Raw genomic sequence first — 144,179 nt, forward strand, 5'->3', positions numbered from 1 at the left:
ATTTATTTAGCCTGTTTCACCACTGTGTGTCCCGCTCCCTGATGTATTAGTTACTTGTCTTGTTCCTCTGATAAAAGCAGCTTACAGAATGGTGTGTTTGTTTTGATGCCCCGTGGGGAAATACAGTCCGTCATAATGGGGAAGGAGCAGAGGCATATGCTTAAGGAAGCTGAACAGTTTCATCCACAGTCAGGAAGCAGAGACAGAGAAATGCTAATATCAGGTAGCTTTTTCCTTTTTACCCATACAGTACTCCCAGCCCACTGCACACTGCTGCCTACAGCCATCTTCAACTGTCTTAGTCTAGATGCTTCATAACAGTCATGGGCCGCGTCTGTTCTCTGGGGGATTCTAGAGCCAATCAAGGTGACCATCAATATTAATCATCACACCTGCCTCCTTCCTTTGTCTCGGGCACTTGTGGTTTCCACGCTTACCTTAAGGAATTTCTAACTTCATAGCACATCTAGAGTCTTTCAGCTTTTACCTATTTGTCCATCGATGATGTGTCAGTGAGACGGAACTGATTTTAAACCCATGTCGCTGCTTCGACTGCCAATTTGTCACAAACCTAGACATACTCCAGTAACTGCTTTTATCAGTTGGGCCTGGGGCACTTTCTAATTGCTGGCAGATGTGGGAGGGCCCAGCTTAGTCCACTGTGAGCGGTGCCATCCCTCAGCAGGTATGCCTGAGGTCTATAAGGAGGAAGCTGAGCAAGCCAGAGGATGTGAGCCAGGAAGAAGAGTTTCTCTGTGATTTCTGCTCGGAACTCCTACTTTGGCTTCCCTTGATGATGATCTGTAAGCCAAACAATTTATCACATGGAAAGTCTTAAGGGCAGAAATGACAGGGTCATCTCATTTAATCCAGAAAAGGTCTTGACAATGTTCCGCATCCCTCCATGATAAAACCTTTAAATGAATTAGTAATGCAGGAAACACACCTCAGCACCAAGTGGCTGTAACTTATGCCCTGGTCCTTTTATTTCCCTCCCTCACCATAAAGACCTCACCACAAAAACCTCCTTTTTGTTTGGAGTAACTCAAATCTACTTCTACTATTTGAAATTAATGGAATCCTCAGGAATAACAAGACATCCTGTGGGACACAAAAGTTCCTGTGCTCACAGATTGGCACTGGAGGAACCAGGAATGTTAAACCCACAGGGCTCTTCCTTCAAACAGGTGAAGAACCTGTTCTACAAGAAGGTGCAGAGCAGAACAGAAAATGTGGTTGATAGTCGGGGGATTTTTGTGCTACCCACATCACTGAGACCAGATCCTCCCTGACACCCTTGTCATGAGCTTGTCAATGTATTGAACCTATCTTTATATTGACATCCAGTCAATCTATAGAGCCCATCTTTATGAAAAGTGTCACACGTACTTTACAAAGAGTCTCGATGTTCTTACATCTTAATATTTAGTAGGCTCATGAGCTTGAGCTAGTTATCACCAGGAAAATGTTCACCAAATTGTTCTGCACTTAAATATGCCTACAATAAACTGCTTGGGGGCAGACTTCCAAAGTTAGGGCCAACACTGGCTGAGTGGTGTTGAACTGAATGGATAGCTACTGTCGAAATACAAAATTCAAATTTTGAGCTGTTTTAAAACATTGCCCAGCTGGGGATTGTTGTTGCACCTGCCTTTAATTCCAGCACTTGGGAGGCAGAGGTATGGATTTCTGTAGGAAGAAGTTTCTGTCCTGCGCAATCCCACAGCCATTCAGTCCCAAAGAAACACACAGAGGCTTACATTAATTATAAACTTCTTAGCCTAATAGCTCAAGCTTATTATCAATTAGCTCTCACAACTTAAATTAACCCATAATTCCTGCCTATGTTTAGCCTTACGACTCAGTGAGGCATTCTCATCTTGCTTCCTCTGCATCTGACTTGGACTGTGTCTCTACTTTTCCTCTTCCCAGAATTCTCTTGGTCTGGTAGTCCTGCCTATACTTCCTGCCTGGCTACTGGCCAATCAGCATTTTATTAAACCAATATGAGTGACAAATCTTTATAGTGCACAAAAGCACTATCCCACAGCAGATCTCTGCATTTGAGGCTAGCCTGGTCTACATAGTAAGTTTTAGGCCTGCCAGAACTGCAAAGAGAGGCCTTGTCTCAAAATAAATATATACATAGACTCATACATAGTCTATAAATATTATATAATTACATATAATATACATATGTAACTTTGAAATACAATTACAAATATGTATGAACCCTCAAAATTGCATTTATCTTCTGCGCCTTACAAATACCATTGTGATGCCGAATCTGACATACTATCCCTTGAGGTCAAGGGACAGTTTAGTTATGTTTGTAGACTTTGGCTTTTATTCTCTTTTCCCATGTACCATGAGCATTTGGTGCAATGTGTGATTTGCTAGAGAATTGCTTGTAAATGAGGTCTATAGAATTAGACTCTCTCAGATATCTGTGAGCTTTCTGCTATTGCTATAGTCAAAATATATTTTGTAGATTTAAAACCTATTCAGAGAACCAGGTCTTCAAGTTCTCGTCTTCTGCCACTGTGCTCAGTATGTCACATATCTTTTAGGCTGCTCATTTCTGGAAACATTTTATTGTCCCCTACATTATCAATGAAATGACACCCTGCCCATCTGTTCGTGTTTCTCTTGACTGTAATTCCCCTGCTGTGTTACCAAGACAACACTACAACTATGTAGCTATGACATCACAACGAGGGTTACCCATTCACTTTACTTCCACATCAAATGCAATGCTGTAATAGAATATCAAATTATGGCTGTTTATCATTCAGTTTAGGCTCTATTCCTCAGGAGACACTTGCCTGGTGAGGCAGCAGGCATTTCTAGGTGACATCTTCCCACTCGCTCCTTAGCCAATAGCTTATTTCCACATTAAGGGGCAAGGGATCTGGGCCACTGCTGTCCCATCTAGCCTGTTAGCCAACTAAATGTCCCACAAAGCATTTAGCAGTGCTGATAACAGGAAAATATCAGTACATTTCCAGGACTTAAAAGAATGAGCCGGCCATGGTGACACATTGCTGTAGTCCCACTGGCTCGGAAGAAGGGGATCACTGAGAATGGCAGGTGGACAAGAGAAGGTAGTGGTGGGTAAATATGATCAAGGTATTTATATACACATGTGAAAATGTCATGATGAAGCCCATTATAATGCTTAATTAATATGTATTTATAGAAACATTCAAAAGAAAAATCTTTCCACTTTTCAAGTATTATTTTAATGCTGTATCCATAACTGATAGGAGGATTGTGCCTCAGGGTCAGCACTGAGCAGCTTATAGACACCAAGAAGCAAAGGCTATGCTGTGTTCCAGCTCTTCCCATGGGAGGAGAGCAACATGGGACATTCTGACCTCTTTGTTCCCATTTCAAGATGGTGGCAGCCTGCTGAGTTGAAGGCTGCTGTGTCCTCTGTAAATGGACCTCTGAAACATCAGAGAAGAGGGAGCAAAGTCTGTAAGAGCCAGTGGACAAAGAAGTCTACTGAGAATGTCTTCTCTATAAGATAGGGAAGCTGCCCCGTGAAATCTTCACAACCTGGCTGGCTAAGCAAGACCCGAACAATGATAAAATCAACAGGCATACCAATGTGAATGGGGGTCATTTCACAGGGTCCCACACCTAGATGAAGAGCTACAAGCAATGAACAATGGCAAAGAGAGGGAGAAATAGTCTTCCCCAAGGGTAAGCACCCTAACAACTACCCAATACCAAGTGGTCAGTCTGAAAACCATATACACACAAGCAATAGCAAAGGGACTCAGTGGAATGAATTTATGTGTTATTTATTCATGTATAACTATTTATATTATTGTATAGGACAATAATATAAAAAGTGCCATGAATTTTAGATGGGGGGACATGAGAGGAGAAGGAGGGAGAAATAATGTATTATATTTTTATTAAAAAATAAGATAAATTAAGTAATAATAAATTTGAAAAAAATAAATGTCCCTCTGAAGATAAACTCAGAAAAAGACTCACAGAAAGTGGCAATGGTGACTTCAACAACCCTGAGCCTCCATGGTGATCTCCTGCCTTGCCTGGAGGGGTGTGGAGAGTGCAGAGTTGGGGGCGACACCACAAAGAACAAATAAACAATTGGAAAACAAAACCTTCAGGGAAGGGTTAAAGGAGAGAAGCTATTTTGCCTGGAGAAGAGAAGGCTGAGGAATGACCTAATTATAGGCTCCAAGTACATGAAGAATTAATCTCCAGCAGATGGTGGCCAGCTGTTTCCAATTCCCATTGAATACAGTGCAAGAGAAAATTGGCTTAGAGGTAATAGAACGGATTTGCGATAGATAAAAAGAAGGAGTTTACTGGGGTTTGAGGGTCACGGGGGTTAAGAGGAGATAGGCTGTGCCGCTTAGGGAGGTGACAGCCACTCCTTTCCTGAGGTTTCCTGGCTTGGCTTGGTTTGTTCAAGTGCACTGAGGGAGAAACAGCTCGATTCTCTTACAGAGAAGGCCAGTTGGGGTGTGTGGCTGCCTGCTCACCACACCTGTGTCTTCTCGTCACTTGGACTCTCGGAGTTTACTTTCCATGAGTCATTATCATCATGCCAAGTGGCAGTCACCAGGTGCCAGATGTACGCTGAACCTAAAGGAAGAAAGCTACCTAGCTTCTGCTTCGCCTTCACACTCCCGTGTGGCAGCTGCAAGCATCTGCCGAGGTCCCTCTCGGTGCTAGATGCCACTTCAATCCCAGAAAGGCCCAGTAGAGGAAACGTGGCTGTCCTCACCAGCAGGAGAGTGTGTGGAATGGGCAGAGCTATGTCATAATCAGTCGGGAAGTTTGAAAACATACATACACCCTGACCCTTCCGTCCAACAACTTGGCAGTGAGCACCTTTCTCACGCATGCTGTCTAGTGACCATCATCACCTCAGAGTTGAGTGTGCCTCTCCACTTGACTCCAAGGTGCAATGGTAAACAGATTTCATATTGCTCACCAGTACATTCTAGTACACTGACCTTCACACGCACAAAGCTGAAGGAATTCTGCAAGTGAACATTACGGCTTTTATTTTTATATTTGATTATTCTATTTTACTTTATATTTTAGTGCCTGTTGAGCCCTTCAATGAGTTCTAGAATCCTCTGAGTTTAAAACAGGACTGTGGGAAGGCCGCAACTCTGCCACCAGCCTACAAGGCAAGAACTCATATATATGTTCACACCTCCATTACAGGGCGATGGATAGGGTGTGGGTTGATAAAAAGAACAAAAGCCCCCAGGGCCCGCCACCTGTCTTCACCACGCACTGGCAGGGAAAGTCTTGCAGGTTTCTCTGTGCCCTAGTCCAAGGAAGCAAGGCACAATAATGGGCACAAAAGGCCTGCAGCAGTGCATACTTAGATTGAGGAGGGTGGTGTTGGGAAGGTGGGGGCAAGGAGAATCACAAGGTCAAGGCCAGCCTAGGTTGCGAAGCAAGACCTTGTCTCAAAAGCAAACAAAAGGCAGGAGGACTGGAATTGTCTTCTGTGTGACATGAATCCATCAAATGGCCAGGGCTGAGAACAATTGACCAAGGTCACAGCCAGCGAATAAGCTATGCCAACCCAGAAAGACACCAGGCACAAAGGGAACCTTGTGGTAAGGAGTTCCAGAGCCACGGATGTCACTAATTAGGGCAGTGAACGAATGGGTTACATAGGTCTCTGGACAAAGCAGCTATATTGGCTGCAAATGACAGCATGTTTCCAGTCTGGCGACTGCAGAAAAGCAGTCTTTTCCATCCATGCGGAGCAAGCGGAGGACCATAGGCCTCCCCCTCACCTCCGCTGAAATCATGACATCGCTGAGCAGCCCTTTCACTACCTGGAAGGCCTTCTCCTTAAAATCACAGCTGAACACTGAGCCCAGAGCCTCATTTGTCACAGGCAGCAACAAGGAGTAGATGTCCCTTGATTATCCCACGATGAACTGCAGAGAAATGTAGTAATAAAGGCGGCGGGCCTGCGTTCCCAGGCACCCCAGCCGCCTGCTCGGCTAGCTTAGCTTATGCCCCGAAATAATTGCACGGACACTGTATTCTTTTAAACACTGCTTGGCCAATTCTCTTCTAGGCTAATTCTCACCTTTTAATTTAGCCCATTTCTAATCATCTGTGTGTATGGCACCCCAAGGTGCGCTTACCAGGAAGATTCTAGCCTATGTTCATCCTGGGTAGGAGCTTCATCCCGGGAGCAGGGCATGGCATCTCTCTCAGGCGTCTGCTCCCGAGAGGATAGCTGTCAAGACTCTGAGCTCACTTCCTCTTCCTCCCAGTATCCTTTTCTGTTTACTCCTCCCACCTATCCTCTAACCAATAAAATGGGCCAAGGCAGTTCCTTTATTAGCCAATGACCTTCCTCCATCAGAGAAAGAATGTGCTGTTGATTTCTCCCTCCCGTAGCACGGGGATGGTGCAGATGATGGGGTCCTGGATAACAAGTGTCCCTCAGACTCAAGGCTGGGCTAGGCAAGTGTCGGTTCACAGGTGCCTGCAAACTGAAAGTCCCTGTTTTACCGCACCAGCTCAGCACTAGGATGGTCAGAGGTGGAAGAAGTTCGAATAGGCAAAGGCCATGGCCCCTTCTCTCAGAGAGGCTGAGAGGGACCTGGGCTGTGGCTATTGAACATACCAGGATGCAAACATTACACATTCGAGTAAGGGTCTGACAAGCGAGACACCATGGGAAAGCTGGTGAGAAGGAGCAGAGACAGAGTCAGGAATGTGCTCAACAAATGGTAGGAACCAGGATCTAAAACGGGGTGAACAACGAGGCAGGTTAAGAGGGGGACAGTTGACAAAGAGCTGACTGTGCAGGATCTGATGGGCCACAACAGATACCAAGTTTGACATTTCATGTCAAAGGACAGAAAGCCATTAGAAATTTTTGAACAGGGGGTGAGTGTGTGTGTGTGTGTGTGTGTGTGTGGTGTGTGTGGTGTGTGCATGTGTATGGTGTGTATATGTGTTTTTTGCTTGAGATTGAACCCAGGACTTCACACATGCTAGATGAGTTCTACCTGATTGATGTCCTCTGCCCTGTTTGTTTGCTACCCTCACCCCAGTTTAAAAACAGTCCCCCAAGTTGCCCAGTGAGGACTTGAGTACAATAGGTAGCATAGGCAATCGACCTTAGTGTCCTCCTGCCTCAGTCTCCCACTATAGGCCTGAACCACCAACCACAGTTGTTGGTGATGGAAAAGTGAACACCTGGCTACGAAAATGGAGGGCCAAGCTGCTGCATGAGGCCAAAGAGCACCTTCCACAAACAGGAGGGTGAGTCAGACGCTGAGACATCAAGAAACTAGAAAGTGGTTCAGGCATCGTGAGGACAAAGCACCTTGGGGACCAGGTGAGATCGAATGAAGCGAATGAAGTGGGAGATGCACTGCCTAACAGCAGGTGTCCGGCCTGGGAGTCTGAGTGGATGGGGACATTATTTATTCATCAGGTAAGAAACCCAGAGGGCAGAGCTCTTTGAAGGGAGCAGCGGGCTGTTCCCTTATTAAATGCACTCAGAAGGGAATTGGTGATTCATGCTTCCAGTTCAGGAAAATCGCCTCTGAGGAAGTTACAAATGTGAGAACATCAGCCCAGAACTACAGCTGGGAAAGAGAAGATTTACCACCGAGGGAGAGAGAAGAAACTGCTGAACCCAGGCGCCAGGAAATCAGAAGGTCCTAGAAGCAGGCAGAGGAAACTGTAAGCCAGAAATAGATGCCAGGAATGGCGTTCATGTCTGTTACCCCAGCACTTGGAAGCTAGGTCAAGTGAGTTCATTACTAAGCTAAGTGACACTGAGACCTTCATAAAATAATAATAGGGAGCAAGTAAGGGAATGAAAACACAAAAAAAAATTAGAAGTCTCCAGAGAAAGGAAGAACCTGCTGGGCAGGTTCAAATGCTGCAAAGACCTGGGCCCCTATAAGTTGGCCATGGTTCTCAGATTTTCCATAACATACTGTGTGCTTGTCTGAATTTCCTTTGCCCTGTTAATTGCCAGCAAGTTAGGGACTATGCCTTTTGGTCATCTGTTGTAGAAGGCTGCTTGTTTGTTCCTGGCTGCTCAGTCCCAAAATAACCACACAGAAACTATATTATTTGCAATTCTGTTTGGCTAATCCCTTAAGCATATTGCTAGATAGCTCTTACATCTAAAATTAACCCATTTCCATTATTTTATATTTTACCACAAGGCTTGTGACCTACTGACAAGGTTCCAGCTGGCAGCTCTTGTCTTTCTCCTCTGGCAGGTACATGGCGTCTCCCAACTCCACCTTCTTTCTCCCAGCATTCAGTTTGGTTCCCCCATCCCCCGCTACTCTGCCCTATCACAGGCCAAGCCAGCTTCTTTATTCATTAACCAATAAAAGCAACACATATACAGAAGGACCTTCCACACCAGTCATCACTGACTATCCAGGTCCCAAAATTATGCCTGACTTGCAATGGCACTAAATAAACATGTGCTCAATTAGTTACAAAATAGCATTTGTGTCCGAGTCACGGCACCAAAAAAAAATAGCATTTGTGATCTGTGCACACAGAGTGTGTGCATGGAACAGGGCCACCAAGGCTGTTCATAATCGTCGAATATGAGAAAGGAGGAAATGGAGAGTCCAGACATAAAACTTTCTTTAGAGGAGGACAACGATTTATACAAAGTACTCCAGTGTTTATGTTAAAGTATTATTTCAGTTGTCTCTCTTACTTTTTTCAGATACAGTCTCTATATGTGTATATCAGGATTATCTCAAATATGAGAGCCTCCCGCCTCTTCGTCCCAAGTGTCCTTTGCTAAAAGTAGACTTGAGCCCATCCAACTGTCCTCTCATGGGAGTTCATTGTCTCCTCCTGGATACAGTATATGCTGAACAACATGCAGAATGTTTACCACCAGAGAAGCTTGTCACAGCCACTGGTGCCAGTATGTATAATGACTCATATTACCCATGTGGCTGACCAGCAGTCAAGCTGCCTTTTATCTCTAGACAAAGGTGGTCTGCCATGAACAAAAGCCCCCACTGTGAATGCTATACCCAAAATCAAATTCCCCATCAAAAATGATATTCAAGGGACTCATGGATTTTATGCAAACAGAGGTAGATGAAGGTCAAGCATTTCTTGGATAAAGCCGCTACATCTAAAATATGTTGCTGAGGTGTGGGATAAAACGATGAATAGGAACCTTGGAAAGAGCAAAGTTTATTATAGTTAGCTAAGTTAGTATGGTTATAGGAGACAGTGTAGTTAATACAGGAAACAAAAAGCGTCAATAATAAAAGGCACCGGACAATCATGGACAAGCAATGAGCTGGTATTATTTGCAATGGGCAAAAAGGTTGCTACATGCCCAGGACTGCTGTTTTGTCTGGATGCTTCTTTGTATACAACCAGTGCATTGTAAATTGTATTATCATAAATAAACTGGGGTCCAACAGCATCCCAAGAAGGATACCCGGTGCAGTGCTGGCGCTACATGAAATGGCTTGCACAAGATACCACCTACTCTCCGAGTAGATAAATGCCATAGGTACCCATACACCTAGGACAGAATGCCTTGTAGATGTCAGGTTTGCTGACAAATATGACTCTTCCGTGTCATAACAACAACCATTGGATAAGATCAACAAACATTTCCTAGCTGTCCAGGAGCAATGAATCATTCTAGGTTTTGATTTCACAGATGAAAATTATAGGATAGCTACTATCAAAAGACAAAATTGCAGCAATTTACCATACAGATCTTAATTGCTGTTATTTGGCATTCTAGATTGGGGCAGTACTTCATTCCGTAAAGTAAGTGTTCTAATGAGCCGAGAGGAGGAGGTTGGTTTCATAGGCAGGCTAAGCTGGGCAAAGCAGCATCACAACAAAAGAAAATCTGGCACTTTCGACTTCCGTTCCTTGTAAAGAGGGAGCACGGAAACTGACCGTCACCCTGGTTAGCATCCAGCCCCCACCCCATCCCCGGGAGCTTTCTGTATGAAGATGAAAGCAGAGGTTTGTGCACCTTTCCAGTGTCCTCTCTCCTGATCTCTCAGAGGGTCAGGGGACAGCTTCCTTTCAGTTTGGTGACTTGGCACTTCAACTGGCTGACTCATTTTGGTTTTCAGTCTGGTCTGTCAGAGCCCAGTGCAAGAGTATACATTTTATAATTTTATAAATCTCTATATCAAGCTTGCTCCCAATTAGGCTATGAAGACAACACTTGAAAACAAAAATTGGGATTTTTATAAGAAAAGCAAAAGACTTAATAAAAGGAAGTTACTGTGTAATCAGGCATATACATATGATTAGGAAAAGAATGCACTATGGTTTCATATGGCACCAGACACCCCACTTTCTGAAACAAACCGCCGGTATCAGGGATGATGCACATGCTCATTCAGTGATTAAATGACTGAATAAAAACACATCTTTTAAGACAGTCTCACTAGGCAGCTAAGCCTATTCTCAAACATGCAATCCTCCTGCCCCAGCCTCCTGAGTTCTGGGATTATAGACACACGATGTAGGTATAAATGAAATATTTGAAAGCAGCTTGAATATATGCATATATCCAAAATACAAATAGCAAAAACACATGAAAACGTGGCAACAGAGACTGGTTCAGTATTTCTGAGTCAGCCTTCTTCACGGGAGGGTGCAGAGGCTCTTGGGCAGGTGTGGTCACACAGCAGTTTGTGCTGGGCTGAGTTGAGCTGTGTCTTCTATCTTCTTCCTTCACGCCGTGTTCGTCCACCCTGTAACTCATAACTGAGCTGCACACTACTTCAGGATTTCTGCACTTTGATCATAATTGTCCAAATTTGTATCATGCAATAGACTCAAGACCTAAACTTCTCCCAAATAAGAATTTAAAAGGCTCTTCTGCCCATGCCTCATAAATGTTATCTGCAGTTAATAAAAGGGATTGTATAAACTGCTATCACTTTTAGACTATGAAATTAATTATTTACAGGTTCATTGTGGCCTACGAGGCAATTATGAACACCAAAAACTGTTTCCATGTGCTTGTAATGTGTACTTTAAAGTTGAGGAGTAAGAGATTTGGGAACAGACTTGACAAAAAGTCTAAGCTTAGTAACTAGAAAAATAATTACTGGAATATATGTGTGTGCATGAGCATGTGTGCGTGCACATGCGTGTGTGTGCGTGAGTGTGTGCTCACAGCAGCATAGCACCTATCTAGCCTGGATTCTGCCTTAGATGAAGATTAGAATGGAGTGAGGGAAGAATGCCATTCCCACTAAAACAAAGAAACAGCAACAAATAAATAAAACCCAATTTTTTTCTTAATGCTACTGTAAAGCTCTGAGTGCAGTGAAGTATAACATAACCAAGCTGTAGAGTAGGATGGCCATCCCTCCAGGAGCAGACAGGATGCTTGCATTCTCGGGGACCAAGTTGCAGTCTAAGCCTGTGTGAGCACTGGAAGCAGCCAGTAGGGGGAGCTGCTGGGATAAGAACACAACAGAAATTGTGTAGTGATCCGAGATGCCGTAACTCTTGAACAGCCAAACTCAGTCTTTCTAACTCTTTCTAACTCTAAGTCTTTCTGAATTCTCTTGTACTGTACTCTTAGTGAATAACGGTTTGGAGGCCAAGGGCAAAAGAGAAATAAATTCTGTATCCCAAAGCACCTATATTCCAATCTCTATGGGGAATAATATGAACATATCCTTCAAAATATCAGAAGCCAGAGATAAGCAAAAACTTGGAGAAGAAAAGGTTTCTTTCTCTTACAGTTCCATATCATAACCATTGAAAAAAATCATGGCAGGAACCTGGAAGAGGAAGAGCCATGGAGGAGTGCTGCTTACTGGCTTGCTCCTCATGGCTTGCTTAGCCTGCTTTCTTATAGAAACAGGACCATCAGCCAGGCAGCCCTACCCAATGGGCTGGGAACTTGCCATCAATCACCAATTAAGAAAATGTCCTACAGACTGGTCAAATCTTATCGAGATATTTTCTCAATTGAGATTCCCTCTCTCAGATGATTCTAGCTTTTTATCAAGTTAACATAAGACTAGCCTTCACAGTACATGTTGAAAAAGATATGAAGAAATTGATGGTAGGGTTTATTTTTGAGAAATGCTTTCAATATAAGGTCCAGGCTAACTTGGGTTGCTAGTGTTTTCGGAGTATCCCTGGAAACGTCCTGTGTGTAAACCTACCGTCTCTTTATCACAGCTCTAAAGATGTGGTTCAGTCAGAAGAGCACAGTTGTGCAATTGAGAAGCCAAGGAGCTGAAATTCCTCTCTTTGTTTGTTTGGATTTGCTGCTGTTTTGTTTAGATGTTTTTGTAAGAGTAGGTGTCACTAGGTAGCTGTGGTAGTTTGAATAAGAATGGTACTCCTAGGGACGCATTTGAACGCTTGGTCACCAGGGAATAAATAGCACTATTTGAAAGAATTAGGAAGCATAGCCTCATTTAAGGAAATATGTTAATCAGATGGGTTTTAAGGTTTCAAAAAGTCCATTCTAAAGCCAGAGTCTCTCTCATTTGCTACCCGTGAATCCAGATGTAGAACTCCCAACTACATCTCCAGCACCATGTCTGCCTGTATGCCGCCATGCTTCCCACCATGATGAAAATGGACTAAACCTCTGAGATTGCAAGCAAGCCCCAATTAAATCTTTTCTTTTATAAGAGCTCTGAGGTCCTCTTCAGAGCAATAGAACAGTATCTAAGACAGTGGGCTTGCCTGGAACTTTCTATGTAGACCAGGCTGGCTTCAAATTCAAAGAGTCCCACCTGCCTCTGCCTCCCAAGTGCTAATATTGAAGAACTGGTTGAGATGGACAATGTGTGTAAGGAAGAACAGCCTGTGGCTGGGAAAACAGCTGGATGCTTGCTCTGCATGCACAATGCCCTGGGTTTGATCCCCAGCACCACAGACACATTTAAGAAAGAAGAAAAACAGAAGCAGGATGGAGAAAGGACTCGGGGTCCACCTGCTCTTCCCGAGGACCTGATTTCAATTCCTAGCACCTGTGTATCAGTTCAGAGCTGTCTGCAATTTCTGTCCCAGGGGATTTTACACCTTCTTCAACCTCACTGGTCAAGCATGTGGTACACATAAACACATGTACAGGCAAAACACTCATACATGTAAAATTGTAAAAAGGGAGGGATGGAGGAAGAAAAGAACTGTTCCAAAGACAAAGAAACAGAGCTCTAGAAATCCACGAAGATGCTAAATGAACCACTGGAAGGTGCCCAGAAAAGACAAGAGATTCACAGAAAAGCCAAACCAATGGCAACTCCAGCTGCTTGGCTGTGTGTGCGCATGAAGGGGGAACAGAAGTCCCACACAATAAGAAGCCAAGTGGCCGTGGTGTAAAGAGAGAGCAGCCTGCCTTCCAGGGAGCCCACGGCATTCACAGCCTCAGGTCCAGATGTGGAGTTTGTGGGTGGTTGGTGGGAAGGTCAAAAGTGCAGAGGAATCTGGATTGGCATTCTACATCTGACTCAGGGCAGTGGCCAGACACCCTGTTGAAAAGATTCCTCCTCCATCCAGGTCTCAGGGAACCCTGATTGCTCTTCGAGCTGATGAGGGAGGGGGACTTGATCGGGGGAGGGGGAGGGAAATGGGAGGCGGGGAGGAGGCAGAAATCTTTAATAAATAAATTAATTAATTAAAAAAATAAACATACAAAAAAACTTTTGGGATCTGCAAAAAAAGAAAGAAAGAAAGAAAGAAAGAAAGAAAAGATTCCTCCTGATTAACAGTAAGCTACTCTTCATCTGAGAACAGGGAATAACAAGAGAGAAACCCTAAACTTCTGTTGCTGTCACCCCACCATGATAGAGAGTAAAGAAAGGCGGATGTAGAGAGCTACAAGGGTAGATCCTGAGAGGCTGAGAAGGGCAGGCCTCAGAGGCTCCACTCAGGCATGTTCCTGCCACTATCAACCAGGAGTCTACCTCATCAACTGAGAGGAACCCAGAAGTCTGACAGCGCTGAGCCTGCAGTCAGCGGGTGGACCAACATCTGACATCACCCATCTGTCACTCACTGAAGAGCTTGAGGACTCTGAAGGGCCTCCCTCCAGCAAGGTGATTAATACTGTCGACATCTTTCAAGAACAAAGACAGCGCTTCCCTGCGCAGACTTCATGCTGTAGTTACTTCCCACATTCCCAGCACAGTATAGGAGAGCGTGACTGACCTCAGGAGACCCCAAACCTGCCCACTCACAAGCTACAAAGCAAAGGGAGGCCAGCAGAGGCTCCTGACTCTTAAGTGAAGACAACTATAGTGTATATAGGACAGTTGTCCAGTGCACAGTCAGTAGCAGCATCAAGTTCAGGTCACGCTCACCACTGTGCATAAATCCTGCAGTCCCTATGTGTTGAGGGCCCAGAAAGGAAGCATTATGATACTTCTTTTTTACCCTTTCTGTTTTCCCTTTCCATTCTAATCTTTATGTTAGTATATTTTTTAATTAATCTGTTTATATCCCAACTGTAGTTTTCCCTACCTCCTCTTCTTCAATCCTCTCCCCTAAATCCCCTCTCCCCCCAACCACTCCTCCTCTGTTTGTATTTAGAAAAGGGCAGGCCTCTCATGGATATCAACAAAACAGGGTATATGAGTTACAGTAACATTAAGCATCTCCCCATATATTAGGGCTGAAGAAGGCAACACATTATGAGGAAAGGGTCCCACTAGCTGACAAAAGAGTCAGAGACAGCTCCTGCTCCCACTATTAGGAGTCCCACAAGAAGACCAAGGTACACAACTGTACCATATATGCAGTGGACCCAGGTCAGTCCCGTACAGGCTCCCTGGTTGTTGGTTCAGTCTCTGTGAGCCCCTGTGAGCCCAGGTTAGTTGAATCTATAGGTTTTCTTTTGATATCCTTGACCCCTCTGGTGCCTACAATTCTTCCTGCCCCTCTTCTGCAGGATGCTCTGAACTTGGCCTAATGTTTGACCGTGGGTCTCTACATCTATTTCCATAAGTTGCTGGGTGAGCCTTTCTGATTGCAACTGGGGTAGGAACCAATCTATGAGTATAGCAGAATGTCATTACACAGACATTCTTTCTCCAGTCATGTTTGGCTCTACCCTAGGTCTCCGGACTGTCCAGTCTCTGGGCCCTGGCGCTATAGGCAGTGTCAGGGGTGGGCTCTCTCTCATGGTAGGGGTCTTAGGCTGGACCCTCAATCTCTAGGCCTCCCTTATCCCGGCACATCCCAGAGGCAGGCAGACTGTAGGTTGAAGGTTATGTGACTGGGCAGGTGTCCCAATCTCTCCTTTGGAGTCCTGCCTGGTCACAGGAGTTGGCTACTTCAAGATATGCATCTCTGACTGCTAGGAGTCTTAGCCAGGGGTCATCCCTATAGATTCTTGCGAGTTTCCCTAGATTTCTACCTCACCCGGAAATGTCCCCCTTCTCCAGTGGTCTCTTTCACTACCCTCTCCCGGAAATGTCCCCCTTCTCCAGTGGTCTCTTTCACTACTCTCTCCCTTTACCCTCCCCCCAACATCTAATCTCTCATGTTCCCATCCCTCCCACCCTAAGTCCACCCACAAAATTTATTCTATTCCCCCTCATAGGGAGTACCAAGTTCCCCCCTTGGGCCTTCCTTATTACCTAGCCTCTCTGGGGCTATGGACTGTGCATAGTTATCCTGTACTTAACAGCTAATATTCACTTCTAAGTGAGTACATACTGTTTGTCTTTCTAGGTCTGGGTTCCCTCACTAAGGAAGATCTTTTTTCTAATTCCATTCATTTAGCTGCAAGTTTTCTGATGTCCTAGTTTTCAGCAGCTGAGTAATACTCCATCGTGTACATGTACCACGTTTTCTCTATCCGTTCTTTGGTTGACGGGTATTTATGTTGTTCCCATGTTCTGGCTATTAAGAATAAAGCTGCTATAAACATAGTTAAGCAAGCTATGAACAAAGTTGTAGAAGGATGGAGCATCCTTTGAGTCCATATGCTCAGGGTGGTATAGCTGGGTCTTGAACTAGATCCGTTTGCAATTCTCTGAGAACCTGCCATATTGATTTGTGGTTGTACAAGTTTGCTCTCCCACCAGCAATGAAAGAGTGTTCCCCTTGTTCCACGTCCTCTTCGGCATGCGCTGTCACTTCTGTTATTGATCTTAGTCATTCTGACAGGGGTAAGATGGCATCTCAAAGTGGTTTTGATTTGCATTTTCCTGAGGGCTAAAGATGTCAAATATCTCTTTAAATGTTTCTCAGCCATTTGAGATTTCTCTGTTGATATGGATCCCATTTTTAAATGGATTATTTGGTTTGTTAAAGTCTAGACTCTTAAGTTCTTTATTTATTTTGGATATTAGCCCTCTGTCAGACATGGATTTGGTGAAAATCTTTTGCCGTTCTGCAGGCTGCTGTTTGGTCCTATTGACAGTGTCCTTTATCTTACAGAAGCTTTTCAGTTTCAGGAAGTCCCATTCTTAATTATCAGTCTTAGTGTCTGTACTGTTCGTGTTCTGTTCAGGAAATTGTCTCCTGTGCCAATGCATTCAAGGATACTTCCCACTTTCTCTTCTATCAGGTTCAGTGTATGTGGTTTGATGTTGAGGTCTTTGACATACTTGGTCTTGAGCTTTAGGCAGGGTGATAGATATGAATCTATTTGTATTGTTCTACATGCAGGCATCCAGTTATGCCAGCACTGTTGTATAATTTTGGTTTATTTGTAAAAAAAAAAAAAAGTGTGCACTACCACACTCAGCGTAGGATGTCAACTCTTAGCTACTGTTCAAGTACCAAGCCTGCCTGATACTATGTTCCCTGCCATGATGATAATGGACTTACCCTCTGAAACTATAAGCAAGCCCTCAATTAAATGCTTTCTTTTATAAGTTGCCTTGGCCATGGTATCTCTTCATAGCAATAGAAAAGTAACAGTGAGTTCTAACATTATACTTTTATGCAGCCCTGAGTTCGAGTCACAGCAACACACACACACACACACACACACACACACCCCACAGAGGTAAAAACAGAAAATAAGAAATATGATATTCCAGCCCCAACTGCAGGGTTTATAAATTATATATTCCACAACTGACAATGTAGCTCACGCCCTAGCATGCACAAGGCCCTGAATCCTGAATATGTCCTTTACCACTACCAAACAAAAACAATAAGAAGAAAATAGAAAGTCAAAAAAAAAAGCAAACACTTAAGAGTATAAAAAGAATGCATGCGATAGAATATGTAATAGATGATTAAATAGACTGTCAGCCCAATAGGATGAGGCTTACCTAAGATACAAAATTCTGGGCATGTCTGTGAAGGAGTTTCTAGATCAGGTTGACTGAGGTAGGAAGACCCACTCTGACTGTGGGGAGCATCCACTACGTAGTCAGTCCTGGACTGCTGAAAAGGCAAAAACAAGCTAAGCACCAATGCTCCTCTCTATTGTGCTTCCTGACTAGGGACATAATGTGACCAGCTGCCTCAAGCTCCTACTATCATGTCTTCCCTGCTATGATGAACCACTCCCTCAACCTGTGAGCCAGAAACCCCCATCTTCCTCCTGTTGTTGAACATTTGATTATAGCAATGAGGAAGCTAATCAATACGGAACATAGGTACTGAGGGTGTCAATTAGCGAAGAGGGAGAGGATTAAATGAGAGAAAGAAGTAGGAGAGGGTGATGTGGGATTCCCCTCTATATACTGTTTGTTAATAAAGAAGCTCCTTTGAGCCTATTGCAGTGCAGAATAGGGCAAAGTGGGAATTCCAAGCAGATAGAGGAAGAGAGAGTTGGAAAGGTCAATGAGACACCTTGTAGCTGCCAAAGGAGACAGACTGCTGGGATCTGAGCCTTCTGGTAAAATATAAAATAATAGAAATGTGTTAATTAAGATTTAAGAGCTAGAATGCAATATGCTTAAGTGATTGGCCAAGCAGTATTTTAACTAACACAGTTTCTGTGTGGTTATTCTGGGTGGCCAGGAATGAGTGAGCAGTCTCCGCCAACAAGAAGCCACAGAGAATTGAATGTGATCAAAATACATCATGTACATATTATATACATGTGTGAAAACATGTCAATAAAATCCACTGCTTTATTAAATTAATATACACTAATAAAAATTTTAGGGCTAAACCTAGAGACCAAATGATAGAAGTACTTGTCTACCATGCACCAAGCCCTGGGTTCAGTCCTCAGCACCATCTAAACCAGATGTATGGTCCACACTCAGGCCCTCAGGTGGTAAAGGAGAGAGGGTCAAAAGTCCAAGGTCATCATCTATGGCACAGTAAGTTTGAGGTCAGCCTGGGTTTCATGAGACCCTGTCTCAAAAAAGCAAAATGACAGCGACAATGATTTACTATCTTCAGTAATAATATTTAGCAAAGAACTAAGAATTAAAAGATAACAGTCTAGGTTTAACTATGTAAAGTATGAGGAAGTAAGGCTTTAGGCTTTCTAATAATGAGGGCCTTTGGGGTCCAGCCCCAAGATCCTCTTCAGGGTTCAGATTGGACACTACAGCAAGCAAAAGAAACTTTTTCTTTGGGTATCTGAGGGCAGATGAACCCCCTTACACAAGTGTTGTTTCAAACATGTCTCTTTATTCTACTTCCTCTATTCCAATTCTCCTGTCCGACTTCTAATTCTTCCTAGCTTCTTTCCCTAGCTTCTTTTCCTCTCAAGCCTCCAAACTTTCTCTCTTACAGACTTGAATTGATAATAAAAAATTTCAAGATTTGCCTCTCATTGATCAAAAGCACATTCTTAGGGTAGGCAAATACAGGAACCAAGCCATTCACCATGGCTACACAAGGGTTTCAAGGTTTCAGGAGTAAGACCATGACCAGATCGGGTGGGGCACAGTGCCAAGTGACAAACTTTGAGACATAGGTCTACTATTAGCAGACCTGGCAAATAAGGAATTGGCATGTTTTTCTTAGGGTGCTTTGTGTACCAACCTTGGTTGGACAGCTACAACTCTGACCTCGTACATAGCTGTAAAGTTTTAAATTTATGATCTATTTTCAAAAAGCCTTTAGTCTAGTTTGAACTTCCTCTGAGGTAAAAGTGAGTTAATCGTGTGCAGTTAGTTTGAGCAAAATCAAGCTTTTAAGTGTCTACAGTCCTCATGGGACAAATAGATCTAGTTATGAAGCATGACCTAGTGTATAATTATGATTATATATATATATGTATATATACACATATATTATATAAGTAAATGAAAAGTCATCTTCTTGACCACCCACAGACATATGTACCTATAAGACTGAACTGTAATCTTGAGATTACATATGCACATCATATGAGATTACACACTACGAATGCAGGTATTGTGGAGATACCAAGCTGCTTTAGCAAAAGCGAACAGATTCCAGAGTTGATGGTCCTGCAGGCCTTATCTGGACAGGATTAACCTCCGTCAGAGTCACTCCTCTAGTGGGTTGACATCTGAATTATCCATTGTCATATGCTGTATATTTCCACCGCCTCCAACATGCCAAGTTAGCATTCCAGAGTGAGCCTACTGGCACAAGAAATTGCGTATTTACACTTAATTAAGAATCTTCTGAGTAGGGGCTGTAGACATAGCTTTTCATTTAAAAGAACTTGCTGCTCTTGCAGAGGACCAGGTTCAGTTCCCAGCATCCATATGGTGGTTCACAGTCATCAGAAACTCCAATTCTATGGGATCTGATGCCTTCTTCTGACCTCTGCGGATAGCCTGCATGCCTGTGGTGCACAGACATACATGCATAAAAAACACAAAATAAATAGATAAGTCTAACAAACAAACAAAAAGTTTCTTCTAAATAAATCATGGTCATGTTTTTTATTCCAAAAGAATGTTGCCTGCTATGAGGTCATTGACATCACTGAATTGGGTGACAACGAACTGATATATTATGTGCTTTTAGTCTATAAGGAATACTGATCATTTGAAATAAAAATGACATTTGGAGAGTTAGGTGGGGAATGGGGTAGAATGGGGTGGGTGGAAAGAGGTAGGAGGTAGAGAAAATGGAAAAACAGACATTTAGAGAGATAGAGGCAGCTTCTATCGTATTCTGTGGGGCTCAGCTTCTTTAAAAGCTAAGGAAGAGGATGGACCAAGAACAAGGCAGGGGATTGTGGTTTCGGAAGAGGCAGGGGCTGACACAGCACTCCTTGGGAACAACAGGGAGCAAGACTAAGCTGCGTATGCAGAACCCCTTTTCACCAAGCAGATGCTCTGAAAGTCTGGTAATCCCGCCCACCTTTTTCCACAGTTTTTCCTTGGCACATGCCCATGTGTTAGTTCAGGGCTTATTCATTGCCACACTTACTGGACACCCCTGCTCCAAGCCTCTGCTCCTTCCTGGCCCTCTGGAATATTCTCCCACCCATCCCTTTCTTTCCAGTATTCTACCACTCTGCCTGGATCCCATTGACATACCCAGTGCACTGCCGCAACTCTCCCTGGGGCTAACTTTAACTCCTTAGGGTTCTTCACATCCCCAGTCACTGAGTGTGGAACCTCACTGCCTTCAGCATCAGACTGTGAGAGCCAAATCAAGGTATACCCATGAACTTAGACACTAAACAATGGGCTGATTACTAGATTAGCTCCAGATACAAACTAATTACAGAAAAGAAACCACAATCATTCCTAAAATGTAAGTCTTCCCAACCACACCTAACTCAGGTGTAAATATAATATAGGTAAAATTCATTTCAACAGTGTTCATACTATTTTTTCTACTTTATGCCAACAGTCTTTCTGATCTATGTCTGTTTTTCAGTCTACAAGGACAGCTATTAATGTGTTTATATTTTCAATGTCATGTCAGTATACACTGTAAGAGACGGTCTGATCAGACCAAAGATGTTCATTTTTAATTATAAAAATGCAATTGCGGTAAAGAACTGTGTTTCATATGGCTGAATGACCTAGAAACCACTGACTGCCAATGTTGTAAACGGTTAATTGTCTTTGTGTGCCTTGCTCATATAGCCAATCTGCTTTCCCATAATTTTCGGATCCTTTTTCATACCATGATGTTGATATTACTTGGGTGGAATGTTGTGGAATAATCTTTCTGTACATGTAGAGATGTGCTGCTCTGATTTGTTTAATAAAAAGCTGAATGACATAACTAGGCAGGATTTCTTGGCAGAGAGGATGCTGGGAAGGAGAAGGTGAAGACACCAGGAGAGGCAGAGCAAGTAGGATGGGCAGTACGGAAATGAGGTAATAAAACCACAAGACAGAAAGCAAATTAATAGAAATGGGTTGTTTTAAGCTATAAGAGCTAGTTAGGAACAATCCTATGCTAAGGCCAAGCTTTAAGAATTAATATAAGTCTCCGTGTCATTTTTTTTTTTTTTGTGAGCTGGCAGCCCAAAGAAAAATCCATTTACAGTGGAAACAGGAGACTCCCAAGACAGCAACACAAAGAAGAACCAATCAACTTCACTACAAAATTTACAGCTCTGGGTATGGGTGAGTGGGAACCTGAAAGAAGCACAGAACCTGTCTGATCACCTCCCATAGGTGTTGTAACAGGTCCACGGCTATGTGAGTCAGAGGATCTCCAGCTTCAAGCTGGTGGCTTAAGTCATGAGAGCGGTGATGATCTCTATTGCAGATGAGTAATGACAGGCAAATGCATGAGGCATGTAAGAAAAAGGAAAAGAAGGGCCCATCTGTCTCGCCCCATTTTGTATAACTATAGCTTCATATCACAAAATGAGTAAATGGCAAAAATCAGAAATGCATTTCTCAACAAGATCAAAGTGACTGTGCCTGGTATCTTACTGCTGTGTCCTCACAGGGCAGAAGGTGAAGAGGCAACAAGAACAAGCTCTTCTCCCTGAACAAAAGACAGTGAACCCACCCTAAAAGCTCTCCCTAACAGAAGGGCTCGTCTTTTTTTTTTTTTTTTTTTTTTTGATTTTTCGAGACAGGTTTCTCCGTAGCTTTTGGTTCCTGTCCTGGAACTAGCTCTTGTAGACCAGGCTGGCCTCGAACTCACAGAGATCCGCCTGCCTCTGCCTCCCGAGTGCTGGGATTAAAGGCATGTGCCACCACCGCCCGGCCAGAAGGGCTCTTCTTTAATCCACACATGAGGTCATAGTTTTGGGGACCTGAGCATCTCCAGCTAGGCAGCTCCAACCACCACAGTCATCCGAGAAATTTATTTTCAAGCAATTTAAACAACTAATGTTTAGAGAACTAATTACACTACATTTCATTTCAACTCCAACTAGAGAATGTCAGGTGAGTGTATAATTCATTTCTGACATTGACAGTGCAGACTTGGTAGAGACTCTACAGGTTAAAGACAAAGTCCTCTATAAGACAGTCCTCACATCCAACAGTCAGGTCCCCAGGATAGCCTCACTTCTTAAGGACTGTGAAAATCCAAAGACTCCATTACCTCCTTAGATCTTATCCTTTGCTACAGCAAGTTATTTGCAGTAATATTATATTTTAAAGGGCAAGATGCACATAGCTACATGAGATGTGTGATTGCAAACCTATAGGGAGATTGAGCCAGAAGAATTCAAGGCCAACTACTGCTAATAACTGAAGTATGAATATTAAAAACCCAGAGGCAGATACTGGGGTTCAAGCTGAAGATCAGAAAAGCAAAGCAGTCAAGTGACTAGAGAGTTCTTACTTCTATGATATCTTCAGACTGAAAGAGAGGGCTGTTTGGTTTAATCTTAAGAAAAGCCATTCCACCGACACAAATAACTCCAATTAGACTAGATTAGACCAAATTAAGACACCCGTGTTTAATAAATGCAGCATGGTGGGGAGAGGAGCCCACGCATATCCCAGAGATCACATGTTCCTTCTCTGGGTGGCCACCTAAACACCCTATGGGAGTGGTCCTGACCCTCCCCCAGGGAGGGATTAGCACTTGGCAGGCTGGGAGTTGAAGTCTGGACCAATGCAACTCCCAGACTAGGGAGTTATAAGGGCAACTTAATAAGGGCAATTTCCTGTCTCATCCTGCTTTATATTCCTCTCTGGTGCTGGGATTAAAAGCATATACCACAACCACCCAGCTTCTATGGCTAACTAGTGTGGTTGCTGGATTTAAAGGTGTGTGCCACCATTGTCTGGCCTGTATAGCTGACTAGTCTGGCTGTTTTGCATTGAGGTCTTCAGGCACATATTGTTTATTAAATTACAAATGAAATGTCACTACATTTCCCCTTTTTGTCTAAAATTAAAAGGCTATAATTAATGTAAGAAAAACTATAAACAATAAGCACAATAACTATATACAATATATAGGCAATAAGAACATCAACAATATCTAGACCATTTGCATTTGACAGATTCAGAGAAAATACTTCATATCTATGCTATCTTGGTGAGTCCAAAGTCTTGGATCTAATTTACTTTCTATCATAACTTTTTTCTGTGTATGATAAACAAGGAAAATAATAACTATCTAGTCTTTTACTCCCTCAGAGACTCAAGAAGCAATCAATATTAACTGAGTTAGCAGGAAGTACAAGCAAGTGACTTCAAAAAATTGAGAGAAATGACAGAAACAGCTAACTGCCTGGACAGTCACCCAAAGTTTCTCTGCAATGTTGGGGCATCTCCATCTTTGGCCTTTTAGGTCTAGCATATCAAACAGACTTTTCTGTGAGGCAGGATATTCTGCTGTTCTGCCTTGTCTTGACAGTGTTTGGCAGTCACTTTCTTTTGTGTTCTGCTTGTCCAAGTAGGGTAGCATACTGTCAGCAGTTGAGGCAAGAACATTTTCTTGCCCAGTAGCTTACTTTTGCCACAAAGAAAGTAAACTCCATGTGGTGTTTCTTCAATGCCCATTATCTTCTCTGAAGTAGATTGGTGTTACCAGGAGCAGACATGTCTCATTATCATAAAAAAGAACCTGTTATTAAAACATTTACAGTCCATATTCTGTAGATCTCTGAAATGTATGAAGATGACCTGTCTATCTAAAATATATCTTTTTTTAAACTTTGAAAACATACCTAATGTGACTGCAAATTCAATTATAAAAGGCAATTTACTACTAACCTACATTTCCTTATTATCCTAAATAGTTGGCAACAAGGACTAGAAATTTGCATTACATTGTCAAATGAGTTTTATAGTTACAATACCTTGAACAAGACTAGAAATATATATAAACTATGATCTAACAAAATTAGTCTCAATATACAAAACTTGTATATAATATATGAAAGAACAATCCAATGTAAAACATTTAAAACTAGCAGTTGTTCTTTAAAAATATGTCAATAATCTACTCTTTTATTCTATCATATCTATATCTCCCTTTTTTCATTTCAAAACAAGAACCTTGTATCTAATTTACTTTGTTCAACTTTCCTCCTGGCCATGACCAATAACCATTTGTAACCAACTACCCTAAACAATGACAAATATCCATAACTCATTGAATGACCAAAAACTGCCCATTACACCTCTTGGGAATGTGGGCGTTGTTATTTCCTGCTGTCTTGGGACAAAGGTAACTTTAGGGGACCCTGAAAAGAAAATTTTGGTTAACTGTCTAGTTGTGGGAGAGGTACTGTATCATTTGTTGTCCAGTTTCTTTTTTTCTTTTTTTTTTTCTTTGGTTTTTCGAGACAGGGTTTCTCTGTGGCTTTGGAGCCTGTCCTGGAACTAGCTCTATAGACCAGGCTGGTCTCGAACTCACAGAGATCCGCCTGCCTCTACCTCCGAGTGCTGGGATTAAAGGCGTGCACCACCATCGCCCGGCTTGTTGTCCAGTTTCTGCATAATGGAAAAGTGCAGGGCTAGAGTACTCTGTGAGATTGAAATTGTTCTGAAGGAATCTTTGCTCTGGGGTCCCATCCTCCTAATGGAGACTTCAAAAGTCAGTGATAGATGTGCTCATAGTTCACTGCAAAAAACTGATAGAGACTCAAATACAACATCATGTACAGGAAGGTAGATTCTAAAATTAGTTAAAACTCTATATGACAATTAATAACTTGACAAAAAGTTTAATATAAATATATGTTAATCTTATAAAATTTATACCTTAAGAAAAGCTGTTAGTCAATATGAAACCAAAGGATTATGAGATTAGTGTCAATAAAGTTGTGCTTAAATATTTGTTTTTCTTCTGTCCCATATCAGATGACTCTGCTGACATGAGACAGAGATTTTAGGTTTGACTTTAATACACATGCTTGGGTTTAGAGAAGGAGAGAGCCACACGCCTACTCCAAAGCCAGCTTTAATCTTTAATTGGACTGGGACTACAAAAAGACCATTTGCATTATATGTCCGTAAGGAACAACAGAAACAAACATTTGGGAAGATTTATGAAATTTTACTCCATTGGAAATGTGATAGAGAAATACGCCAATTTACTACTTTTCTTGAGACATTTTTTTTTCTGATTGACTTATCCTTTTTCTTTAGATGTCTCATGGTCTTGTTCAATGGTCTTCAGATTTCTTAGCTGGATACCTTTATTCTCCTGAAAAGACGACAACAAAACCCTTCCCTGACCTTAATTTTGGGGAGATTCTCTTTTGGAAAGTTATACCTGATCAAATGAAAAGCATTTGTTAGTTTTATAGGTTAGTTTAGATTAAATGGCCATGGTGCTTAACGAAATATAATCTCTTTTAATTAAGATGTGTCTCTTGTTCAAATTGAATCTTCATCAATTTTGATGGTATCCATAGTTTTTCTTCTCCTGTGGAAACAAAAGCAAAACTCTTTCCTCAAGTAACATATGTCCTGGTGACCATTCTGAGGTCAATATATCATTACAGAATATTGGCTGATTTAATTTTGTACTTTTTTCTACTATCCAATGTCTCTCTGCAGCTGTTGTTCCTTTCTCATTAGCAAGTAGAAAATTCAAGATTAATAAAGAATTGTGTGTAGTGATATTTCATTTGTATTTTAATCAATAGAGCTTGACTGAAGGTCAGAGAGTAAAACAGCCACACTAGTTAACCACAGAGGTCAGGCAGCTATGGTGCATGCCTTTAATGCCAGCACTAGAGAGGGATATATGATGGGAGGAGCTAGGTCTCAACTCAGTTTCATTCTGAAGATTCATGGAGGAGGAAGATGTAAAAGAGCCAGTGTCTGGTTGCTTTGCTTTTCTGATCTTCAGGCTGAACCCCAATATCTGTCTATGAAGTCTTATTATTCATGCTTCATTTATACAAGCTATTTCTGGGGGTCTTTATCATCTCTTTCCATTTATTTAATATATTAATATTCTCTCTCCTCTTCTTGTAAAGGTATAGTGAAGAAACAATCTTTTAAATCAATAACTATAAGAGGCCACCCTTTTGGTAATAGAGAAGGCAGAAGAACTCCAGACTGTAGACGGCCCACTGACTGTTACCATTCTCCAGCTCCCAGATTTCTTTGTAACAACAAATACAGGAGAATTTGAAAAGTTGGTTGATTCTTCAATATGTTGTGTATGTAATTGCTCCTGTACCAGCTGTTCTAAAGCCTGCAATTTCTCTATTGTCTTTCAATCATTTTAAAGGTAGGGTTGTTTGTGCCTTTGAAATATCAATCACTGTTGTGCCCCGTTCTTATATAACCTGAATGGTCAGTGACTGTTCTTTATAATATCTTGTAATATTTTTCCCAGAAACATATGTCAGTTTATGGTTTGTTTTTAAGATTGGGGGAATGTTAATCTGAGTATTCCATCGCTGTAACAAATCATGTCCCCACAAATTCACTGCTATGTTAAACACATATGGTTTCAATATTCCTCTCTGCCCTATACATTCAACCCATCTCACACTCTGCTTTACCTGAGATAAAGTTCCAATCCCTAGAAATTGAACATTTACATCTTGAAGAGGCCAATTTGGGTGCCAAGATTCTAATTAAATTGTTACATCCACACCTGTGTCTACCAGACCCTCAATGACACTGTCATTTATTTGCATTTTTAATTTTGGTCTTTGTTCATTTGTTGAAGTTTGTCAAAATACTTGCTTTATTGTTTTTCCTGAATTTTTTGTTCTCTCTTCTATAGCTAGTCTATTACCCAGAGCAGAATGGTTTCTTACAATAGGCATTAGGTTCTTTAATTGCTTTGGGAAGATTGTTCCAGTATAATGGCAGAAAATGACTGAACAGCACATGGGAGGCAGAGGCAGGCGGATCTCTGTGAGTTTGAGACCAGCCTGGTCTACAGAGCTAGTTCCAGGACAGGCCTGAAAGCCACAGTGAAACCCTGGATCGAAAAACCGAAAAAAAAAAAAAAAAAAAAAAAAAGAAAATGACCGAACAGATTTGGCATAGGAGCCTGAAAGAGGCCCCTCATGGAATTTTCTGACTGCAAAGCATTACCTTGAATATTCCTCATTGACTTATATTGATTAGTTCAATGTCTCCCTTTGCCACACCTTCTGCATAATCCAGAAGGGAGGGGCATTCTGAATGGATTATTCTTAGAAAAACATTGTTTCTAGGAATGCCCTGTCTACAATCCCTTTTAAGGTGACCTTGTTTGCTACAATTTTAACATCTGACATGTCGATTTTTCCTCAAACCTCTGGAAATCACCTCTCCTACCCTTGCATCATCATGGTCATGAGATTCAATATTAACTGTATCTCAAATCCATCCCTCCTAAGAGGCTGACCTCACCTTTATCAGCTTATTTATGCTCTTGCATAGAGAATTAGCATTTTCAAAAGCCAAAGATTCAATTAGTATTCGTCTGGCTTCTGAATTTGGCATCATTCTGTTGATTGCTGATGTCAATCGTTGTAAGAAATCCATAAAAGCTTCCTTTGGGCCCTGTATAAATTTAGTAAATAACTCAATTTCTTTCCTATTTCTCAAATTCTGTCTCAAGTATTCAAAACTTATCCAGGGTGTGGCCATTATATACAGCATCCTTTCTATAGTAGTATAATCTCCTTCTCCAAGAATTTAATTTTGGAAGATTTCCCTATGTCTGGCTTACTTCGTATTCGGTAATCTTAGCTTCTTCTTAGAAGCCCAACAACCACATGTAAGTCCCTGTGAAAAACAACCCAACAGCAATGGCCAGAGAGCTCCTAGCAGGCACTCAGCACCATCTACCAGTCTTATAACCTAACTATTTCAGCACACCAGCCAACACCAAAAGACCAACCACAAGAATCATAGGAAATTATATTTGGAGTGGTATATGGTCAGCTGGAGCCTCTAGTTCACTCCTGCTTGATCCGGAAAGCCTCATTTCCCCCCCCCCCCTCTCGCTTTGGGATGGGGTTTCAAAATCCTGGCTGTCCTGGAACTCATTCTGTAGAACAAGCTGGCCTTGAACTCACAGAGATCCTTCTGCCTCTGCCTCCCAAGTGTTGGATTAAAGGTATTAAAGGTGTGTGCCCGGCACTAGTTCCATATTCTTGATGGCTGTGGCAGATCTTCCCTTGAAATTGCCGGTAGCCTAAGACCCTACCTAAAGCTGTCAGGTTTTGACCACACTTTGACAACAAATCCAGCTTGTGGTAGCCACACATCATCATCACTCCTTACCTGTAGGCTAAATAACGTCCCTGTTTTAGTTTGGGTGCATGACTTCTTCAACCCCAATTTCTGAGGCTGGCGGACTTGCTCAAATAAACCCGATCTTTTACTTTTTCATTTTGGCTTGATCTGCCTTTCTGCCTCAGTAGAGAAACCTATTATTCTGTTACAGAAAACCTATTAGTATATAACAACAATGAACCACACAAACGCAAGGCCATGAGAACAGAAACCTAAGGAGCCTGAGAGAGGCTGCTTGTCTGGAGGCGTAAGAAGTCTTCCTACAGGGAATCAAGACTTTGCTTGGAATCTGACGGAATGTGAGCTCAATTCAGGCCAGGAGAGCAAATGCCTGTGTCAGAAGGAAAGATGATACCTTAAAGAAAAGTCATGTAGCTTATATGGAACACATAGAAAGGCAAACATATAAGCACATGTACATACACGTTTATTTTGTATAGTAATAGCAGGATGAAAGCCCAGAGCTAAAACTGTTATTTCTGGTTTTGCTTGCTAATATAGACTTGCTGTTATGAGCCATCTGTGCCATGAACTCGTTGTGCTCAGACCATCTGTAATGTTCCTAATCTAATGGTTTGAAGGATGGCTCATGCCCTCATTAGAAGATTTTAGTGCCTCAAAAAAAAATTTGTTGCAAATGGCAAGATATTGATCGCTCTGCATTGTATAAAGCAACTCAACCTAAAGGAATCTCCATGAGAGCGGGAAGAAACAAAGCAACACTCCCTCAGCCTCTTCTACAGACCCAGATCTTCAATAGTCTCTTATCCATTGATCCTCTTGGTAATCTCATGAGTAAGTGTAGTATTCATGTTTATTACTCCAGAAAGCAAGGCCTTCAAGGTGTATTAACTTCCCCAAGATCACACAGCTCAAAAAGGCAGAGCCAAGATTAAAACTCCAGGATGCTGTCTTCCAAAATCTGTAATCTCTGCGGTGGGTGCTGCTGGCTGCCTTCCCTGAAGCTTCTGTTCTCTCTAGACATTAGTTTAGACTCTTCCAGGCAGCAAGTGGGCTACCTTCTAGAGTGGGTCTCTTGCCTACAGGGTGTTTCTTAGCAACGGGTTCAACTGACATTTGAAGCTGCTCAGTTCTTCCCTCTGCACGAACATCCCATGTGCCTTGAATATTTATCATCCCTGAACTCTGCTGTACTCATTTCACCAACCCCCAGACACCCACTCATTCCTGCACGCCAGTATTTTGCTTCCAACCAAACAATGCCTTCGCCCCAGGGTGAGTTGTGCTTTCTGCCAAAGATGAATTCAGTGGTTTACCTGGTGGTGGGTAAACCAACTATCAAAAGGAATTGCTCTGCTACAAGGAATGGTCCATGATAAGAGAGACATCTGGACCAATGAGATGTAAGGAAAAGTCTGCTGGGGAGTTCTGTGCACAACGCTGAGCACTCTGGATAGAGTGAACCCGAAAGAAACAGCTACTCAGCCCTGGAGGGTTGTGTGTGGTATTTAAACACACAATTCCTCAGCGAGGCCATCACCAGTCTGGACAAGAAGTGCATGCTAGAAGCAGGCTCAGCCTCTCAAGAAGACAGCTGTGAGGCCTGCAGCAAACACTCAGGCATCCTTGAGCTTTTGCAGGTGAATGACCCAGCAATTTACCAAATTATTGAAGCAAAGAAAGTAAATAGTAACTTCCCAGTGCTGGGCTTTCGATTGTTAACAAGGCAAATACCTTACCTGACTCCTCGATTTTATGGCCCTTAAGCCTGTCCTGAGCCTGAAGCTCAATTGGTAAGTCACTTGTCAGGCCTGCACAGTCCCTGGGCTTGGTCCCCAGTACCACAGAAAAGCAGGCGTGGCACAGGGAGGAAGATCCAGCTTAAAGTCATCCTACGCTATAGAGCTAGCTCAAAGTCAGCCTGCACTGAGACCATCTCGGCCTAAAGTCTTTCTGCCTAGAGACCATGCTCATTTAAGCCACCAGCCTCACAGGGACAGAAAACAGAGATTTCTACTTAAACCTTTCTCTCATGTGCTCACACAACTGCTTCTAGAGACCATCCCACAAAGGGACAGCTACATGTACTTGCTTAAATGGCCCTACCACTCCACCACACACACACATAACACACACACTCACACTCACACACAATGGTATAGTAACCACTGTGACTACAGTGTAACTCCATGGGATTTGTGTCTGCTTGCTTTTGCTTAATTTTTTTAGGGGGGGTTCCAAACAGGGTTTCTCTGTGTTAACAGTTCTACCTATTCTAGAACTCAATTTGTAGACCAGGCTGGCATTGAATTCAGAGAGATCTGCCTGCCTCTTCCTCCTGAGTGCTGGGATTAAAGTCATTCACCACCACCACCCTGCCAAAAAAAAATTAATTCAGATTGGTAGTGGTGGTACATACCTTTAATCCCAGAACTCAGGAGGCAGAGAGAGAGGCAGGTAGATCTCTGTGAGTTTGAGGCTAGCCTGGTCTACAAGAGCTAGTTCCAGGATAAGCTACAAAGCTACAAAGAAACCCTGTCTCATAAAACAAAAAAACTAAAGAAACAAACAAAAAACATAATGCATCTCACATGCACACCTGTGTCCTGTTTGCCTGTATGTGTATCATGTACAAGCAGAGCCTACAGAGTCCAGAAGAGGTGTCAAATTTCCTGGAACTTGTGTTACAGATGGTTATGAGTCACCTGATGTGAGCGCAGAGAACTGAACCTGGGTCCTCTGAGAGAGCAGCAAGGGTTCTTAACTAAGGCACCATCTCTCTAGCCTCTTTTGCTTTTTTTTTGGGGGGGGGGCGGTTTAAGCTCATTCTGTTTTCCTGCCTTCTGAGTGCTGGGCTGAACCTGGCATCCTCCTCTCTCTCTCTCCTCCTAGCTCAATCAATCGGGAAGAAAGTCTCAATGAGGGACTGTCAAGATTAGCTTGGCCTATGGACCTGCCTGCAGAAATTTTTTTAAATAGGGCTAGTGAGGTGGGAAGTCCCACCCTCAAAGGGAGTGGCACCACTGAATGGGCTGGGCTAAATGAGAAACAGTTGAGGGCTAACAAAATTCTCAGCCTCTGGACTGGAGAGGCCGGGTGACCAGCTGAAGATCCTGTCCTCAGATTGCATCTCCAGACTCCATCTGTCTCCACCAAACCTCAGGCTGCCTGAGCCCCTGTCTCCTCCCACCTTATATCCACCCCCCCAGCCATCTCACTCCTGTCCACCTCCCTAGTGCTGGGATTAAAGGCGTGGGATCCCAAGTACTGGGATCACCTTTGTGTGAGCTGTATTTCTCTTTTGGACAGATTCAATTTTGTGTAGCCCAGGGTGACCTTGATCTAACAGAGATCCTTTGGCCTCTTCTCCTGAGTCCTGGGATTAAAGGTGTGCGCCCACCACTCCCTGGACCCTAGTGGCTTAGCACTGCACTCTGATCTTCAGGCAAGTTTTATTTGTTAAAACCTAAATAAAATAGCACCATCTGTCTCGAGATTCTGCTATTGTGACTCCCTGATAATGAAGGACAGCAGCCTGGAACTGTGAATTAAAAATTACCCTCTTTCCCTGACATCGCTTTTGTTCAAGGTATTTTCTAATAAGTGGAAAATAAGCTAAGACTTTCGTTTTTTCTCATGGTTTTGCTCCCTTTTCTCCACAGAAGACATTCCCTTCTGAACCACATGGATTCCTTTGCTTACTACCTTCTTGTCCTGCCTCTTCCAGCCTCTCCCTTTCCTGTGCTTTAGAGTTTGGCCAGACCTCTTCCACATAGCCCACCCTCCTCCACACTAACACAGATGTGCCTTTCCCTAAGATGTTCCCTCTTGTCCTCCACAGCTGGCTTCCTTCAAAGTGACACCTTGGACCGCTTCTCTGCCCTTCCAATCCACCCTTCAACACAGTCAATACCATAGCTGCCCCTGAGTTCCTAATGAAATTCCTGGAAGTGCTTACCTTATCATGTAGTTATCTCTGGATGATAAACCTTGCCACGTTTTGACCGCCACAGAGTCTACTTGTTAAGTATTTTTCTTAGCCAACAAACCTCTCCGCCAACGCAAATAATTCCAATCAGACCAAATCCGACCAAATTAGAAGACACCCAGGTTTAATGGATGGCAACACTCCTGGGTGCCCCCCCCCCCCAAAAAAAAAACACGGAGAGGGAAACAGAGAACCTAAAGACCACGGAAAACCAGGAGACCACGTGTTCAGTCTCTAGGGGGCAGTCATTTGAAGGGTTTCTCAGAGGTGGAATTTAGACTGAGGCAACTTTCAGGGGAAGGAGCTTTAAAATGGAACTTTCCACCCAACATTTCAAGATGAATGCCAGGGGGCAGGGGTGAAGCCCCCCAACTAAACAATTCAGACTCTTGTATAAAGGGGTGCCGGGGAGCCGAGGTGATGCTTCCGACCAAACATTCCAGACTCTTTGGATAAAGGGGAGCAGGCTAATGTTTTACCCAGTGCCTCTTTCAAAAACTACATCTTTGAGGGCTCAGGAGTTAAGAGCACCGGTTGCTCTTCCAAAAGCCCTGGGTTCAATGCCCAGCACCCTTGTGGCAGTTCATGAAGTCTGTAACTGCAGTTCTGGGGAATCTAATGTCTCTTTTGGCCTCTCTCTATGACCTGGACTACAGAGGGAGTTCCGGACTGGCAGGCATCTTTAAAAACAAACAAATGTTCTTCCTGTGGTGTCTGTACTACCACCTCGTGCACGGGGCTAAATAAAAAGCAAAGAAGGTGACTCTTGGAACTGACCTCCTGCTGCGGGTCTCAACAGAGCAAGCTGAAAGTCCAGGTAGAGTCCCTCCTCCTCACCTTGACCAACGTGACACTAATCTGCTTATCTGAGCCTCTGCCAAACCAAAACTAGAGAGAGAGAACGGTAGATTAGAACGATAGATTAGCGAGAGAGAGCAGTCAAATCTCCCAGACAGCCCAATTTCCACCGGGCGATAAAGACGTTCTCACTACTTTAATCCCGATACAAAAAAATGACCCGACATAGTAGCCAGTTGCTTTTCTATTGCTTTGTTATATTAATCCCTGTAAGGAAACAGCTAAAATGATCGCTTGACTTTGGTGGGGGTAGGCTACTGTTTTTCCTTGTTTGTTTTGTAGCCGAGGATGGCTTTGAACTCTGATTCTCCAGGCTTTACCCCACCATGGCTAGGATTACAGGCGTGGACCACCATGCCAGAATCATGCTCTGGAAAACCATCCTTCCTGCTTCCTCTGTAGAAGATTTACTGCATTTTATGGAATAACATGTTATCTGATTCTGGAATCAAAAATAAAGCCAAACAGTATCTTTTAACTAACAGGTTAGAATTTTGCCCTTTAACAATAGGTTCTGCCTAAGCAGACTCCAGGGACAGCGTGGATAGGATGGGGGTTAATTACACCTTTCAATAGCCCTAACCGAAGTTTAACCTGTGGAAGAACATGGAAGTCATCAGAGTCACTTACGTAATTTAAAAAAGATTTATATATTTTATGTATATGATTATTCTGTCTACATGTATGCCTGCAGATCTCATTATATAGATGGTTGTGAGTTGCCCTGTGGTTGCTGGAAATTGAACTCACGACCTCTGGAATAGCAGACAATGCTCTTAACCTCTGTGCCGTCTCTCCAGCCCCATTTAAGTAACTCTTTCAGTAAATTTTTTAAAAAGATAAAAATTAGGACTCCGTAACCGGCAGCCTGAGCCTATAGCCGGCCTTGACCCAGAGATCCAAACCACGAGCGCCACGTCCACAGGTGGCCCCCCTCATCTGGACATGCACGGACACGGAGGGGACTGAGGAGCAGAGCCTGGACGAAGCCTTTGCCCAGGCAAGAAAGAGAAGGAGCAGGCAGTCTGGCAGCCACGAATAGGAGCAGGAGCAGCCGGGTGGCAAGCAGCGCTCAATCTCCGGTGCCAGGTCTGGTGAAGGTGGAACCCAGAGGACAGGATGACCAGACAACAAGGCCGCAAGGAAGGATGAAGATGAGTGGAAAGAATTTGAGCAAAAAGAGGCTGAGCACAGCAGACTAAGAGTTAGGGCAATGCAAATAAGTGAAAAGGAAGAGGGTGATAATGAAAAGAGATAAGACCCAGGAGATGAATGGGAAGATGGAGGTGGCAGGGAGTAGACAAATCTTCAGGTCCCTGGAATAAAACAGCTCCTGTACAAGAGCTCCTGTTCCAGTAATAGCTACAGAATCCTGGAGCCAGCAATGCCTACAGGTGTATATAGGCCTCCTGGAACCAGGCTAACCACAGTAAGGAAACGCCACAAGGACTATCAGAAATATACAGCGACACACAGTTCCCAACCCCGCAGTCCCACAGAGCGCCAGAACAGGGACTGGAAATGAATGCGAGCTGAAGTTAAATGACCACATAGGGCACATCTACATCTTATCTAGGGACATAAATTTTCAGGAGTAATTAAAGTGGGAAGAAATGTAAATGGTATCAGATGGGAAATTTTGGGGGGCGGCTTTAAAGTAAACCCCAGCCTTTCGCCTCATTGAGAGCACAGCTGGCTGAATTTAGACTTCCAATTGGACGGGCTTCTCCGCTCTGTCCTCGAACGTGTGTGGTACTCCGAGAGAGCACTGACTTGCTACACACATTCTTCTTTACCTGATCTAATCAGACCACTCCCCCAAAGCAAAAGGGAGGAGAAATGGCTGAATGATATGAATTTGTGTCTGGAATATTTTGGTGACTTCAATATGATCTGTATTGGATCCTTCACGTTTTGCTTTGGCCTCAGTTGTTTTGATAAAGCGGTCAGGGCTGTTGTTACAAAGAAAACAATAATCCTAGCTCTAAGAAAATAGAAGCAGGAGGATCAGGAATTCAATCAAGGCCAGCCTGGGCTACAGGAAAAGGACTGGTGGAGGTGGGGGGGAGGGGGCGGAGGATAGAGAAAGGAAAGAAGAAAAAGCAAAGAAGAAAGGGAACATGAAATAAAGCAAATAAAGTATTGTTTAATGTTTCCTTCCTGGTGATTTGAACCCAGAGCCTTCAGAATGCTTACCATATGCTCTACCATTAATGTACACCCCAAACCCCACTGCCTAATTAACAAATAGAAAACCTGGTGCTGAAGATATGGCTTAGTAGTCAAGGGCATGTATTACTCTCGCAGGATCTGTTCTCAACACCCACATGGAAATCCCCAACCGTCCATCCTAACTCCAGTTCCAGGGTTTCCATCCGATGCCCTTTTCTGAAGCGGGGCACACGTGGGATGCACATGCATGCAAGCAGACAACACACTCATATATAAGACAAGCCTTCTGATTTCCTTTTTTAAATTTATTTTACATGAATCTGGGTGACTGATTAAGGTGGTCAGGCTTGGCTGCAAGCCCCTTTACCCGCTGCGCTAGCTCACCCTCCCTAGTCGTTGAACTTTATAATGAGCGTTCATCTGTTAAGCTGGCAGAAAGTTTGTCCGCTGATAATTGATGTTAAAAGTCAACATAGAAGAATGTCAAACATCTGGCGTGTGTGCTGAGAGGCCTCACCTCATAGGCCTCGAACATTAGCCTTGTGGTGTTGATACCAGTTCTCCTATTTTTCAGGTTAAGAAACTGAGGCACAGATGGGCTCCAGAATGTGGCTAAGTCATAATGTCAGGAATTAACGAAAGTGGGAGCTTTATAGTCGGCAAAACTAAAGATGCAGATTGGGAGCCCATAGCTAGAACTTGAAGGTAATTCAAACTCGCTAAGATCTCTGAAGTGGCTATTCTTCAGAATAGGGGATGGCCCCCCTCAAACCCTTAAAAAATGAAACTATAAAATGATTTTTGCAATTGATATGGCCAGGATTTGGGCCTAGTGTTGGGGGAACCCCTTCACCCAAAAATCTTTAATATACTGGCCCACTTTGGGTATGGTCTCATGTATTATAAGTTCAGACAAAAAAATGTGTGTGGCCCCTTTTTCTGCAGGATTCGGTTCCAGTTCCCAGGACACACAGAGGACTGTGGATTGCTACCCTGACTGTGAGTTTATCCCCAAATAAATAAATCTTTGTTATACTCCATTCAGGGATATCGCAGAAGTATTTGGTCCAACTACAGCCTGCTCAGTGTTCTAGCATTTGCCTGGAATGCACAAGGCCCTGCGTTCCAGCCCTAGACTAGCAAATAAATAATAAATAAATAATTTGCATTAACTACTAAACTCAGTTCAGGAGACCTTTTTCACCCATCTAACAATTCAGTATTGAATAAAACCATTGAGTTAAAACTGCGAGTGTCTTCACAGGCCCAAGAGAATGGGGTGTGCTCAGGATATGAGAGAGCAAGTGAACCATCTCCAGGCACTGGGCTTCCGAGATTTTCTACACGGAAACATCATTGCCAAAGAAAAGCAGATGAGTTGAGGGCGGTCGGAGCCTGCCACACCAGCATCCACAAGGCAGAACCATGAGGAGCATAAGTCCAAGGCTACATATGTGATTGAATGCCAGTATGGATTTCAAGCAAAGAATAAAGAGAGAGGGGAGAGGGAGGTTGTGGTGTTTCACATGAGAATGCCCCCAGGTTTCAAAAGTCCACACCAGGCCCAGTTTCTCTCTCTCTCTCTCTCTCTCTCTCTCTCTCTCTCTCTCTCTCTCTCTCTCTTTCTCCCTGCTGCCTGTGGCTCAGGATGCAAAGCTCTCAGCACCTTTTCCAGCACCATGCCTGTCTGCTTGCTGCCACGCTCTCCACCATGATGATAATGTACTAAAACTCTGAAGCTGTCAACAAGCCTTCAATTTTATGGTTTTTTTCCCCTACAATTGGACTTGTATGGTGTTTCTTCACAGCAATAGAACAGTGATGAAGGGAGGTAATGGGGAAGGAAAGCAGAGAGGGGAGGGGAGGGGAGAGGAAAGCTTGCTCATGCTCTATTCAATTAGTCTTTAAACCCTTCCCGCTCTTGACTCCATAAGGACTCCACAAATCCTGGAGTCTGGGACAGTGACTTCTCTTTGCTACTTGACCATCCACTAGGCTCCTAAAGCAGGTTAATGCAAGTCTATTCCTGAAGGATGGAGCCACGCTAGATGTGCAGAGAAATCAAGTTTCTGGGACTGATTTACCACATGTACCAGCCTGAGCAGTCTCCAGAGATGCAATATATCTTTGTGAACCTAAAATGTACATTGTTTCCTTATGATGGACAAACATGGGCCAAACAGTGATTTAATTAATATAGTTTATGTGTTCCTGTCTGGGGCTGAGCAGCCAGGAACAAACAAGAGGCCTCATACAACAAATTGGTTCTCCAGTGTCTGCCGGTTAAAGCCATGTAAGACCTGAGAAAGCTTAAAAAGTAATTTTAGACACAAAAGAACAGAGTTAAGCATGGCTTCTTGGTAGACAGCATTTTGCTTGTGGCATGCTGCAGCTCCTTTAAGAGAGGTCTTCCTGATTCAGCAGTAGCAGAAAAAAAGCCGTAATCATAGATTAAAAGGAGTAAAGAAAAAATAAGCCACGTAAAGATGAAATATACACAGAGTCTGGGTTATGTAAATTACTGTTTTCTTTGAATTTTTGACAATTTGGAGGAGAAATAACCATTTCTCCCCAAGTTACAAGGATTTTTGACTCTGTTGGGGTCATTTTCTTCTCGTTCCATATATTGAGAATCTTGAGACTGTTTGAAGCAGAGAGGGTTATTCAGTAAAGAGAGGAGACCAAAGAGTGCTGAAGTGTGATGTCACAGTTGTCTGTAACATTTATTTTGTCTCACACAAATGACATCAGTTATTGGTCTCTCTGGGCCCACTTCCCCAGGGACAAAACTAGCTTCTCATTTGCCCTGCGAATAGAGATAAGGTGAGTCTCTCTTTATGCACATATGGCTATCTTTAAAGAGAGAAAAGAAAACACATTGAAATATGCATGAGGTATGTTCCTCATGAACAGCATCATAAACCCCAGTCTTCCAAATCAAAGACTATCTAGAGTTTAACCCAAAGTGCAGAACGTACTCAAGACAAAGCAGCAGTGGGCAGCTGAGGGAGACAGCTCAGCAATAGCACCCATGCTCAGCATGGATGAGGCAATGGTCTAATCCCCAGCACCAAGACCCACAGAGGACAATTTTAAAAAGGAAATGAGAGAGGGGTCTAAAAACCTGGAAGGTCTGATGTCTGCTGATACCAATACACAAGGCATAGGATAAGCTTTTCTTTCTTTCTTTTTTCTTTCTTTCTTTCTTTTTCTTTTTTATATTACAGGGTTCTGTAGAATGGGCTGGAGTGATGGTTTATTTGATCAAGTGCTTGCCACAGAACTGCGAGGACCCAAGTTCAGTCTTTACCACCTATTTCGGAAGTGGTGTGACTGTCATCCCAGCACCAGGGTGGCAGACAGGCATATCCCTGCATCTTCCTGCCTGCTTTTCTAGCTAAACCAATGAGTTCCAGGACCCAGTGAGAGATCCCATCTCTTAGAAACCAAAGTGGATGAAGCCCGAAGACATCTGGGGTTGAGGTTGATCTTTGACACATGTGTGCACATAATACACACGAGAGAGAGAGAGAGAGAGAGAGAGAGAGAGAGAGAATATTAATCAATAAAACTCAATGTCCTGTAGCAGTCAGTGTTGCTGCTGTTATTTTGAAGACGGGCTCTTACTATGTAACCCAGCTTGGAAATGGAGAGTCTTCCTGCCTCAGCCTCAATGAAGAAGCAAGTCTCTTAATATAGTCAGATACACTGTAGAGAATCATACATGTGCAATATAGTACGCACGCCTGTTTTCTCCTAGCAGTAAAGTGCTTTTTAGAATCTGAGCCTCTCTGCAGTAATTGTGGCATGTGAGTAGCTAGACTATCCTGTAGAATAGATAGAAGGTTCCAAGAGGAGATTTTCCAGGTCAGTTAGTCACTAGAAAAAACAAACTTCACTTCAGGTCTGCTGGAATCCAATAGGAGACCATTTCCTGACTGCTTCTTACACAGAGTCACAGGGGAAAAAAGAGCCAGTATTATTCTGGTTTTTAACTCACTTTTAAATTTTTACTAATTATTATTTCAAATATTTATGAAGTTCTGTCTTATAGAAATAAGATGACTGTTATTCCAATATTGAATGTTTCTGATCCATGCACTTATACCCTTCCCTAAAACTTCTATTACTAAGTATCAATTTATAGGTAAAAGAATAACTTACCCATAAAAGGAAGTTTCCTATCTATCGGAACACACTGACTAAGGATATGAATTTGCCATTTTTTCTTGTCTGTAGATATTTTTTATTTCTTCAATTTTTATTATCAGGAGTGACTGAAATAAAAAATATAATTGAGTCCCATCATTATTGTCACTATGGAAATGGCTTTAAGAGAAAACTGGTCAGATGAATATTATTGCTTCCCACTTTTCAACTGGTAAATAGTTGCCACTGATAAAACAGACAAGCCCAGAGAATCTGTCCAGAATGTTCAAGATATGGTGTATTATACAACATGCCTGTTCTCGGGGAGAACACCTACGACATAATTATGTGTACTTCTTGATCTCATCATACAAGACAAGCACAAAGGCACCACCCATGCCCCTGAGAACGTTGGACCATGCACCCTTGAAAAAGGCCTTGCTTCCTTCGTCACGAGCAATCTTCCTCCAGCAGTCGATTGTGCCTGTGTACATGATGTCAGTTCCTTTGCGTCCTGACTGCATCATCATACGACGGCGAACCGTGTCAAAGGGATAGGAAGTCAAGCCAGCGACAGCAGTGACAGACTGTGCAATCATCCAGCTGATGAAGATGTGAGTGTTCTTGGGATCTGGAAGCATTCCCTTTGCAGTGTCATAGATGCCAAAGTAGGCAGCTCGGTAGATGATAATGCCCTGGACTGACACATTAAAGCCTTGGTACAGGCCCCTAATCCCATCAGATTTGTAGATCTTAACCAGGCAGTCACCAAGGCCTTTGAATTCCCTTTCAGCTCCAGCTTTGCCCACATCAGCTGCTAGACGGGTACGGGCAAAATCAAGGGGGTACACAAAGCACAAGGATGTGGCCCCAGCGGCACCACCTGATGCCAGGTTCCCTGCAAAGTAGCGCCAAAACTGGGTCCTCTTGTCCACACCACCCAAAAAGATCTGCTTGTATTTATCTTTGAAGGCAAAGTTGAGAGCCTGGGTGGGGAAGTATCTGATGACATTGGCCAGGTTACCACGCCAGAAGGACAGGACTCCCTGTTCCTTGGGGATACGAACCACGCAGTCTATAATGCCCTTGTATTGCTTATCTGCCGTGATTTGCTTGCTGGCATGCTGCACCTGCAGCAGCAACTTGACCCGCTCGATGGGCGCTACCGCCGTCTTGGAGATGGCCGCGGCCACTCCACCTGCCAAGAAGTCCTTGGCGAAGGACACAGCAGCATCTGTCATGTTGAAAGAGAAAGAAAAGGCAGGGGAGCGCGGAACGGGACTGGCTTGACAACCGGCTTCGACTCCCGGACTCTGGGCGAATTTGCCATTTTTGATTGTAACCTGGGGTTGTAGCTCAGTGGTAGAGCCATTACTTATATGTGTAAGGCCTTGGGTCCATCCTCCAGCAGTACAAAACAAAAAACCACACACAGACACACACACACACACACACACACACACACACACACACACACGGCTTTTCAAATAGGCTTTTTGAAGAATGAGCAGAATGGAGCAGTAGACAGAAAAATGGTTCTAATAGGTCATGAGAAGGGACGTGAAGTGGCTTGCATGAGAATGACCACCAAAGGCTTGTGCAGGGAGACCCTAACATCCTCTAAGGAAGGCTCTTTGGTGGGTTCATTTCACACCTACAGTTCTTAGCGACAACTGAGAAGGAACACAGGAAGCGGGGTGGCTTCAGTGTTGAATAGTGGCTTCTATTATAGGGTGCTCTACATGTGTAGACAAACATTTCACATAAAGGTTTCATGTAGATTAACCATGTAGATTCATGTACATGGTTTCATGTAGGCTTAGATTTTAGGCCCTTCTATCCAAGCTTGCTCAACAGATACAGATGTGAGGTCAGGGTTTGAAGTGTATTCTTCCTCCAGATGGGCACCGAGCTTATCAAACACTTGCTACAAAATCATTCCCATCAGTTACTTAGACATGACTCAAAGAAGCCATTTCACGTGGTTCTTGTTATTCCTGGGTCATAGTCTCCTGCAAGAATGCCTCCCATAATTTTACACAAGTGGAAATATATACATTACTTTTCCTCGTGTTTCAGGAGACAGGATGAGAAGAAAATTACAATCTTCCATACTCCTTCCTAGTCTACATTCCTGTTTCACTTTCTCAGAATCTGAGGGAATTCAAACCCAGAGAAAATAGAAACAGAAAATTTTGTCTTGGGACACTAACTATACAATTCTAACCTAGTATTATGAAGAGAACTTGAACAAGGAGTCGTTATTTAGTTATGGTAGTCTGTAAATCCTACAATTTTGATCCTCAAACCACCGAGCACGAACATGAGACTAAGAGATGAGGCTGCTGGGACTCATTCCCAAGAGAACCAAAGTAGCTGAAAGTCAGATTCGATGGGAAATCCCAGGAAGTCTACTACCACTTAGTCTGGGGGAAGTCTTATTGAAAAATACATTTGACTTTTATATAGGCCAATAAAATATCTTAAATGGCATTTATGTGACATGCATTTGTATCTCCACTAACAAGAAGATTTAAGCAATGTATATGTTTGGAGAAAATAAAACAAAACATTATAAATGGCAGAAAAAAGACACAGAAGGAAGAATGCCTCCTCCTTTTGAGACTGGGGTCTTGCTATGTAACTGAGGCTGTCCTTCAACCCAAGCTCCTCCCTCAGGCTTCCATGTGCAGGATTACAGATGTGTGCCACCACGCCCATCTTCTAAACCGACTTTAAACATGAACTCACGTAGTAATTAGACCTTATTAGACCTTTGTTTCTTTAAAGTAGCTTTTAGAGAGAATGCAGTGCTTAAGAATTTCATACTTTTAGTAAAATAATAATAATAATTGGGGCTGGAGAGATGGCTTAACAGGAGAGCTTGCTGCTTTTCCAGAGGGCCTGAATTAGGTTTCCATGCCCCACTTCAGACAGCTCATAACCTTCTGCAACTGCAGCTTCTCGGGCACCACCTAACACATGACATACACACACACACACACAAATAGCATAAACCTTTAAAATTTTTACAGTGCAGGTGCATCCATGACTCAGGAGCCAGAGACCGAGACTGGGTGTCCTCCTCGATGGCTCTTTAGCTGGTGTTTTGAGGCAGGGTCTTTGAGTGAATCTGGAGCTTGCTAATTCAGCTGGATTTCCGCTCAGCAAGATCAGTCTGTGTCCACCTCCCGCACTGGGGGTCCAAACTCAAGTCCTCAAGTGTGTGCAGGAAGCCATATCTCCAGCCCATATATTGATATTTCAAAGTGCCTATCACCCACGTTTTCCAGAGAAGTAAACTGAGACTCGGAGGAAGATTTGAAAACCAAGTGCTTGGACTGGGGGGAGGGCTCAGCAGATAAAGACACCTGTCTCTGGGACTGGCGGTCTGAGGCTGATCCATGGGACTCACATGTTTTGGGAGAAACCCATTCCAGAAAGTTGCAAGCGGACCTTCTGGCAGTGCCATCGAATACACACGCCCACAGTCATAGATGTGCACAACAATCGTAACAAAAAAATTGCCTGTAAGCTTTGTATATATTTCTGTGTCTTTTCTTTTACACACCTAATTCTTTCTCCTCATAATTTCCCTTGTATCTCCTGTATACAGCTCTATATGTATATACCTTGACATACAAGACCCTGTGTGGCCTGCCACAGACAACTTCTTTGATGAGCTAGCTCCTCCAGGGGAATATTCTTGATTCCCAAGGAGGCTAGGCTTCTATAAACATTCTCTAGGAGTTTCAACTCCAGTAACTTTGCATGTCAAATTCTTGTCCTGTCCCTGAAACTTGGACAAACCACCTCCAAATATTGCCTCAAAACCTAGTGAGTCCCTGCTTGGCAGCCGTGCAAATGCTATAGTAACCAACTACAGCCATTCTAGCACGATGGTATTGACGGTAATCACAGAATGACATTCTTCCCAAAGGGAGAGAATATCAGTTAGCAGAAAGCAGGCCACTAAACCCCACTCATCCCTCCTCCAGTGAAGAGGGATTGAGCCATTAAATTAGCTTCTTTATACAACTTTAAATTCCCCGTTATGAATTTTGTATATTCTGCTTATCCTTTATGCTTGAGTGTGCGTGCGCACTGCGGACGCGCGCACGTGCGCTTGTGTCGGCGGTTTTTCTCCCTCCACTGTGGTTTCCAGGGAAGGAACTCAAGACAGTAAGCCTTGCATGGCAAGTACTTTATCTGCTCAGCTATTTGAGGAATACACGTTTCTGAGACAGGGTCTCATGCTAGACACTCTCCTCCCCCCATGTAGTAAAGAATAATGTAGAACTCCTGCTCCTCCTGCCTCTATCCCAAGTGCTGATTATAAATGTATGGCTGGCTTGTAGTAACCTTTTTCTTTTGATACACTTTTACTCATATCTGGTTCAGACATGATCTCTCTAAAAAAACTATTCAGATACTTTAACTCTGTCCTCTACCTTCTTCCAAGCTTGGTCGTTTTAAGAAATGGGTCTGTCTCTAGTTGCTACTACTGGCAACATACACAGAATACATATTCAAAGGCAAAAAACAAAACAAAACAAAAAACCTTCAAAACTGTATACACACACAAACACACAAAACCAGTGAAAATTAAGACTTTCCCCCAATTCCATCATAGAAAGGTGTTTCTTTTCATATTGCACATACTTCAGTGTTTCATACATAGGACGTGATTAAGCCATATAAGTACACACTACACAGCGCTTAGCATCATGGTCTGCTGTACATGCACATGGACATCTACTTGAAGATTCATACAGATTTGCTTTGGTTTTTACATAGGTGTAGGAGCAGCCGAACAGCATAGTATTCCGGGACAGGGACGTACCAGGATTACTTCCGCCTGACTGAGTTGCCCCGCGCCGAACGCCCTCTCCGCCTCCCGTCACGCGGAACACGTCGGCGGCAGAACCCCAGCCGGCTCCGGTCTCCCCCGGGACCTCCCGGCTGGGGGGCGGAGCTGCGGGTGGGCGGGGCTCCGTGGTAGGTGGGGCTCCGAGCGGCGGGCGCGGCCCCGGATCCTCCCCTCTCCTCCGGCGGCGCCGGCGGCGGCAGCACTTCCGGGTCGGCGCGGAGGCGGGGCGGAGGCGCAGCGGCTGTTATTGTTCCGAAGGGCTGGGCCGCTGCGATCCGCTCTCGGCGCTGTCAGTTCGTCCCTCTTGCCCCTCGGGTCCTTGCTGCTGGCTCTGACGGCGGCCGACGGCGGGCGGGGCCCGGGTTCGCGGCCGAGCGGCGCCGGTGAGGGCGCGGAGGAGGCGCACAGCGGGAGGAGGAGCCGTGAGCCTGGCACGGAGCGGCCGCGGCCATGGCGTACGCCTATCTCTTCAAGTACATCATCATCGGCGACACAGGTGAGGCCGCCGGCGGGCTGTGGCGGGCCGGGGCGGGCAGGCGGGGCAAACGGCGGCGGTGGCGCGGCGGGCGCGGGTCGGGCGGCGCGGAGCGGCACGGCGCGGCGCCTCCCTTCCTCCCATCCTCCCTCAGTCCTCTGGCCGCCGCTCCATTTCCGCAGTGCTGGCGCTGATGACGTGGGCGCTGCGATCGGCCGCGGCCTGGCCGGGGCCTTCCCAGCTCGGCCCGGGCCCGCTGCAGCCGGGCCCAGGACAGCCGTTTGCTGCTCCCGGCGAGGGTGACAGCAGGGCGGTCCTGTTCGAGACCCGGGCCTGGACTGTCTCCACAGCCCGAGGAGGGAGAGGGAAGCTGAGCGAATCAGATCGTGATGGGCCCCGGTCCGAATTTTTGTCCCCGGTCCCACCTCCCCGACCTGCACGCTTCCTCCTAGGCCTGCGCAAGGCGCACCCTGAAGTGGGACAGCCTGTTACGGAGAGATTATTTTTAAAAAGAATTTTTTTTTTTTAAAACGTTCTCAACTTTCAAGTCCGAATAAGTCAGATCACATGACTTGATGGCAGGGCTGTTCCTTTCGGGGTCATTAAAGCATTGTAGAACCCTGGCGACTTTTGCCACGTGTAAGCTGGGGTTATTGGATTTGATAGTAATGCAAGGCGTGTCAGTGCTCCGGGCGTGAGCATACCGTGAAGTGCTGATTGAGGACGTTTTTTTTTTTTCCAGTTGTGTCAAGTCACAGTTGCTGATTTTTCAGGTGACCTCGTGTGCATTTGAAGCAAAAAAAAAAATCAATTTTCAGTTAAAAATATCATCCTAATACATTTCTCAAACAAATTAACAAGCCTTTATGAAATACTTCGAATACCTGCGATTTGGGCCATACTTCGCATCTAATAATAAGCCTAAAGCTTGTTCAGGTATTAAAACTATTAATACACCGGAGTGTGATTTCAGTGGTGACTGTTGCACAACCCTGGACCCTTTGCACAACTTGGGCGATGTAGAAGCAACTTGAGGTGGCCCTGTAATGCAGTAGGTTCTATAAGTAACTGGAAGTATGTTGATTGCTGCCTAAAATAAAATCTTCCTGCTGTGAATACAGTTTTCCAGCAAGGTTCTTGTGTGTGTGTGTGTGTGTGTGTGTGTGTGTACAGAAACCTGATCGTTTTCTATGCAAGGTACTGGGTAAAGCCATATTTTGTAAACTGTTTGGAAAGGGAGGAATCTAAGACCACTGAGATATAAAAAAATAAAATTGGAGATATCGTAGCCAGGAATAGAAATGACTGATTACTTGGTTGTCTCAGCAGTAGCGAAAATTAGGTTTCGAATTTGCACGGTATCTTGTTTTTTGTTTTGTTTTGTTTTTGTTTTTTACTACGGATCTCCTGTGGATTAATAAAGCAATATGCAGGAAATAATGGGGCTACAGAAGTGAGCAAGCTGGTGCACTGTTCTCGTGACGTTTGTCCCCATGCCACAACAGTTCTGTGCTTTAAGGGAAGGCGCTCTTCTCTATGCATTCTGTTCTGACCTAGCTCAGGCACTTGATGCTTGACATGTAGAGCTGCACTTTGCCCACACTCCACTTCACCTAGGACAGTTTAGCATGAGCTTAATTTCCTGAAATACCTGTGTCAGGAGGCAAACCCCTGCTCATTCATTTCTTTGCCTTTTTACCTTGACCCTCAGTGAACTCTAAAGTACCTGCCTGCTCTTCTGGCATTCTTTGCTACTGCATCTCCTTCTCTTGCCTGTGATGCCCAAAGGCTAGTTTTTGAAGATTGCCTTGGTCCCTCCTCCTCCCTCTGGCTTGGCCTGTCTTCTGCCACAGTCTTTCCCTATGAAATTTTATTAGTCTTTTAATAAAAGCTTTGCCCAGGTCTTGCAAGTGCTTGCAGAGTCAGCATATCTTGACCTCATATATGCCAGTGTTCTCCAGTTAGTACTGACTACTTATTTTCTGGATTATATTTCTCAATTTGTATCATTTTTTTTCCGATGTTAACTCCGGACTGATTTTTATAGGTATTTGTATAGGCATCTGCGTTTGCTTATGTACTTCTTGAGGGTAGAAAAGGTGTTCTCTGTGGCTCTGTACTTTAGAATGGACCGTGTATGTGCATATATGCAGAAAATCCTAAACCCTGTGGTTAACAGTTATTTCTAGAGAGGAGGGAATTCAGCTTGTATTAGGAAAGTTGGTATTGGTGAAATGAGGTTTTCTGCACTTTCTGGTTTTGTTGCTGTTTTTGAGACAGGATCTTGGCTGGCCTGGTACTGTGTGGCCTGTTTTGGCCTCAAGCTTGTGGGGAGTCTCCCTGCTTCAGTCTCTTGAGTGCTGGAATTATAGGCATGTATCACCATGTCCAGCTATCCTCTAAATTTCGGTATTGTAATGTTTTATTTGTTTATACTATAAGTTTTAACATTGTATTATTAGGGTCCAGGTGTTCTCCGCCCTGTGTGTGTGCTCCCACCAAATTTCCAGATGCCTATCAGTTTTGTTGTAGTTGGTGATTTCATGACACTGAGTGTTTGGGGAAAGTTTTCAGTTAGCAATAGTCAGTCCTTGAACAAACCTCATGGGTTGCTACTAAACTGCCATGCACAAAGCTTGTGCCGTCTGCCGTCTTGTGTCTCTGCTCATCCTCAGTCTTGGAGGCCCTGTTCTTTACTGCAGAAGACATGGAGCCTCCTCATTTCATCACTGACTTCTAATTTTCTATTAAACCTTCCCGTTTGATTTTATCACTTTGCTTATTTACAAGCTTTAAAATAGACTACATTTTAGCTGTTGGTCTTTGTTTGTAAGTAAAAGATGTTTGCCAAAAAGATGTTGGTTTCCTTGTGTTGCCACAGCCAGATAGTCACTCCCTGTTAGTTCCTGCACCCGTTCTTTACTCAGACCCCTTACTTGGGTCTTCTCTTCTGAGGATGTTTTGCTGTTTCCATAATGGCTTTTTATTCTTAAAAGTTTTTGTTAGCAGCAGTAGTACTATAATATACTGATCCTGGTCAGCAGTGGTCCTTTGTAATAGATTTTCTGAATTGGTTTTTCTTTTCTTGCTGATAGACTTTCTGTTTTGGGTTTTTTGTTTTGTTTTGTTTTTTGAGTGTTCCTTAAGGAATACCAAGACTAGGTTTATGTGGACTAATCTATCACATTCGTTTTCTAGCACTTTCTAGTTGGTGATGCCATAAAAAATTCTTCACGCTATTTATAGTTTCTATGTAATATCAGTGTCGTGTGGTTTACCCTTAGCCCTTGGTTTGGAAAAATTTTTATTTTATTTTATTGCTTATTTATTTATTTATTGAGGTAGGATCTCACTACATAGCCCAAACTGGCCTCAAATAATTCTTCTACTCAGTGCTGGGATTACAGGCTCATCTAGTCCTTAGTCCTTGTTTTGAATTTTTCTTGGGTGGGGATTTGTTTTGGGTTTGTTGTTGTTTGTTTTATAGACAGATTTCACATAGCCCAGGCAGGTCTCTGTTTCTTGGTGTGGGGAAGGATGATGTTGAAATGATCCTCGTGAACCACTTGGCACCACCTGGAGGTTTTGTTTATAGTTATGGTCTCCATTTTGTTTCATAAATTGGCCTTAACTTCAGATCCTCTTGTTTCTGAATGCTGGTTTGTTCCATTGAGTCTGTTATCTTTTAATCCTTCAACAAATTTGCTAGGTTTCTGTTTTACATATAAAGAAAAGCAAGCTATGTTGTTTAGAAGGAATTATGTTTAGTACATGGTAGAACAAAGAACTCTGACTGTCTATTATATTGTGATATCTAGTGACCTGGCTTTGTTTCATTTGGCATCCCTCTTCTACCTCAGTTTTCCCTTTGGTTGTTCTTTGAGAAATGAAAGATAACTATATGGTCTGTCTGACTTGGGACTTGGTCTATAACCAGGCTAACCTCAAATTCACAGAGATCGCCTGCATCTGCTTCCCAGGTGCTAGGATTAAAGGGGTGTACCACCATGCAAGATTCCTCAGCTTTGCTTTTTATAGCTTTGATAAAGCTTAGGTTTCGCCGGTGGTAGCGCACACCTTTAAACCCAGCACTCAGGAGGCAGAGGCAGGTGAATCTCTATGAATTTGATGCCAGCCCTGGTCTACAGAGAGAGTTCCAGGACAGGCTCCGAAGCTACAGAGAAACCCTGTCTTGAAAAACAAAACAAAAAACTTAGGTTTCTCCCAGTTATCTTAAATATTCTCATCTTCAGGTATAGCTGATGGTGACTGTCTGGACCAAGTTGGAAGAGAGAGAGAAAGTGAATATTGATGGCTGTCTTATTGCAGCCAACTTCTTGAAGGCAGGAGCAGGATGGTGCCTGGCACAGTCAGTACTGTCGTGAATGATAAATGTGATGTGTAGGTTTTTCTGGGAAGGCAGCATGGCATATACCAAATTATTTTTCATTTGCCTAAATAGTAAAGGGCACAGAAATTGAGTTTTATATAAATGAAGGATATAGGATATATTAATTTTCTGTTGTTACTGTAATAAGCTATAAGAAATTAGCAGCTCAAAGAAGACAAATTTATCTTAGCATTCTACAGTTCAGATGTATGACGTGACAGTGTTGGCAAAAGTCAAACCTTTGGCAAGGCTGGGTTCTGTTCTGTAGAGTCCTTGCTCATTCAGGTTGTTGTCTTAGTTCCAATAGCTGTAGCTATGGGGCTCCTATTCCTGCTCTTTGTGAGATGTCATCTGAGGGCTTTTCCCAACTTTACATATCCATATATGCATAACAACCACACACACACAAACACCGGGGGGGGGGTACTGATTCTTCTTTCTCTTAAAAGATAGTAACAGACAGTTGTGCACATTTTTCTTGTGTCCTGTCTTTTGTTTTGTTTTTCCAAGACAAGGTTTCTCTGTGTAACAAACCTGACTGTTCTGGAACTCATCTTGTAGACTAGGGTGGCCTAAAACTCACAGAGATTCACCTGCCTCAGCCTCCCCAGTGCTGGAATTGAAGGTGTGTGCCTCCATGCCTGGGCTGTGTCCTATCTTTCTAAATCTTCTTGTGTCTTCTCATCTCAGGTTAATCTAGGAGTCCCCACTGTTAAAGATGCATGTAATTAGGTTGGGCTCAACTGGATAACAAAAATAACCTTTTCTTCCCTAGGTCTTGACTTTTGTTTTGTTTTTCTTGGTTGATTGGTTCTTTCTAGGTCTCACTATGTAGTCAAGGCTGGTCTTGCGCTTGCAGCAGTCCCCCTTCTTCAGCCTCCCAACCGCTGGATTTAGAAGCATTTAACACCGTGTCCAGCTGCTGTAACTGTTGTCTAAGGCAGTATCTCTGTGTGGTAACTCATGTGTCTGAGCAATAACATCCATAGAGAGACTCTTTTTTAGTTGGAGAATGTGAAGCTGCCATAGCACAACACTGCTAATAGCTGACTAAGCTGGATTTTAAACCTGGGTTTTTCTAACTCCAGCGTCTGCCCTCTCCCCTGTGTTGTGCAGATTCTTTTGGTTCTTCTAAGCTCCTTATCAAATTGTCGGCTGTGGGTCTGCTAATCTCTTGGTTTGTAGAGTTGCTGCTGAGTGCTGCATAGTCCTTTATTTAAAAAGAAAGTACAGTGTACAGTCAGGGCAGAGTAGGTCTGTCCTAAGCTAGGGTCAAGGATTTTCGACGCCTGCATCTATTACTGTGCAAATTTTCTGAGTCTTAGTGCCTTTATAACATGGGAATGAAGACATTAGATTAGATATTTTTCTATTACTGTTACAAAACACCATGACCAAGGCAACTTATAAAAGAAAGTGTTTAATTGGGCTTACTATCTCAGTGTTAAAGTTCATGATGACAGAGAAAAGGCATGGTCGCAAAAACAGCTGAGACCTTACAGAGAGCTCGTGAGCACTGCCCCTTCAAACACCTCTTCAAACAATCCTTCTAATCCTAATCCTTCTCAAAGAATTCCACCAACTGAGTGCCAAGTATTCAAAGTAGACATCAGTGGGTGCCTTTCTCATTCAAAATATGTGGCTGTGAATTGCATAAGAAATAGTAATAGCCCATCATCACTTTGTTTTGTTTCCTTGAATGTTTCTGTAATTACCTCATATTTGTTTTAAAAACCAGTCCCGATTTGACCCTGCTGCCTAGTATCCAAATAATACAGATTTAAAAACAAGTTATTTTGCCCTCTATGTGTCTTAATACGTGAATTTCTTTCACCAGCTCCCCTGCCCCAGGACATTTCTGCTTACCTTGCTTATTTATGACCAAATGGTACTTTTTAATAATCTGCTATGGCTTGTCTTTAGCATTCCTAGCCTGTGTTGTGTTTTCTTTTGCTTCCATGTTTTGTTTTGGTTTGGTTTTTTTTTTTTTGTATCTAGATGGTTTGTATAAGCTTCCTTATATTAAGGTGGTTTGTTAACCATCATTTTATCCTTTGTATCTGTTCATCTTGGTTCATTCGTCCATCCATCTACCCATCTCCAGCTCTACTAGTGGCTTCTTTTCCTGGATGTGTGCATTTATTCCTGTGTAGGTACATGTGCACATGCATGTTGAAGTCTGAAGTTAGTGCTGGATGTCTTCATCTCTCTTCACCTAAGATTTTCTTGGGAGAGTGTGTTTTTGTTTATTGACTAGGCTGGTTGGCCAGCAAATTCCAGGGATCCTCCATCTCTGCTGTCTACTTCTCCCTGCCCTTGCCTCAGCATTATATTACAGACACTTGGCACCATACGAGGGCTCATACTTGTTTGGCAAGAACTTTACTGGCTGAACTGTCTTCCTAGCTTCCGCTAGTGATTTTTTTTTTCTCTAAAGACTCAGGATTTTATTTTAGGACAGACCTAAATGGTTACAAGAAATAGAAACCCTTTTCAACTAGCTGAGTAAAGGAACTAAATTGTAAAGGTGGTAGCACAGCACAGGGTGCAATATGCCCATAATACCAGAAGGTTAGACATCGAGGCAGGATCAGGAGTTCCAGGACATTCTGAGTTTATTGTGAGTTTGAAGCCATCTGGGGCTATATAGTGAAACACTTTTTCAAAATAATACTAACACTAAAACTAATACTACCAAAAATAGGCTTATAGAACCCAAGAAAAACTGTAAGTGGGTGTTTGTTTACTGAGAAAGTATTTTTTTCTTGATCCTTGAGGTATTTGTGTGAAATGATACCTAAATTGTTTGAATATAATAAAAACTCATTAGTCAGAAATTGAGATAAAGACCTGATAAATTTTAGGACCAGCAGAGAGTCGAACGGCTGACCCTCTCTCTATATTTCCCCTATCTACCAAACCTGGAAATTCCTCTTCTCTCTTCCCATCCCTCTCTAGCAAACTTCCTCAACTCTCCCAACAACTCTACGACTAATCCCAGTCCAACTGACTCCTTCCTTTGACTCGAGATGGCTTTATCAGCACAGTTGAATGGTTGTAAGAACAATTGTCCTGTGGCATCTCCCCCTTTTGTCTAAATAAAAAGGAAATATTTTAGTTCTAACATAGTAAAACTATATATAATAAGAACAATTATCAAATACATTCATGCTGGGCAGTAGTGGCGCACACCTTTAATTCCAGCACTTGGGAGGCAGAAGCAGATGGTTCTCTGTGAGTTTGAGACCAGCCTAATCTGCAGAGCAAGTTCCAGGACAGACACCAATGTTACATAGAGAAACACTGTCTCAAAAAAAAAGAAGAAGAAAAAAATATATATACATACACAATGTCCAGTTCATTAGTATTTGGCAAATTCAGAGAAAATGTTCTATTATCTATCCTATCTTGATGAGTACAAAGTTTTGTACCTAATTTTTTTCTATCACAACTAAGGAAAACTGTAACTATAACTATCAATCTTCAACCCCTTCAGATACCTGAGAAGGACATACTATTAACTGAATAAACAGAAAGTGCAGAACAAGTGACTTCTGAAACTAAGAAATAACAGAGACATCTACCTGTCTGGACAGTCACCCCAGGTTCCTCTCTAACGTTAGGGCGTCTTTCTTCAGCCTATGGGACTAAAGTATCTGACAGACTACTCTGTGATCATGAAGTTTGAAGGACTTGTCTTGGCAAAATTCAGCAGTTGCCTTCTTTTGTGTCCTGCTTGTCCAATTTGGACAGCATACTGTCTGCAGTCAAGGAAGGGGCAGTTTCTTTGCCCAGTAGCTAACTTTGCCTCATATGGAGGTTCCTCAATGCCCATCATCCTCTTTTGAAGTAAATTGGTGCTGCCAGGAACAAACGAGTCTCACTGTCATGAAAAGCCTTATGTTATTAAAACATTAAAATGCCATATTCCGTAGACCTCTGAAGTGTTTGAAGACTGTCTATTTAAAATATATCTCTGATTGACCTTGAAAACATACCTAACATGACTATAAATTTGATTGTTATAGATTACTAACTACTAACCTGTATTTCTTTATTATCCTAAATAGCTTTCAAGGACTAGAACTTTACATTTTTCAATGAGCTACATAAGTACAATACTTTAAACAAGACATAAAAACATGTAAGACAAAGAACAAAAGTAAGCTCAAATTTTTATCAGTATACAAAATTATCTTGAGTAGAAACATATACAGTACAACAAAATAACCTTGTTTGTATTAATATATAGAATTCCATACCAATGTAAAATGTTTGAGACTAGTAATTGCTCTTTAGCTTAAAAGTAGATCCCATAACCTACCCTTTTATTCAGTCATTTCTGTATCTCCCTTTTTTTTCTGTTCAGAAAGGGATCCCAGAATCTAAACCTCCCTTGCTTAGTTTTCTCCCTGACCATGACCAAAAACAACTTGCAACTAACCCACCAAACAATGTCAAACATCTATAAAATCACCAAAGATCAAAAACCACACAACCCACCTTTTAGGAATGTGGTCATTATTTTGTTAAAATTAACTTCCTGCTGTCTGTGGACAATGGCATCTTTAGGGGACCCTGAGAAAATTGGGATATAATCTTCAAGTTCTGGGAGAGCTACCTGTTGTCCAGTCTCTGTGTGATGGGAAAGTGCAGAGCTTATCTGAAGTCCTGACTGGAGTAGTTTATGAGACTGGGCCATCTTAGCTAACCACTTTGAAGTTGTCCTGAGCAGTTTGTAGTCCAAAGATGATTTTTGGGTGGTGTTTTTCAGCTCACTGGAGTTGGCACAATCCAGGTGGATTCATCATTGTTGAGCCCCAATATCCTTTTGGAGACTTCAAAAGTTTCTGTTAGGAATGGTTATAGTTCACTGCCGAAAAGTTAAACACTTTAAATGTCATATGCATCCGATAGCAGAGAGCTTAATGGACCACTGTATTCTTAGTTGCCTCCTTCAGACTCAAGCCTAAAACCACTTACAGGAAGCTAGATAAAGCTTATTTCTAGAATTAGTTAGTACTCTATATGACCATTAATATCACAGCAGAAGGTTTAAGTATATATAATCTTAAAAATTTAGAGATAATATTTATACCTTAAGAAGAGTTTTAAAGAGATTAGTGGCAAGAGAATAGTGCCATGCCATTAGGCCATTTTACTCCTTGGGGTGGGGGGGGGCATTTTTTTCTGGATGATTTGTCCTTCTTCAGATGTCTTTATTTGTCCAGTAGTCTTTAGATTCCTTAGTTCCATGATTTTATTCTCATGGAAAGACAAAAACAAAACCATGCCCCAACCTTAACTCTGAGGAGTTTCCCTTCTTGGCAGGTTGAATAGCCACACTGTTTGATGAATTATTACCACTTCTCATCAAGAGGTCTCTCTTGTTCAAATCTAATCTTAACTTATCTTGGTATCCATAGCCTTTCTTCTCCTGTGGAAACAAAAGCAAAACTTCTTCCCCAATGTAGCACTTACCCTGGTTTCCATTCTGAGGTCAACACATCCTTAAAGTATACAGGCTGATTTAATTTGGCCGTTTTTTTCTACTAGCCAATGTCTCTCCTTACTCATTAGTATTTAAAAAGTTTAAAATTAAGCTAGGCAGTGGTGGTGTCTGCCTTTAATCCCAGCACTCGGGAGGCAGAGGCAGGCAGAACTCTGTGAGTTCAAAGCCAGCCTGTTCTATAAGAGCTAGTTCCAGGACAGCTAGGGCTCTTACACAGAAACCCTGTCTCAAAAAGCCAGACCAAAACAAAACAAATTTAAAGTTAATAAAGCATTGTGCATTCTATCCCTGGGGGTCTTTATTATCCTCCCCCCCTTTTAAATTAAAATATCTTTTAGAGTGTGATTAGATCTTTCTGTAACTGCCCTGTAGGACTGTGTGGTATACCTATAATATGCTTAATGTTATAATATGCAAAAAACTGTTTCATTTTACTAGAGACACGTGCTGTAGCATTGTCAGTTTTAATTTGTACAGATATTCCGTTAATGGTCATAACTCACAAGTCTGTGGTTATAGAATCAGCCTTCTCAGAGCTCAAAGCTTTGCCTTTTGGAATCCTGATATGTGTATGTGATATGGTGCACATACTTTAATTTTCCTAACTCAACAAAATAAAACATATTTATTTGCCAAATTTCATTTCCTTGAATACCCTGTGGAATACTTCTTGCAGATAGTGGAGTTTGGTGATACAAAGAACAAGCAGGACATTTCCTAATTTCCCTTGTTGTCAAGTGATAGAAAACTCTTTCTTCAAACCCTTGCTACATGGTGTTTCTTTTGAAATTCTGAGTCTTCCAGCACATTTTCTATCAGTAGCTGAACAATTTCACCATTACCTTGTGGTAGAGGGTAGACCCAAATGGGATCTGATACATGTTATATGCAAGGAATAGTTTCTATTTCTGGTTATTTCTTGTAATTGAATAAATGACAGAGTTAATCCTAATTATCTAAGTTCAGTGGCTTCTATATGTAAAAAAATTCTTTTTGCATATTGAGAATCAGTAACTATATTAAGAGGTTCTGGAAAATCTAATAATACCATAGGAATAGCATATAATTCTGACTTTTGAAAAGACTCATAGGAACTTTGAGCCACTTAATTTTTCTGACTTATATCCTTTACTGATTTATTTGCATCATTGTAGAATATAGGGGCTCCAGAAATTCTTGCTCACACTCTGTGAGGAAGAATTCAATTAGTTCTTTTTATAAACTGAAGTCTCTTGCTTTTGGGATATTTGTTCTAATCTTTGAAGAAATTACTACAAGCTCTTTGCCAGTGTTCATTTTTTTTGTTCATAATGAGGCAATTTCAGCAGTAGTAAAAACTTAACTACAATTTTTGCTTGGGTCTATTTCTGTTAATTGATGAAGTCTCAATTTTTTTCAGATTCTATTCAGAAACCTTTTTGCCATAGTTCTTTAATTTTTTACTCTGTGTGGCAAAAATATCCATTCTAAAATATTATCTTCTCTCTGCATAAAAATTCCTGTAGCAAAATGCATAGAAGGTAGTTTGACCCAGATACAATCAAGCTATGGATTCAAGTGGTCAACATATGCATCTTATAGTTTCTTTTCTACCTAAGCCAACTGTCTCTCAGTCTAAGTTGATAATTTTATTGAACTATTTAAATCCTTATAACCTGTAAGATTTGAAAAAAATTACTTAGCTCTCAAGTTTTTAATCCCGTCTTGGAACTTTTTGAAAATCATTGTGTTCTCAGTCTCTCCTGATTTGTACATTCTGGGTTGAGTATTTTGTAAACCTATTTTATATCCTAAATAATTAATAGAGTCTCCTCTTTGGATTTTTTTCAGGAGCAATTTGTAATCCCCAACAATGCAAAAAAAATTTTTTTTGCTTCTTCAAGCATTTTTCTAAGATATTTGCCTCTAAATCAGCTAGTAAGATATCAGCTATATAATGGTAAATTACAGATTGAGGAAACTGATTATGAATTATTTGCAATGGCTGTTGTACAAAATATTGTCCTTCCCAGGGACAACCATGCATAACTGTCTTAGGGGCCTCTTTGTTTCTTAGTTTTCTGGGGTTGTGTACTGTAGGCTAGTTATCCATTATTTTATGTCTGATATCCACTTAAGAGTAAATATGCATCATGTTTGTCTTTATGGGTCTGGGTTACCTCATTTTTTTTACTAGCTTTTTTCTTGTTCCTTCCATTCATTTGCCTGCAAATTCAGGATGCCATTGTTTTTTATTGCTAAGTAATGATCTATTGTAAAGTTACCATATTTTTTTGTCTATTCCTCAGGTGAGGAGCATCTAGGTTGTATCCAAGTTCTGGCTATTACAAATAATGCTGCTATGAACATAGTTGGGCAAATGTCTTTGTGGTATGAGTGTGCTTCCTTTAGGTATGTGCCTAAGAATGGTATTTCTGGGTCTTGCAGTAGGTTGATTCCCAATTTTCTGAGAAACCGCCATACTAATCTTCAAAGTGGCTGTACAAGTTTTCATTCCCACCAACAGTGGAAGAGTGCTTCCCTTACTCCACATCCTCTCCAGCATAAACTATCAGTCATCACTGTTTTTGATCTTAGCCATTCTGACTGCTGTAAGAAGGTATCTCAGAGTTGTTTTGATTTGCATTTCTCTGATGACTAAAGATGTTGAACATTTCCTCAAATGTCTTTTGGCCATTTGAGTTTCTTCTGCTGAGAATTCTCTCTTTAGATCTGTACCCCATTTTTTGATTGGATTCTTTGGTTTTGGATTCCTAATTTCTTGAGTTCTGTATATATTTTGGAGATCAGCCCTCTGTCAGATGTGTGGTTAGTGGTGATCTTTTCCCATTCTGTAGGCAGCCATTTTGTCTTGTTGACCATGTTTTTTGCTTTATAGAAGCTTCTCAGTTTTAGGAGGTTCCATTTATTAATTGTTGCTCTCAGCGTCTGTGCTACTGATGTTTTATTTAGGAAGTAGCTTCCTGTGTCAATGCTTTCAAGACTACTTCCACTTACTTTTCTGTCAGGTTCAGTGTAACTGGATTTATGTTTGATCCACTTGGACTGGAGTTTTTTGCATGGTAATAGATATGGATCTATGTGTTCTTCTGCATGTTGACATCCAGTTATACCAACACTATTTGTTGAAGATACTTTCTTTTTTCCGTTGTATAATTTTGGCTTCTTTGTCAAAAATTAGGTGTTCATGGGTGTGTGGATTGTCAGGGTCTTTGATTTGATTCCATTGATCCACATTTCTGTTTTTATGCCAATACCAAGCTCTTTTTAGTATTATAGCTCTGTAGTATAGCTTCAAGTCAGGGGTGGTGATGTCAAAGCATATTTTTTAAAAATAGAATGAGTGCGGGGCTGGAGAGATGGCTCAGTGGTTAAGAGCACTGCCTGCTCTTCCAAAGGTCCTGAGTTCAATTCCCAGCAACCACATGGTGGCTCACAGCCATCTCTAATGAGGTCTGGTGCCCTCTTATGGCCTGCAGACATACACACAGACAGAATATTGTATACATAATAAATAAATAAATATTAAAAAATAAATAAAAATAGAATGAGTGTGTGTGTATGTGTGTACATATGATTTAAGCAAAATTTATGAATATATGAGTTCAGTATTAATATATATCATTTCCATCCTCTCCTAATTCCTTCCGTGCCCCCAACTCCCTTTCAGATTCAGACTTTATATTTAATTACTTTCATTACATTTTATATGCATACATAAATATATGTACAACCTGCTGGATCCATTTGGTTTTGCTCCAATGTATGTATTTAGAGCTGAGCACTTGGTGTTAGATAACCAATTAGGCTTGTCCTTGGAGAAGACTTATTCTCTCTCTCTCACCATTAGTTTCCTTCATCGTAAGGGTAAATGAGTCTTGTAAGAATGTTCTCATCTTCGTTTGCATTTCAGCTGGCAGTATTATTCGGATCTTGTTTAGTCAACAAATTGTTAAAATTTTATGGATTAGCTCCTGTTGTATATAGAAGACAGTGTCTCCCAGCAGACATTTTTGTCTCTAGCTCTTACCAGTCTTTCTGCTCCCTTTTTTGGTGATAACCCCTGAGCCTTAGCAATAGGGATTATGTTGTAGATGTATCAGTTGGGGCTGGGTACTGACTTCATGATCAGTTCTTTACATTTTGACTAGTTATGAATTTCTATATGTAATTTTAATATAATCTATTGCAAATATTTTAAAATTCATTTTGAGTTTATAATTTGAAAATTTTAGTGTTTTCATATATATTGCAATCATTGAAGAATTTGAATTTATTTCTGCCATTAGGTTCCATGTGGCTAAGTCAGATAGGAAAGGATCAAGACATAGATGCCAACCTGCATGCCCATCTTGAGCCTTTATAGAGGCACACCCACATAAGAAGACATATGAATGCCGAATTTCCCAAGATGTGTGTCACCTGTGCATTACGGAACACTGATCCAGCTACTGCTTGTGGGATTAAATCATTAAATTTCTCAGTTCTCTCTAAAGTTGGTAGACTGTCTGCCAAGTGCTTGTTCAAACACCCATTTCTTCTCTACCTTCACAGTAGTATTTGAAATTCAAGTGGCAGTTAAGTGTGTTATTTATTTACTGCTGGTATGCTAGTGTAAGTAGTATGTTCATGCTTGGTATGTTGACATATGCCTGTAAATTCAACATCTAAGAAGCTGATACAGGAAGATTATGAGTTAGAAGTCATCTTGGGGTGTATAGGAAGTTCCAGGAAAGCCTGAATATATTAAGACCTTATCTCAAAATGAATTAATTACTATTAATTAAATAAAATTTGTAGAAGACTTTGGCGTTAGTTGACTTTGGCATTAGTTCATTTTTAGCAATAATTACTATGCATCTAGAAGTCAAATGGTATCACAAGTCCATCTTTGATTATTTTGACCTAGACCTCACTCTTGAACATTTTCCAGAGTCTCTATTTATAATTAGAAGATTTTGATTGGTATGGTGTCTCCATTGTATGACCTCTTCATCTTCTGTTTTCTCCTGTAATGCCAGGCATAGCTGAATTTACTGGTTTGTTTTGTTTTGTTTTTTGAGCTTAATGTAAAACTATGTACAGGTGCCTTATAAACGACAAAGTTGTTTACTAATAATGGTACTTAAAGCTAATTGTCCCCTTCATTGAGCTTCCTAAAATTAAATTGGGGGGGGGGTCCTATTCAAAAAGGTTATTTAGTTTGCTGATTTCAAACCACTTAAATTTAAGAAAACAAGATCACATGTTAATCACAAAATAGTAGTTTTTTTGGTCTTGATATCTTTTGTACTCAGTAAACTTGAAAAGGTTTTCAGCCTGGCAGTGGTTGAACCTTTTCACAGCCTTTAATTCCAGCACTCGGGAGGCAGAGACAGGTGGATCTCTGTGAGTTCAAGGCCAGCCTGGTCTACAAGAGCTAGTTCCAGGACAGGTACAAAAAAAAAATAATTACCTAGTCTGTATTTTCCTAATTCAGCAATTTGGTTTTGTTATTCTTTTGCTTTTTATTAGCCTGATCTGTCAATTACATGAAATAGTTTGCTTATAGCTTTTAATTTTGTGACAAACTACTTATGATGTAACATATTTTTATAGGTCATGTGCAGTAGATTTTGTTAATAATAACAATAATTTAATAATAATAATATTGCACATATATATCTACCTTTTTCCCATAGCATTATGGAAAAATTTTTTATTTAAACTACTTTTAAGACAGTGTCTTTCTATGTAGCCCAGGCTGACCTTGAGACCTTGATCCTTTCTACCCTGTCTCTTGTGTTCTGAGATTACAGGAATGGAACCTCACATCCACTTTGATAAGTATTTTTGGATCCCCAGTAGTGGAAAGTATTATTGGATCCCAGGTAGTGGGTTTCTCCACTGATGCAATAGGCCAGATCAAGCCAAATCAAAAAGACCAGATTTAATGTGAGAACTGCCCCTCAGGCTCCTCAGAATTGAGGCATGGGAGGGAGGAGGAGGAGAATTCACATAGCAGGTCTAAGGACTAGAGCTTAAATACCCTATTGGCATGGTCACGAGAAACTCCAGGAGAAGAACCACTGCTTGGAGGGCTTTCTGAGAAGGATGGGGTTTGGAATAGGGGAGGAGTGAGGTCAAGGGGAGGTTCCAGCTGAACACACTTTTGTGTTGTTTCCATTGCTTTACTTCTTAACTCTGTTAGTTTTTATTTAAGAGGTCTATAGTAGAACACACTTTTTTTTTTCTGATCTATTATTTTTGAGATAATGATTTCACTGTGTAGCCTGGCAGATTTCAAACTTGCAGTTTTGCTGTCTTGGCCTTGGCCTCCCAGGTATTGGGCTTAAAGGAATGTGACACTTATGCTGCCCAACTGATGTTTCAATTAAGAAGAAGAGAAGTGTTCTAGATTCCTCATGACCGATTTATTTTATCATGAATCATAGCAAAAATAGTATGGATGACATCTTTGATTAGCTATGTGTTGAATTTCTTTTATTTCCAGGGTGGTCAGTTCTTGGCTGAGGCTGTTCATTCGTTTCCTGGCCATCCAGACCCAAAATAATCACACAGAAACTATTTTAATTTCAATACTGTTTGACCAATAGCTTAAGCATATTTCTAGCTAACACTTACATCTTAAATTAACCCATTTCTATTATTTTATATATTATCACAAGGGTCATGGTTTACCAGTACTTCAACTCCGTCAAAGACTCCAGAAGGATATAATTTTACCTAAGTTAACAGGAAGTGCATTGTATGCAACTTTTGAAACTTTAGAATTGACAGAGACATCTTGCTGCCTCAACAGTCACCCAAAATTCTTCTGAAACATTGGGGCATCCATCTGCAGCCTACAGCAGGCCCATAGCATTTGGCAGACTTTTTCATGAGACAAAAAATTTCAAAAACAGTTCTGCCTGTATCGGCAGTTTGTCAGTCATTTCTTCTGGGTCCTCTAGAATGTCTGGCAGACTCTTTCATGAAGCAGGAATCCTGAAGGACTGTCTTACCTTTAGGCAAGTTCAGCAGTCAGTTTTCTGTGAGTCCTGCATGTCCAGTTCATACAACATAATGTCAAGCAGGTCAGGCAAGAACAGTTTCTTGTCTAAATGGCTAGCAAACTCCATAAGAAGCCTCTTTGATGCCCGTCATCCTCTTGAAGTAGATTGGTGCTGCCAGGAGCAGATGTGTCTCATTGTCATGAAAAGTCCTAAGTTCTTAAAACATTTTAAATGCTTTATTCTCTTAGTGTTTGAAAGGTTTAAAGACTACTTATCTATCTGAAATATATCTTTGTACATCTAGAAAACCTAACATGACTATAAACTTGACTATTATAGATGACTACCTATTAACCTGTATTTGTTAATTATACATTACATTTTTAAATGAGCTGGATAAATACAATGCCTTAATCAAGAGCAGAGCTATAAATATAAAAAATTGACATTAAATTTGTATCAGTAAACCAAAATCCATACCAATGCAAAGTATTCATCTCTATAGCATATCCCCCTTTAAATGTAAACAAAAATTTTTAAACAATATTTGGAAATTTGGGCATAGTTTTATCCAAACTGCTTTCTGCTTTTTGTTGGGTGGAATAATTTGGGGGTTGTGGAGACCTTTTGGGGGGTCTTAGTACATCAAAACACCTTAGCCTGGAAGGAATCCACAGGTTCTCATCCTCTGTGGAAACAAAAGCAGAACCTCTTTTCCAAAGCAACATGTCCTTAGACCCAAATCTTGAGGTCAAGATACCTTTAATATATATATGTTGGTTTAGCTTAGCAGCCCATACAATGAAATGTCTCTCTGTACTTAGCTCATTTAAAGTCAAAAACTTTAAAGAAAACACAATAATATACATAATCTAGACTCTCTATGTATATTTCATTTTTATGTGGCTTATTTTTTTACTCCTTTAATTTATGACTGTCTATATTCTGTCTCTTTAAAGACTGTTTTATCTTTTTAAAAAATGATTTACTTTTTAAAAATAACTCCCTATACTCCTTTTTTCTTTCCCAAACCTACATACACTCTTGTGTCTCATTTAGAAGTCTTTTATGTCTGAATCTGTCCTATTGTGTATATGTAATCCTTTTCTGTCCAAGAGCGCTTCTTAAAATACTAAGCAGTGTGGCTAGGACTAAGGCTGCTTTGCCTTTTGGCTCTGACCAGTCCAACATGGCAGAGGTTCATTTGATGCCAGCTCTGCAAGCCATGCTCACAGCCCCATTTCTAGGCACATAGTAGGTCTGTGTTGCCATTAAGCAAGTTGTAGCACTTTACTCACAAACCCCATTTAAATGCTCAATCCCCTGAAAGAGCCAGAGCTGTTCCTGCAACTAGCATGAACCAGGAAGCTGCCATCTCAACACCGCACAGCATCTGTCGGGGTGTGTGTGTGTGTGTAGGTCAGATGGTAATTTTGGGTGTCATTCCATGGGAACCACCCTTGTTTTTTGATAAAGGATCTCTTATTAGCCTGGAATTGATTAGACAAGGCTGGTAGTCCAGTGAGGCAGCTCCAGAGCTCTTCCTGTCTCTGCCTCTCCAGTGCTGGGTTTACAAGCACATGCCAGCATACTTGACCTTTTTACATGTGTGATAGAGATTGAACTCAGGCTCTCCTGTCTGTACTGCAAGTATTTTACTGACTGAGCCATCTCGCCAGCTCTTCCAAGGTGTCCTTTAGACAAGGCACAAAATAAGGGACATTTTACATATTAACCTAGGGCTCAGAAATATGTTTAAGCAGTACTCATCTTAACTTTGAGCAGTAAAGTCAAGTAGGGGTGGGGGTGGCACATCCCAGCACTACTGGAGGCAGAGGCAGGCAGATCTCTGTGAGTTTAAAACCAGCCTGGTCTACAGAGTGAGTTCTAGGAGAGCCAGAGCTAAACAGTGAAACCCTGTCTTGAAAAACCAAAAAAGAAAAAAAAAAGAAAAAAGAAATAAAAAATAGAAATAGAATATTTTTATTAAAAATAAGAAAAATAGAAATAAAATAAGAAAATAGTTTTCAGGGACACCAACATAAATTTTTTTTTTTTTTGTTTGTTTTTTTGTTTTTCGAGACAGGGTTTCTCTGTGGTTTTGGAGCCTATCCTGGAACTAGCTCTTGTAGACCAGGCTGGTCTCGAACTCACAGAGATCCGCCTGCCTCTGCCTCCCGAGTGCTGGGATTAAAGGCGTGCGCCACCACCGCCCGGCCAACATAAATTTTTAAAAGACTTTTTAAAAGAAATTCTTAAATAAGCCTAAACTTTGATTGCGTCAGATAAATTTGGGAAGAAATTTTTGTCCTAGCAATCTTTATCTTGAAGAATTTTTTAATTTAGTGCATGTGTTAAATTTTCAGCATACTCTTACATTTTGTTATTGGACCTTGTGGTACTCCTTTGAGGGGAGCAATGTTTTCTCTTTTTAGATTTCTTTCTCCTTCTCTGTCTGTGCATGCACGCAGGTATATGTTCATGTTATTGGCGAGCAAATCCAGGGCTTAATGCATATTAGACAGTGCTTTACCACTGCGCCACCAAATCACAGCTCTGATGCAGTGTTCTTTTCTCATTTTAGAAACAGAAAATTGAGCTCAATTTCTACACCTTTTTGTTGTTGTTGTTCAAGAATTATGAGTTAAAAACTTTAAAAAATTAATTAAAATTAAATTAAAAGGAAAGAATAATGAATATTTAATATAACGAAGCTATATAGAGTGAGATTGTCTCTAAAAAAGGTTTTGTCTGAGCTAGGTAGTGGTGGCACACGCCTTTAATCCCAGCACTGGGGAGTCAGAGGCACATGGATCTCTGTGAATTCGAGGCCAAAATCAAACAAACTTAAGCCCAGGCTAGACTGCTCATTCACAGGAGTGTCTCCATGCACCACTCTTTCGTTATTTTCTTCTCTCCTGTAAAACCATAGTTGTTGGCACCTCTTCCCTAGTTAGCAGTTGGCACTGTACTTCCCATACCCTTGACTTTTTTTTCCCCTCTTAAAAATCGTTTGAATTGCAAAAAATAGAATTCTCACCAATTTTTAAGGATCTTGAGATTACCAGAGTCCTAAAATGACTCATTGGGTTCTTAGGAATTATTCCCCTGTTCTTTGCAAAGGGTTTTTTCCTAAAAATCTCTAGAGGACTAAGTAGGTTAACCTACAGATTCTCTGCAGTTGAGATTCAGGATTCTGATTTTTAGCATGCCTAGATGATAAGTGTTTGCTACTGACATAGTCTTTAGGTACTTGGTTCTCACAGTACTATGTCCTACAGAGGGAACAGACTTGAATTCTGGGTTTAAAAAAGAGAAAAGTAAAAGGCTGAGGTTGGAGGATTATTTTGAGTTCAAGCCCAACCTGTGCTACATAAGCCAGGGCAGGGAAAGAGAAGAAACAGTCTTGATGGTAGCAGCACTGCTAGATGTATCATTTGTGTTAAATAGAGAGAGGAGGTGATGCCTAACTCAAGGCCTTAAGGTGTAGGATTGATTATCCAGTTAACACTCAGCAGGTAAATAGCTTCCACCAAGCCTGCTAACCTGAGTTTGCTGTCTCGGACCCTCATGGTGGGAGGGAGCAGAAAGGTGACTTCTGCAAGCTGCCCTGCTGTAGCACACATACGCCATGATGCACATTTCACATGTGTGCACATACACAGCACAGTGGTGTTTACCACATCAGGTGCTCTGGAGGAAGAAAAGATGAATACATTTCAGATCTTGTCCCCAAGGAACTTTGTTTATAAAATGATGAAAATAGACATTTAAATAACGAAGTAACATTAACGTTAGTAATAAATGCCTTTCCAGAAATAAAAGTAAGTCCAGTACAGATCACATCCAGCTAATGGAAGAAAGGCCTTTGTGAATGGAGGCAATTGGCTCCAGAGAGCTCAGGGGGCGGTGGGAGGGGGCAGTAGTGTTTTGTTTGCTAAGGAAAGCAGTGTCTTTTCCTTCTGAACGCACCCATTCTTTCTGCACTCTCAAAGTCCTGCTATTCTAGACTTTTCTCTTTTTCTGAAGCCATCTCAGACAAAGCTGAGCTTGAGGGAGGTTGAGGATTAGCTTACTGCTACATGTGGGAGCTCCGAGTTTGCTGAACCAGACTAAGTTTTTTACGAAGAACTTAGTCTTTAAATTCTTTAAGAGGCACTGGTATGTTTTGAATGTGAGATTCTTGAAAATTTGCCCACTGAAGAAGAGGATCTGATACACAGAGAAGCATAAACATGAGCTGGCTAGTTCTCAGGGCCTGCGGCAGAGGCTGAGCCCGGCCTTTAAAGGAAGGACACTGCTGTAGTGCTGAAAGGGCTGTGGCACAGCTAAGAGGGGCTTGGAGGGAAGAAGTGAAGGGTTGTGAAAATCTGTTGCATTTTGACTTTTTAGTTAAATAGAATAATAAATGAGTTCTAAAGTTACTCTGTGTCCTGAGTGCTTTATAATTTAGCTGATTTAATTCTCCCTGCCCTGTGATACGGATGCATCCTAATCCCCATTTTGTAAATGACAGAAAGGACACATGTCTTCTCCAGCTTCCTGGGTGGTGCTTTGGTGGGAACTGCTAAGACCTAGTTGCTATTCTAGGAGTTTATGTGCCAGCCTCCTTTGCATGGAAAACTAATGAATAAGGAAGGGCAAAAAGGTTATTTTAAAAATTGGAGAACTATAAATAGTGGCTGACTGAATGTCAGCAGCAGAAACCCTTGTTGCCGCTTTTCTGTGCTTTTGTAAGGTCAGTCTTAATTTCTGTGGGTTTTATTTTCCTCTGATTATTTGTTCATTTTTTTAATTTCTAGGTGTTGGTAAATCGTGCTTATTGCTACAGTTTACAGACAAGAGGTTCCAGCCAGTGCATGACCTCACAATTGGTAAGTTTAGAAAAGAATAAAACATTTACAGTTTTCAATAGCTTTTGTGCTGTGTGCTAGTGGGTCCACTGTATAAAAGTAGTGAAACTAGATTTGTTGTACAAAATTTAGTCTCTGTTACATTTTAGGAATACATATAGTAAAAATAGATATTAACTAACTTTTCATACAGGGTTAAAATGCAAAAGACATTAGTACTTAAGATTTTAATTAGATTTAATTATGAATCATACTGTTAAGAGACAGTACTGCACCATAGTAGGAACTCATTGGGAATTAAATCAAGTCTATCAGTAACTGAGCAAACTGCTTCACCTCTCCGTATTTTCAGCCTTGCTGTCTCTACAGTGAGAGTAACACTAAGAATTCCACCAAGTTACTGTGATCAGGAAATGAACAGTAAGTGTAAAGCATAGGAACAGTGCCCTGCAGTGTGGCAAATCCAGCATGCTTGCTGTAATTATTAACCAGGACCGTCAGCAGAGTATGAGTTGTAAATGAGGTAGGTACTAGTAACAAGTAGACATCCAGTGTTAATTATTGTTATTTTGCATAGTGTTACTACTACTTTTTTATCAGTATGCAAAACTGCAAATTTAAAATGAGTAAAAAAACTAAGAATTTTAGAGAGTCACAGTTTGTTTGAAAAAATATATTGATGGCCAGGCATGATGGCCTGCTCCTGTAAATCCGGTGCTTGAGAAACAGGCAAGAGGTTCACCACAAGTTCAGAGCTAGCATGGTCATCATAGTGAGTTCCAGGCCTGGCAGGGCTATGTAGCAAGATGTCTCTTACAAAAAATGATAGATAGATAGATAGATAGATAGATAGATAGATAGATAGATAGATAATCTAGAGCAGCAGTTCACAACCAATGGGTTCTGACCCCTTTGGTGGTCAAAGGACCCTTTCACAGGGGTTGCATATCAAATATCCTGCATATCAAAGGAGTAGTTGGAAATCTCATAATTCTTTTGCTTAGTAACAGTCACTGACTGTTTATTTCTATTTGGGAGCTGGGTTTGTTTTGTTATTGTTTAAGACAGATCTCAAGATGTAGTTCAAGGTGGCCCTTGAATTTGCCTTCTGCCTTCACCTCCTGAATTCTGGGGTTACAGTTGTGTTCTACCACACCCAGTCCTTTAAGTCATAGATTCTGTTACTTTACTGATCCATGCTTTGTTAACAGTAAATGCAGGAGGATCTAGGAGTCAAAGCCAACCAACCTTATCTAGTAGTGAGTTTGATCTAGTCTAGAAAACAGGAAGCCCTATCTCAAACAAACAAGAGGAGGTCAGCCAAAACTAAGGTTGGATGAAAAACTCTTTTAGAAACCTACTACTTTGTAAAGTTTTTATTGTTGTTGTTTGTCTGCTCTTTAAGGAGTTTAAGCACTGGTATCCTCCATGGGCAGACGATGCCTTCTCTAGAAGTTCTGGGTGATTAAATGAAAATCTTAGTATCAGGCATAGAATACCTCCCTGTGAGTTACGCGTTGGTCAAGGAGGCTCCAGAGGTATTGCCGTTGTTCTTGGTTGCCCACCAAAACTTAATAATGTTTAATTGGAAGCTCTGCTCCAGCCTCACTCTCCCACATTCCAGCCCCCCTCCCCTCAGACGTTCCTTGGGATCCCAGCCCCCAGTCCCCCCCATTCCAGACCTTGCTCCTCTCCCAAGGGTGTGTCCTCCCCCTCCTCCCAGCTACTCAAGACCTGGTCACTAGATCTGCCTTACACTTTCTCTCCTTCCTTCCTGAGAGTTAACCAGGAGTTGTTTCCCTCTGTCTTACTTTATTCTGTTTATAAAACCTGAGTTTATAATTCAACTGGATTTGACTTATTGCATTGGTGAACGGACCCACTACCAAGGATTTTTAAAATACTTATCAAATGTATGACCACCCCTGCTACTAAAGACACAACTCACTTTTGTTGCAGGACATTTAAAAAAAATCAAATTGGAACAGATTTGAGAGCTTCTTACCTGTTGGTTAATTTCATAGCTGGAAGATGCTATGCAAGCCTCTGGAAGAGATAAGCTATCGGTGCTATTAACCAGCAGCAAACCCTGCATTCCTAATGTTCTTTCTCCAGGAAGATGTGCCTATATGTACAGCAGTGGCACAGGGGTTTTGGTGATAACTATATACTTTGGGATTAGATTTGAGGCCTGCTCCACAGGAGAGAATTCATAGCTGATACTATAAACTTGGTCAGAAGCCCTAGACCCCTTAGGGCATATTTCTGTTCTCTTGTTAGATGAACATAGTGTCAAGCTGTCTTCTAAATAGTTATACAGATAGATTAGTGTTGCCCTTGACAGCTAATGCTGAGCCTCATGACTAGTCAAAGCCCAGAAAATAGTGGCTCTCAGAACTTACCCCTCGATGTTACATCTGTATCACACACCCTGTCCCCACCCTCTTTAGATAAAAGAGGGGATAGAAAAGAATGTTAGAATTGGAAGGTGAAGAGGATTGCTAGGAGGCAGTAATCTCCTAGACGAACATGACATGGTCGCTTCTCTCCTGAACTCCCTGCAGCCGTGGTGACCTACATAAGTTCAAGCAAACAAGACTAGTCAGCATTCCAATAGGCAGCACTAAAGTAATTGAACTCAGAAGTTTTAAAAAAAAGGACATGCATCTGAAATGGGGATGATGTGTTTGGTAGCGGGGAAAGAGAATTGGGGGTGCATATGATCATGAAACATTGTTTACATGTATGAAATTATCAAAGAATAAATAAATATTTTTAAATAATGTTGCTTTTTCTGTTACTGTGATAAAACATCGTATCCATGGCAGCTTATTGAGGAAAGCCTTTGAGTGGGCTTATGGTTTCAGAAGGTTCGAATCCCTGATGGTGCATGGAGGCATGATAGCAAGAACAGCTCAGAGTTCATCTCTTGAACCACAAGCAGGAGGTGGAGAGTACACTGGGAATGGCACAAGTCTTTTGAAATCTCAAAGTCCACTTCTAGTAATACACCTCCAGCAAAGCCATGTTTCCTAATCCATCCCAGTTATACCCCTAGTGACCAAGTATTCACATATGAGCATGTGGAGGCCATTCTCCTTCAGACTTCCACAACAGAAAAGCCTTATATCAAGTTTTGATAGTTTCAAGTCTCTACAATGATTAAACTGGTAATACTCTTAAATCTAGTTCCATGACTTCCCCCTCATTGCTCTGCTTTGCTCAATGAATTTGAAACCTTGGTAGCCAATTGTTGGAAAGGAGTATGTCCTAAAATGACTCTCTAAATTATTGTTTCTAAGAGGTTTTCTAAAAATTATTGTTGCTTTTCATTGAGTCCTATGCATAAATATCTTAATTGCTGCAGTGTGCCCAATAAAGCAAATGACCCTGACTTGTCAGAAGTTGGCATACGCTGTGTTGTGCATGAGCGCATAGCTTGTGAAGAGAGTACAGATGCTGCAGGCTTCACTCTGGGTTGTTGCTTATGGGAGATGCTGAGAGATTGGAGGTTAAGAAAAGAACAGCCAGGGATCTTTTTGTACTTCACTCTTAGCCTGGGTTGACTTTTATTCTCCATTACTCCAGCTCCTGTCCCCTTGCCTGGCAAGCCACTGCTAGTGTGGCTCCTGAGCTCTGACTACAATCTCTCCCTGTGTCCTCCTGGTCAAGAAACAGCAGCAGGTTCCTGCTGTGCCTCATCTCTGAGCCAAGTTCCCATCTCTTTTTTAGTTCCTCCTATGTTGGAACCAAGTCTGTACACTAGGCACTTAAATATTTAAGTGTGATTTTGATTAAGACTCTGATTAGTGTACCTTCCTTTTCACATCTAACTTTCACAATTGTTTTTCTATTTTTTTAAAAGTTCTTTTTTATTCTTTGATAGGTTTATGTATGTATGGATGGATAGGTGTGTGTGTGTGTGTGTATGATGAATTTTAGTCTTTGTTGACCATAATCCATTTAATTCTTCTTCTCTTGTTGAAATCCTTTTCAGCCAGCCCCTCTTACTTTCATATCTTTTTTCTTTTTATGTGTAACCAGCCCACTGAGTTTAAATAGAGTTGCCTGAATAAGCATGGGTGGGAGGTTATTTACTGGAACTGGGGCAACTTATCAGTGATTAAACTTAAGAATGTGACACCCCTGCCTCCAGCCACCATTAATGCCCTTAAGGGAGGGTTGGGGCCTCCTGAGCCCTTCCTTCTTCCCTGATGGAAATTTGATGGGCTCAGTCTGACACAAGTAAGCACAGCTGCAGTTAGTTCATGAGTCTGTGAGCTGTCTCATGTCGAGAAAACACTCTTTCCAGCACTCTGCTACAGTGTGGTCTTCTCCGGACCCCGTCCAGAGTGTTCCCCGAGGCTTACAAGTGGTGTGGTATATACGTCCCACTGAAGGTCATTTATTCTCTGCCCTTGAATCAGTGGGGAGTCCCTGTCTTAACCTATGCACTGCAAAAAGAACATTCTCTATTGAGGACTGGCTGAAAGCTGCACCATTCTATAGGTATAAATGTAAATATTTAGGAGAGAGTTTGATATTATGTCCACTTAGCAAAATTATAATAGTTGGTTCTCCTTTATGGTTCATGATTTCCCTTGGCATATGTTCTTGGCCAGGTTTACAATACCAGGCATGAATTTTCTCCTGTGGAGTGGGCCTTAAGTCCAATCAGAAAGCATTTGATTATCCACAGATATTCATGACTCTATTTTGTCAGTGGGCATATCTTGTCAGCCAGTGGATTTTTGTAGTTCGCAGTAATCACAGCTGGGTCAGATTTTGGTAACTTCTCCTGAGCAGCTTTCGTAGCACCTTTGGCACTGTGAGAGCCAGTCAGCAGGAAGGAAGCCTCCAGGTCATGTCCTGTCACCAAAGTATCTGATGTCTGAGTAATCAGATCTGGCTGTTGAAGTTTGGTGGGCATCCTAGAGCAACAGCTCGTGTTGTTCTGTGTGCCTTGGCACCTCAGGGTATAGAGTTGTCGGTCCTGGGGATTTTCAGACTTCATCTTATGCAGCAAAATCCACCTCACAGATTAAGCAAAATGAGACTTTATTGCTTTAAGTATTTTTTTGTGTCCCACGGAAACTGGGGGCAGGCCAGAAGAGGGCCATAAAGCTTTTAAGGAGGTGGGAACTTCTGCTTCTACACCACCCATTCTCCTCATGCCCACTTTATGCTTCTCTCTGCCTATTCCCAGTGATTTTTCTGTTTGTTTGTTTGTTTTTGTTTTTCCTGTCTCTGTGGCAAGAAATAGTTAACAATGAACAGCTCCAAAGTTGTATTGTTCAGAAAATTAAAGGTTTTTATAAACGTAAAGCCAAGTTCTTTGGGAAACATTGCCTCAGTTTGGTAGAGATCCACTTAAAAGCTCTGGGTCAGCTCATACCATAGGCATGGGATCAGCTTGCTTTTCGAAAATTACCAACTCTGTCCTGGTGGTGGAGATTTAGATGCATAGTCACATAATTACCATCATAATTCCCTAACCCTTAAATGTTATCTAGTTGTCTTTTCTATTGCTGTGAAGAGACACCATGACTAAAGCAATTTATAAAATAAAATTTAGTTAGTGGGGTTGTCTTACTTAGTTAGAGTTACTATTTCAGTAAAGAGACACCATGACCACGGCAACTCTTATAAAGGAAACATTTAATTGTGGCTCACTTACAGTTCAGAGGTTCTGTCCATTGTCATCATGGCAGGGAATATGGCAGCAGGCAGGCATGGTGCTGGAGAAATAGCCAAATGTCCTACATCTTGCAGGCAATAGGAGTCAACTGAATGTCACACTGAGTGAAGCTTGAGAAAAACAAAAACTAAAGCTGATCCCTCATGGGGACACACTTCCAACAAGACCACACCTACTCCAATAAGGCCATACCTCCTAATAGTGCCACTGTCTTTGGGGGCCATTTTCTTTCAGACCACCACAGGGGTTTAATGGCACACATCTTTAATCTCAGCATTTGGGAAGCAGAGGCAGACTGATCTCTGTGAGTTCAAGGCCAGCCTAGTATACAAAATGAGTTCCAAACAACCAGAGCTACATAGTAAGCTCTTCTCAAAAACAAAACAGCATAAGAAAGAAAAGTAAAACATTTAATTGGGGGCTTACTTAACAGTTTCAGAGTTCATGATCATCATTGTTGGTAGCTTGGTGGCAGACAGCAGACATGGTATTTGATCTTCCACTAAGAGTTTCATACCAATTTGAGAGTTATGAGAAGAGAGAGATTAATCCTGGAGAGGACTTTTGAAACCTAGGTGGTGAGTGAATAAGTCATGCTTTAAAACTTTATGATCAGAGTTGTTTTCCGCTAAAAAGCCAGCCTAAATCTTATGGAAGATGAATGTGGGCGTTTTGACTTTTACCTACTGTATTCAGAGAAACTACATTCAGTGGATTGAAGAGTTTGCTAAGTGTCTTCACTTTGTTGTGTACTTGCCTTTGCCTCATGCATAGATAATGACTTATTTAAGCTTGGACTGAACTTTGCTGGTTTGAATAAGAACGGTCCCCATAGGCTCATATATTTGAATGCGTAGTCACCAGAAAGTAGAGCTGTTTGCAGAAGGACTAGGAGGTGTGGCCTTGTTGGAGTGGTATTTCCCTGGAGATGGCCTTTGGGTTTCAAAAGCCCACACCAAGCCCAGTCTTTCTCTCTCTGCCTGCTGCCTTTGGATCAGGATGTAAAGTTCTCAGCTACTGCTCCTGAGCCATGGCTATCTGCTTTCCACTATGATGATCATGAACTAACCCTCTGAAACTGTAAGCACACCCCCAGTCAAATGTTTTCTTTAGTAAGAGGTACTGTGCTCATGCTGTCTCTTCACAGCAATAGAACAGTAACTAAGACTGTAACCAAGAAAGTGTTGAATGATAGAGGTCTTGAGGGGTGGTTCCATTGTTAAGCGTACTTGCTGTACAGTCATGAGGACCAGAGTTTGATCCCAGTACCCACAGATACCTAAAACTCCAGTTCTGAGGGGTCTGATACTGTCTTTGAACTCCGTGCCTACACAGGCATGCACATCTGCATATACACTACATACACTCATATACCCACACATTCACACACAAATCATTCTTTTATTAAATATTAAATGATAGAAGAAAGAAAGTAAAAGATTAGGGAATTGGAGGAAATGAGAGTTTGGGTTAGTTTATTAGAGTTCTTTAGAATGAATCTCCACATACATATATAAAGGGGAGTTATTAGAATGACTTACAGGCTGTGATCCAGCTCATCCATCAGATGGGTGGCTATGAATGGAAGGTCCAAGAATCCAGTAGTTGTTCAGCCCACAAGGCTGGGGGTCTCAGCCGATCCTAAGTATACGCTGGAATACTGAAGAAGTAGGCTCTGATGCCAGTAAGGAAATGGGCTTGCTAGCAAGGGCAAGAGCAAGGCTTCCTTCTTTGTCCTTAAATAGGCTTCCAGCAGAAGATGTGGTCCAGGTTAATGGTGGATCTTCATATTTCAGAAGATCTGGATTAAAGGTGTGTGTTACACCTTAAATATCCAGATCAGAAGTAGATCTCCCACTTCAAATGATCCAATTAAAAATGGCCTCAAGCTCACAGCAGGTGCTGGGAATACAGGCCTGAGAGTCACTCCTGGCCCGTGTTGAACTATCTAGAGTCAGGTGACTCCAGTTAAGTGATAGGAAGTTCACAGAGTACCTCTGACTCAGCTTCTATATTTTCCAAGGTTAGCAGCTTGTTTATCACATATCCTGAACAAACATTTGTGTTTTAGTGGTTGGGTGTAAAGTATTTCACTAGTCCCTTAACATATTATTTTCTGTTCTATTCAGGTGTAGAGTTTGGTGCTCGAATGATAACCATTGATGGGAAACAGATAAAACTCCAGATCTGGGATACCGTAAGTGTAGCATTTATAAAAGTACCTTGCATGCTTGTTTAATGTTAAATATTAGACATGGAATTTCTACACCCCTGAAATGAAATGGACTAGATACGATTTTTCTTAGTTAGTCATTTCACTATGTGGATGTGCTTGCAAGAACTGAGGATTGGTAGACAATCTGAGCCACTCCCTTGTGGTCTGGCTAGTAGTGCACTTTTACATGCTTACGGATGTGTGTGCATCTCTGTGAATTTGCATGAGTACATGTACACCACCCACATGCAGTATACACCTGTGGAGGTTAAAATAGGGCATTGGCTGCCCTAGAACAAGTAGAGTTACAGGCAGTTCTGAATTGCCATGAGGATACTGGGACCCAAACCCAGGGTCTTCTATAAGAGCAGCAATTATTCTCAACCCCAGAAATTATAATTTTTAAAAAAATAATCACCGAACTAAATTAAAAAAAAAGTAAATGTGATGTAAAATAAAAATACCACTATTATATAGTTATTTATTCTGGACGCTTCATTTACTAATTTAAGTTTGATTCATCCTGATCACTTGAAGTCTCCTAACTTAATATCCTATTTCCATCACTATCCCCATTTGATGAGCAAATATTACATGTCATCTAGATAGTTTGAAATGATGTTTCCTAATATGAACTCAGAATAAGCAGATGATTTGAAACTGCAAACACTAGTCTGGTTACTGCCCAGCTTTGTGAGCCCTCTTGCAGTATACTCAGTAACATGGTTTTCCTTCTTAAAAATTTTTTATGAGTGAATTTTTTTAGATGCATGAAATGAAGTTACAGTGGATGCCATAAGGCAGCAGTTTTCAGACCCCTAAATACTTAAAAAGGAGCACAGAACACTTAACTTTTATGGAGTATCAGTATAGTTAGTGCTACATTAAAATGGAAATTAGAAACTTACTAAATACTCAGGCTTTTTGCTTTCATTGCTTATAAAGTTACAAGACTTTATGTATATTAGGCAAGTGTCCTACCACTGTGCTATATCCTCGTCTTAAAATAGTATTAATAAGCTGTTTATTTATTAGGATAAACAATACAGCACTTGTGAATATTAATCTTACTTTCCCAAAGCAAAAATAATCAGCTATCTTTTTTAGTGAAAAGATTGATATAGTGTTAAGTTTTGAGCATCTCTCTATTTGCTTAGTACAACATATTGGAGTCCCTAGTCTCCTTCTGCATCAAGTGTGACATGTGTTTAGCTGAAGTTTCATGCAAGTAAATGGCTAAATCACAAGTTGGCACAAGACTTTATGAAATACAGGGGATGTAATTATCATATACCCATGTCTGTTTTCTTCTGTTCACTTAGTTCTAGTTTCTCACTTGACAGTGCAGAAGCTATTGAGAAATTAATCAAAGAAAATACCCAGTCTAAGCCTGAATCGCCGAGACCAAGCGAGTTGCTGAAGGTGGTCGCGGGATTTTGATTGCCTGTGTACCACAGCTGTCCTTCATATGATAAACACTGACTCTATCTGCTCCGTCTTGGAGTTCCCCCTGGGACTGTGCGTTCGTAGACCTTCTCACCCCTCCTCAGTGGAGAGCTGACTTATCTATTTCTTAAGACTTTCCTCTATGAGCCTAAAGAGTCTTAGCGCTGCATGTGATATATGTACACGTTGAAGTACATGTGTGTTTTGGGGGATGCTAGAGGTCGTTTTTCAGGTGTTTTTCTTGGTCGTGGTCCACATTAGTTTCTTTGTATGTCAGAGTCTGGAGCTTGTCAGTTGTACTAGGCTGGCCAGTGAGATCCAGGGCTCTATTGTCCATATCTCCCTCTACCCCTAAAGTACCATTGTCATAAACATAGCACCATACCCAGTTTTGTACATGAGGACTGGGTATCTGAGCTCAGCTCCTCTTACTTGGTGTGGCAGGCACCTTACCAGCTGAGTTGTGTTACTGGCTCAACACTTTGATTTAGATTTTCTTGGGCAACATAACTTCAATCAAAACTGCTAGGAAAGCCTGGGCACAGTGGCACACACCTGCCATCCCAGCACTTGGGCAGGGGTGAACGTGGGAAGATCAGGAACTGAAGATCATCTTCAGCTGTATGGTGAACTAGAGGCCAGTGGTGGACTACATTAGACTTTGTCTCAGAGAACCAAACAAAACCTACATGGAAGGGCCTGAAAGTCTAATTCATAGATCAAGTGCTTACCTAGCATGCATAAGAATCTGGGTCCCACCCCTCATGCCTTAAAAAAAAAAAAAGGAAAGTGGGAAGATGGGAAGGAAAAAAGCATGATAAAGATCTCTCCTAGATGGGCTGGAGAGATGGCTCAGTGGTTAAGAGCATTGCCTGCTCTTCCAAAGGTCCTGAGTTCAATTCCCGGCAACCACATGGTGGCTCACAACCATCTGGAATGAGGTCTAGTGCCCTCTTCTGGCCTGCAGACATACACACAGACAGAATATTGTATACATAGTAAATAAATAAATAAATATTAAAAAAAAAAGATCTCTCCTAGAGACTTAAAAGCATGAAGTCCAACCAAAAGAAAGTATTTGCTTCTGCATTTAAAGCATTACACAAAGTAGGGTGCTTACATAACTGTCTTAGTCCAGCCAACTGGTCTATACATTCAGGTCAGTAATAGGCTCGAACTCTCTGAGCCACATCTGTGGGCCTCCACACCTAACTTTAATGACACACATCGTTCAACAGTCTAGTGTGAGCTAGACTGATTACTGCTATATTTCCTAAACATGCCCTCATACCTTAAGGAAGAAAGGAAAATAGAAGAAACCATGTGTTTCCACTTCCTCCAGCAGGACAGAGGGCATAGTCTGCTCCCTCTGTTTTCACAAGGGAGTTTGATGCCTTGGAGACATCATAAGCATTAAGAAAGAATTCCAAAGTTGAAAGCTCATTAATTTCTTTTTGAATGTATAACTTAGCCAAATGTGGTAATGACTCACCTGGCCAAAATCATCCAGCAGCACCCAGGGACCTTAGGGCAAGGAAATGAAGAGTTCAAGGCCAGCCTGAGCTTCATAATGAGACCCACTCAAAAAGTGGGGAAAAACTGGCTAGACAGCTTAGTAGATGGAGGCCCTCACTACCATGCTCAACAACCTAGGTTTGATGGCTATCACCCACATAGTGAAAGGAGAGAAGCTACTGCTACAGGTTGTCCCCTGACCTCATATGTGCCAATGCATGCCCACTCCCACCCATTGCACACTAAATTAATAAGTGTAATAAGCCTATATGTTGTCTGTTTAGGTTTTGCCTTACAGATACTCTTAATACCTCAGTGTCTTTGTGTGTCCCCACCCCCAGTGCCTCTTACTTGACTACTAGTATAGTACTTTGTGCATACTAGGCAAGTGCTCCACCACTGTGCTACTTCCCAGTCAGTCTTTTCCTCTTATTTTATGATTTTTCTTTCTTTCATACTTGAATTGCAAAAATGTTTAGTGAATAATATAAGAAAAAAGAGTGATCCCACACTTAACTGATTGAAACAAGGCTTTCCCTGTCATAAATGTTTCTTAGTGCATCTGTTTATTTGGATACCTTGCTGTATTTGTAGTGGTTAGAGCCCTGTCTTCGTTATTCGGAATAATTTCAAAACTGGAGTGATCTGTGGAAAAGTAAAGGCTGTGCATTGTTTTGTCAATCTTAAAAAGTTAATATCCTGCTCTACTTACTGGTGATTACACCTATAATCATAGCATGCAGAAAGCTGAACAGGAGGATCAGGAGTGCAAGGTCAGTCTGGGCTATAGGAGACTCAAAATAAAAAGAAATTGTTCTGTCTGCACACCATGTTCAAGTCACCGAGTGTTAGGATGTTATTCAGTATCTGTCCATTCTAGCCCTCCCAAACTTTAAAAATAACTTGTCCCTACAAAATTTACATGTCTGCCTTCTGTCCTTTTTACTTTCTCTTTTATTTTTGTTTTTGTTTTACATTGCCAGAGTTTCATTGTTAGATGAATGGCTAACAATCAGAGATAAGTATTACTGTAACACTGACTCTCATAAACATAACATTTTGAATGGATAGCTCTTTGGAAACAAAATAACACATTCAAGTGTCTGCTATAAATAAACGTGGCTTAGTCCTGATGGACTAAGGAAAGTACATTTGCGTACTGTGTCCATCTCATTTCATCGACAGTGTTGGGCGGAACCACATGGGCAGGCTTTCGAATGTGAGGAGAAAGACTGATGTGTAGATTGGAGTAGACAGGTGCCTCCCTCAGCTTTGTACAAACCTGGACAATTTGAACTGCTGCTCTAAGGAAACAGAAAGTAGATGGATAGGTGGAGGGGAAAGAATGGGTTTTTAGGAAGGAAATTAACCAGAGAAACAAAGTCAGGGATATTCAGAATATTGGTGATGATACCAGTAGGAAGAAATTGGCTTTGTGAGCCAGAACATGTGGGGTGTGTGTGCCCATTCATTCAGCTTGTGTTTTTGAGACATCTCACTGGCCATACACTCCTTCTACCTTAGCCCCTTCTCCAAAAGCTGGGACTACAGGCCTTCACCACCACACTCAGCTGTAAGACATTGATTGAACTTGGGAAAAAAGACCACACTGGGTTTCAGGCTCTGAAGCTGGGACTTCAGTTCGTCAGCACTACACCCAGCTGTAAGACACTGAACAAGAAAACAAAGGGACCACTCTCAAGAGCTTTGAGTTATTATGAATTTTTTAACGGTACCATAATGCACATAAAGTTGTATTTCACAGACTCAGTAGAGGAAAGGCCGCTAAATTTGCCACCGTGGGCATCCTGGTTACTACAGAATTGGTGTCAACAGGAAGACTCAGACACATGGGAAAGCCTATTCTGGGGAGTATTTGAGTATTGTAAGGAAGGTGTTTTTGGTTGGTTGGTTGGTTGGTTGGTTGGGTTTGGTTGTTTTGTTTTTTGATTTTCTTTTTCATTTGAAACAGGGTTGTCCTGGAACTCATTCTGTAAACTAGGCTGGCCTCAAAGAGATCCGCCTGCCTCTGCCCTCCCTGAGAACTGGTATTAAAGGTGTGTGCCATCACCACCCAGCTTATGAGAGAATTTTTAATGGAGCATAGGGTCAAGCTTCTTTGGGTTAGCAATCCTCTCATGAAAGAAGCAGCTGTGGAATTTCTTTGTGTGCAAGCGTCCATGATTGTGCTTTTCCCACAAAGTATCACTGTAGCTTGAGTGAGAATGGTCCCCATAGGCTCATGTATTTAATTGCTTTGCCCCAGTTGATAGAACTGTTTGGGAAGGATTACGAGGTGTGGCCTTGTTGGAGGAGGTGTGTCACTGTGGGTAAGCTTTAGCATCTCAAATGCCCATTCTATTCCCAGTTAGTTCTTTCTCTTTCCTTCATGGTTGTTGTCTCAACATGGAGGCTCTCAGCTACTGCTCCAGTGCCTTGCCTGAATGCCTGCTGATACGCTCCTCACTGTAGTGGACATGAACTAGTGCTCTAACCCTAACCCCAATAAACTCCTTCTTCTACATGAGTTGCCTTAATCCTAGTGTCTCTTTTTTTTCTTTTTTTCTCTCTTTTTTTTCTTCAAAAAAATTAGGCTGGCTCTATTGGATTCACCCTCTCCTGTAGTTGAGAATCTCCATTTATGTGTGTGAGGGAGAGGAAAGCAGGGAACACCCTGAGTTTAATTGAGGTTGCTGGCAGGAGCCAGAGTAAAGATCTGTTTACAGGAGCATGAGCACCTTACCAGTAGCTATACCAGTGAAGAAATTGTCTCTCTTCGTAGCAATCACTGACTACATTTATATTCTTAGTGACAGATGGGGCCTTGTGAGTTCTACCCACTCTATATAGTAGGTTCAATCTCTGTAGCCGTGTGCTGACAGCCACAGCTGCTGAGAGTTTGGGAGTGCAGTGCCACATCCCAGAGAAGGCACACACAGCACTCCACCTCTTCCTCCAGCTCTGATATTTTTCCCTTCCCATTGTCTGCAGTTTTCCCAAACATTGAAGGGGATGCCAGCCAGTAGAGAGGCAGCTTCCAGCCTAGTTACTGCTCAGTTTCTCTGTGTCCTACAGTCAAAGCATGTGGTGTCTTTAGCAGTAGATGGTTTTGCCATCTAGTTATGTTGGGTAGCCAACAGCTGTGGCAATAGCTTGTCTTCTTTCAGGGGCTTCTCTGACCAACATCTCCTTTGGAGGTGGGCCACTCCTGGCACTGGGTTTTTTTGCCTAGTAACATTTGGCTTCTGAACAGGACACTTTTATTTACTCATGCAGAATGCCTCTTTTCAACTTTATGAAATCTTTTGAGACGGGTCTCACCCTGTAGCCCTGGCTGACCTGGAACTTGCTATGTACTCTAGGTTAGCCATCTTGTAAGCTTCCAGGCAATTGTTGTGGGAGTTGCAAACACAAGCCACCAAGTCTTCTTTATTGTAGATTCTGGGGATCAAACTCAAATGTCAGACTTGTGTCACAAACGCCTTTACCAGGCAAGCAATCTCTTTAGCTATGTTTAGTTTTGAATTAGCTTATCAAGTATCAGGTCTGGCTGACTTTCCCTTTGCTCCTACTTTACCCTGCATTTCTCTGCCTCCCTGCATAGTTAGATATTTGGCTGTTTTGTTTGATTGTTTTTTTAAGTCAGCTGCTTTGTGAACTAATTGAAACTCCTGGTCTATAGTCCCCATATCTAACCCATGTGACTAGGTTTTGCTTTTTGGTGGTGCAGTTCACTTAGCGAGTGGTAAATGATTGATTAAATTGTCATTCCCTGTTATAGTTTTACCTATCATGAATCCCTTACTACAAAAAACTTCTGGCCTATTTAGTTATGAAGAGGACATGTATTTCCTAGTTCACTTAGAATTTAGACCGTTAAGTATTAAACTGCTTTTTAAAACCTAGATTACTTTGCTTTAATAGGATCAAGAGAACTAACCATTGGGCTAGTTTTATGCCATTAATGTATGTATGTTTGTTTATAATTGGAGAAGCCATAATAAGACACTTTAGGCCACATGTATTTTACAGCTGCTAGTGCCATTTTCAGAGATCATGCCAGAGTGTTCTCAGACTTTTCTGTTGTGAGTCAGGTATCAAAACCCAAAAAACTTACGAGATAAGAATTGCTTATTAGAACATAGTAAAGTACAAAGATGTATTGGTAGTCTTTGAGTGTGATGTGTTTTTGTTGTTTGTGTGACTTCAGTGTGAAATGGCAAATTATACAAGTTACTACTTGTAGTGATGTGGTGAGCTGGTCTGCTTTTCGTCCCGCCGGTTACCGCACGGCTAGCTTTTATACCCAAAAGAATACAAATTGTATTCTTTTAAACACTGCCTGGCCCATTATCTATAGCCTCTTATTGGCTAACTCTCACATCTTGATTAACCCATTTCTAATAATCTGTGTACCACCACAAAGTGGTGGCTTACCAGGAAGATTCTAACCACCGTCCGTCTTGGGTAGGAGAAGCATGGCGTCTGCCTCACTTCCCTTCTTCCCAGCATTCTGTTCTGTCTACTCCACCCACCTACGTTCCGACCTATCCTACCAAGCAGTTTCTTTATTAATTAACCAATGAAAGCAACACATAGAAAGAAGACCCACCTACATCAACTACTGTTGAGAGCCTGTTGTTTGCAAAGCAATTTGAGAGGAATGGGGATAATTTATAGAAGTTTGCTTTCATGTTTAATTTTATTTCCTTTTGACTGTATCTTGCCTAAGCTGAAGTTTGACATTTTTGCTTATAGTAATATTTTTCTATCAATATATTTATCTTTATTCATTCCACAGAATGTTCCAAAGAAATCATTCTAAAGCTAGTGGTTCTTAACCTTCCCAATACTGAGACCCTTTAATATAGTTCCTCATGTATTGGTGACCCCTAAAATAAAGTTATTCCATTGCTACTTTATAGCTGTAATTTTGCTACTGTTATGAATCGTAATGTAAACATCTGATATGCAGGATTTCTGTGAAAGGGTCATTTGTGCCCCCAAAGGGGTTGTGACCCACAGGTTGAGAACCACTGTTTTCAAGAATGCTTTTCTTGCTGTTTTAAATGGGACTTTGTTTTTACATGTATATTTGCCTGCAGTTTTTGTATGCATGCTTGAATAGGTGCCTATGTTGGAGCATCCATGTGCCTACATGTGTGCATGAGGATGCCAAGGATTGATGTTGAATGTCTTATTTGATGGCTCTCTGCTTTCTTTACTGAGGCAAGGTTCTCGCCAAACTGGGAGCTGGATGCAATTAATCTAATCTAGCTAGCCAGCTTGCCCTGGGAATCCTCTTGTCTTTTCCTACCAACAACTGGGCTTATAGGCAGTCTGTCAGCTCTGTGTGGGTGCTGGGTATCTGAACTCTGGTCTTCACACTTCTAAGCTGTCACTAGCCACACAACTTTTGTTTTGAAATTGTAATACATATCCTTTTTGTATTATTTGCCATACAGTTCTTTCACGGTATACATGATTCACAATAAAATGAATGTTTTAAAGATATACTTAGTTTTCCCATGCTAAGCAATTGAAGAGATTTCCCAGTTTTATTGTTAAATAGAGTTGAAACACACATCTCAGTAAATGCACCTGTAAGCCCATCTAGGATCTTTTTGTTATGTTTTATTTTGTTTTTGCTATGTTTGAGACATGCCCTCCTACGTAGCTGAGGCTAGCCCTCCTTCTACCTCAGCCTCCCAGGTGTTGGGATAACAGCATGAGCCCCTGAAACTGGCTTATTTTCTAGATTTTGTTTTGTTTGTTTTTAACCTCAAACTATGTGAAAGGAACAGGCTGTTTGTACAAGTTGTTTTTTGTTTGTTTGGGGTGTGTGTGTGTGTGTGTGTGTGTGTGTGTGTGTGTGTGCAATGGCTTTTGTCCTCTCATTCAGCATAAAACATGTAACTATTAGAACTGGCTCCTGGGAGAAGACTTGTTAACTTAGATCTGGGAGTTATTGTCATTGAATAAGAAGTGTGTGCTATGTGCAGTGGAATACTAACCATTTTGTGTGTGTAGCTGAGACACGAGGTTATACAGTTTGACAGACTTCTCTGAGTGCCACATGAATACCAAGACCCAGTTGTAGACACTAAGAGTGGGTGATATTCGAGAAGGAGAATTTTCTTGGAGGGTCAATAAGAGAAGATGCTGGAACATACTGACTGCGTTTTAGAACAAAGCAAAATATGACAGATTTTATATTTACATCAGAAAATCAGGACTAAACATGGAAACTCTGAAAATAATATATTTTAAGTACAAAATTACTGCTATACTCATAGCCTTCCCCAGCCTTTCTTAGTAGAATGTTAATACCACAAGATAGAAAATTATTGAATATGACATAATCTCTGGTGCCTGTTTCACAAGATGTAAAGATGACTTTTACATCCGGTTGCCTCTTGACAGGCATTGTATATCAAATGCAGAGAAAATTGATTGTATGAAGAAAAATTATATAAATTCAATTCAGAACCTTTTTCTGTTTTTCATAAAATGATTGCTCAAAGAATTCCATCCTGAAGCTGTTGAAAGCCCACTGCAGTTTATGGTATAACTGATCAGATCTGCATCCTTGGCCTTCTGACAACCTTTCCACCAGCAGATGGTGGGCGTAAAGATGTCATTCATCATTTATTTACAATGGGCTGTATTTATTCTAGTGTCAACAGCTGCCCTGGGGAGTGGGTTACTGAATTCAAATGTGAGGCTCTGGGTTATTTGCTTCCTTTCAAATTTGTCTTCAGAGCTTAGTTGCTAGGAGTCCATTCTGTGCTCTAATAATGATTCATGTATTGTGAAGCCATTCAGTAAATTGGGTTGTCAGGGATTGCCAAAAAGGGTTAGGGGTCTTGTTTGGGGGTGAGAGGGTAGTGGGAATGGCCGCCTGTGCATCCTGGTGACTGGCACTGGTGCTGTTCTGTGACTTTTCCTAAGACTGGTGAAGTTTTCTCCTCTCTTCATGACCTCCTTTTCTCCGTGCGCAGTGTAGGTGTGCTATGAGAATGTAAAGGATATTTGTTTTAAGGAAACTTCTCAACCTTTTGTTCTTCACAGGCAGGGCAGGAGTCCTTTCGCTCTATCACAAGGTCATATTACAGAGGTGCAGCAGGGGCTTTACTAGTGTATGATATTACAAGGTGAGTATTGTCACGTTTTCGTCTCGGTACAAGGAGAGTACTTTAAATAAGTGTGGTTACCTGTAATAATGGTATATTACCTTTATGCTCTAGCTACTCACCCTTAAAACTCTATCTTGAATCAAATTTAAATTTATTCTCAAAGTCTGCAGCTCAATTTAAATAATCCCCCGTATTGACCAACTTGGTAGTATTACATAGTCACTGGAACTTTCTAAACTATACTAACAGTTGTATTTATCCTAACTGAAATGTAATCAGTAAGCTCTAAACCCAAATTTCCTGCTTTAAGTTTGGTTCTCATAGTGTAAGTGGCTATGGCTAACATGGTTAATGTTGGGGGTGTGTAGGCTGTCCATTGTGCACTTTGAAGAGAAATACTGAAAACTGAAATCACATACCATTCATTATGTTTAGGAGAGACACGTTCAACCACTTGACAACCTGGTTAGAAGATGCCCGTCAGCATTCCAATTCCAATATGGTCATCATGCTTATTGGAAATAAAAGGTAAAAGAACTGACCTAGAGCTTAACTTGCATTCATGGTGAACATTGTGCTTACAGTTGTGACTGCTTCTCTTGTAGATTTGTCTGCATGAAGGTACTAGCTTCTTAAGTTTAAAGTTTCATTTATATCCTAAGATATTTCTTTAGATTATTACCATTATGTTTAGCTATTTAGTAGTTAATTTATTTTATATGTATGGGTGTTTCTCCTGAATGTGTTTACATGCACCATGTGTGTGCCCAAGATGGTCAGGGGAAGGCATCAGTCCCCTAGAACTGGTGGCTGTGAGCATGTGTTCATGCTGGAAATTGAGTCCAAGACCTCGGAAGAGCCAACAATTGTTCTGAACCTCTGAGCTATCTCTCCAGTCCCCAAATTTACTATTATTGCAGTTGTTTTTATTATTATTATTTAAGATATGATTTATTCAAAGGTACACTTTTTAAAAACAGCCCCAGGAATTTCCTGAATTCTTGCACTCAACAAAGTAGGCATATCTCTGAATTCTGTTTAGTCCAGCCTGGTCTGCTTAGTGAGACTCTATCTCAAAAAAAAACAAAATAAAATAAAACCCAGTGATTTGTTGGGAGGACAAGTAACTATTAAGGTATCCAAACTAGGCTGGGTGTGATGGCTCATAGCAGTAATCTGAGAGGCTTAAGCAGTAATCATTCCATAGCATGACCCTGTTTCTAAAACACTTGAAAAATAACATGATCATAATTGTATTATCCCATTTATTTAAAATAGTTAAAAATAGAAATAAGTATCTGTACAGAATTCAGAAAAATAGTTCTTGTTTTAATAATAGTCATCATATCTGTTAATACAGTAATTAGTAGATTAGATAGATGTATTTCTTAAGTCCTAAAGCGCTAGTAGTATTATTCAGTAAATGTATGAGTCTTTCACTTTCTTGTTTAGAGTTACCCTAAGATATTTTTTATATTACTTGATGCTATTATGACAGGTGGTACTATTTCCCTGATTTCTTTCTCTGTTCGACATTTGTATATAGGAGGGCTACTGGTTTTTCTAAGTTAATTTTGTATCTAGCTACTTTTCTGAAAGTATTTATTAACTCTTGGGGTTCCCTGGTGGAATGTTTAGTCATTATAGTGAAAAAGATACCCCCAAAGTAGTACCACTTATTAGAGGAAGTGTGTCACTGTGAGTGTGGGCTTTAAGGTCTCCTATGCTCAAGCTATTTCCAGTGTATCACAGTTCACTTCTGCAGCTTGTGGATCAAGATGCAGAACTCTCAGCTCCTTCTCCAGCATGGTGTCTGCCTGCATGCCCCCATGATTCCCTCCATAATGATAATGGACTAAACCTGTGAAACTATAGACCACTGAAATTAAATGTTTTCCTTTACAAAAGTTGTTGCGGTCATGGTGTCTCTTCACAGCAATTGAAACCCTCAGACAGTCACTTATATATGCTGTCTTATCTACCAGTGAAGCTATTTTGACTTCTTCCTTTCCCATTTCTATCCCCTGATCTTCTTCAGTTGTCTTATTGCACTAAGACTTCAAATACTATATTGAACAGGTATGGAAAGAGTGGACAGCCTTGTCTTGTTTCTTATTTTAGTGGAACTGCTTTGAATTTCTCTTGACTTAAAGTTGGTATTGGCATGGACTTGTTGTAAATCACTGTATCTAACAAGATGACCACATGGCTTTTGTCTTTCTGTTTGTTTATATGGTGGATTACATTTATCGATCTACATATGTTGAACCACCCCTGCATCTCTGGGGTGAAACCTACATGATCATGCTAGATGATCTTTTTGAGGTGTTCTTGAATTTGGTTTGCAAGTGTTTTATTAAAAGTTTTTTGGGGCTGGAGAGATGGCTCAGAGGTTAAGAGCATTGCTTGCTCTTCCGAAGGTCCTGAGTTCAATTCCCAGCAACCACATGGTGGCTCACAACCATCTGTAATGGGGTCTGGTGCCCTCTTCTGACCTGCTGGCATATACACAGACAGAATATTGTATACGTAATAAATAAATAAATATTTTTTAAAAAGTTTTTGCATCTATGTTCATAAGGGAAATTGGCCTTTAATTGTCTTTGTTAATGTCTTTATGTGGTTGAATATCAAGGTAACTGTGACCTCATAAAACAAATTGGGCAGTGTTCCTTCTGTTTCTACTTTGTTGAATAATTTGAGGATTATTAATATTAACTCTTCCTTGAAACTCTGGGAGAATTCAATTCTAAAACCATCTATCTGACCCTGGGCTTTTTTTGTTTGGGAGACTTTTAATGACTGCTTCTATTTTACTAAAGGTTATAAGTCTCTTTAAATTGCTTATCTGACCTTAATTTAACTTTGGTAAATATATTGAGAAAATTGTCCATTTGTTTTTTAGATTTTCTAATTTTATGGAGTACAAGTTTTTAAAATATGTCCTTAACGATCCTAGATTTCCCCAGTTTCTATTGTTATAGCACCCCTTTCATTTCTAATTATGTTAATTTGGGTAATCTTCTTTTAGTTAATTTATATAAGGGTTTTCTCAATGATTTTCTCAAAAAACCAACTCTTTTGTTTCATTGATTTTTTTTTTAAAAATTGATTTATTTGCTGTTATTATTTGTATGGTATTGATTCCAGCCTGAGTTTATTTCTTGCCATCTACTCATTTAGGGTGTGGTTCCATTTGTTTGTTTGTGTGTGTATTTGTTTGTTCTAGCACTTTCAGATGTGCTATTAAATTACTAGTAAGAGATCTCTAATTTTTTTTAATGTAGGAATTCAGTGCTATGAACTTGCCTCTTAGAATCACCTTCATTGTGTCCCATGAATGTGGGTATATTGTGCATTCATTTTCATTCACTTTTAGGAAGTGTTTATTTTTTTAACTTAAGTGTTTATTTCTGTCTTGACCCATTTTATTAATTCAGGAGAGAGTTGTTCAGTTTCCATGAGTTTGTAAACTTTGTGTTGTTTCTGTTATTGTTGATATCCAGCTTTAATCTGTGGTCAGATAGGATGCAGGGTGTTATTTCAGTTTTATTCTATCTGTTGAGACTTGCTTTGTGATGGAATATGTGGTCAATTTTGTTCTGTGAGGTGCTGAGAAGGAGGTGTATTCTGTTGTGCTTGGGTGAAATGTTCTATAAATACCTGTTAGGTGTATTTGGTTTATAACATCAATTAGCTCAAACATTTCTGTAGACTGAAGTTTTGTCCTGCCTGGTCCTGCAGCCATTCAGTCTCAAATAAACACACAGAGGCTTATATTAATTATAAATTGTTTGACCCATTGCTCAGGCTTATTACTAACTAGCTCTTGTAACTAACTCTTAATTCTTCTCTATGTTTAGCCATGTGGCTTGGTACCTTTTTTCAGTGAGGCATTATCTTGTTTCCTTTGCGACTTGCTGGCGATGGACTCTGCTTTTCCTCTTCCCCAAATTCTCCTAGTCTGGTTACCTCACCTATACTTCCTGCCTGGCTATTGGCCAGTCAGTGTTTTATTATACCAAATGAGTGACAAATCTTTATAGTATACAAGAGCATTTTCCCACAGCACATTTCTCTGTTTAGTTTTTGTCCAGCCTGTCTGTTGGTGGGAGTGAGGTGTTATCATTATCTGTGTTATCTGAGCTATAGTAGTGTTTATTTTACAAACTTGGGTGCCTTTTTGTTTGGTGCATTGATACTGTGAATTGCAATGTCCTCTTGGTAGATTTTTCCTTTGATATATAGTATCTTTCCCCATCTCTTCAGATTAGTTTTGCTTTGAAGTCTATTTTATCAGATATTAAAATGGCTACATGAGCTTGCTTCTTAGGTCCATTTGCTTGGAGTCTCGTTTTCCATCCTTTCACCCTGAGGTGCTGTCTGTCTTTGATATTAAGGTGTGTTTCTTGGATGCAGCAACAGGATGGATCCTGTTTTCGCATCTTTTCTGTTAGTCTATGTCTCTTTATTTGGGGATTGACACCATTGATATTGCGAGAGAGAGAGACAGAGACAGAGAGAGACAGAGAGAAGTGAGTTTCCCCTCATTTGATTTGCTGGTCTCAGATTCTTTCTTCCTTGTGTTTTCTTAGGTGTGGTTAACCTCTTAAAGTTGGAGTTTTTCTTCTAGCACCTTCTGTAGGGCTGGATTTGTAGACAGATAATGCTTAACTTTAGTTTTATCATGGAACATATATTGTCTCCATCTATTGTGAATGAAAGTGTTGCTGGGTTTAGCAGTGTAGGCTGGCATTGGGATCTCTTAAAGTTGTTAGAGACCTTCTGGCTTTTACACTCTCCATTGAGATTGAGAAGTCAGGTTTAATTCTGTTAGGTCTGCCTTGATATGTTACTTGGTCTTTTTTCCCCTGCAGCTTTTAATGTTCTTTCTTTGTTCTTTATATACGATATTTTTATTATGTGCCAAGGGTACTTTCTTTTCTGGTTCAGCCTATTTTGTGTTCTGTATGTTTCTTGTACTTTTATAGGCATGTTCTTCTTTAGGTTAGGAAAAATTTTATTCTATCATTTTGCTGAAATTATTTTCTGTGCCTTTGATGTATAGGTCTTTTTTCCTTTCTCCATTTCTGTTATTTTCAGATTTGGTTTCTTTCTATGGTGTCCCAGATTTCCTGGAAGTTTTGTTCCTAGGATATTTTTAGATTTGAATTTTTCTTAGACAGAGATACCCATTTCTTCTGTTGTGTCTTCAATGTCTGAGATTCTCTCTTCCATATCTTGCATTCTGTTGGGGAGATTTGTCTCTGAGATTCCTGTTTGAGTTCCTACATTTTTTATTTACAGAATTCCCTCAGTTTGGGTTTTCTTTATTGGTTCTATTTTGATATTCATGCTTTGAACAGTTTTACTTATTTACTCCAACTGTTTGTGTGTTCATAGATTTTTTTAAGAGATTTATTCATTTCTTCTTTAAGGACCTCTATCATATTCATAAAAGCCCTTTAAAGATCTTTTGTGTCTGTTTCAGCTATGTTGGAATATTCAAGGTCTGCTGTGGTAGAGTTCCTGGGCTCTAGTGGTCACATACTGGCGTGGCTATTATTGTGTTTTTATGCTAGGGTCTGTGTGACTGGGTTTGATAAGACTGTAATCATAGGTGCTGATATCTGGTCTTGTCTTCGGTGGGGTTTGTTCCTTGGTTTCTGTTTCCCTCTCTGGTTCTTAGGAAAGTGTGGTGGCTGTGTGTTGCCATTCCTATGGGGTCCTGCTAGATGTGGCCGCTGTAGGTTCTAAGTAAAATGTCTTTCTAGGTATTGTGACCTGACACTTAGGAATGGAGATGGGCTAGTGGAGGACTGAAGGGGTCCTCAGGAGAAAGGAAAGTAGGACATTCCACCATTGCTTGGGAGTGGAGCTGAACGGAGGGAAGGCTGCAACAGATGGTCTGCTGCCGACCTGGGGCTGGAGTCTGAGAGTAGAGGGAGGGTTGAAGAGCTGCAGGTAGCCGCCTGCTTCCCTTGCTGGAGGCCTGTGCCTTCCCAGGATGCCTCCTGGCGTTGGGGGCTGCGATAAAGCAGTGCATGAGGAAAGGGTGCTTTGGAGGGAGATCTGTGTGATCCACTGGAGATAGGGGTAGAAGGGGTAGGTGGCCTCGGCAGGTAGTCTGCAGAGCTAGGGATGAGACTAGAGGATTGGATTTGGAGGAGGGGGAACGGTGAGAATCTACAGTTTGTTCTTGTTTCAAAATATATCCTGTAAGCAAATAGTATATTTAGAAAAGTAAAAAATTAACTCATTTAATAACAAGTTTGTTAAAGCTTTTACTTCATTAATTAGTGAAGCAACCATTTAGATATATGTCCAGTCCAAAAGAGAACTCAGAGTACCAAGCTAGTCAGATAAGGAATGCCACCAGATGAATTTACAGACAGATGAACAGTGAAGACTATTCACGGGCTGATAACTGTAGTTCACGCCTCCAACATTGCAACTATTGTGTTATTATTCATTTCCACAAATAAACCTCTGTCTCTGCAGTCTGAAAAATGTGAAATATGGTGACAATCGAGGGAGATTATAACACTGAATGTATATATTAGGGGGGAATCGTATCTTTTTATCAAAGTGAGAACCTGGGTGAGTATGGTGGTATGTGCCTACAGTCCCAGTCTACAGAAGGATCACCAGCCTATGCCACTCTGGGTTATACAGTGAAACCCTGTTTTAAAACAAACACCAACATAAGAAAGAAAAGGCAAACATTGACATCGAAAGCTACTGGTTTTGTTTGGGGAGTTTGAGAACAAGGTCTTTACTGTGTAACTGGCAATCCTCCTGTCTCAACTTTCCTAGTAATAAGATTACAGGGGTAAACCATCATGCATGGCTCCAAAAACTAATTTTTGGAAAATAAGTAAAATAGATAAGCACCACATTATCAGAATCAGAAATTAAACTGTAACATTGCTACAGATCACCTGTAACTGTTCTGCACAGACTGGAGAGCGTATGCCACATTCACGGGTCTTGAAACCACATTTCGTGTACCTCACTGTCTTAGTTATTAGGGTTTCTATTGTTGTGAAGAAACACCATGACCACAGCAACTCTTATAAGGAAAACATTTAATTCAGGTAGCAGTTTAGGGTTTCAGAGGTTCAATCCATTATCATTATGGCGGGAAGCATGTCTGCTCAAAGGCTGCAGTGTGCAGGCAGACATTGTGCTGGAGAAGGTGCTGAGGAAGTGATAGGTCACACTGGGCGGTATCTTAAGCATATATGAGACCTCAAAGCCCACTTCCACAGTAACACACTTCCTCTAACAAAGCCATACATATTCCAACAAAGCCCACATATCTTAATAGTACCACTCCCTTTGGGAGCCATTTTCTTTCAAACCACCACACTCAAGAAGGCTTCAAATTCACTCTGTAGCCAAGAATGACTCTTATTCTCCTCTCTCCACCCTGCAGATGCTGGGAATACAAGCATGAGCCACCATACTCAACATTTGTCTTAAACGTTATTCTAACCCCAACCAAAATTGTATGATTTTTAAGGGGTTTAGTTACAATCTGTTTTTAGAATTTTTTTTTAATGTGAAAATGTAATCTAACCATAGCAACTTTGAAATAGTTCCAAAAATATGGAAGATCTATTGGTCTTACTAATACAGATTGTAAGATTTTTGTTGTTATGTGTTGTTGAATGGGCTGTTGTCTGGTTATTTATTTTTGTTTTGTTTTTTCACAAAGTCTCTATAGTTGGGCTAGAACTTACTCTATAGACAACATGCTATCCTTGAACTTTAGTGAGCCTCTGCCAGTTTCCCTAATGCGGGGCTGTAGGTATGCGCCACCATGCCCAGCAAGGGTTATAACAAGGCTCCTATAATCACATTAGTACTTTAGTCACCTGTTATTGTTATTATGAGAAAATGCCTGACTGAAAATCAAATTCAAGTGAGAAAAAGTTTCGTTAAATTGCTCGGTGCTCTCTCTTTGGGTCTACAACAATGCAGTAGCTCTTTTTTTTTTTAAATATTTATTTTTTTATTATGTATACAATATTCTGTGTGTGTGTGTGTGTGTGTGTGTCCGCAGGCCAGAAGAGGGCACTAAATCTCATTACAGATGGTTGTGAGCCACCATGTGGTTGCTGGGAATTGAACTCAGGACCTTTGGAAGAGCAGGCAATGCTCTTAACCACTGAGCCATCTCTCCAGCGCAGTAGCTCTTAACTACACTGGGGCAGAAGCTGTTAGCAAAACAAACAAAAAAACTAGTCACTGTGAGGTAGCCCAGAAGTAAAATCAGGAATGTAACTCATTAATAAAGAGGAATGAACTATTGATATATACTCAGAATAATTATGCTGAGTGAAAGGCAGTAGAGCAGGTCAACCAGCTAACCATGTGCATGCATTTACATAGACAGTGCTAGTAACAGTTTTGGACTTTTATGATAAACTATGCTTAAAGAAACTCCTTCCTTCACTAAGCCAGGTATATATATATAAACTGCAAGGAGACACCAGCCTCATAGCTTAGATTTCTTTCTGTTCCTACCCATCTCCCAATGATTTTGCTGTGAGAATTAAACCAAGATAAATAATCTAATTCATATATCTTTAACACTTTGGATTTTACAAAGTTTTCTATAAATGGGGGAAATTGAATGGCAGATGTTTTGATTCCATTCTTAGAAACTGCGATACTGTGGCTGGTGGATGAGGAGATTGGGCTAGCCTTTCTTGTTGAAACTTACTCTTAGCCACGTGACCTTCTGCTCTGGTAGCCACTGCATTGAGAATGGAGCAGCTGTCCTCTAGCTGCCTTCCCATTCCTGCTCTCAGCATTAACGCTCTGGAACTCTGACTTGGAATACTTTTCTGCCGAATTCAGTCACTTGAAAGTAGGCAATGTACTTCAAGCACTTTGACCTTCACAACATCATGAATAATGCAGCTAATTATGAGCTATTTATGTATGTGTGCAGTTGTTGAAGAACCGCTCACTGTCAAGTCCCATGGTGCATTTTCTGCTGACTGACTCCTTCTCTCCTGTGTTCAGTGACTTAGAATCCAGGAGAGAAGTGAAAAAAGAAGAAGGTGAAGCTTTTGCACGAGAACACGGACTTATCTTCATGGAAACTTCTGCCAAGACTGCTTCCAATGTAGAAGAGGTAAGTAAATGAGGGGCCTCCATTTGCCTGCAGGCTTTGTATTCCATAATCCTCAACATTGCATTCACTGGTCTTTATTTTGTAAGTTTAAGTTTCTAGTAGTTGTTGAATATAATAAAATGGAGCAATTGGTTTTCTTTGAAATTCTTTATGACGTGTATTTTCTATCCGGCTCTTGCATTATCTTCTGAAGCCCTGTAGCCTGCATGTGTCAGAATATCTCTGAGCACTGTGTAAGAATCCTGCTGTCTTCAATGGGTGAAAATTACATTACCTCATATTTTTTATTGAGCTAATCAGTCCGAACAGTTAGTTTTCTAGACACATTTTTACGCTATATTGTTTGGATATACATCTATACATAGACGAACAGAACTACTATAGTCTGTATTTTATCAAAAGAGGAAATTTGAGACTAAGAAAGCAGTTTACTTGAAGTAATGCTGAAGTTCTGCCTCCTGTGTGAACAATTTATAAAATGAAAGAGACCCAGGAAAACAGTGTCTGGAAAAGCTCATTGTTTTAAGTATAGCCAAGGAAAGGGCCTTGTGCATCAGCTAGCATAGTACTTTAAACATAGTATCTCAGTAGTAAATATTAATAATTGGTGCTCTTCTGGTTAACCCTTGAATTCAGAAATTAACTATAGTAGTTCTGTGGCACTGGTTTATTCAATGAAGACGACTTCCTTGGTAAGATACACTTATTTATACTTGGTGAGATACCCTGTGATGATTCTAAATGCGTTTCCTCCAGGTGCTAACTAGTGCTTGTTAGGGGCAGTGTTTCCAGCTCTGTAATACACTTCTTCCCTTCACACAGAACACTGGTGAGAAATCTCTTCCACCCTTTTCTGTGTCTTCCAGTAGAAATACACACATATATCTGAAGCTATCCCTTTCAGGTAGTATTGTATTTGAAATCATAAAGGCGAGTCTTTGGTAGGGAAGGATTTCAAGATATCTGAAGCATATCTGCATTAATGAAGAATCACACTATGAGGTCACATAACAAGGCTTTGATTTATGCGAAAAGTTTAGACTTCTAATTCTGCCTCTAATGCCTTTGTGTACTTTTTTCTTAATTAACAAACAATGTCCATTGTAGTAAATTGCTGTTGTCCTATTGGTTGAGAATTTAAATAAATGCTGTGTTCCTGGAGTAGATGAGCAGCACAAAAAATCTATATGATTTATAGACTAATTGTTTAAATTTCATCTGAGCAAGAATTTGCCTTACTTATAAGAAAGTGCATGTTCCTTAACAATGAAAACTAATTTGCCTTCCAAAAGCTAAACATACTATGATGAAGTACTTTAAGATGGTGACTATATTGTGATCTAAAAAAGGTGGACTCTAGTGGGGCATAGTGACTAATGCCTGTAATCCCAGCACTCGAAGCCTGACTCAGAATTGCCTGAGTCTGAGACTGACCTCGTGTCTAACTTCAGCTGCTGAGAAGATAGACCAGCTTAATCTTTCCTGCTGCCAAGTGCAACTGAAAAAGAAGCCAGAGTCCCAGGAAAGGGGCACCTTGATGCAACAGAGAGTTCTTAGGGGTTTGTGGGCCGTAGGGTGCTGTTCTAGCCTAGGGCATGATAAAGTGCGTGTCTGATTTGCACAGGGCCTGGGCTAGATTCCCCAGTACTGCTAGGAAAGAAAGAAAGAGGGAAGGACAGAAGTCAGTGGTGACACCCACTTGTAATACCAGTTCTTCAGGCCAGTCTGCCACGTAGTGAGTCCCTATTTCAAAAACAAACAAGAGGAGTCCAGAGAGATGGAGAGCACTGGCTGCTCTTCCAGAGTCCTGAATTCAATTCCCAGGACCTACATGGCAGGTCACAACCATCTGTAACCATGACCATGAGATCTGATGCCTCTTCTGGTGTGCAATTGTACATGCATCAAAACACCATATACATAAAGTACATAAGTAAATAGATCTTTGGGGGGGGCAAAAAATTCACTACCCAGATATCTATGTTACGGAAGAAAAGAGGTGCCGTATCCACCTGCACTAGACTGAGATTTTCCTAGCATTACTAACAGTGAAGAAATGGTACCACCATTTCCCACTTAGAGCAGTGTCAGAGGAAGCCCACCAAAGTGGAAGCCTAAATGTAGTCCCGAGTCTCACAACATAGTCCTCAAATGACTAGGTTCTAGTAGAAGGTTCTCTGTATACCTAGACCAGGAAGGTCTTATGCTAAATGAGCAAGAGAGGTTGGGTGTGGTGGCTTACACCTGTAATTGCAGTGCTCGGCAGACTGAAATAGAGTTTCTGTGATCGCCAGTGTGGACTGGTGAGTGAGTTCCAAGCTAGCATAGGATACAGAGTAACACCCTGCCTGAAACAAAAGCAAAAGACCACTGAGATGGAAAAGATAGATTACTGAGGTGGACCCTAAGTTCCTGAGGAATGTGCATATGCCAAGAGTGTAAGGAAGAATAGCTAATGGAGGTACAGGCCAACAAGGTCATAAGATGTGTGTCTCATAAAGCCCACAGGGGTGCTAAAGCTCTTAGACTCCACAGGGTATCAGTCATAAGCTCAGTCAGCATGCCTGCATTGCCCACCCACACCTGAGAAGCATGAATTACCAGCATTCTTAGTTCCTGCTCAGCCTTAGTCACTTGAAGACTCTGTACGTGGAGAGAGGACTGGTGTCACCCCAGAACTGCTACCTGCATGAAGCTAGGGTACATGCTGCTTACATAAGTAAACCTGAGATATGACCACCCAAAACTATTTAAACAGTTTTAGAACCTAAGAGTATAGTAATTGAAATTAGTAAGTCTGATAGGGGTATGATTGAGAAAAGAAATAGCAATGGCATGATTAAACAACAGAAGCTCATGCTGGGGAGGTGGCTCAGGGGTGACAAGAACTCGCTGCTCTTTTAGAAGACGTGTATTCCATCCCCAGCATCCATGTAGCAGCTAACAACCTTCTTTTAACTCCAGTTCCAGAGAATGTGCTGCCCTCTTCTGGCCTTTGTACATAGTGTGTGCATGTTGCATATGGGCTTACAGTAGGCAAAGCACCTATACATAACATAGAAACAAATCTTTTTTAAACAATATTAAGTATCCAGTTTAAACTTCAGAGATAGACCAGGGATGTGGCTTCGTGGTATATAGCATTGGCCTCGTATGCATTAAACCCTGGTATCCCAAAAAATAAGTTCGAAAGAGGCTTCGAAACTACAGGAAAAGAATAGGCTGGGGGTAAAGATGAATAGTACCAAATAGACATGTGGGATTATAACAAAAGTAGTTATGTATCATTAGTCCTAAAAGAAGAAGGGAAAGAATGTGTCTCTGAAAAGATCTCAAAAAAAAAAAAAAAACCTGAGAACTTCACACATTATGAGGGTAGGAGCCAGGAACATACAGAATCAAGCCAAGCCTACCCAAACAGAATAACACCAAATAAATCCCTAGCAAAGAAAGCTCTGAATGGTCAAATGTCTTGAAAGTAAAAAAACTTTAAAGCAATGAGAGACAACACCGCAGGTTGTTTGGAGTATGGGACACAGCAGTTCAGAGGCAGATTTCTCATCAGAAACCCTCTTGCAAAGGTTCTGACCACTTGCAGAGGACTAGGGTTCAGTTCCTGTCACTTATGTGGCAGCTCACGACCATCTGTGACTCCAGTTCCAGGGGGTTCCCACTCCCTTATCTGGCCTCTATGAGTATTGCACACATGAGGTCCACATGTGTACATGCAGGCAGAACACTCATATACATAAGATTTTTTTCAAACCAGAAGAAAGTGGCATGTTTCTCAAGAACTAAATAAAAAGAATTGGTAACCTAGAATACTTTACCTACCACAAATGACTTTTAGGAATGAAATAAAAATCAAGGATTGTCAGATAAATAAGTTTGTCAACTGCAGATCTACCATAGAAGAATGTCTATAGGAAATGAAACGATAAAAGAAAAACTATCGGGCTGGAGAGATGGCTCAGAGGTTAAGAGCACTGACTGATCTTCCAGAGGTCCTGAGTTCAATTCCCAGCAACCACATGGTGGCTCACAACCGTCTGTAATGAGATCTGGTGCCCTCTTCTGGCATGCAAGCATACATGAGAAAAAATGTTGTATACATAATAAATAAATAAATCTTTTAAAAAAAGAAAAGAAAAAACTATCTCAGAGCATTGTAATGAAAGAAAAACATAGTAAAAAATAAAGCTGAATATGACACACTGTTGAGTGTTATAAAGTGTGTCTGATGGTTGAAGCAACCCTGCCTGCTCAGTGTAGTTATCAGTGTAGGCAAGTAGAAATCTCTTAGCCCGCTGTGCGGTGGTGGCGCACGCCTTTATACCCAGCACTCAGGAGACAGAGGCAGGCGGATCTCTGTGAGTTCAAGGCCAGCCTGGTCTACAAGAGCAAGTTCCAGGACTGGAACCGAAAGCTACAGAGATACCCTGTATTGAAAATCAAAAAAAAAAAAAAAGAAAGAAAGAAAAGAAAAGAAATCTCTTAGCCAATATGTAATGAAGGGACATTATAGAAAGTAAGGTCTCTAAACTTTACTAGGTTTGGTAAAACAAAGGCCCTAGTAAATAGTGGTTAATTATGTATGTGTGGTATAATACCTTGTGCTGTACTTGAAAGATTTTCTAAAGAGACACCAGGAACAATATATAAATCAAATTTAAGTCTAACAAATGTTTAAATCAAAAGGAAGCAGGGAAGTTGGGTGTGGTCATGCATTCCTATAATCCCAGCTTCTTGGGAGGCTGACACAAGAGGATCACAGTCAATTCGGATAATTTAGGGGAGGCACTATTTCAAAATAAAGGGTTTTCAGAGAACTGGCATAATGGTAGAATTTCTTGCCTAATGTAATGAGCCCTGGTTAAACACATACACACAGCAAACATGGAAAGGAGAGAAGGTGTCGGGGGCAGGTGATAGATTTGGACTTTATATGTCGATAATATGTAATAGAAAACTTAATCAAAAGAGAAATAAGCGGAGAGAATTAAATATATCTCAGCTACAAGGCATCTACAAGAAACTTCAGATATAACATTATAGGGAGACTGAAACTGAAGTAATTGAGAAAATTATATTTAGACATTAATAACAGAAAGTGGAAGCTGAGCAGTGGTGACACATGCCTTTAATCCCAGCACAGGGAGGCACAGGCAGTCAGATCTCTGTTAGTTCCAGGACAACCATGGCTACACAGAGAAACCCTGTCTTGGGGGCTTGGGAAGGAAGGAAAGGAAGTGGAAGTGGCTATATTAGTAACAGATGAAGTAAAGATAAGATCAAAAATAATAATTGCCAGAGACAAAGGAGGATATACTCCATAATAAGTCAGCTCATCAGGAAGACATAGAAGTTTCTATATTTACCAGATATAGCTTAAGATACCTAAGGCAGAAACTGGTACAACTGAAAGGAGAACTAGTTGTGTTCACGTTAATGTTAGAAAATATAAGCTCCTTACAGGGCCTTCAGATCGTAGACAAAATACTAGGTCATAAAATAAAAAATAGAATTTAAAGTACTGAAGCCATGTAATCTAATTTCTAATCACAGTAGACTTTAACTAGAACTCAAAAGCTCGTAGCTGGAAACACTTGTAAATGAATGAAGTATGGCTCTAATCTATGAGTCAAAGAGGAGCTCTCCAAATACACAAACATAATGAACTAAATGTGAATACAACTGTATTGTGGTAATTTGGGGCAAACTGTTGAAGCAGCCCTGTAGGAGATGATGTGTACCATAAATGCACACATAAGGAGGAAAGGTCTCAAAGCTTGATCCTTCCTTAAGAGCTCAGTGCAAGATAAGAGAGAAAGAAAGACAAAAAGTAGGCAAATGCCTCCCTGACTGAGGCAGGAGGATAATCATTTCAAGGCCAGTCTGGGGTGTGTAGTATAATCTTAGATGAAAGGGAGGGAGGAAAAAAAAATCAATCTTATTGAAAACAAAAATCAGTGACGCAAACAGCTGGATTTTTTTAAAGCATCAATAAAATTAGCAAGCTTCTGGCAAGACTGTCCAGGAGACACAAAGCTACCAGCATTTGTAACAAACAGAAGACTGGCTTATTGTAGACCTTGAGGTACAAAAGATAAGAGAGTGCTGTAAATAGTCATACCCACATAGAGATGACAGCACAGATGAAGTGAACCAGTTTCTCTTAAGCAAACCATCTCAACCCACCCATTCCTATAAATTCAGAGAGAGTGGTTCCTGGACACGATTCAGCAGCCCAGCAACATCATGAAGAACCAGTTCCTCTCTATCCTGCTCCTCTCTCTTCAGCCCTTGTATCCTCAGCCTTGTGATCATATCTAACAGTACTCAAATATCCCACAGTCATTTGGTGACATTGAGAGGTTTAAATATGGTCTTGGGAAACCCAGAACGTAGGAACCACTGAGCCAGTACAGACTTCTGACTCCCTTGTGGGATACAGAGCTGTGCTGGGGTGAGTGCTAGCAGGAAGTGTTGAACTGTGGATGGTCTTTGCCAGAGCTACAGTTTCTTGACTGCATATTTTTCACTATGATTAACCTAACAAAAACGTGGAATTATTTGTTAGGGAAACCGGTGCGGTAGATGCAGAAGTGTATAGCTCAAAGTCTAGGGAAAGGTAGAAACCGCCACCACAGTCCAGGAACTTCATATGCTCAGTGCTGCAGAAGCTCTTGAAGTAACTAATTTGAGTAGTCCTTTAAACTGTTAAGGACATTGAATTCATAATTTAAAAGCTTCCTCGGAGCCAAGCGTGGTGACCCACACCTTTAATCCCAGTACTTAGGAGACGGAAGCAGGTGAGACTATGTGAGTTTGAAGTCCCTGCCTACATAGTGAGTTCTAGGACAGCCAGGGAGAGACCTGTATCGACAAACAAAAAAGACTTCCTCAGAAGAAATCTGTATGGCCAGATTGCTTTGTTTTGTTTGGAGAATTCTAAATGTTTAAAGAAAGAAAGAAATACCAGTTCTAGACTGTCTTCCAGAAAGCAGAAAGTAAAACTTTGCTTTTTATTTTATGAAAATAACATTGCTCTTACACCAAACCAAAGACAATACAAGTAAAGGAAAAATACAGACATAGACAAAAGTCCTCAACAAAATCCCAGCAAGTAGAATTTCAGAATGTATACATGTATGCGCGTATTTATAAAATGTATACGATCATGGCCAAGTGAATTTCTCTAAAATAATTGGTGCTTACTCGACATCCAAAATTGAATCATGTAACTTGATCATAGCAATTGATGCAGAGAAAGCATTTGATAAAACTAATCACTCACCCATGCATTTTATTTTTTCTTTTCTTTCTTTTTCTTTTTGCAGGGGGAGGGAGGGAATCTTAGAAAATAAAATTGAAGAGAATTTCCTCAAATCATTAAAGAGTGTGTACGCACACATCACATACAACTAAAGCTAATGGTAACCCTTCATTACAAAAAAACCGAATGGCATGCCCCTTAGTTCAGAAACGGGGGAAAATACCTGTTTCTGCTCTACTGAACATGTTGACGGAAGGCCTAGCCTGTACACTATTATTAGAAAAAAACGAAGATGTGCAGCTCAGAGCAGAACAAATAAAACTGTATTACATCAGTGGGAAAATCTCCAGAAAGTTGCAAGTCCAGAATTATTAAGGTAGTTTAGCAAGGTTGGCAGATTCATGATAAACACAAAAATCAATTATATTTCTCTTAAATACTAGCAATGGAAACATGAACTTCAAATTGAAGTACTGCCTATAGTTACACAAAGATGTAAACCTGAAAGTCTGTATAGCAGGTTTGGCATATGGCTCAGTGGGTAAAGTGCTTGACTTGGCAAACAGAAGGCCTGATTGTGAATAGTGTGACCTATAGAAAAGTCAGACACTGTCAAACATGCCTGCAACCCCAGTTTTGGGGGCTGGAGAGGGCATAAAAAGAGGCAGATCCCAGGAGCCAGCTAATCTAGCCAAATCATTGAGCACTGGGCTCAGTGAGAGATACTGTCTCAAAAAAATGAGATGGAGCTGGGCATGGTGGCACACACCTTAACTCCCAGCACGTGGGAGGCAGAGGCAGGAGGATCTCTGAGTTTCATGCCAGTCTGGTTTACATATAGCCAACACCAGGACAGCCAGGGCTACATAGAGAAATCCCATCTCAGAAAGAGAAAGAGAAGAAGAGGAGGGGAGGGAAGAGGAGGAAAAGAAAAAAAGCTTAAAAACTAAGGTGGAAAAAGCAGCTGAGGGTGATGACACCTACACTCACATGTACCCATATGTGCATATTACCAAACACACACAGAACTAAATGTGTGTAAGTGTGTGTGTGTGTGTGTGTGTGTGTGTGTGTGTGTAAAACCTCAAAAACTAAAAAAGTAAAAGATCTAAGTAGATGGAGAAACATAGTGTGTTCCTCGTTGGGAATATTTGGCTTCTTAGTGATAACTGTGGTTGTTTGAATGAAAATGGCCCCCATAGAAGTAGAAAAAGACAGAATCTCTTGAGTAAATTGGGAGCGTGGGGATCATGGGAGAGGGCAGAAGAGGAGAAGGGAGGAAGAAAGGGCAGCAGAGAAAAATATATAGCTCAATAAAAACAATATAAAAGAAAAAAAAAGAAAATGGCCCCTGTAAATAGGGAGTGACATTATTTGAAAGAATTAGGACTTGATTTGAAACAAATGGCCTTGTTGGAGTAGGTGTGGCCTTGTTGGAGGACTCACGTCTCTGGAGGTCGACTTTGAGGTTTCAGGCTCTCACACCAGGCCCAGTATCTATCTTGCTACTGCCTGCAGATCTGGATGTAGAACTACTCTCTGGCACCATGTCTGCCAGTGTACCCTCATGTTCTCCACCATGGTTACCATGGACTAAACCTCTGCAGCTTAGAATCTTTTCACAGATACAGCTGACTTAACAGAGGCGCAGGGCACATCAGTGATGAGACCACTTATAACAAAGGGCACTGCTGAGGCTGAAGGCAAGTCCTGGGAGTGGACAATAAATCAAGTATAAGATGTTCAACTGTATCAAAAGATAAACAGAGAAAAAGGCAGGACACTTGGTACCTAGGCATACTTGCCTCCAAAGGAATAATCTCTCTCACTTTCATAGGAATAATTCTTAAAAGGAAGAATTAATAAATTGACCATCCAGAACTTGTGATCTGTAAAAGATTCTTAAGGAGATAAAAAAGTCAGCTCTGTACACCAAGAGAAAACACCCTTTAAGCCCAGACGTGATAAAAGATTATATAATCCACACTATGAAAATTAAAATCTCAGCTGGATGGTAGTTTTGCTCCAGCACTCAGGAAGCAGAAGCAGGCGGATCTCTGAATCAAGGCCGACCTGGTCTACAGAGTGAGTTCCTGGCCTGATAATGCTCCATAATGAGACCTTGTCCTCGAGGAGATAACACTACACCTACCAATAGCCCAAGAGAGAGTGACAGCCCCAAATGCCGGTGGGGAATGACTCACATGTGGCTGGTGGGACTGAGTGACACAGCCACCGTAGAAAACATTGTAGCAGTCTACATTAATATGGAGCTACCAAGCAACCTAACAGTCATACCCCTGGGCACTTACTCAGGAGAAAGTATCTACACAGAAAACCAGAGACTGGTATTTATAACAGCTTTATTCATAATAGTCCCAAGGTAGAAATAACCTGGTGCCTTTGGGTCTAAGAAAACTTCCTCACTAAAAAATAAAATGGGAAAATATGAAAATACTGGATGAACCTCCGGGCACCTGAGCTCACTGAAGTTAAACACCAAGCCTACTACGCTGTGTGATTCCTCCTGCCCCCTTTCCTTGAAGTGATGAAATTAGAGTCCATAGAACAGATGAGTCACTACCAGGGCCCAGGAGGGTGTTGCATGGGAGGAAGTGCATGTGGCTATAAAAAGACGAAGGTTTACAGTCTGTCTTAGTCACTGTTCTAGTGCTGTGAGGAGACACCATGACCAAGGCTCTCCTGAAAGGAAAGCATTTAATTGGGGCCTACCTTACAGTTTCAGAGGCTTAGTCCATTGTCGTCATGGTGGGGAACATGGCAGGCAGACATAGTGTTGGAGAAGTAGCTGAGAGTTCTGCTTTCTGATCTACAGGCAGCAGGAGAGAGAGATTGGACCTGATAATGGGGTTTTGAAACCTCAAAGCCCACCCCCATAACACATTTCCTCCAGCAAGGACATACCTTACTTATTCTAATCCTGTCCAAGAGCTCTACCTCCTGGTGAAATAGATGAGCATTCAAATATTTTATATAAGCAACATTTGTATCTTACAGCTGTCATAATTTTATTTTTCTTTATAGTTGAGTAAAACTTCATTTGTGTATCAGATTTTCTTCACTTATTCTTCTGTTGGTGGACATCTAAGGCGGTCCATTACCTGGCTGTTGTGAACAGTGCAGCATAAACACTGGTGTGCAGGTGTCTCTGGTAGAACTTGAACATTCTTTGGAAGCCAGGGAGATGGCTCAGTGACTAAGAGCACTTATTGCTCTTACAGAGAAAGGTCTGGGATTCTATTTCCAACACCCACATGCTGGCCTAACTGGTTGGTGATCTAGCAGCCGGCAATCTGATGCCCTTTCCTGAGCTCTCTAGACACCAGGCATGCATGTGGTGCACATCATACATGTAGGCAAAACATTCATACAAGTAAGTACATCTGACCTTGCGGTGTGCCCAGGAGTCCTTTGGCTGGGTCATATCATTGTTGAGAAACCTCCAATAATAGTTTCACAGGAGCTATCTAGTTCCCATGCCTGCCATCGGTAGGTAAGGCTCCTCCTCCCCACCTCACCAGTGTGTGTTGCCTTTGGCTTTCTTAGGGTTAGGCACTTCAGCTGGGGAGGGTTGGGAGTCTCTGAGAAGTTTTCATTTTTCTTCTTCTTCTCTCCTCCGTTTTTTGAGACAGGGTTTCCCTGTGTAGTCCTGGCTGTCCTGGAACTCACTCTGTAGACAGGCTGACCTCGAACTCAGATCCACCTGCCTCTGCCTCCCAAGTGCCATCACTGCCCAGTTTTCTTCTTAGTCTTTTTACTACTTGTTAGTTCTTTTTCTCCCATATATTCATTTTATCTAGAAAATTAGAAATTAGACAAATAGAGAAACCCTTAGAGTTGTGAAAAGGAGCCCCTTGCCTTACGTGCTCTGTCTTGATCTTCATGACACAGATAGAGCAAATGCTAGTGAAGAAAAGATCCTTCCACTGCTGCTGGGAATGTAGAGTACTGTGGCCACTGTGGAAAGAGCAGGAAGCCAGAAGAAGCTAAGGCAGGTTGGCTCTGCCTCCAGCGGTTGTCGTCCTCTTCCTCATCCCAGAGTGGCCCCGCAGCACTGCCTTTACTAGGGTTTGAAAGCCACTGTGTCTGAGTCCTCTTGGAGTGAATTACACAGGATCCAGATAAAGTTACAGAACTCAGAGGAGGTCTCTATTTCAGCTCCATGAGAGTAAAGTTTGCCCAGTGTTTTTATAGGACTACCCTGTCAATGTCTGTTTGTCCTGTCTCACATTATGCATGATCTGCAGCTGATTCACTTTTTAATGTTTGTTGTAGTTAATCAAGGTATTTAATTGGCTGAAGAGCATTGCCCACCACTCACTTACTCTGCAGTACTTCCAGGGTTTCTCCTGTAGAGCAGTGCATCTCAAGCCACCACTGGTGAGGGATGGTGCTGAAGTTTGAACCAGAAGAGTCTGGTTCTGCTGTCTGTGGTATACTATTTTCAGAGGCGTAATTACATCCCAAACCCATTAGCTTTCTTCAAAGTAATTTAAATTTTCATTTTTTCTAAACATAACTTGAATTTCTTTTAGGAAACAATATAAAGCTAAATATATTATACAATATAAAATACTCAGTGTAGTGACTTACCCATAGTAAGAACTTCATAATTATTGGTTATTAGCACAGGCAAATTGATACATGTAGTTGCTTTTAGCATTTGAGAAGAAAATTAAACAACAGTTTTGGTTACATCATGTTTCCCAGCTCAAAGGGAACACTACAGGTCATTTGTTTGCAGTACGCCTTGTTCTCTAGCATTTGCTCAGGGTACTTGAAGAGTTTTTCTGAAGTCAGACTTAGCAGATGATGTCATTTCTGTCCTGCCACCAGGTGGCAGTATGGTACACAGGAAATCAATGTTAGTCTGCTGAAGACACTTTATTTTCAGTGTTTTAACGTAAAAGCTGTAAAGCCATAATAAAAATATGCTGTACATCCCTGCCTCTCTCCAGTCAGCTCTCAGAATGTTATGCATGTTGTCTGCTAGAACCCACTGCCACCCAGCACTCAGCTTCTGTCAGTTGATGCAGGAAGCCCCTTTTCTTAACTGCCTTGGCCTAAAATGTGAGCTCTTGTGCTCAGATTCTCCCAACCATCAGAAACGATGTCCTTTCTTGTTTGTATCTTGTGCTCGACACTTACCAGATGCCCTTATCAGCAATGTGTGCAGTGTTCAGCAGCTTGTGTGTTAGCTGAGCTTGTACCTGACCGTAGGCCTCATTTGTAGTGGCTCTGGTAGTGGTGATTGGTTGGCTGGTTTGTCTGTCTGTGGCTCAAGCCCACTCTAAAGCCAAGGATGGCTTTCCGCTCCTGATCCTCTTGCCTCCACCACCTGTGTGCTGGGATTAAAGCGACCACCGTACCCAGTGTATGTGGTGCTAAGGATCAGACCCAGGGTAGTGTGTACTCTAGGCATGCTTCTTTTCAACTGCCACACCACAGCCCTGCATCCCTCATGTTCTGTGGTTTATATGTTTAATTTGTGCTGGCTATACAATCCTTGAACATTTGCCTTATTCTAGGCAAACCACTCAGCTAACTGCTGCCAAGGGTTGAAAGATTGGTGCCTGAAGTAGAAGACAAGAAAATGAATGGCTAATGAAGAAAATGAATGTAACGGACTGATTGTAGCAATTAATCAAAGACTGGTGATGGAGAACATGCAAGATTCCAGTGCTGAATCCGGGTGCTCTGCACGGGAGCCACGGATTTCCAAATCCACTGGCTGTAAGAAGTTGTCTGTGTTCATAAGCACGTATGTGCAGAGCACTGGTTTACAGAGAATGGATCTGTCGTCATTTTCTCAGCTAATCATTGCCCAGTAACAATATCAGTTTTTTTTTTGTTGTTTGACCCTTTCTTCTTAGTAAGTTCTTCAACGAATTTTCCCTCAAAGAGATAAATAGTTCAGCCAGGCTCTGTGCCATTTGAATGTAGTCCCAGGAGGCTGGACAGAGAATCATGAGTAGGAGACAAGCAAGGCTGCCTAGTGGGACCCTGACTCACAGAACAAAGCCAAAAACGGTGTTTATGTTTGTAGTTACTTCCTGTGTTGCTAGGAAAAACTGCCTTACAAAAGCAACTTAAGGAAGGAAGGGTTTATTTGGGCGCATAATGTGAAAGTGCTTTCTCGCAGGGGTGTTAGGGGACAGAAGCTTGAGGCAGCCCTGCCGCTCTATAAGCTCAATTCTGGTGCTCGCTGAGAATCAAACTGCAGCTGTGTGTATGTCCTTTCCTCTATTCAGTTCACAACAATAGCCCGCAAAATGGTGCTGCCCAGTTCACGGTGGCTCTTCCCACCTCCGCTACCTAATCTAGATGACCCCTCTCACGCCTGCCCAAGGCCTTAACTACTCTACATAACTCCTCACAGGCCTGCCCAGAGTCTAACCTAGTCCAGATTACCCCTCACAGGCCTGCCCAGACTCTAACCTAGTCCAGATTACCCCTCACAGGCCTGCCCAGACTCTAACCTAGTCCAGATTACCCCTCACAGGCCTGCCCAGACTCTAACCTAGTCCAGATTACCCCTCACAGGCCTGCCCAGACTCTAACCTAGTCCAGATTACCCCTCACAGGCCTGCCCAGACTCTAACCTAGTCCAGATTACCCCTCACAGGCCTGCCCAGACTCTAACCTAGTCCAGATTACCCCTCACAGGCCTGCCCAGACTCTAACCTGATCCAGATTATCCCTCACAGGCCTGCCCAGACTCTAACCTAGTCCAGATTATCCCTCACAGGCCTGCCCAGAGGTTTGTCTCCTGGGTAATTTTAAATCTTGTCAGATTGACAGTATGAACCAACACTTGGAAAATACCCAAGACAACTGAAGAGGAATGAAGAGTAAAATTAGAATTTTTCAACATATATTTATTCTTAAGTGTATGAGTGTTTTGTATGTATGTGTATATGTTTACCGTGTCTGTGCCTGACACCTGCAGAGGTCAGAAGAAGACACTGGATCCCCTGGAATTAGAAGTTACAAACAGTTGTGAACTGCCATGTAGGTTCTAGGAATTGAACCTGGGTTCTCTGCAAGGGCACTAAGTACTTATAACCATTGAACCATCTCCATTAAAATTACCATTTTAATCCCAGCCAGATTATTATGAAATCACTGTCTATTTCTTATTACTGAAATTTTTATATATTGAAAGGATAGATTTTGTCTGTGATCCCAGTGCTATTAACTGACCACCAATGAGCCTTAATAGTGTTGGCTTAATGTTCATTGTATTTGGGGAATCTCCCACTTTAGCCGGTAGCTGTGTAGTTTAAAATGGATGTGCTGATGTCTGCATTTGTCATGCTGGATTCCACATTGTAAGGAATCATTAAAACCACTTAGTAGTTGCCTAATAATATACAGTAAATGGTATTTTTTATTTGAAGTATCTAAAAGTATTCTCTATATTGTACTCAGAAAGGTAGAAAACATTTTAGTGTCTTCAGTGTGGAATCAGAATTACAGAGTAAAGGTGACATTATCCAAAGACCACTCCATTTATAGACTGAATTATAATGAAAAACCATAACATCTATATATTTCAGTTCAAAGAAAATTAATTTCATGCCTTCCAGATATAAAGTACATCTCAAATAATGTGTTACAACTATGTTCTTAAAAGTGCTTAATAAAGTAGTAAATACTGCTTAGGGAATAAAGTTAATATGGTAATGAGAAATTTTACATAGCATAGCTTTCTTATGCCAGTTTTTAAATGATTTCTCGTTGAGTTGATAAAACAACAGTTTGCTTAACCTCAGTGAGTCTTTGTATACTAGGTTAGGGTTAGAGTTGTTTGTTTCTATGAAGTTACAACACATATGCAGGACCACATAGTTCAGTCTGGCAATACTAATACTGCATTCTCACAAATGGTGCCCTACATAGTGGGACCTTGTAGTCTGTCTGGAATTACGTTAGCCTGCACACATGGGTGCTGTGGGAGCACCTTCCGCTCCTTCAGCCAGTAGCCCCTAAGATAGCAGCCCACTTGGGCGTATGCTAGACTGTTCCTGTTCCCCATTTGTACAAAGGACTATGATCTAGGACAGTGATCTGTGAGTCTCCCCTAAATAAATAACCCTTTATTATACATAATTCTGAACTAGTGTGGGATCATTTTGTAACTTCCGTCATCACGTGGGTGCCCTACATATATAAGGCCTTGTAGTCTGTCTGGCAGTGTTAGCATTTACACACATGGTGCCCTTGTAATCAGTCTGGCATTGGTGGCATGCACAAGCATAGTGCTCTGTAGGAGGGGTTGCAGCCTCACAAGTCTTTGTCTCTTGATTCAGTTAGCCAGGTTTCTGAGGCCATTATTGTAATTGGCTTGTTATTAGAAATAAAGTTGAGGTTTTACTTTTTTATAGAGATAGGAATATCATAAGTTTTGAAGAAAACGAGTCAGTTCTTAGCTGACTGAAAGGCGATTTCTCCCACCACTGCAGTGCCAGAACACACATGAAAAGCAGGCTGACGTCCTGAGTGCCTGTGGATCAGCAGGGATTAATCCTTCTCATTTTGCAGCAGATTCTCATGACCCTCTGTGATGATTCACACAGCCACTTAGAATTTATGCATATTCATACCTCTGTGTTCTGCCACAGTCATTCCTATCTCCTTTGCTGACTAGGGTGTGCTTGGTACAGTAATTGAGCTGTAGTAGATTGATTACTCCGGGGAGTGGTGAGGCTTTTAAAGGTGAAAATGTATCAGTCCTGTTAATTGGGAAACAAAAGCTATGATAGCAACTTCAGCAGTCAAATGTTTCCAGTGTTGAAAAGAGGGGAGTTATGATTTGTTCTCTCCATGAGCGCTTAGCTTCTCAGCTTTTCCATCAAATCTGTACTGGTGGTTCAGGAAGAAACCTATGAATTTTCATCAGATGCCACTTGAAGATGCCTTCCTGCAGAATACTGATTAATACTCTAATCTATTTTTCTATCAAATCTGATAGTTTAGACCCTACCAAAATTTGTATGCCCTCTGTAGCACTGGTAATATTTACATAAAATACCTTAAATAGTCTACATAAACATAGGATACTTGTGGGTAATTTACAGACTTAATTTTGTGAATAGTTTTTCACACTCACTAGTTTTCTGAATATAGTATAGTAGTGAACTGGGTAGGAGAGGGCAGAACTGTTCCACACGAACAGTATGCCTTTACCATCTGAATCGCTGCCTTTTCCTCTTTCTTTTAAAGATTTATTGAGAGAGAATGTGTGAGAGAGAACACACAAGTGAGTTTCTGCCACTGTGCTGCATACATTAGCTCCCAGGTGATGCGCCCTCCCTTTGGTCTCACTGTTGGAGTGCTGGGCCAGCACATCTGGGTTTTGAACTATGTTCCCAAGGACTGAGTCCAGGTCCTTAGTCTTCCTGACAAACACTGTCCTGCTGCACCATCTCCTGGCCTGCCTCTGACTCTGTCGCTCAGGCTCCATACGCAGTGCCTCTAAAGTCAGCTAGTGCAAACATGTTGGCACGTGTAAGATACCTGTTGACTTGGAAACGTGAGCTAGTGATATAACAGACACTTAGCCATCTAAAGGACAAAGGTTTGGGCTACAATATGGGGGACCCTTGAAAACATGCTGCATAAAACACATATAATTCAACCCCATTTCACTAGCCCACGTTTTAGTTTCCACTCACTTGTGGGTGAAAGCTCATGTTGTTCTTGTATTCTGGCTGTTATGAACAACAGAGCTAATGATGCAAATGAGGTTTGGCATGCATCCTTGCTTCCCTCAGGTTAGAGGAAAAACTTGCAATCTTCACAGTGAGGATGCTGTCAGATGTGCCTTGTCTTAGATCAGCAGTTGGGGGTCATGACCCTTTGGAGATGCATGACAATATTTACATTACAATTCATAACAGCAGAATTACAGTTATGAAGTAGCAACAAAATAATTTTGTAGTTAGGGGTCACCACAACACAAAGAACTGCATTAAAGTGTCCTAGCGTTAGGGAGGCTGAGAACCACTGTGTTAAAAATCTCAGCGTTAGGGAGGCTGAGGACCGCTGTGTTATGTTGTTATATTAAGATGATCATGGTTTTTGTCCTGTATTAAGGATATGAAATAATTTCGTGTGCCAATGTTATGATAGTGTCGAGAACATTTTGAGTGTGTGTGTGTATGCGTGCGCATTTGCATGCACGCTTGCACATGCATGCACACACGCTTGTCTATAGAGTTTGGAAAGTATTTGCAGCAGTTTGTTCTCTCATTTTAGGAACCAGACTTAGATTGTCAAGTTTTTATGTCAAGTACTTTTACCCTCTGAGTCAGCTCTAGTCCTCTAGAGTTCTTCATCACCATCATCAGCATGGTTAGAGCAGGGTGCCCGTGCAGGGCATCAGATCCCATGGAGTTGGAGTTACAGGTGGTTGTGAACAACCCAGTATGGGTTCTGGAACCAAAAGTGTTTTGGAAGAGCAGCAAGCTTCTTAAACCCATGAGCTTTCTCTTCAGTCCCCATAGAGTTTTCATATAATGTTCTTTTACTGTTGTGATTTGAATCGTACAGACCTATTTCTCTACTTTATTTTTCAGGCATTTATTAACACAGCAAAAGAAATTTATGAAAAAATCCAAGAAGGGGTCTTTGACATTAATAATGAGGTATGTATGTGCAAATATTGTTGACCAAACATTAATTTTGAGTTGACTTCTACTTAGTATTTGAAGTCTTTGTTTGTTTGTTTAATTTTCCTAAAATGGGTGCATTGATCACTCATTGCCACATTAGTTAGCAGTCCTGTAGCTAGAAGCCTGGGACATGCATTACAGTAGGCAGGTGCTTATGTTACCTTATATGCATAGTTCAGCAGTTACGTGTTCATGTTCTAGTAGAGGGTGGCTTCATGAAATTTGATTAAAGGAAATGGCCCTGACTATTCATTGCAAACAATGAAAAATAATGTAAATTCCCTTAGTTGTAAAGAAAACCTGCATTTATCCAAATGTGCTTACGCTTTGGGGAATGCCGTCCTAGCGTGTAAATGCACGTCCTGTGGACTGGTGCAGCATGCTCTCTTCTGGCCGGAGAGAAGGCAGTTCCCAATTTGGAAATGACTATTAAAGCAAAACACATTTTTCAGGAGACCAAATAAATGCATATAATTAATTAATAGTTGGCATGGCTTTCCCTAGTGTTATTTTGAGCATAATTTGGTCAACATGATTAGGATAAAGTGTGACATTTTAGATTACTGAGAATGTCCTCTAGCTGTCATTTTCACTTAAACTCCCCTCCCCCTCTGCCTTTATCCTTATTTCAGAATGTTTATGCAAATAGAGCATGTTGTTACTTTCACTTAAGCATTGCTGTTACTTTGTATTACAACATCTAAGAGATGCTCTTGGCCTCTACTTAAGGAGGCAATCAGCTGCACGCCTTGGCTTTCCAAAAAGTACTTAATGTTTTTAATGTGGAATAGCGCGGGTTTAAATCTTTTCTTTAGACTTACATGGCAATACTTCTTGAGTTAATTTAAAGGTGACACCATTCAGAAACTAATGCCCTATAAACTGAACAGTAACTGGGCCTCTGTTTACAGGCACACATGCTGTTTCTGTCTGGTTTCCTAGAGGAGCTGACTGCTTTGCTGTGTCTTCTGTGGCTTTGACTGTAATGTGCTGTCAGGAGCCAACAGGCCATGCTATTTATTTGGCCTGATGCCAAGATTGACTTCTTGATTCCTCAAGAAGTTGCTAGCAGCCCAGAGGGGGCAGAACCAATGAGCCATAGGGCATGCTTTTTATTAAAGAGGAGTCAAAAGAGCGAAAAGAAACCACATCAGCCGCTGTCAATATGGAGCCAGTGCCAGAAGCCCCAAGGCTGCTACTGCTGCAGAGTAACTGCCAAACACCATAAATCTGAGATTTACTGTGACGCAAAGTTTCCTTAAGAGCTTAATTTCTGGAGCTACTGTATTACTTTTCTCAAAGTGTTGTATTTTTAGGTAAAATCCACTTGAGGGAGTGAGGGTTAAGACATAAGTGTGAGTTTGATGAATGAAAGAACCACTCTGTGTGTGGGTTCTTGGCAACGTGCCATGTCTTCAGGGATCATAGAAATTACTGACGACACAGAACACTCATGTCCCCTGAGCCAGCACAGCTGATTCAACATGGAGCAGAATGCTGTCTAGAGGGAAGATTTTACGTCCTTCGGGCAGCAAAGACTTCGGATATTTTTACCCTTTAATAATCATTTCCTGTACTAATTATTACATGTCTTCATTATGAAACTCTGACAAGCAGCGTTATCTGAACTCCACTGACTGGTACTGTAACAGACTCTTCTCAGGCCTCTTTCCCCTGTCTTCTTCTCACAACAAGAAACTACCTGCTTTCAAAGATCTACTTGGAATATTTTTTAGAGTTGTTTGGCAAAATTAAATCACTCTGAATTAGGTGAATTTTTAAAAAAATCTACTTAGTCTACTTCCTGGATGGGTCTGATTTTATTTATGGTCCTGTTCTCTTTTACTTTAGGCAAATGGCATTAAAATTGGCCCTCAGCATGCTGCTACCAATGCAACACATGCAGGCAACCAAGGCGGACAGCAGGCTGGGGGAGGCTGCTGTTGAGTCCATTGTCACCGGCTAGCTGCCCAGTGGAGCCACGCACTCTGTCCCCCTCTTTCCTCGTGCCCAGCTGAGACATGAAACTATCCGAAATGGCTTTATGTCACAGGAGACTTTAATCCTTCAGATTCTTGTATAACTTTGAATAAATGGTTAATGTTCACTTAAAAAGACAGATTTTGGAGATTGTATTCATATCTATTTGCATTTGATTTCTAGGTCAATTGATGTGATTATTTTTGTTAAATGTTGTCTTGTGCCCTTGACTACGAGCTGAATTATATTAAACACTACAAGTCATGGTGAGTATTTTAAATCAGTTTGTGTAGTTAGGTTTCCCAACATCTGTGGTTACCTAATGTTTAATATGGTAGGACTGTCCTCAGAAGGTCTGTCAGTTCAAGGATATAAGGAAAAGCAGAAGGACTCTTTGAATTCTGTATTTATCATTTGCTTTCTGTATATATAGTTTAATAACCTGCTTGGGTGTGATTTGCCAAGCTTGAAGTCTAATGCATTTGCATAAACCCTACACTGTTCGGAGCTTGAAGCTACAGAAGCATTGTTAGGAATTGCTTGGACACTGACTTATAAACTTTTTGACATCGCTAATGAGCATGCTCATCTCTTGTCACTAGTCCAAGAAAAATAAGCTTATTGTATTACTAAAGGCTGTGTGTGTTAACCTGTTTTAATGCCAAAAGTTTGCTATTTGTCCACAATTTCTTGAGATGGCTTCACAGAAGGATTTGTTTGCCTTAATGAGTGCTGTTGGGTAAAAACAGTGTGGTGGGTGGGAAGGGCAGAAGTGGAAATCCCAACACTAAGTGACTCCGAGAGTGAGTCCATCGAGAGGGCACGCCATGCCACTTTACCTTCCCTTAGACACAATAATGTTCCCTTCCAGTCACACGATTTCTAAGTATATTTTTCATGCAGGACAGTTTGTCAGCCTTGATGTACAGTGACTGTGTAAAATTTTTCTTTCAGTGGCAACCTATCTATAATATTTCAACTATGGTAAGCTTACTGTCTGTTCTGAGGGGATGTGATGAAAATAAATCTACAGATGGAAATCCTGTTCAAGTGGAAAAGCTTTAGTCGTTTACTCTCTGTGGTGGTTTTATCCTTTCTTTTTCTCCCTTGGTCTAGAATGGAATTGTTTCAGCAGTGCAAAATAAAATCCTATGTATAAAAGTGTCCTTTTCATGATAGCATGTTTTTAAATATATTTGATAGTCCATTAACACCTTTTACATGTGTTCCCGCATATTTTCCTAGAAGGTCGGAATGTGTAACCCTTGTGAAAGTGTAGAAGGCCTCACCGGTAGGACCCTTCTTGCTTCTCACTTTGCACAAAAGAACTTGAGCTCGGAGTGAAACCCTGCGCTCCTACCTCCTGCTGGCTTTCCCTAGAGATCCAACAGCCCTGTCCTGGCTTGTCCTTGCTCTCATGGGGAATCACCAGATGCTGTTAAAATGCTGTTGTGTGGCACAGAGAAGGGAGCAAGAACTTGTAGGGTTTTTTTGGTTTTTGTTGACCAAGACAGGGTATCTCTGTGCTGCTCTGACTGTCCTAGAACTCTCTCTGTAGACTATGCAGGCCTCAGACTCACTGAGATCTGCCTTCCAAGTGCTGGGACGAAAGGCATATACCACTATGCCACGAGGACCTGTAGTTTTATGAGCATTTTTTATTTGAGCTCTTTCCCTCAGAGTGGGCATAGCAGTCTGCTGGCGGTGCTGCTTTCTCATTACTGTTGCATAGCAAAAGCCAGATAGCCTGACTCCCGCTGTATTCCACGGGCCCTCAGATGTATTATCAGCTTTGTTAACTTGTGAGAAATTGAAGTGCTTTTTTACATCCCTTCTCCTCTAAGCACGATTCTTTCCTAAACCAAATGTGATACGGTGGCTGGTGGCTGTAAACAAGACTCGGTATTTCATGTATTCTAGTCCCCGATGGACTGCTGCCTTTCTCTGCCGACCACCAAGGAGTGAGTGTACGGCCCGAGCACTTGGTGACTCCCACAAGTGCTGGCTGTGCTCTCCACTCTTGGCTAGCCTTTTGTGCCTATTACAACTAATGGAGTGTTGGTACCCCGTTGACTCAAACTATAGTTGTGCTTTTTGTTTGGTTTTTGATCAATTTTTATAGCATATATAGTTATATTTTAATAACAAGAATCAGGCATGGAAACAAATACAACTCTAGTAGTCAACATGTAGCATTCCAAAATTAGAGTCTTCACTGAAGAAGATCTTGTTGCCAGTTTTCCTCTAACTTGAGTCAGTTGGATGAAGAAATCCCTGACAATAGAGGTGCTGTCCAGCTGAACCCAGCTGAATCTGTGTTTCAATTTTGTTTGAAACCTCTCTCTCTGCATCTCGGGCTGGCTGTTAACTCACAACCTGTCTCCTGGCTAGCAGAATTACAGTTGTGTGTACCCACACCCAGCTGACATTTCCCATTTGTTTTTAAGGACATTCTAAAATAACCAGTTAACAGAAAATGTGGGTCAGTAAAATAAATTCATAAACAAAATTGCTTGCCATCCATTCAGTCCCAGAGAATTGCCTGAGCATTTATGTTCTGTCTAGCATGTAACACACAAGTGAGACCGCCTCAGCAGGTGGAAAGAAAAGACATGCACTCCCCCAAAGTTGTCCCCTGTTCTCTGCACATGCAGTGTGAGCTGCATGTGCCTGCCATCATCTCTCAGCAAATAAAACTAAAACAAAACTGTAAAACAGGAAAGTAATCATGTTCATCAAAGGGTAGGGTAATGGGGTAAACCATACCACAATGGGTCTGATTCCTTGGGAAAATGATTTTTCCTGGCTTATGAACAATCTCTTTGAGTTGAGGTAGATAAGCAAGCAGTTTAGATGGGCTTTGGGATTAATAGAGCCAGCCCAGCATGGCTCCGCCTTTGCCATATAATAGAAAACATTGCCGGGTGGTGGTGGCGCATGCCTTTAATCCCAGCACTTGGGAGGCAGAGGCAGGCGGGTCTCTGTGAGTTCGAGGCCAGCCTGGTCTACAAGAGCTAGTTCCGGGACAGGCACCAAAGCTACAGAGAAACCCTGTCTCGAAAAAGCCAAAAAAAAAAAAAAAAAAAAAAATAGAAAACATTACCGACTTGTTTGAAGTCATGATTATGCAACTTTACTTGAAATGCCAGTATAAATATTAGTATTCATTATTTTTGTAGACACGAGGCTTGCTCCTAAATATTAAAGGGTAAGGAACCAAAAATCTGAGAAAAAAATGAAATTTGATAATTCATAAAGGAAATTGTATACCTTTTAAATGTGAACGTGGGCGTGAGGGGAGATGGCTCACCAGTTAAGAGTACTTACTACTCCACTCCAGCTCCCGTAAGGCCCCTCACAACCATTTGGAACTCCAATTCCAGAGAACCTGATACTCTCTTTTGACCTCTATGGGCACATAGTGGTGCACATAAATACATACCAACAAAACACTTACACATATAAATAAATCTTTTTTAGAAAGTTTAACTCAGGCGGTGGTGGCTCATGCCTTTAATCCCAGCACTAAGGAGGCAGTCAGGCATGGTCTACAGACAGTTCCGGGACAGCCAAAGCTACACACACACAAAAGCCTGTCTTGAAAAGTAACAATAATAATTCATTTAAATTTAATTTTATATAACTTTAAATGCAAACATAGAGTCTAGTATGTAGCTCAGTGATACAGCTCCTGCCTAGCAAATGTGAGGCCTGAGTTTCATCCCTGGGAACCTCCCCCCAAAAATGTTTTTAAATATAAAGTAAGTTGATGGGTGTGTCGATTTACTTCATATTAACCTTTTTACCCTACTAGCTTTGTATCTGAGGGTTTCTAGTGCTGTGAAGAGACACCATGACCATGGCAACTCTTACAGGAAAACATTTATTTGGGGTGGCTCTCACAGTTCTAAGCTTCAGTTCATTATGGCAGGGAGCATGGCAGCATGCAGGCAGACATGGTTCTGGAGAAGTAGCCAAGTGTTTTCTACATCTTGGCTTGCAGGCAACAGGAAATTAATTAACTGAGACACTGGGCAGTATTCTGAGTATAGGAAACCTCAAAACCATCTCCCACAGTGATTATGGGATCCAATTACATTCAAGCTTCTGTACATTGTATACCTTATTACACAAGATTGAGTTTTTGGTTTTGTTTTTTTTTTAATTCAGATAGAGGACCAGTAAAATGGTTCATCTTGTAAAGGCATGTGTAGCAGGCTCCCAAATCATGTCATGGAGACTTGTTATTAGTTATGAATGCTCAGATTTATTTTAACTATTTATCTACATTTTTGCCTTGGGGCTTTTTGTCTTTATGTCCTACTCTATGTTGGCTGACCCCAGGCATCTCCCTCCTTCTCCTCTCCTCTCTTCTCGTTCTTTAACTTTCTTCTCCTGCTTTTTCTTTCTGCCAGTGTGCCCCACCTATCCTTTCTCTGCCTAGTCACTGGCCATTCAGCTTGTTAGACCAATCAAGTGCCTTAGGCAGGCAAGGTAAAACAGCAACACATCTTTGCATAAATAAACAAATGCAACACACCTTTTCACAGATACCTCAGCATAAACAAATGTAACACCTTTTCACAGTTAAAGTAAGATAGCTCAGCATAAACAAATGTAGCACATCCTTGCCCAGTTAAAATAATATTCCACATCAGGCAACTATCACCAAGCTTGCCATTTTAAGTTCAATCCCAGGTTGCACATGGTGGAAGGCAAGAACTAATTCCCGCAAGATGTTCATGGATCACTTGGATAATAAAGCCCCCTTATATTGCTGTTGTAGCAGCAATTCAGATCTCTTCTGAGACCCCACCTTGATAGTAGCAATACAGAAGCTTGTGTGCACAAGATACCCTGTGGTGTTGGGAGTGGCTGCAGTTATGATGTAGCAGTTAAAATGTTATAATTGGGGGCCACCACAACACAAAGAATTTTATTAAAGGGTCTCAGCATGAGGGAGCCTGAGGGCAACTGTTAGAGAGCAGCAGCATTAGGAAGGTTGAGAACCCCTGACTCAGGGATTCTAGCTACTAGCACTAGCTCCTCTTCTCAGAACTCACATGCTGACTCCCATCTGTAGCTCCAGTCCCAAGGGATCTGACACCCTCTTCTGGCCTTGGTGGCCACTGCCACCACATGGTGCACAAACATGCATGCAAGCAAAGTATTTACCCGTACACATAAAATTAATGAGTAACTTCTCTTGGGTATAAGAAAGATCAAAACAGAAAATGTTTTATAGACCTCTGTAATTAAATTAGGCAGCTACTCTGCAGTTTGTATCATCAAATATATTTGCATAATTAAAACTTAAACTTGATCCAGGCAGGGTGGTGTATGCCTGTGATTAACACTCAGGAGGCAGAAGTAGATGGTGAAATCAAGGACAGCCTGGGTTCCCTGTCAAGAGTCTGTCTATGAACAATAGCAGAGGCAGCTGAACTTCGAGCTTGAGGTATATAGCTCGCTGGCATAGTACTTGTCAAATATACACAGGCCCTGGGTGGGATCCCCCAAAACAACACACACATGATTCCTTGATAAATATCTTTTGAGATACGTTGAACTTAGCTGGCCACTGACACAAGCATGTAATCAGGGTTGCTTGAGAGGCTGAAGCAGGAGAATACCAAGTATGAGTTTTTAGACCACGGAGTTATTTAAGTGACTGAGACCCTGCTTCCAATGGAGTTTAAAGGTGAGTCTGCAATGTAGCTAAGTGATAGAGTGCTTCTCTGTCATGTACAGGGTCCTAGATTTAATCCCTAATACTGAAAAAGAAACATTTCACACACATACATATGCACAAATATGTCCGTGTATGTATGTATGTATGCCTTTGATACAATGCCAGCGAGAACACTGAACCAGAAAGTTCACAGTAACTAGAGAGGGCAGCTTGTCATGGAGGTGGAGCTGCAGCGTAACAGCAGAGAACAGTTTCACCACACTGATGCAGCTGCAGCCAGTGCAGACCCGTCATGATGTCATCATCTTGATGGCCTGTGAACCAACCCCTGAGCCCTCATGACCACTCCATTCCATGTTCACTCTGTCAACACCCGCAAAGGCCTGGAGGAAAGTCCTTAGGACCTGCTAAACATGGCCTATTTGGTGGTGCAAGCAAAAACCTGACATTTTTCTGGGACTGGTTTAATTCATGTTCACGGGCATCTCTAGTCTCATTTTTTCCCATTCTTTATGACTGAAAAAAATTACCATTCTGTATATAAAGCAGATGTTTTCTCTGTCCGCTCTTCTCTTGATGGACACCTAGGTTGGTTCCATAGCTTCCCTATAGTTAATGATGGTGCGATTCATACTGAGGGGCAAGAGCCTCTGTGGCATGCTAACTTGGAGTCTTTGGGATAAATACTCAGAAATGGCATAGCTCATTGTTGTTCAATTTTTTTAAAGTTTTTTTCTTCTCCCATACATTACATCTGGGCCACAGTTTCCCTCCCTTCCCTCTTCCTAGTCCCTCCTCCCACCTCTCCTCTCCCCAGAATCAACTCCCCCATTCCCCTTCAACACAATAAGAAGAGCAGGCCTTCCAGAGATATCCCCGAACATGACCCAACAAGATACAACAAAATTAGACACAAACTCTCATTTCATGGCTGGACATGGCAACTCAGTAGGTGGAAAAGGGTCCCAAGCAGAGACAAAAGAGTTGGAGACAATCCCTACTCTCATTGTTGAGAGTCTCCCAAGAACACCAAACTATACAACCATATGGTATATGCAGGGGACCTGGCTCAGACCCATCAGGATTGGTCACTTCAGTTTCTGTAAGCTCTTATGAGCCACTATGTCCCCTGATTCTATGGACCATGTTCTCATGGTGTCCTTGACCCCTACCTCCCCATCTTCTGCAGGGTTCCCCTGGCTCTGACTAGTGTTTAGCTATGGGTCTCTGCATCTGCTCCCATTGGTTGCTGGACATCATCCCTCCGAAGACAATTGGGCTAGTCTCTGGCATATCAGAAAAGCAGGATAAATCATTAGGAATCATTTCATTGACCTTTTTTCCAGTCATGTTTGGCTCTATCCTGGGTCTCTGCACTGTTCCGCCTCTGGGACTGGCTGTCCAGGCAGTATCCGACATGGACTCCCTCTCATGGCATGGGCCTCAAGTTGGACCAGTCATGAATTGGTCACTCCCACAAGTTCTGCACCCTCTTTGCCCTAGCATGTCTTGCAGGCAGGACAGATTGTAGGACAAAGATTTTGTGGTTGGGGGTCACTCTTGGATGATCTAGAATTTGGGCTGGGATATGATGATGAGAAGAGGGGGTACTGTTGGGGGAAGGCTGGGCAGGTTCTGAGGGTGTTTGTGGTCAGCCAGCATAGGGTTATCTGGGGTTCTGGGTACGGCATGGTCTCTGGTAAAGCAGGGGGCTTCAGTCGGGCTTGTGGGCTGGAGTATGGTCGCTGTTGTTCATTTTTTAAAGAAGTCTTTCTCCTGACCTCTGCTAGACTGGTTGACATCTCCATCAGCAGTGTAGAAGGGCTTCCTTTTGTCCGTATCCTCACCAGCATTTATTATTTATTGTTTGTTTGTTTGCTTATTGGTTTTTCGAGACAGGGTTTCTCTGTGGTTTTGGAGCCTGTCCTGGAACTAGCTCTTGTAGACCAGGCTTGCCTTGAACTCATAGAGATCCGCCTGCCTCTGCCTCCTGAGATTAAAAGCGCGTGCCATCACCGCCTGGCATTATTTTTTTTTCTTATGACTGTAAGGCACGGTGTAAAATGCACGTGAGTATGAGGAAAATAACATTAACAATGGAGAAATTATTTCAATCCCAGGGCAGGAATAAAGGAGTATGAACGAATGGTAAGAGGTTGTGGGCTAAGCTTGTCATGTTTCTTATTTGAGATCCTGACTTCCTTTGGGGTGATTCAAATATTGCTAAGTAGTCACAGGCATTAATGACAAGAGTGGAGAAGTGTTACCTTGGAGAAGGCCAATGCAGTCTTACGTTTGTCAATTAATTTTAAATTAAAATAGCCACATTACCATCCCGCAGAGAGAGCGCGCTGCAGAGAATTCACGCTATGGAATACAGTGAACAACCACACAGCCAGCCATCAACTGCCCCCTTGCAGACTCATACCAACTGGGGCAGTCTGAGTCCGAGGGATAATCCTTCCCTTCCAATCATGCCCTCAAGTGGTGGGGCTGTGTGTGGAAGCCGTCATATTCACACTGTCTTGGGGATTGATAGTGTGAGCATTCCTAAGGGCTGTAACCACTGATGCTTCTGCCAAAGGCCGTAGCCAGAAACCTTCTTCCTCGGATCTTTCCTAAGGAAATGTGTGGTGATAGAGGATCATGGGCTTGTGTCACAGGACCAGCCAATGCAAGGTGAACAGAGCGATTGCAGAGCCTGCTGAGCCCTGTGGTCTTCTGAGTTGGGCCTGTGCGAGACACAGACCCAGAGAGCAGAGGGCTCCCACAGCTGCAACATGGAAGGAGCCCCAGGAATCTGCAGAAAAGCTGAACCCCTCTAGCAAGCCTGCCCAGAGGCCACCCTCGGCGCTTGTTCTCTCCGATCTCCATGTTCTGGGTAAAAGACCACTGGAGCCTGAGTATTTTTACCAATTCCAGTTCCTTATGAATGACTGGCAAGGGCAAAAAATATAATAATTTTCAATCCAATATTAATATCCTATATTTGTTCAATTTCCCAAGTTCCAAAGCACTGAATCGGCTGGCTCACATGCACTTGGCTCTTATGACCTGATGAGTGTTTATTAGTGTGTGACTTCATAAAGGTAAATGTCCCTCGTGACACTGAACCCAACAACAACTCCTACTTCCCTGCACCTTTTGCTCTCATTTTCTCACGTCCTCTAATCACTTGTCCACATGGATATTTGAAGCGTGCTGGGCCAGGGAGTGAGGGCTGGGGAATGATGGCGGCCGCTCCTGCATCCTAATGCCCAGGGTTGGGGATTGCCACGTATCCTGATGTCCGGGTCATGGGTTCAAGGGAAACTGCATGTCTGCGTGCCTGTCACTTGGTGGGTGACATCCTGGGGCGATGGGTTCTGAACGGAAGCTGGTGTCTGGGAACCAGAAGACTGTCTTGCCCACATCTAGCTCCTCGAGTCTCACATGGAGTTAGGGACTACTTTCTCCAAGATCACTAGTTTGCTTGCTCTCCCTATAATTGTAAGAATGTGTGGAAGTTCACTGTAGAGACCAGAAGAGAATTTTCTTAAGGGTTGAGCTGTGCTCACTATAAGGACATACTGATGTCCCAATCTCCATACTGTGCCATGTGACCTTACGTGGCAAAACTCCTTGCCTGTAAAGCCATCCAATGTAGTTTCCTCTTAAGAAGACATAGTGGTCAGGACGACAATCACCTCACAGGACAGGGGCTCTATCACCTTACAGGAGGACAGGGGCTCCATCACCTTACAGGAGGACAGGGGCTCCATCACCTTACAGGAGGACAGGGGCTCCATCACCTTACAGGAGGACAGGGGCTCCATCACCTTACAGGAGGACAGGGGCTCCATCACCTTACAGGACAGGGCTCCATCACCTCACAGGAGGACAGGGGCTACATCACCTCACAGGAGGACAGGGGCTGCCATCACCTCACAGGACAGGGCTCCATCACCTCACAGGACAGGGCTCCATCACCTCACAGGACAGGGCTCCATCACCTCACAGGACAGGGCTCCATCACCTCACAGGAGGACAGGGGCTACATCACCTCACAGGAGGACAGGGGCTGCCATCACCTCACAGGACAGGGCTCCATCACCTCACAGGACAGGGCTCCATCACCTCACAGGACAGGGCTCCATCACCTCACAGGACAGGGCTCCATCACCTCACAGGACAGGGCTCCATCACCTCACAGGACAGGGCTCCATCACCTCACAGGACAGGGCTCCATCACCTCACAGGACAGGGCTCCATCACCTCACAGGACAGGGCTCCATCACCTCACAGGACAGGGCTCCATCACCTCACAGGACAGGGCTCCATCACCTCACAGGACAGGGCTGCCTGCATCCTCACCATAGTGTACTCACCAGCCCCTGTATCTCCTTAAGGCATGATGTGGCGGCGCACACCTTTAATCCCAGCAGTCTGTAGGCAGAGGCAGGTGGATCTCTGTGAGTTTAAGGCCAACCTGGTCTATAAAGCAAGTTTCAGGACAGCCAGGGCTGTAACCAGAGAAACCCTGTCTGGAAAACCAAACAAAGAAAAAGATGTACCCTCCGGTTAAGAAGGTCAGAGACTGCAATATGTGGCTGCTGCCTGCTTCTGCGTCAGGCTGTCACTCCACATCCTGGTCCTGCTCATCCGGGGACGGGTCTGGGGCAAGGCTGCTGCAGTGTGGATCAGCTGACAGACTCTCGCTGGCTAGGGATGCTTCCTAACAGTGCCTAAGGGGCACATTCCTTCATCAGATTTTTTTTAAACTCCACTTTACTACTGAAAGAAGGTTTAAAAATATTTCACACAAAAACATAAAGATTTTGCAGTTAGTTCCCCAGTTACATGCTTCCCAGCCTCTCTCTGTGCTGGTGAAAGCGCCCAGACACCCTGAACACTTAGTAACGCTTTAATTGCAATGTTCAGATGAAACAACATTGTTAAAGGAAGCCTGATCTGTTTACCTTGTCAACATCTCATTACTAAAGCCCAGAAATTTATTGTCGGGACAGTTTGACTGTTTTGCTAGGAGTGACATCGGGTAAGATAAAAAGATAATTGAATGTTGCTTTTTATGTTCCTGTCTGACAAGGAGAGAACTGGATTTCACTGGATTCAGAACAGTTCCTGTGATCCATCACACATGGGGAAACTCTCGTTCCTCCCGGGCCCCCGGGGTCTGTGTAATGCATCTCTCCACTCCACACTGAGAGAATCTCCCGCAGACCATGTGACTGCCCACGCCAGCCACCTTCCACCACCCTCCAGGGACAGACAGCCCTCCTCTTCCACTCCTGCACAGCCCAACGATCACATCTCTGCTCATGCTACTGTGGAGAAAATATTTTTGTTTATACCACATGATGTGACATTAAAAACAATTTTAAAGAGTGTGACAAAACCAAAGCCATCCTGTCGGCACCCCCCCAAAGCCATACTGTCGGCACCCCCCCAAAGCCATCCTGTCGGCACCCCCCCAAAGCCATACTGTCGGCACCCCCCCAAAGCCATCCTGTCGGCACCCCCCCCCAAAGCCATACTGTCGGCACCCCCCCAAAGCCATCCTGTCGGCACCCCCCCAAAGCCATACTGTCGGCACCCCCCCAAAGCCATACTGTCGGCACCCCCCCAAAGCCATACTGTCGGCACCCCCCCAAAGCCATACTGTCGGCACCCCCCCAAAGCCATCCTGTCGGCACCCCCCCAAAGCCATCCTGTCGGCACCCCCCCAAAGCCATACTGTCGGCACCCCCCCCAAAGCCATCCTGTCGGCACCCCCCCAAAGCCATCCTGTTGGCACCCCCCCAAAACCCAAACAAACCAATGTGCCGCTTGCCATTTTATTCCTGGGACTGGCTTTATTATTTTTGGAACCATACAAGACTTCTGTCAAACATGTTGAATGTTAAAAGGAAAGAGACTCCTGGCAAATATGGAAAGGCAATTACAGAAAATGCGCTGCTGGAGCAAGGGAAACATAAGGCGGGGCTGGGAGAAGTCAGCACCCCCCCCCATCCAAAACACAGACGGTGGAATCACGTGGTAGAAAACTCACCATCCCAGCTCCCCACCATCTTCATTTTCCAATTTGCAACGGGAAAGGAAAGAGAGTGAAATGACATGTCCCAGTAAATCTTTTTACTTGCTATATAACAAAGTGGGGGAGGGGACTTGCCGCTAATGAAGAGATTGCATTACATGGTTAAATAGTTTGCATTTTAATATTACCAATATTAATTCACTGAACTTTCAGGAGTGTGTGTCTGTGCACTGTTCGGTAAAAGCATGCTTACATGTAAATAGCAATTAAAGGATTTTAATTTGATCTACTTAAACACACGAAGGTTGGAAACGACAACTTGAGTCTTGAATCAACTGCATTCTGCAAAGCTAGCAGGGGATCTCGAGAAAGAATCATCTGATGACGCGAACCTGAATTCTGCCTGCCTGCTGTTCGCTGCCGTGCGTTCCCACCATGACCGACTCCTGGCCCTCTGCAACCAGAATTCCAAAGAAACTCTTTTCTTTTTTTACTTTTATTGATTCTTTGTGGATTTCCCATCATGTATTCCAATCCCACTCTCAAATCCACTCCCTGCCCTTTTAACCCCTTCCCCCGTGCCAAAAAACAAAAGGAAATTTAAAAGAAAAGCCAAAACCCAAACAGCTCTTTCTTCATAAGCTGCCTTGGTCATGGGTGTTTTATCCCAGCAACAGAAAGTTAACTAGAAGAACTCTGGTGACCAGCAAGTCACATGTACTGACTGTGACTTTTGCCTTATGCTTTTTCATTTTATCATGGAGCTCTGGGTTAGCCAGAGCTTTATTCTCAGTGCTCAGGGGGCAGAGGCAGACAGATCACTCAGTTAGAGGCCAGCCTGGTCTACAGAGTGAGTTAGAGGCCAGCCTGATCGACAGAGGAAGTTTTAAGAATGGATGGTTTCCAGGCTGGTTCTTAAGAAGTAGCTGTAACTGATAAAGAGCTCAGCATCCTTGTAGCGAAACCTCCTGTAGTGTACGGGGACGGGAGGAGGGATGTCCTGACAGCCCCACCAAAACTCCACTTCAGATGGGACAAAGTCTAAACTGGAGGAGCTCCCTGCTCCTCAGAATCAGCTGCCTGGGGAAGTGTTTTCTGAAGGCCTGCAGCAGAAGTTAATACCACGGTGGCCTAAGGGGACCAGGCTACATGTTCAGCTGACAGCAGAACCTGGCAATGCCATAAAACATTGCCCACGTGGTTTCGAAGGCATGAAAGATGCAAAGTTGAGGAGGTGGGGGGGGGGTCACAGAGCACAGCTTGGGACCGACACTTGATTTAGATCCCCACCATGTGTGAAGCCCTAAAGGGGAAGCTTGACCTCCGGTTGAAGACAGCAGACTATTGGAGCTCTTAGGACTCATGGACGTTAACAAGGAGAGCAGCAAGTTTGGCATGGAGCTGGCTTAGGCATAAGAGAGAAATTGTGTGTGCTTTACGTAGCAGCGACAGAGAGTTGGGACTGCCTTTTGTCAAAGCCTTTTAGAGCCCAGCCAGTTAGATCACATGCCCCAGATGCTAGACGTGGAATGTTAGGACTTGTGTTTACCTTGCTTGATTTTGGTTTTGCTGTGATGTGACTGTTTTATGTCAAGTTCTTCCCTTTTGGAACAAGAAAGTTTCCTCTGGCCGGGCGGTGGTGGCGCAAGCCTTTAATCCCAGCACTCAGGAGGCAGAGGCAGGTGGATCTCTGTGAGTTCGAGACCAGCCTGGTCTACAAGAGCTAGTTCCAGGACAGGCTCCAAAACCACAGAGAAACCCTGTCTCGAAAAACCAAAAAAAAAAAAAAAAAAAAAAAAGTTTCCTCTGTGCCCTTATATGTTGAAATTGTGTCACTTTTTATTTTATAGGTCCTTGCAGTTAAGAATTTTCTAACAATTGATTTTTATTTATGTGCGTGTCTGAGTATCTGCAGGTACCCTCAGAGACCAGAAGAGGGAGTCAGACACACACCCTGGAGCTGGAGTTACCTGTGGTTGTACACAAGGTGGGTGTTAGGAACCAAACTCTGGTCCTTTGTAGGAGCAGCAAGGCTCTGAACCCTGAGGTCTCTCTCCAGGCTCTGAGATTTTATCATCTTAAGGTGCTAGAATGTGTAAAGACTATGGGGACTTTAGAAGTTGGACTGTATTTTACATTAGGAGAGAAATATGAGATTTCGGGATGGGAGAGAGTGGAGGTGGCTTATGGATTAAAGAAACATCTGTGTAACAAGCTGACAAGGTATGGAGTTGTATGGCAAGTTTTAATTATCAATTTGATACCGTTTTGAATCGCCTGAAAAAAGTCTCGGTGACGGACTGTCTGGATCAGGTAGGCCTGGGGGAGCCTGTCTTGGTTATATTAATTGAAGAGAGAGGGCCCATCCTATGTGGGCGGCACCATTCCCTAAGCATAAGATTCTATACTATTAGGAGTAAAGAGAGAGTTGAACATGAGTGAGCATGTTTTTACTCAGTATCTGCTCTTGCTGGCAGATGCCATTAGCTGTTTCCTGTTCTCCTTGCCATGACTTTTCTGCAATGGTGACCTATGACCTGGAGTTCTGAGCTAGAAGAAGTCCTTTCTCCTCTAAGTTGCTTTTTTGAGGTATTTTATCACAGCTATGGGAATGACATGAAGATGCTCACAAATGTTGAGCAGAGAGCTCATTTCCAGGCGGTCATGTGCTTTAGAAGTCACACGAGACCATGAATCAACAACAGCCTCACAATTTGATCTCTAACTTCTGAGCCGTCTTTATGCCCTGTGAACACACAGCCATCGTGACTGATTTGAGCCTGCCTTTCAGCCCATCTGTGGAAGAGCTTCAAATGAGCACTGCAGACTAGGAATAGGCACAGCTGTTCCTAGTCTGGTCACTAGAGATGTGCCACATAGTCAAGGGACACACTAAAAAAAAACAAAAAAACAAAAAACAAGGAAACATCAAGTGTGCTAGGCCTGGTGGTGCAAGTCTGCAGTCCTGTACTAAGTGACTGAGGTACGGGGTAAAAATTTCAAGGCCAGCTTGAACCATATGGTGAGTGTCAGGCCAGCTTGGGATCAGAAGACTCTGTCTCCAAAACAACACAAAAGTCTCACCAGCGCAATCCTGTGTCCGCTTAAATATTTTATTGTTGTTATGCCTGCCAATGCAACTGATCCCCAGAGTCCTGCCTAGCAACCTCCGCTCTTCCTTCTCCTGTCTCCATCTTCTAAAGGGCTGACTGTGAGCACTGGTCTGCACCTGAATGATGGGGCTCAACCAGCCTCAGCATGACCTGGAGAAACAGGGGTCTACACAGCAGTCATCCGGGAAGTCTTCAGGAAGCGGCGGGAAAGAAGTAAGTAGACATCACTAGAATTTCTGTGTGCTTGAGTTCATGTCAATGATCTATGTGAAAGACCTTAGAAAACTCAAATCTGAAGGGGATTTCTGTACACAAATTACATGGAGGCTTGAGGGCTGAAGGTGGTGGTGCACAATTGTAACCCTTGGTCTGGGAGACAGAGGCAGAGATAAGGAGATCATGCCGTCCTCAGCTATAGAGTTTGATGCCAGCCTGGGAGATCCAAAACCTTGTCTCAAACTAACAAACACAAAACAACAGGACAGGAGATAGCTCAGCAGCTATGAGCACTTGCTGCTTTCCCAGAGGATGTACATTTGGAACCCACTCCTACTGGATGGATCACAATCACCTTGACTGCAGATCTGACATTATCTGCTGGCCTGCACACACACACACACACCTAAAAAAATAATAAAACCAATCTTAAAAAAAAAAAAAGCCAGCCAGGCAGTGGTGGCGATCGCCTTTAATCCCAGCACTTGGAAGGCAGGGGCAGGTGGATCTCTGTGAGTTCAAGACCAGCTTGGTCTACAAGAGCTAGTTCCAGGACAGGAACCAAAAAGCTACGGAGAAACCCTGTCTCGAAAAAAAAAAAAGCCAAATAGCCAAATAGAAACCATGGATGACTAAGGGCCAAGTGGTAAAGAAATTCCCTCAGGTTTAAGGCTAGCTTGGATTACAGAGTTTCAGCCCAGACTGGGCCACAGGGTAAGAAACACTTTGTCTTAAAAAAAAAAAAAAAAAAAGAACAGGCTTGCCAAATGGCTCAGCAGCCAAAAATCAGTTGCTACAAAAGATGATGACCTGAGTTTAATTGCCAGAACCCAAGATGTAAGAGAGAATCTACTTCATTAGATGACCTCTGACCCCCACAAATGAGCTCCGGCATTTGCACACACACACACACACACACACACACACACACACCCTCAGATTTAAAATACAACAAAAAATGTAGAAGCTTGACTTTCTGTAGGAAAACGTAGATGGTGACAAAGTTAAGTGAAAATGCAAGGGTTAATGAAAAGTGAACTAGTTGTTCAATGGGCCCAACTGAAATGTGATTGGCTGGAGAGCAGATCAGCGGTGGAGTCAGCCAGGGTAGGCCCTGGGTTCACCTCCAGCATAAAAACCAAACTAAGAACAACCTACTAAGCTTTAAACGGAGAAACAAATCCCCCATTCCACAGGTATGTCTGCTCGGCGAGTGACCGAAAGCATAGTCATTGGGGGACCTGGGACAGGAATCCAAATCTTCAGCCACACCTACCTGCTGGAGTTTCTGAAACTGAGTCACCCCAGCACCTACATCTTTCAAACAGACACAGCAGCAATCCCTTGTGTGTGTTTGAGAAAGCCGCAGAGGATGCTTAGCACAGTGTTGGGCACACGACAAAGTAACATAATGTTGCTCTATATAAACTCGTGGTTATGCATGGGCTGCCAAGGCAAAGCTGCTGGGCAAAGTCCGGACTCACCTGCAGGGCAGACTGCAGCACATGGCCGCTGCTGCTTCTGCTTCACTTGCGCTAAGTTCTACATGCCAATCATTTTTTCAACAGCTCACAAAGACAGTTTAATTACAAAAATCAATAATTCAAATGTTAGAAATTTTCATTATTCACAATTACTCATGTATCACTCACTGGGATAACTGTGACCTTTTGTTTATTTTCACACCCCAGTGATTTTATTTTTAAATATAAAGAAAAAAACTTTTTTGTTGTTTTTTTAAGACAGGGTTTCTCTGTGTAATAGAAAATATTTTCATATGTGTTTACCAACTGATTTTTAAACATTATTTATTTGGAAAGTTGGGCTGCTCTTCCAGAGGACCCACGATCAATTCCCAGCATCCACATAACAGTTCACAAGATGCCTGGATCTCCAGTTCCAAGGATCTGACACCTTTCTCTGTCCTCAGTTACAGGGCAGGTATGTGGTGCACAGACACTCAGACCCTTATTAAACAATAAGTGTGTGTGTGTGTGTGTGTGTGTGTGTGCGCGCGTGCGTGCCTGTTGCCATGGGGAACATGTGGAGGAGAGGACAAACTTAGAGTCCATTTTCTCTCCATCCTGTGCGTCCCATGGATCAGACCTAGGTCATCAGACTTAGTGGCAGGTGCCTTTACCCACTGGACAGCTCCATTGTCCACTCTGGCTTTTTCAATCCCCATATTATAACAGCTGAGGATGAGGAGCCCAGGACTGCCATGTGAGGAAGCCACAGAATGTTTCCAATTTTCCCTCACATCTCTTATCTCTTCCATTTTCCACACCTGCTCCACACACACACAAGCACAGATTTAAGGAAGGTCTGTAAGATAAATTTATTTAGCTTCAAATCTCATTTGGTAAGAATCCCTCTAGCAGGAAATGAGCCCGTGTCTTAAAATGAAGCATGTCATTAACGTCATCTTGTCTTCTGGAGGCTTCTGTTTCTGCCTTTGTCATTTCCAAGCGTGCTGTATGGTCAAGTAAGTGAAATTTTGTTTTTGAAGAGGGCATGAAACTGGAGCTAAAAACTGGATCAGTACAAGCCTGTTTTAACTTTACAATGGTTTCTCCTCTATCAGTTTCTTAACAAGCGAGCAGTGAGTTATTCCGAGCTCTCTGAACATTTCCCATCTGCTCATCTTTGATTTCCTGTGTTTCTCCTCATTTCTTCATTATCTTCTCACTCCTTCATCTTAAACAAAATCTACCACTTTGATATTTGGAATTAAGTAGAAAATCGGTCATTTTCAGAGCTAGCACACTGCGCTGAGTTTCACTACGGCATACTCCCATACCTTGTTATGTCAGTGTTCTCCCCAGACCATCCTTTATCTTAAAATCCTCTCTCGTAACGGGGTTACTCCTCAAGTGTTGGTACTTTCTAACTTCCCTTTACTCTGATATTAGACTCAAATGATTAGAAACACACAAAACAATTTCCATATATTCTTCAAAAACAATCCAAGAAGTGTAATTTCATGAGATTTTTTTAAAGGTCTCACCTATTCTAAGATATTGAGAAACAAAAGGACATCTTAAACATTTAAGTCTAGAATCAGAATCAGGGTATCTGAACAGTGGAAGCAAACTTGGAAAGCTATTCAGTCTGGTTTTATTTTTCCCGGGTGAAAACCTTCATTATCGAGAGGAGATATAGATATACCTACCTCTACATCTTTGCACACACCTTTTATGCAGACTAGTTAATTTTGGCTAATCAAATGAACTGTCACGGGCTCTGACTAATCGAAAGACAAAACGAGTTTTTACAAGTTGGCCCCTTTGAATGCCCTCGACACCTATTTCAAAGGAAACCTTTAAGTTGAACACAATCATTTTATCCCCTTGCTGAAGACGACTGTGTCTTTTTAAATCACACCTCGAGGCCAGCGCCCAAATCCGCGATCTCAAACAAGTTAGCGGTCTCTTTCTGGGGTCCCCAGACCGAAAGGCGGGGGTCGTCCGGAGCAGGGCCTCGCCCGCACCATTTTGATCCGAGCGGGGCGGGACCTACGGCGTCCAGCATTCTCTGCGCCTCCGCCAATCACAGGCAGCGGCCGGCTGCGGAAGCCAGGCCTCAGGCCGCCCCGGTCGCTCGCTGGGAGAGCGGGTCGAGGCGGCGGCGCGGCGCTGGCCCTTTAAGCCCGCGTTGTCCGGGCCACGACATCCGGGCACCGCTAGCGGCGTCCTCGGCCACCGCCCCGCGGTCCGCGAGGCAGGGAACGGGACTGCGGTTGTCCCCGAGCAGCTCAAGGACACCTCGGCCCGGAGCGCCAGCGAGGGTCACGGGCGCTTCCCCGCGGGGCAGCGTGCGCGCGCGCCCGGCCAACTTCCTGCGCGCGCTCTGGGGGCGGGGCTGTGGGGATCCAGCCAATCAGCGCGGGGCAGCCCGGATCCGCCCCCGCGTTCTGGAGTGGGCGGGGACCAGGGGCGTGGCATGGGGAGGGGCGGAGCCGGTAGTGTCGCGGAGGACGTGCTGTCTTCGTCCCGGACACGCGCGGAGCTCCTAAGCGAGTCCCAGAACCTGCCACGGGCAAACATTTGGAAAGTTTGCACGTTTGCACGCACTGGTCGTGTACGGCTGTCTCTCGTTTCGGTGTTTTGAAAGTGGCTGCGTATTTGTAAGGCGATATTTATTAGAATTGAAAGCTGGTAACCCTAACGTTTAAATACAGGAGTTGGGCGAAAGGAGCACGGCACGTTTTAAACCTAAACTCATTGCTATGAAATACTCTTCCAGGAAAGAAAAGATCGAGATTACGTATTGTTGGATGTATTGAGTTAATTAGTGGGCGGCACCGGGGGGGCGGGGTTGTTGGCTAAAGGTTATTGACAGGACTCACGGTAAGGAAATGGTGAACAGCTCCTACCCCAAAATCTCATTTCCCTTCCCCAAATTAGAGCGCTGGAACCCCCTGCCGACTTCACTGCAGGTTTTGGGATTCTGGTTATTTTTGAAGAAAAGGAAAATAAGTGCGGTCCGTCTTTGCTAGCGGCTCTCTCTGATGTCTGGTCCACTCGCAATGCGCCCTCCGCCTTCCAAGTGGTCCTGAAATCCAAGCGATTTCACGTGGAGGCTGGAAATCTCTTTTACCCGGAGTTCGGCACCTGTCTGTCCTCAGACCTCCCGCGTTTCGCATCTCAGCCATGCAAGGTCATCAGCCATGACTGCCTGTTCATCATCCCTTCGCGCCAACTCACGCAGCCCCAGAATCCGTTTGGCCCGCACTTCTGCTCGTGGCTCCTGCTGCTCCGGTGCACGCTCCTGGCTCCTGGCGTTTCCACCAGGATCCCCGCAGTTACTTGCCCACTGCGGGCGGCCTGCGCCTCCACCCCTTTCTCACCGCTACAGTGGACTAAATGGATGCATTCTTTTTAATCCGATCGCTTCCCTCCCGTTTTAAATCCTTCAAAGAAATCCCTGTGGCCCTCAAAATAAAGTCCCTTCTTCTAAAATTAACGTTACAAACTCCACCTAATGCTCTATCTAACTAGGTATTTTACTCCAGGTTTGGTTATAACCTTTCCTCTGTTTCAGCCAACCTGAAATTGCTTTCCGTTTTCGGTGAGACTCTCCCGCTGCTGCCGCTGCCGTACTTCCCTGTCTCCTCGTCTAGACTGGTGACTTCCTTCTCATACCCAAAATGATGACTAGGGATTCCCAACGCAACCTTGTGCTCTTAGGCCCTCAGTACTGCGGAATCCAGACCTCCCCTCGGGCTGCTTTATCCAACTCCAGCCCATCGCAGCTGCCTGCTCACCATTGTTCCCAGTTGATGTTAGGATGATCTTAGCAGTGTCCGGTCAGAGGACAATAACCCTTTTAGCAAACACACTAATGGTCACAGAAAACCAACAAAGCCTTAGACATTGTGGGTCGTCAGTGTATATATTGCTGAATTATTTTTTTGAGTGCTCAGTTACAAGGTTTTAAATATATATATATAACATGATACAAGTTTTAAGACACAAGTTTTATCGAAATTAAAAAATTTCTTAGCAAAGACGTGTGTGGTTCATAAAATAGATTTCTGGGCTGAAGCTTGTTGGTCCATGCTGATGGGGAGGAACACTTATTTTAAGCTTGGATTGAAAGCTTAAAACTCAGCTGAAATTTTTGCCCAGGGAAGGAATGGAAGAAAAGAACAGTGTCAAGCTGCGAATTCTAGATCCTTAGCTGTACTTGCTGGATGCAACAACTATCAGTCCATTAAGACATTGCCTCAGCAACAAAGAAATAAAGAAAGAATGAAAGAAAGAAAGAAAGAAAGAAAGAAAAAAGAAAGAGAAAGAGAGAAAGAAAAAAGAAATTGCCTCAGCATTGCATTAAAAAAAACTATTCCAGTACCTTTTAATATTTTCCCTTAGTATGAAATGCCAGTATAACAAGTTGAAGCTCCTTTTCCTGCTGTCTCAGGTAGCCATGCTGACATACATGCCTTCAGCACTGCAGTATTTAAATATGGCCCTGCTACTCGCTCCAGTAAAGTCCAACAAGAGTTCTTTGCTGAGCTATGAAGACTTAGAGCAGTGAGATTCTCAACCTGTGGGGTGCGACCCTTTCAGCAGGGTCACCTAAAACCCCCGGAAAACACAGACATTTCCATAAGGATCTATAACAGTAGTATAATTACAGTTATGAAGTAGCAACCAAAGTAATTTTGTGGGGGGGGGGTCACTACAACATGAGGAACTGTATTCAAGAGTCACAGTGTTAGGAAGACTGAGAAGCACAGGGACGATGAGGGACTGAGAAATTAGCACAGCTGATCGCTCCTTGGCCCCTAATGGCTTTCTCTTAACAGTTCAACTAACCTGCTGACTTTGTTACACTTAGGTGCAAGGAGTAGACTTTTAGTTGGAAAATACAGGTGAAAAAGAGGGGAAAGAGTTTGTTATTAAAAAAATAAATAAATCAGTAAGCCCAGAGGTGAGATACAAAAGTCAAGTAATAGCGGACCTTCAGCTTGGAAAAAGTACAAAGAAATTAATGTTTCCATGATCCTGTGTTGTCAGTGCTTTAAGATCGCCTATGGCCTCATTCATTCAAATGTTGTCATTGAAAGCAGACGTATTCAGTGTGGCTATTTACTACTTCTACAGAAAAAAAATTCTCCAAGTATGTATCCTATCTGGTCATATAAAACATCCCAAATGGTTACTATAAATAGATGATACAAGCAAAATGATGCCTAAAATTGGCTTCTCTTGGGCTGGAGAGATGGCTCAGTGATTAAGAACATTGACTGCTGTCCCGGAGGACCCAGGTTCAATTCCCAGCAACTACATAGTAACTGACAGTTGTCTCAGGTCTGAGACAACCAGCTCTGTCCATGTCCTCTGTCCTGGTTACTCTTCCCTTGCTCTGATAGAAGGAGCCTGGGCAGGAAAGGGTTTATTTGGCTGTTAGATTACAGTCCTGTCTCTGAGGACAGCCAAGGAAGGAGCATGGAGACTTTGAGAACGCTGCTCACTGGCTTCCTTTCCATAGGTTACTAGTCTTCCTTCCTTCCTTCCTTCCGCCCTTCCTTCCGCCCTTCCTTCCTTCTTTCTTTCTTTCCTTCCTACCTTCCTTTTCTTTTTTTCTTTTTTGTTTGTTTGTTTGGCTTTTGTTTTTGAGAAAGGATTTCTCTGTGGAGCTCTCTAGCTGTCCTGGAACTCACTCTGTAGACCAGTCTGTCCTTGAACTCAGACAAAATCCACCTGTCTCTTTCTCCAGAGAGCTAGGATCAAATGTGTGCGCCACCACCTCCTGCCCATCCTGCTTTCTTATACACTCCAGGGCCACCTCAAGGATGTTACAACCCATAGTGGGCTGGACATCAATCATCATTTCAAGAAATGCTACCACAGAGTCAGGGGTGGTGGCACAAACCTTCAGTTCCAGCACTCAGGGGGCAAAGAGTGGCAGATCTCTGAATTTGAGGCCAGCCTGTTCTACAAAGCAAGTTCTAAGACAGCCAAGGCTACACATAGAAACCCTGTTCCAGAAAGAGAGAGAGAGAGAGAGACTATGACCCACAGCCATGCCCATGGACCAGTCTGGTTCAGGCAGTTCTTCAAGTGCAGTTTCCTTTCCCCAGTTGACTCTGGTTTGTGAGAAGCTGACATAAATAATAACAATCTCCATCTCCATCTTTGCAAACTGAGCAACTTTCTGCTTTTTGGATTGCCCCAGAGTACTAAAAATAAAGGTAATGAACATTGTGCTATACCCCGGCATCTGGACAAATATAGCTACTGGCACTCTGCATAGCCTGCTTCCAACTTAAAGACATTTGGATTTCATAGGAGCAATGAAAGCAACGAACATATAAACACATGGGTGTCCATGAGTCATCAAACAGTGGTGTTTTAGTCTACAAAGGATCATGTGAGATTCAGTGGCAGTCTGGAGTTCTGTATCGCATAGCAACGTGGTAGCCTTCATCATCTAGGTAAGCACACTCTGTGACATTCACACAAGGTCGAAATCACCCAACAATGCATTTCCCAAAATGCTGCTGCCGCAGAGTGACTCGTGACTATATATCTATACTATCTAGAAGCAAAACAGAAATGAAATAAATGACCTTTTCCCCAACTCAGATGCTCCAAGGTCTTGATACTAAGTTGTGCTCCCTCATAGATGATAACTGATACTAAAGAAATTGGGGTACTCTACTCCTCAAATCATTTCAGTAAGTGTCCAGGAACTCCAAAAGTCGTGGTTTTTGTGTTGCTCTGAGTATCCTACAAGAACAAGAAGATGATTGTATATGAAGAGGAGACTAACACAATTACAAAAGAGACAAATGTTAGCGGAGTCTGTCTTTCCCAGTGTTCACCGTCAAAAGCTAAGAAAGAAAGATGACCTCATTGACAGTGTTCACTGCCTGCCCTTGCCCTCTGGTAAACGGGGGAGAGGAGCAGGGCAGCTGTGAAGGCAGTTCTTCTGCTATCCTTAATCCCTGCACCCAAGTTGGAAATATTTAGCCAGCAGCTAGTCATCCAAGTGCTATGCTGTGCTCTGTTTAAAAAAACAAGTCTTTCTACATAGCTCTGGCTGTCCTGGAACTCACTGTGCTGACTAAGCTGGGCTTACATTCACAGAGATCTAACTCCTGAGTGTTGGGATTAAAGGTGTGGTGTGTCACTGCACGAGGCTAGGATATGTTTTCTAAAGGAAGCAAAATAGAATCGAAAAACAGCACCAATAAACAGCAAGTCTGAGCACATTTGTGAACTTGACCCTTCTGTTGTCTCCTATTAATTTGTTTTGATTGTTTTGAGACACGATCTTGTCGAACTGTCCCCAGACTCGCTATGTAGCCCTGGCTGGCCTTGGATTTATGTTCCTCCTACTTCTGCCTCAGTGCAGAGACTGCAGGTGGGAGTCACTCCCTGGCACCAAGCTTCTGGTTTTCATGAGGAGAGGAGAGCTGAGTGGGCACTCTCTCCCCACTGCCTCATTTCACCATCTTCCACAAGCCCTGGCAGCAGGCACAGAGGACTTCTGCCTGTGGCCATCACAACCTTCGCCTTCTCTTCGGCCACTCCAGTCTCGTCCTTTATTGTTTCCAGTTTCAAGCTGTCTTTTTGTGTTTTTCTCTCCATTTTTGCTTTTTATTTTTTTCAAGACAGGGTCTCATTGTGTATCCCTAGCTATCCTGGAACTCACTAAATAAACCAGGCTTGACCATCAACTCACCGTCTCCTGAGCGCTGGGATCAAAGGCCTGTGCCACTAGGCCTGACTAGTTTTCAGTTTTCAAAGTCTGCCTCTTCCAATGCAAATTCCCTTAGAAGGGGACAGGTAGCAGAGACGGTCATCACCTTGTAGAGATCAAGAAATGCTCTAAGATGTACACACAGGAGAAGGGCTACAAACAAAATGGTACAGGCACAGAAAGGCCAGTGACAGAGAGAGGTGACCTACGGACAACCTGACAGTCCCTTTCACAACCGATTTCCACACCACCTGGGCATCGTGCTGTAGAGGCCCCTCTGTCTCACTTCTCAGGTGCTCTCCCAGCTCTGTCCTGGTTCCTGCCTCTTGTGGAACTCAGCAGGACCCATGCTGCCTCAGGGGTAAGCACGGATCTAGAAGGAGAGATGTGTGTTCTCTGCATCTTTGAGCCACGCACGTCTTCAACAGACTTCATTTTCCATGTTTTCCAAGAAGATGAGGGATGACACCCCTCCAAACCCTGGGCTTCTTCCTTTTCCTGCTAATTTCCTCTCGAGTCCTGCTCCTGGTTCACTGCAATTAACAGGTGGCCACAAATTCTGTAGCCTTCAAACTTGGAAATAGCCCAGCTGTCCGTCAGTGGCTGAATGGATGGAGAAGATTCACGACATCCACAGAGGGAAGCACAGTCTCATGTGTTCCTAATGTGGCCGACCAAGTCAAATGAAGCAAGCCATATCGAGCGTAGACGGGGCTAGGGGTCTAGCTCAGCGAGAGAGCATGTTTGTGAATTACATAAGGCCATGGGTTCAGTCCCCCCTCTTATGCACACACACCACACACACAGACACACACACACACCATACTCACACATGCATACATGCAACACATTGTGTGGCCCCACATAGATAAGGTACCTAGAAAGGGGAATTCAGAGATAGGAAGGAAAATAGGTGGCAAGGGAGCACCAAAAGAGGGGAATGGGAAATTTTCTTTTAGTGGATGAAGAAACTTTATTTAGTTGGAGATTTAGCTTAGATGACAGTTTACACAATAATGTGGGTAGAATTAATGCCCCTGAACCCAAAACTTCCCATAGCTAAAAGTGGCAAATGTTGTCTGATGTGTGCTCTACCGCACTGAAAGGCATTTAACAAGAGTGGAGCACACAGTAGGCCTGCCGAAGCTTTGCCCCGCCCTGGCCGAGGAATATTTCGGCATTCACCCAAGCTTAGTCACTCCTAAGACATTAAAACCCCTGCCATACATCCTCCTGAATATTAACCTTCATCAGGCGATGAAAGGAGACAGAGACAGAGACCCACATGGGAGCACCGGACAGAAATCTCAAGGTCCAAATCAGGAGCAGAAGGAGAGAGAGCATGAGCAAGGAACTCAGGACCACGAGGGGTGCACCCACACACTGAGACAATGGGGATGTTCTATCGGGAACTCACGAAGGCCAGCTGGCCTGGGTCTGAAAAAGTATGGGATAAAACCGGACTTGCTGAACATAGTGGACAATGAGGACTACTGAGAACTCAAGAACAATGGCAATGGGTTTCTGATCCTACTGCACGTACTGGCTCTGTGGGAGCCTAGGCAGTTTGGATGCTCACCTTACTAGACCTGGATGGAGGTGGGTGGTCCTTGGACTTCCCACAGGGCAGGGAACCCTGATTGCTCTTTGGGCTGATGAGGGAGGGGGACTTGATTGGGGGAGGGGGACTTGATCGGGGGAGGGGGAGGGAAATGGGAGGTGGTGGCGGGGAGGAGGCAGAAATTATAAATAAATAAATAAATAAATAAATAAATAAATAAAATCCCTGCCATAGCACGTCCCAGGGATGGTTCTCACTGGGCCTCGATTACATTCTGGATCCTTTCCTGGTTTCTCCTTGGCTCTAGTATGGCCCAAGAAAAGCTCTGCCATGGCTCCCTGACCACTCGGGAGCTGTTGTTCCAACCCCACACCCATCTCCCATGCTCCCAGGCGGCATCACCTGGTCCTCGCCCACTTCTGGTGTTAGCAGCTGTAACCACAGTTGCCTGTCTTCACCAAACAGTTCTGATTGTATTCCTGCTGCTTTTGGGCATTGTGGAAACCATTTTCTGAGCTTCTCCCACAGAGCCTGCCCCGTCCTGACACCTCACCAGCGTCCCCTCTCTTCTCCATATCTCCATCCACTCTCTCCCTCCTAAGCTCTCGGGTACTACGGCACAAGTGTCACAACACAGTCCAATGTCACAATCGGTCACACAGAGCGAGACTCCTTGGTCCTTTCCTGTACCTTCTTTGAGGACTTTCTCGTCTGCTCTTCTAAACTTGACTCTCTGGTCTTTATTCCACAGCACCTCAGGCATCTCCCAAAGCAATGGTTCTCAGCCTTCCGAATGCTGTGCCCCTTTAACATTGTTTCTCATGTGGTGACCCCATCCATGAAATTATTTTTGTTGCTACTTTGTGACTGTAATTATTTATTTATTTATTTATTATATTATGTGTATAGCATTCCTTCCACGTGTGCCTGCAAGACAGAAGGGGGCGCCAGGTCTCATTATAGATGGCTGTAAGCCACCATGTGGTTGCTGGGAATTGAACTCAGGACCTCTGGAAGAGCAGTCAGTGCTCTTAACCTCTGAGCCATCTCTCCAGCCCTTGTGACTGTAATTTTGATACTGTTATGAATTGTAATGTAAATATCAATCTGTGTTTTCAGAAGGTCTAAGGCAACCCCTGTGAAAGGGTGGTGCGACCCCAAAGGGTGATGACCCAAAGGTTCAGAACCACTGTCCTAGGGCCACATGGAAGAAGAGCTTTGCTATTGTCTAGCATGGACCTATGTGAACAAAATTGCTAAGGGTCCCTCTGTTACAAGTTTCTGCTCTAATAGATCCAGGGTCTAGTATGCTTTCCTCTCTGTTCTCCTTTCTTCCTCTTTTCTCCTCCCTCCCCCTTCCCTCCCCCTTTCCTTTTTTTCCTTCCTTCTCCTTCTGTGTTAGGGATGGAGCTCAGGGCCTGTGCATGCTAAGGACATACATGACCACTGCGTATCACTGCTACCTTTTCTCGTTCTGTCTGACAAACTTTCGTTTGTTTTTCTAGTGTCCATGGAAACCTCAGCTCTGAGCGTGTATTCCCTGGCTCTCATTCTGGCCATGTGAGGAGAAATCTCCATAGTCCTCTCTATGCACATCCTATGTAACTGTATTTCCCAAGGTCTTTGAGACTTGTGGTATCAGAAACTGTATTACACTAATTTCTGTATCCTTAGACTCTGTCACAGATCCCAATATAGCAAACACGGCTTGAATAAGAAGACATTTTTTTCCAGGCATATTAGCAATATTATTTTTAAATTGAAAATAATTTTTTCAGGCAATATATTCCAACTATGGTTTCCCCTCTCCCAAGTCCTCCAGACCCTCCCCAATGCCCCACCCACCCAAATTCACACCCTTTCTCTCTCTTTGCTTCATTAGAATACAAAGGGCATCTAAAATAACAATAAAACAATAAGAAAAATAAAAACAAACAAACCAGAATAGAACAAAACAAACAGAAGAAAAAGCCAGAGACAAAGCATAACATATGTAGATGCAGGGACACACACATCTGCACACTTAGAAATCCTGGTAAAACACTACAGAGACCACAACATATATATGCAAAAGACCTGGAAGGAAAAAAGAAAGAAAGAATAAAATTTATGCTCAGACAAAACATTATGGGACAGGAAACTCACAAAAACACCATTGAGCTCACTTCCTGTTGGCCCTCTACTGTTGGGATCTGTCCTTAGAGTGGTTTATGTATCAACTGGGTGTAGCTTCTGGGTTAGGGGGGTGACTTGAGTGGCGCACCCCTTCAATCCCAGCACTCGGGAAGCAGAGGCAGGTGGGTCTCTGCAAATTTTAGGTCAGCCTGGCTTACATAGTGAATTCCTCACCAGATAGAACTATGTAGGAACACCCTGTATCCATCCAGAAAGCTAAAGAGATATTTTTTATAGGTTTGGTCTAATTGATAATTCAGCTAAAATCGAGTTTATTATGTTCTTACTAATATTGCTAACTTTTTAAGCTCACCAATAAGTAGTTAATTTAATACTTAATATACCAATTAGAGTAAGGTTTGGCTGCAATCCTGAAATAATATTAGCATAAAAATGGAATATGTTGAGGCAGGGGGTGGTAGCACACACATTTAGTTTGAGGCCAGCCTGGTCTACAGAGTGAGTTCTAGAACAACAAGGGCAACTCAGAGAAATATTGTCTGGAAAAACAAATGTAAAATAAAAAGAAAGAAAAACTTTTTTAGTGTTGATTCTGTTTTATGAAATTATTTTCACTGTGTTGCCCAGACTAGTCTCCAGCTTACAGGCTCAAGTGATCCTCCTGCCTCGGTCTCCCAAACATCTGAGACAGTAGGTCACAAGACTACGGCAAAAAATTATTTCTTTGTCCTATACAAATTCAAGACTAGAGAGCGCCGTTCAGATGTGTCTCGATGCCATGTCTTAATTATAGCTTCACTGCCTCCTCCCAAGGTTGGGCCACATTCGTTGTGGCCCAGATGAAGGCTAGACTCAAATTCTGGACAGCAGGCTAAAACATGGTATACACTATTTTTCTAGAAAGTCCTCCTAGAAACTTGGGATCATTCATTTTTCTTATATTATGTCAGTTCTGTTTATATCATAGCTAGTTATGAGAGAGAGTGGGATATACGGTCCTTCGGCCCCTAGCCAAGCATTCTATCCAGGGGAAGGGCTTGAACATTTAGGAAGAAAAGCATAGGTAAGCCGTGCTTTTGTTTGAAAAGAGATCTAAAGTTGGGCATGGTAGGGCATATTTGTAATCTGTGTTACTTGAGAAGCTATGACACTAGAAGTCAAAATTCAAGATCCACCCTGGCAACTTAGTGAGATGTCTCAAAATCTTAAGACGTAAAAGGAGTTGGGGGATGTAGTTTAGAGGGTTCTCTTAACGTGCATTTTCAGGCGGGTAGAGGATTAAGGAGCAGGCAGGGAGACGCAGAGAATGTTCTAGACAAATGTCGACTTTGATATGTTCTTCCCAACTCTTACACTTACCAGAAGGCCAAGAAGTCTGGAGTGTGTTTAACACAGAGCCGGTGAGTACCTTCCAGACACAGGTTTCCCTGTCTTAACCAGCACTTTGGCCTTAACAGTAGGACGAGACTCAGACACGGTGTGAGGCTGAGTTGGAAATAAAGGAGATGAATAGAGAGAAGAGAACGGTGATTACAAAACTGCTTCCCACTCTAACGCTTCATCAAGGCCTCTGCACGCTGCTGGCTGAGTTTTCTTTCAGCTGAGCCTCCCCTCTGCTTTGGGGGCAGGGCTCCTTCCAGCTCTGCCAGTATCAGGCACCACACCTGCAGTTCCACCTCCAGCAGCTGGGGGTCTCTATTCTACCACGTCCCATAGGGAGCAGATTAATTCACACCTTCTCCCCTGTCACATAAAAGGAGTGACTTCAAAGGCCATAGAACGTTCTCCTCAGCAGGACAGAGGAGAGCCTGCCACCTGCTCACCTGTCTGACACTAGGGGAGCCCCATCCTGTGGCTCCTCAGGATCTGCTCTGTCCATCATTGTTGGATCAGGCAGAGTGGAACGACACACCCTGTGTTCAAACACGCTTCCACCAAGACCTCAGAAATTCTCATTCCTTCCTTAGCTTTCTCCGGGTTTTACTTGTCAAGCCTCTTCCACTGTAAATCAGTTTCCAGAAGCTTTGGAGCCTGCTGCAGGACCAGCTCCCCCGTCTCTACTTTGGCTCAGGACAGCATCTCCAGTCCCTCGGCTCTCAGTCTTCTGCCACAGGCTGTTCAGTCCCTTTCATCATCAAATAAGGAAACACACCACTTCCGCCATTCCCCTTGCCACCAGCACTTTGAGCTTAATTCTCTGTTGTCTGGTTGCATTCTACACGTCGTCATGAGTCGGACAGAATGATGTCATCACTGACCTCCAGACGACCTAAACTGATGAAGGCGTCCATCTGATTCCTTGATTCCTGGGTGGCACCGTTGGCCCATCCATTGGTTTTCTCTTG

General features: G+C 42.3%; 2 protein-coding genes across 2 annotated transcripts; one reads left to right on the plus strand and one right to left on the minus strand.

Annotated features, from left to right (window-relative positions):
* Window positions 1–39,750: 39,750 nt before the first annotated feature.
* On the minus strand, window positions 39,751–40,961 carry LOC121451756 (ADP/ATP translocase 2). Its single transcript, XM_041657499.1, has one exon. The coding sequence runs from the start codon at window positions 40,902–40,904 to the stop codon at window positions 40,008–40,010; it is 897 nt and encodes a 298-aa protein (XP_041513433.1). The 5' UTR covers window positions 40,905–40,961; the 3' UTR covers window positions 39,751–40,007.
* A 3,934-nt stretch (window positions 40,962–44,895) lies between these two features.
* Window positions 44,896–115,030, plus strand: Rab2a (RAB2A, member RAS oncogene family). The gene is made up of 8 exons (XM_041657501.1): window positions 44,896–45,029; window positions 66,708–66,779; window positions 74,586–74,653; window positions 84,704–84,786; window positions 85,204–85,296; window positions 93,805–93,916; window positions 111,794–111,862; window positions 113,741–115,030. The coding sequence occupies exons 1-8, from the start codon at window positions 44,984–44,986 to the stop codon at window positions 113,834–113,836; spliced, it is 639 nt and encodes a 212-aa protein (XP_041513435.1). The 5' UTR covers window positions 44,896–44,983; the 3' UTR covers window positions 113,837–115,030.
* The last annotated feature ends 29,149 nt before the right edge of the window (window positions 115,031–144,179 follow it).

This window comes from Microtus oregoni, unplaced genomic scaffold (assembly GCF_018167655.1).
Source record: "Microtus oregoni isolate MIOR12 unplaced genomic scaffold, Mior012 000008F_ref0000371, whole genome shotgun sequence".
In the NCBI taxonomy this organism is placed as follows: Eukaryota; Metazoa; Chordata; class Mammalia; order Rodentia; family Cricetidae; genus Microtus; species Microtus oregoni.

What these genes read in the sequence shown, in the direction of transcription:
- LOC121451756 (XM_041657499.1), bottom strand. Translation starts at nt 40,904, where the DNA reads ATGACAGATGCTGCTGTGTCCTTCGCCAAGGACTTCTTGGCAGGTGGA.
- Rab2a (XM_041657501.1), top strand. Translation starts at nt 44,984, where the DNA reads ATGGCGTACGCCTATCTCTTCAAGTACATCATCATCGGCGACACAG. An exon ending in AACTCCAGATCTGGGATACC is followed by an intron (nt 74,654 to 84,703) that starts GTAAGTGTAGCA and finishes TGTTCTTCACAG; the next exon opens with GCAGGGCAGGAGTCCTTTCG. An exon ending in CTAGTGTATGATATTACAAG is followed by an intron (nt 84,787 to 85,203) that starts GTGAGTATTGTC and finishes CATTATGTTTAG; the next exon opens with GAGAGACACGTTCAACCACT.